The following is a 115,988-nucleotide window of genomic DNA, read 5'->3' as shown; positions in this document are numbered from 1 at the left end:
CATCATAAAATATATTTTTTTAAAGTCAGCCCCATACTAACTACCAAAGGAAAAAAGCTGATGGATGATAATGGATAAAGTGTAAAAAACATACTCGCTCAAGAAGAAAAGATAAAAATATACATAAAAGTCTGTGCACTGTTAAACTTTATAAATTGGAAAAGTAATTTATGAAAGGACCACAAAAATCATAAAAAGATTGTTTCGAATTTAAGACTGAGCAGCGGATATTTTCTAAATTTAAATAAGACATAATATCATGTAGCCATTGAATATGTCTAGGAGGGGTAGACTCCTTCCATTTAAGCAAGATTGCTCTCCTTGCTAAAAGAAAGGTAAAAACAAAAACCTGTAGGTTAGAAGTATTTAAAGTTATATCTTCATCTACAATAATACCAAACAAGGCAGTAAGGGGGTTAGGATCAAATTGGACCCTAAAAATTTTGAGAAATTATGGAGAGTTGGACACAAAGCGCAGTTCACGGGAAATTGGATGATAGTCAGGAGGATGAATAGAATTAACAAGCCAGGCCCAATGCAGAGCGCCTCCTGTGGCAAAACCCCTCAACAGCAGGCATAGCTCTTCGTATACTTCTGGGTGGGGGATGTATTGCACATGACCGTGTAGATGCAAGTCTGACAAATGACGTCCCTGAGGTTGATTCTGTTGTTCAGAAGGGAAGGTAACTGTTAGATGAGGTCAGCTCTGGTGATAGGGGATTAATCTTACGGGAGAGATAAAAGGTTCTGTGGGCTCAAATATAAAAATGGGCGACTAACGCAGCTTGCGCCTCTGGGTCCACTGAATGCCATTGAAATCTGCAAACCAGATAATAGCTTGTCTTCCGTTGAGTGAACACTAGGCGGCAGCACAGACATCAGCCTGGAGGCCGCGCAGCACCATCCCACGCTGCTCAGCTCCTTTAAAAAAATACTTTGCTTCACGTGAAAAGGATCTTCACCAGGATGAGGTCGAAGTAGAGCGGGTCTGTGTGCTGGACAATGTGGAGATTAAGGAAGAAGAAATGCTGGATCTTCTTACAAAAATTAAGATGGATAAATCCCCAGGGCCGGTTATGATACACCCCAGGTTGCTGTGGGAATTGAGAGGAGATCACAGGAGCATTATTTATAATCGGTGATTCCTCTTTGGCTGCAGGGGAAGTGCCGGTGGACTTGAGTATGGCAAATGTAGTTCCCTTGTTTATAAAAGGTAAGAGGGAGAAAACTGGGAACTATAGACCGGTGAGTCTTACGTCGGTGATATCCAAACTACTGGAAAGGATTCTTAAGGATAGGATGTGCGAGCATTTGTCGAAGTACAGTTCACTCATTGATAGTCAACATGGCTTTGTGAAGGGAAGGTCGTGCCTCATGAGCCTGACTGAGTTTTTGGAAGAGGGAACAAAAGAATGTGATGAGGGTAGGGCAGCGGATCTGGTCGACATGTACTTCAGCCAAGCATTTGACAAGGTTCCCCATGACAGTCTCATCCAGAAAGTCATGAGACATAGGATAAGTGGAACCTTGGCCGTTTGGATTTTTTGAAAAATGGCTTAAAGGAAGAAAGCAGAGTGTAGTTGTGGAAAGAATTGACTCTGCCTGGAGGTCGGTGACTAGTGGAGTGTCGCAGGGATCTGTCCCGGGACCCATACTATTTGTCATTGTTATAAATGACCTGGATGTACAGGCAGAAGGATGGGTGAGTAAGTTTGCGGATGACACTAAGACTGGAGGAGTTGTAGATGGAGCTGCAGGTTGTCGAAGGTTTCAACAGGATATAGACAGGCTGCAGAGCTAGGCAGAAAAAAATGGCAGATGGATTTCAATCCGGACAAGTGTGAGGTGATTAATTTCGGAAGGACAAACCAGTAGACTAAGTACAGTGATAATGCTCAGTTACATAGAGTGTGGATGAACAAAGGCTCTTCGCTGTTCAAATCCATACATCCCTTCTGGTCGCTGCACAGGTTGATAGGGTAGTTAAAGGATGCCAGGCCTCATGAACAGGGGGATTGAGTTCAAGAATAGAGAGGTCATGTTACAGCTCTACAAATCTCTGGTGAGCCTGCACTTAAGAGTTTTGTGTTCAATTCTCGTCACTTCCTTATAGGAAGGATGTGGAAGCTATGGAGAGGATGCAGAGGAGATTTTTCAGGATGTTGCCCATTTAGAACAGAGATGCGATTTTTTTTTTTTTTTTTTAGCCAGAGGTGGTGAATCTGTGGAATTTGACGCCACGGGCGGCAGTGGAGGCCAAGTCATTTGGTGTATTTAAGGCAGAGATTGATAGGTATCGAAGTCGTCGGGGCATCACAGGTATGGTGAGAAGGCGGGGGAATGGGAATAAAGGGGATATTTGTATCAGCTCATGATGACATGACGGAGCAGGCTCGATGGTTTTGCATGGCCGACTTCTGCACCTTTGTCTTTTGGTCTTCTTATAGTTGGATCATGTTATTTCCCAAGAAAGGTGCGAGTAGCGTATAAGACCTGTTTCTATACAACCCATGTTAAATTTTCATTCAAGACTGCATGAATAGCCATAAATGCAGCCAGACGAAACAGCGTTACTCCAGGACCAAGGCGCAAAAACACCTATAATATGTAAGTCTTAAAATAGGCCACAACGCATCTTGAGGCCCGGGGTCCAAAGAGTGCAACCGGAATCTGGATTCCACACCAACAGAGGTTGTCTTCTGCCGAGCGAACACTAGGAGGCGGCACAAACATTCGCTTGAAGGCTGCGCCACAGCGCCACCACGTGACGCAGCCCCTTCATTTTCTCCGCCACTGAGCAAACATCAGCAAATTTCCACCTGGACTGGACTGGAACTAATAACCCAGCGGGAAGTTCAGCCATTAAAGAAGAGGCGGGGTGAGGATTGAACTAGAGATGCGGGGGGGGGGGGAACAGAATGCCAAAACAAATAGTGTAATGGTTGTTTGGACAGATGTAGTTAAGACCACAGACAAAGTGAAGAAGCAAAAGGTTGAGCCTGCTGGGACTCATGTTCCGAGCTGCCTCCATTTCAGCGCAGGAAGTATTGTACGAAAGACCGATGAGCTCAGGGCAGGGACCAAGGACAGGAATTATGATATTGCACACATTAGTCAGACGCCGTTGCAGGGCGGGCAGGAGCGTCAGCTCAACATTCTCGCTTTCGGTTGTATTAGCCGCGATGGAGTGGAGAATATTCAAAGTTGAGTGGCGGCGTCACTATTCACATGAGATTCTTTGACAAACTCATGGAGAGAGGGGTTCATGTGCCTCTTTGACAGGGACGTTAATGTGCGCGTAATACTGTGCGGTGGTTGTTTGCAGTCAGAAGTGATTTACTCAATTGGTATATCACAATATTGTGGGCCAAAGGGTCTGTTCTGTTAGGTGATTTACGTTCACTGCTCTTCAAGAGGGACAAAAAGACAGATTTAAACCCATCGGGTGGGCAGAGAAGGGGGTGGGGTGAATCAAGGACTTTGACGATAGATTGCGAAACACAGAGTACAATCATTTCACAGACAGCACAGGCAGTGAAAGAACCACACAGCTGTCATTGTTACACTTACACACCCCTCACCATGACATGGACACGACCCCGACCGGATGCTAATCGACACCAATCCTTGATCCCGACACGCATCTCGCCGTGACCCTCTGCGTAACAGCGTTGGAAATGGAACTGGATGAACTCGGGATCATTCGGCAAGCTAAGTAGGTGATAAGGAAGACATATAGATATGCATTTACACCCACCGTGTAGGATACAAAAAACTGGGTGACAGATAGGAAGGTGAAAAGGGGTAAACTGCCAGAAGCAGTGGAGAGAACCCTTGTGGTCAAACTGCTCAATAACAGGCACACCACTTCAGATACTTCTGGATGGGAGGAGAGAGGTGCAAATGACCAAGCAGGGGAAAGTCTCACCGGTCAGGTCCCTAGCACTGACTATGGTTCTGTGGTTCAGTAGGGAAAAAGGGTTGAAACTTGGCGAGTTGTATCGATAGGGATCTCTTTGATAGGAGAACGGAAAAGAAGGAATATGGACGAGAACGAGAGTCCTCGATGGTTTGCGGTTGTTATCTTCACCAGTGTATAGGTGGGAAAAGAGAGTCTGTTCTCCAAACTTATGTATGTGCTGGTGTGGACAAAATTAGAAAGAACATTCAATTTAAAACGTGGCTAAACAGGTAAGGTTGAATCGCACATAATATGTATAAAATATAAAGACAGCTAGCATATGTCGGATAACAGTCAGTACATTGACGCATTAACCATATAACCATATAACAATCACAGCACGGAAACAGGCCATCTCGGCCCTCCTAGTCCGTGCCGAACTCTTAATTTCACCTAGTCCCACCTACCCGCACACAGCCCTTAACCCTCCACTCCTTCCCTGTCAATATACCTATCCAAGTTTACCTTAAATGACACAACTGAACTGGCCTCTACTACTTCTACAGGAAGCTCATTCCACACAGCTATCACTCTTTGAGTAAAGAAATACCCCCTCGTGTTTCCCTTAAACTTCTGCCCCCTAACTCACAAATCATGTCCTCTCGTTTGAATCTCCCCTACTCTCAATGGAAACAGCATATTCACGTCAACTCTGTATATCCCTCACAAAATTTTAAATACCTCGATCAAATCCACCCTCAACCTTCTGCGCTCCAATGAATAGAGACCTAACTTGTTCAACCATTCTCTGTAACTTCTTAAGTGCTGAGACCCAGGTAACATCCTAGTAAATCGTCTCTGCACTCTCTCTAATTTATTGATATCTTTCCTATAAGTCGGTGACCAGAACTGCACACAATATTCTAAATTTGGCCTTACCAATGCCTTGTACAATTTTAACATTACATTACAACTTCTGAACTCAATGCTTTGATATATAAAGGCCAGCGTTCCAAAAGCCTTCTTCACCACCCTATCTACATGAGACTCCACCTTCAGGGAACTATGAATCCTAGATTTTTCTGTTCCTCTGCATTACTCAATGCCCTACCATTTACCCTGTCTGTTCTATTTGAATTATTCCTGCCAAAATGTAGAACCTCACACTTTGCAGCATTAAACTCCATCTGCCAACGTCAGCCCATTCTTCTAACCGGCATAAATCTCCCTGCAAGCTTTGAAAACCCACCTCATTATCCACAACACCTCCTACCTTAGTATCATCGGCATACTTACTAATCCAATTTACCACCCCATCATCCAGATCATTTATGTATATTACAAACAACATTGGGCCCAAAACAGATCCCGGAGGCACCCCGCTCTTCACCGGCCTCCATCCCGATAAACAATTATCCACCACTACTCTCTGGCATCTCCCATCTGGCCACTGTTGAATCCTTTTTATTACTCCAGCGTTAATACCTAACGACTGAACCTTCTTAACTAACCTTCCATGTGGAACTTTGGCAAAGGCTTTGCTGAAGTCCATATAGACGACATCCACTGCCTTACCCTCGTCAATATTCCTCGTAACCTCTTCAAAAATTCAATAATGTTTGTCAAACATGACCTTCCAGGCACAAATCCATGCTGGCTACTTCTAATCAGAGCCTGTCTATCCAGATAATTATTAACACTATCTCTAAGAATACTTTCCATTAATTTACCCACCACTGATGTCAACCTGGCAGGTCTACAATTGCTAGGCTTACTTTTAGAACCCTTTTTAAACAATGGAACCACATGAGCAATACGCCAATCCTCCGGCACAATCCCCGTTTCTAATGACATCTCAAAGATCTCCTACAGAGCTCCTGCTTTTTCTACACAAATTTCCCTCAAGGTCCTGGCGAATATCCTGTCAGGACCCGGAGATTTAACCACTTTTAAATTTCGTAAAACGCCAGTACTTCCACCTCTTTAATTGTCATATGTTCCATAACTTCCTTACTTGTTTCCCACACCTTACACAATTTACACCTTACACATTTACACATAATTACACCTTACACCTTACACAATTACGCGCGCGCGCGCACATACACACACACACACACACACACACACACACACACACACACACACACACACACACACACACACACACACACACACACACACACGCACACACACATTGATGCAACTTGCAACTTGCCAAGTGAATGCCAATGTAATCTACAACTGTTCTCAAAACAGATTGTATTCTGCCGACCGAACACTGGGGGGCAGCACATACTCCTGCCTGGAGGCCGCGCTACACCGCCTTCATTACCTCTCCCATGAGCAACTCCCTCAGCTTACACCTGAAATGGAATCGATCTAATATCCCTGCGGTAAGGATTGCCGTTAGAAGGGGAGAGTAGTGGGATAAACTAGAGTGTCAGGGACATGTAAACCTGAACGCCATTACAGATTGTTGAGTGGTTCTTGGGGCAGATTTTGTGAACACATCTGAAAAAGTCAAAAAGGAAAGGTTGAGCCTGCTGGGACTCATGTTCTGAGCTGCGTACGTTGCAATGCAGGAAGTATTGTTTGAAGGGCCGATGCACTCAGGTCAGGGGTCAACGCCTCTAAGCCTGACACGGCAGATATTAGTGAAACTAGATTGCAAGTGGGACAGTACTGTTTGCATAAGGTATGAACGAGACACTCAACCGTCACTGTGACACGGAGGTGTTCTTCAATAGGACACTGAAAGTGTTTTGGTGTCACAGCCACAACCCACATCTGACATGAACACGCCCCTCATCGTGACACTGACACACTGACTGGCTCTGCACCACAGCAGGATCTCACCACTCAACGATACCAACACAGAGTCAGACCCTGCACTGTAACTCGAATACAGTCCTCCCCTCATGCATAACATCCTCCCTCTCCAAAACCACTCCCCGACTCCGTCACCCTACTCCTACACTATTGCCAGTCACCGTCACTCAGACTGCAGTACAACACTCTGGTCTCCGTCACCCAACCCTCATCTACAAGCAACACCGTCTCCGTGACCCACATCCTCTCCTGCACACTTCGCCGTCTCCATCATCGCTTTCGTACCCATACGCCCCGCCTCGTCTCCGCGATACATTCCACCCGCTAAACGCGCCCCATCTACGTCGTCCCTCCACTCTCCTCGCACCCCGTGACACAGGCAATTGTGCGGAGTATGAGGGAGAGATGATGGCTGGTGTTTCACCTCCCCCCGTACCATGGCGATCGATCGCCAGGATCTGAATCTCCCCACAACTCTGCATGCACAGGCCGGTCATGTGCTTCCACACCACTTGCATCAGTGTTTGCATTCTCACCACCCTTTCCCTGGCCTGCTCTCTCCTCCCCTTCCTTCCTCTAACGGCAGCACACAATCCGCTCACACACACACACCATCTCCGAGAGACACACACGATTCAAGACTACTAGAAAGCCGAAAGGTTGGGTATTGGTGAGTGGGGAGAACGGAGGAGGGAGAGGGTTTCGTACTTTTGCGGACTCCGGTAGGGTGTACTGCGATGGTGCGGGAGGTACTTCACATGTCTGGCCCCGATAGTGTGATGGGATAATATTTAGGGAGTTTCGCTGGTTATCTGACCCAGGAACTGTGCGTTTGGACGGTGTGGACGGAGCTTCGCCCTTTGTGTGACCCCGGAGTGTGTGTTGAAAAAATATGGAGGGAGTTGCATTCTGTTTATGATCCAGGCGGTGAGTGATGGATCGTTGCGGAGGGAGCGTTACTCAGTGTATGTTTCCAGGAGTGTGTGATGGGATTGTATGGAGGGATTCTCGCTCTGTCTGTGACTCCTGGCCATGGGTCAGTGGATTTCGGCGTTTAAACAGACTCCAAACAAAGACAGGGAACAAGAAAATGGCGTCTCACATGTTCTGCACCAACGGCAGAATCTGAACACCCTTTCTGTGGCCCCACTCTCCGCCCCTTCCTTCCTCTTCACAGCACACCATTCCTTCTCTATGATTCTTTCTTTATAATATTTTTTTACTGAAGGAACGGCATAATATAGAATACACAATGGATTACATTTTCCTCCATTTTGCTTTTGTATCTTACCCCGGAATAAACCTCCCCTCAACCGCCCTCCCGAAGCATACAATGACAGTTAATGTCACAAAATACAAGTACTGGCATTTCACAGCCGTACCCCCACACTAATTCAAGACGAAGTCCCACACACATCTACAACATCTCAGATGATCCAGAATATATTACAATTCATCAACCAGCCTGTGCGGTAAACCATATGCCTGTTAAAAGGGAAGCAACTTCCCAAGTACAATCAAATGTCCTCAGCTAGTAGGTAATTCCTTAAGACTCCCAAAATATGACAAGTAAGGCCCCCATTTCGAATATTACTTTTTCACAGACGCCTTCAGAGTGAATTTAATCTTTTCTAATTTCAGAAAAAAACATTACGTCCTCTAACCAAGTAGCAGCAGATGGCGGAGTGGCAGATTTCCAGACCAGCAAGATTCTCCTACGGGCCAAAAGCGATGTAAGTAAAATGGTATCCTACTGCTTTGCATTAAATCAAAAACATCATCTGCTCCACCAAATACAGTTACAAATGGGCACGGTCTCAGTGTCACTCCAAAAACCTCACTGATAATTTTTAAATCCAGTACCCAGTAGCCATCAAGCCGAGGGCAAGACCAAAATGCATTCACTAAACCAGCCGGAGAGAAGGAACACCTTTCACAGCCAGCCTCTGTCCCAGGATATATGTCAGCACGCCTGGCTTTACTTAACTATACCGTGTAAAACTTTAAATTGTATGAGCCATAGTCGAGCACATCATGACGAGGAATGAATCCAATATTGCCAAATATTCCTGAGCCAGATCCACACCAAGGTCAACCTCCCAGTTGGTCGTAGTTTTGTTGAGAACGAACTCCCAAAGACATCAGCTGAGAGTATAGTACAGAGATCAGCCCTTTATTATTAAAGCTGAGAATGAGTTTGTCCCACAACATAGCAGGTGCTAGATCAGGAAAAGAGGGGAATGTTTCCTTGACAATGAGGAGGATCTGCAGGTATTGAAAATAAAATGATTATACGAAAGACCACATTTACTGCACAGGTTATCAAAACTATTAAATATATTATCAGTGCACAAATCTTTAATGCGCATAAGAGCATTCAAAACTCATAGTCTAAAAACTGAATCGAGTGTGGAGGGAAGAAATAGATGATTTCTGTGAATGGGACCCAAAACTGAGCTGATGCGAAATTGAATAATCATTTTGACGGTGAAGAGTACGACAGGGTTAGATGTAATTTGAGAGGATTTTAATGGCAATGTTCTACGACCCCCCTCTCCTAACACCTTGAAATAATTTAGATGACTTAAGTGCATGGAAAGAGGCTCAAATGTAATTGCAAAAAGATTCTATGATTCTTAAGTTGGTGAGTGAGCAGTTCGAAGTCCTGGTCCATATATGTACCAATGAAATCGGTATGTATGGGAAGGTGGCTCTGCAAAGTTAGGTCAGGGATTTAGCTATTAAACTAAAGGGCAGGACCAACACCCATCCCAGTGTGCCCATACCTAGGAAGACCATACAGTTTAGCACTTGGCCCAAGTTACGGTGCAGTTGGGAGGGCTTCAATATTCATTGTGTTTACTCCAAGGAACGTGAGATGTCTACAGAAGAGATGGAAGACGGTTTACACATAAACTGGAGAGGAACTGATATCCCAGAGGGAAGGTTTGTCAGGAATGTGCATGAGAGTCTTTGGGGGAGTAGTTGAACTGGAGGTGCAGAGGGATGGGATTCAGAGTTCAGGAGCACATAGCGGAGTCGATATGGAGACAGATATTGTTCAGACCTCAGAAAAAGGCAGGAATCAAAAGGTTGTGCATCAAGCGGCTGGTGCCCTGCGCTCCGTATATTTCAATGCAGGAAGATTTAAAGACTGGCAGGTGAGCTCAGGGCAGGAATCAACACAGTGAATTATGATATTGTAGCCGTTATTGATAATAGGGTGCAGGCGGGACAAGCAGCTCAGCACGATTTATCGGGTTTCACTATTTTCAGACGTGAGAAACTGGAAGAATTACAGGAAGAGGGGCGACATTACAGGGCTGAGCAAATGGTACCGCAAAACACAGTCAGAACAGACAAGACAACTTGTCTAATTGAGGCTTTATGGGTGGAAATACAGAAACACAGAAAACCTACAGCGCAGCACAAGTCCTTCGGCCCACAGAGTTCCGCCCAGCTTCACCCTACCTTAGAAATTACTAGGCTTACAAACAGCCCTCTATTTAAGCTCCAAGTACCGGTACAAATGTCTGTTTAAAGAGTCTATTGTATCCGCCTCCATCACCTTTGCCAGCAGCCCATTCCACACACAGACATCACTCTCTGCGTATAACACTCACTCTTGACATTTCCTCTGTACCTACACCCCAGCACCTTAAACCTGTGACTTCTTGTTGCAATCATTTCAGCCCTGGGGAAAAAGCCTCTGACTATCCTCACGGTCAATGCCTCTCGTCATCTTGTAGTCCTCTATCAGCTCACCTCTCATCCTCCGTCGCTCCAAGAAGAAAAGACCGAGTTCACTCAGTCTGTCTTCATAAGACATGTTCCCCATGCCAGGCAACTTCCGATTTACTTCCGAGAGTGAGGCGACCAGAACTGAGCACTGTTCTGCAAGTGGGGTCTGACCAGGGTCCCATGAGGTTGCAAGATTACCTCAGAGCTATTAAATTCAATTCGACGGTTTATGATGGCCAATGCCCTCTTAACCACAGAGTCAAGCTGCGCAGCTGCTTTGAGCTTCCTGTGTTTTCTGAACTCAAAAGCCATCTGATCCTCGACACTGCCAAGAGTCATGCCATTAATTTTATATACTGCCATAATATTTGACCTACAAAAATTAACCACTTCACTCCACAGAACTCCATCTGCTGTTTCTCAGCCCGGGTTTGTATTTTATGAATGTCCCGCTGTAACTTCTGACAGCCCGCCACTCTATCCACAACACCTCCAAACGTTGCGTCATCAGCAATCTTAATAACCCATCCGCTCACTTCCTCACCCAGGTCACTTATAAAAAACAGGAAGTCTGAAGATCTGAGAACAGATCCCTGAGGCACACCACTGATCTCCGAGATGCATGCAGATTATGACCCGCCTACAGCCACGATGGACAACCATTTCTATGGGCAAGCCAGTTCTGGATCCACAAAGTAAGTCCCCTTGGATCCCTTGCCTCCTGACTTTCTCAATAAGCCTTGCATGTGGTTCTTTAACAAATGCTTTGCTGAAATCCATGTACACTACATCTGATGCGCTTCCTTCATCAATGGGAATGAGGAAATGAGGAATATTTAAATGTATCGCCGTGACATTGGAACTACATTGTAGACCAGCGACCAGACTGCTGCATGAGTAGGAGCAGATCTGCAGAGAGATTGCAATGTTTGAACCATAGAACCATAGACCATTACAGCAGAAAAATGGGCCTCTAGGTCCTTCCTGGCTGTGCCGAAACATTTTTCTTCCTGGTCCCATGAACTTGCACCAGGACCATATCCCCCCATACACCTCTCATCCATGTACCTGTCCATGTTTTTCGTGAAGTTCAATGTTCAATGTTCAAAGTGAGTCCGCATTTGCCAAATCATCTAGCAGCTCATTTCACACTCCTACCGCTCTCTGTGTGAAGAAGCCCCCCAATGTTCCCTTTAAACTTTCCCCACTTCACCCTTAACCCATGTCCTCTGGTTTTTTTCTAACCATGCCTCGGTGCAATAAGCCTGCTTGAATTCAATCTATCTATACCCATCATAATTTTAAATACCTCTATCAAATCTCCTCTCATACTTCTGCGCTCCAGAGAATAATGTCATAACCTATTTAACCTTTCTCTGTAACTCAGTTTCTCAAGTCCCGGCAACATCCTTGTAAATCTTCTCTGCACTTTTTCAACCATATTAATATCCTTCCTGTAATTAGGTGACCAAAACTGCACACAATGCTCCAAATTCGGCCTCCCCAGTGCCTTATACAACCTCCTCATAACATTCCAACTCTTATACTCAATACTTTGCTTTATAAAGGCCAAAGTACCAAAAGCTCTCTTTACGACTCTGTCTACCTCTGAAGCCACTGTACGGAACGTTGTATCAGTATTCCCAGATCTCTCTGTTCTGCTGTACTCTTCAGGGCCCTGCCATTTACGCTGCATGTTCTACCTTGGATTGTCCTTCCAAATTGCAATACCTCACACTTGTCTGTATTAAGCTCCACATACCATTTTCAGCCCATTTATCCATCGGGTCGAGATCCCTCTGCAAGCTTTGGAAACTTTCCCCACTGTTCACCATTTCTCCAATCTTTGCATCATTAACAAACTTGTTAATCCAATTTACGGCATTATCATCCAGATCATTGATATAGATGACAAACAACAGTGGACCCAATGCTGACTTATCTCCCATGTGGGACCTTGTCAAAGGCTTTACTGAAGTCTATGTAGACAACGTCCACTGCCTTCGCTTCATCCACTTTCCTGTTAACCTCCTCGACAAACTCTAATAGATTTGTTAAACATGACTTATCACAACGAAAGCCACTGCGACTCTGCCTAATAATTCCCTGTCTATCCAAAGACTTGTAGATGCTATCTCTTAGTACTCCATCGAATAATTTACCTACACAGACGTCAGACTTACCAGCCTACAATTTCCCGGATTACTTTTCGAGCCCTTTTAAACAACGGAACAACATTAGCTCTTCTCCAATCCTCCGGCAATTCATCCGTGGATACCGTCATTTTAAATATATCTGCCAGGGCCCCTGCAATTTCAACACCAGTCTCCTTCAAGGTCCGAGGGAATACCCTGTCAGGTCCTGCGGATATATCTACTCTGATTTGCCTCAAGATAGCTAGCACCCTCTCCTCTTCAATCTGTGTCGGTTCCGTGACCTCACTACTTGTCTCCCTTATTTCCATTGATTCCATGTCAGTTTCCTTATTAAAGAGACGGAAAAATACCATTTAAAATCTCCCCCATTTATGTTGATCCCATACGTAGCGGACCACTATGATCGTTCAGAGGACCAAATTTGTCCTTTACTATCCTTTTGCTCTTAACATTCCCTCAGAAGATCTTTGGATTTTCCTTCACCTTGATTACCAAAACAACCTCCTGTCTTCTTTTAGCCCTCCTGAATTCTTTCTTAAAGATTATTTTGCACGTTTTGTACTCGTCAAACACCTTATTTGCTCGTTGTTTCCTATACCTGACTTATATCTCTCACTTCTTCTTTATCAGAGTTCCAATATCCCTTGAGAACCAGAGTGCCTTATTCTTATTCACTTTGCCTTTATTCCTAACAGGAAAATACAAGCTGAAAATTTCTCCTTTGAAGGCCTCCCACTTACTAATAACATTCTTGCCAGAGATCAACTTGCCCCAATTCACGGTTTTGCATACTTAGATCTTCAAATAAAACCTTTTTCCAGTTTAGAACTTCAGCTCGCGCAGCAGATCTGCCTTGTACATGATCAAGTTCAAACTAAAGCCGTTATGATAACTTTAACCAAAGTGTTCTCCCCGATACACAGTTACGTCACCTGTCCTAACTTGTTTCCTAATAAGAGGTCTAATATTGCATTCTCTCTAGTTAGTACCTCTATATATTGATTTAGAAAACTTCCCTGAACACATTTTACAAACTCTAACCCGTTTGGACATTTAACAGCATAGAAGTCAATTTGTGGAAAATTAAAATCCCCGACTATCACAACTTTATTTTTCCTGCAGTAGTCTGCTATCTCTCTGCGGATTTGCTCCTCTAGTTCTCGCTGACTATTGGGTGGTCTATAATGCAACCCCAATAATGCGGTCATACCATTCCTGTTTCTCAACTCCACCCATATGGCCTCGGTCGACAAACCCTCTAATCTTTCCTGCCCGAGTACTGCAGTAGCATTTTCTCTGACTAGCAATGCCAACGCCTCCTCCCTCCACCGTTCCTTTCTCTTCCTCATCAGAAACATCAGAACTCCAGTCCGCCATCTCCTGTAGCCAAGCTTCAGTAATGGCTATAATGTCGTAAATCCATGTGTCAATCCACGCCATCAGTTCGTCAGCCTTCCCCAGAATACTCCGAGCTTTGAAATAAACACACCTCAGAAGATTATTCTCAGCACACGCAACCCTTCTATTCATGACTTTGCAAGAACAGTTAACAATATTTATTTTCCCCCCAGCTCCACTGTTTGCTCTGGCACACTGTCTCCTATTCCCCCGCATAACTGGTTTTAACTCTCCAAAAATCACTAACAAAACTCCCTACAAGGATATTGGTACCCTTGTAGTTTAGGTATAACACACCTCTCCTGTACACATCCCACCTGTCACAGAAGATTAATAGCAAAAGGATAGTGAGGGATAAAATGGCTCCTTAGAGAATCAGAGTGGACAGCTACATACGGAGCCGAAGGAGTTGGGGGAGATTTTGAACAATTTCTTTTCCTTGGTGCTCACAAAGGAGAAGGATATTGAATTCTGTAAGGTAAGGGAAACAAGTAGGGTAGTTATGTAAACCATGACGATTAAAGAAGAGGACGTACAAAAGCTTTTAAAGAATATAAAAGTGGATAAGTCTCCGGGTCCTGACAGCATTTTCCCTGGGACCTTGACGGAGGTTTGTCTAGAAATAGCGGGTTCTCTGACAGAAATATTTCAAATGGCATTAGAAACGGGGATGGCGCCGGGGGATTGTTGAATTGCTCATGTGGTTCCACTGTTTAAAAAGGGTACTAAGAGTAAACCTAGCAATTATCGGCCTGTATGTTTGACGTCAGTAGTGAGTGAATTAATAGACAGTATTCTCAGAGATAGTATATATAGTTACCTGGATAGACAGGGTCTGATTAGGAGCAGTCAACATGGATTTGTGCGTGGAAGTTCATGTTTGACAAATATTTTTGAAATTCCTGAAGAGGTTAAGAGTAAAGTTGACGAGGGTAAAGCAGTGGATGTTGTCTATCTGGACTTCAGTAAGGTCTTTGACAAGTTTCTACAATGAAGGTTAGTTAGGAATGTTCAATCGCTAGGTATTAATATTAATGTAGTAAAATGGATTCAACAGTGGCTGATTGGAGATGCCAGAGAATAGTGGTGGATAACGGTTTGTCAGGTTGGAGGCCGGTATTTACTGGTGTGCCTCAGGGATCTGAATTGGGTCCAAAGATGTTTGTCATATACATTAATGATCTGGATGATGGGGTGGTAAATTAGATTAGTAAGTATGCAGATGATACTAAGATAGGTGGCGCTGTGCATAATAAAGCAGGTTTTCAAAGCTTGCAGAGAGATATAGGCCAGTTAGAAGAGTGGGCTGAATGATAGCAGATGGAGTTTAATGCCGATAAGTGTGAGGTGCTACATTTTGGTAGGAATAATCAAAATAGGACATATATGGTAAATTGTAAGGCATTGTGGAATGCAGTAGAACAGTGTGATCTAGGAATAATGGTGCATCGTTCCCTGAATGTGGAACCTCGTGTGGATAGCTTGGTGAAGATAGTTTTTGGTATGCTGGCCTTTAAAAAAATCAGAGCATTGATTATAGGAGTTGGGATGTAATGTTAAAATTGTACAAGCCATTGGTGATTTCAGATTTGGAGTATTGTGTACAATTCTGGTCACCGAATTATAGGAAAGATGTCAAGAATTTAGAGAGAGTACAGAGGAGATTTACTAGAATGTTACCTGGGTTTCAGCACCTAAGTCACTGGAAAAGGTTGAACAAGTTAGGTCTTTATTCTTTAGCGCGTAGAAGGTTGAGGGGGGACTTGATAGAGGTTTTTAAAATTATGAGGGGAATAGATAGAGTTGACGTGGATAGGCTTTTTCCATTGAGCGTAAGGGAGATTCAAACAAGAGAACATGAGTTGAGAGTTACGTTGCAAATATTTAGTGCGTAAAATGTGGGGAGACTTCTTTATTAAGAGAGAGGTAGATGTGTGGAAAGAACGTCCAGTAGAAGTGGAAGAGGCAGGTTCGATTTTGTCATTAAAATAATCCATAGGTATATGGACAGGAAAGGAATAGAGGGTTATGGACTGAGTGTTGGTAGGTGGGATTATGTGAGAGTATGCGTTCGGTACCGACTAGAAGGGCGGAGATGGCCTGTATCCGTGTTGTAGTTCTGATATGGTCATATGGTTATATCAAGAGCTCTCGATGATCCTGAAATCTGAAACCCTGACCCTACTCCAGTTCCTCAGCCACATGTCATCCTCGCTGGCACGTGACTTAGGTATCAATCCTGTGATTACCACCCTCGAGAACCAGCTTTTAACTTCCTATAAAGCTGTCGATACTCACGCTTCAGGGCCTCTTCACTCGTTCTTCCTTTGTCATTGGTACCGATGTGTACCATGACATCTGTCTGATCACCGTCCCACTACAAAATCTGTGCACGCGATCGGAGACATCCCTGTCCATGGAGCCCGGAAGGCAACAAACCATCCGGGAGTCACTGTCATCGCCACAGAACCTCCTGCCTGTACCTCAAACTACCGAGTCCCCTATCACTACCGCTCTCCTTGTCTTCCACCCTCCATTCAGCACTGCAGAACCAGACCCAGTGGCAAACATCTGGCTGCCGCAGCATGTTCCAGGTTAGTCATCGACCCCAACAGTATCCAAACCGGTATACGTGTTGAGTACAATGGCCACAGGGGAAACCTCCTCGGAATGCCCTTTTCTCTCCCCTCGCCTGACCGTAACCCAGTTAACTGTGTGCTGCTCCTTTGGCGTAACAACCTACGTGAAACTATTATCTATAAACTCCTCATTCTCCCGAATGGTCCGCAGGTCATCCAGCTCCAGCTCCAGTTCCGTTAAGCGTTTTGTTAGGAGCTGCAGCTGAATGCACTTCCCGCAGGGACACCGGATGCCTCCCTGATATCCCACATCCTACAAGAGGAATACTCCAACATCCTTCCCGGCACTCTCTCTACTCAAAGCGGAAAAAAAAAACAAAGTTAGCCTGTATTCACCTCTGGCTGTTCATGCCGAAGCCTGTTGAGCCAATGACTTATCACTCTGCTGCTTCTCATTCCACTGCCCGCTCTCAGCGCTGCCTGCTGTATATGGCAGTCTTTTTAAAAACGTTGGTGCTCTACGTCACGCGCCTGCGCAGTGTAGTCTCACTTCCACTTTAGTGAAAGACAACCTTTCTCTCCGAGATGCCTTTACTCTTTCACTCTCAGCCTCTTGCTTCCGTTTAAAAAGGTTGTTGGGCTTCAATGCTTGAGGGGTTGAATTTAAGTTGAGTGAGTTTATGCTGCAACTGAACAGGTTAGTGATGCGGCCGCACCTGGAGTACTGCATGCAGCTCCTGTCTCCTAAATTGAGAAAGCATGTACTGATTTCGATGGCGGTGTAGAGCAGTTTCACCAGGTTAATTGCAGGGATGAGGGGTTAGGCTATGAGGAGAGATTGAATCTCCTGCGACTCTATTCATTGGAATTCAGAATATAAGAGGAGATTGTATAGAAGCAGATAAAATACGAAAGGTGATAGATAAGATAGAGGCAGGGAAAGCTTTCTCTAATAGTAAACATGACTTGGATGAGGAAGGGGAGGGATGGGTTAGCAAGTTTGCTGTTGACACAAAAGGCTGGGGGTGTTAAGGATCGTGTGGAGGGCTCTCAGAGGTTACAGCGGGACACTGATAAGTTGCAAAACGGGGATGAGAACTGACAGACGTTCAACCCAAATAAATCTGAAACGCTTCATTTTGGTAGGTCAAATATGATGGCAGAATATAGGATTAATGGTAAGACTCTTGGCAATGTTGAGGATCAGAGTGATCTTGGGATGTAAGCCCATAGGACGTTCAAAATCCTGCGCAGGATGACGCTGCAGTTAAGATGGCATACGTTATAGTGGCCATCATCAATGGTGGAATTGAATTTCGGAGCAGAGAGGTAATGTTGCAGCTATAGAGGACACCGGTCAGATCCCACTTGGAGTACTGTGCTCAACTTCGGTCGTCTCACTACAAGACAGATTGGGAAGCCACAGAAAGAGTGTAGAGGATATTTAGAAGGATGTTGCCTGAATTGAGGAGCATGTATTATGAGGATAGTTTGAGTGAACTCTTTATTAACTCCTCGGAGGGACGGAGGATGAGAGGTGACCTGATAGAGGCGTATAAGATGTTGCGAGGGGTATTTCGTGTCGATAATCAGAGGCTTTGGGTGTGTCTGAATCCGGGAGTGTGTGATGGGACGGTGCGGAGGGAGATGCACTTTTTGTCTGACCCCGGGAATGTGTGATGGACGGTGTGGAGGGAGATTCACTCTGTATCTGACCCCGGCAGTGTGTAATGGGACAAAACTTGGGGAACTTGTGGAGTTTGCTGCAGCTGTGGAGTCCAGGTTGCTGGTGTATCTAAGGCAGAAATTGATCGGTTGTTGATTGGACACGGCATCGAAGGTTATGGGGAGAAAGCCGTGAATTGGGTTTCAGGAGGTTCAAATGAACGCATTGTGCTCCAATGTCTTGTGGTCCTATGGGCTAACAGTGGAACTTAAAATAAGACCAACAGATAGACAATAGACAATAGGTGCAGAAGTAGACCATTCGGCCATTCGAGCCTGCACCTCAATTCTGAGATCCAGGCTGATCATCTACTATCAATGCCCGGTTCCTGCCTTTTCCCAATATCCCTTGATTCCCTTATCCATAAGTTACCTATCTAGCTCCTTCTTGAAAGCATCCGGAGAATTGGCCTTCGCTGCCATCCGAGGCAGTGCATTCCAGACCCCCACAGCTCTCTGGGAGAAGAAGTTTTCACTTAACTCTGTCCTAAATGATCTACCCCTTATTCTCAAACCATACCATACCATACTGGACTCTCCCAGCATCTGGAACCAGCCTCTATCTTGTCTAATCCCTTAATAATATTTTATGTTGCAATCAGATACCCTCTCAATCTCCTTAATTCCAGCGTGTACAACCCCAGTGTACCAAAACTCGCTACGTAAAACAGTCCAGACATCCCAGTAATAAACATTGTGAATCTACGCTGCACTTCCTCTGCAGCCAGCAAGTCCTTCCTTAACCCTGGAGACCAAAACTGTACACAATACTCCAGGTGTGGTCTCACCAGGGCTCTGTACAAATGCAAAATGATTTCCTTGCTCTTGTACTCAATTCTCTTAGTAATAAAGGCCAACATTCCATTAGCCTTCTTCACTGCCTGCTGCACCTGCTCATTCACCTTCAGTGACTGATGAACAAGGACTCCTAGATCTCTTTGTATTTCACCCTTACTCTACACCTGTTCTTACCCCCAGAGTGGATAACCTCACACTTATTCACATTAAACGTCATCTGCCTAGTATCTACCCATTCACTCAACCTATCCAAGTCAACCTGAATTCTCCTAACATCCTCATCACATGTCACACTGCCACCCAGCTTAGTATCATCAGCAAACTTCCTGATGTTATTCTCAATGCCTTCATCTAAAACATTGATGTAAATCGTAAACAGCTGTGGTCCCAATACCGTGCCCTGTATCACCCCAATAGTCACCACCTGCCATTCCTAGAAACTCCCATTCACCGCTACCCTTTACTTTCTATCTGCCAACCAGTTTTCTATCCATGTCAATGTCTTCCCCACCAATGCCCTGAGCTTTGATCATACCCACCAATTACCTATTTGGGACCTTACCAAATGTCTTTCTAAAATCGAGGTACACTACATCCACTGGATCTCCCTTGTCTAACTTCCTGGTTATATCCTCGAAAAACTCCAATAGATTAGTCAAGCATGACTTGCCCTTTTTAAATCCATGCTGGCTCGGCCCAATCCTATCACTGATATCTAGATATGCCACTATTTCATCTTTAATAATGGACTCTCGGGTCTTCTCCACTACTGATGTCAGGCTGACAGGTCGATAGTTCTCTGTTTTCTCCCTCCCTCCTTTCTTAAAAAGCGGGATAACATAAGCCATTCTCCAATCCTCAGGAACTGATCCTGAATCTAAGGAACATTGGAAAATGATTCCCAATGCATCCGCAATTTCCAGAGCATCCTCCTTTATTACCCTAGGATGCTGACCATCTGGTCCTCGGGATTTATCAGCCTTCAGTCCCATCAGTCTACTCATCACCGTTTCCTTCCTAATGTCAATCTGTTTCATTTCTGCTGTTACCCTATTTCCTTGGCCCATCCATATATCTGGGAGATTGTTTGTGTCTTCCTTAGTACTTATTATATTCTTCGGCCATTTCTCTGTTGCCCATAACAATTTCACTCAATTCATTCTTCAAGGGCCCAACTTTGTTCTTAACTATCTTCTTTCTCTTCGCATACCTAAAAAAAGCTTTTGCTATTATATTCCTGGCTACCTTGCGTTCGGATCTCATTTTTGCTCCCCGTGTTGCCTTTTTAGATAAGTTCTGTTTTTCCTTAAAAACTTCCCAATCATCTGTCCTCCCACTCACCTTAGCTCTGTCATACTTCTTTTCTTTTTAATGCTTTGAAATCTCTGACTTCCATTGTCAACCACTGTGGCCCCTTTCCCCCCTTTGAATCCTTCCTTCTCCGGGGGATGAACTGATTTTGCACCTTGTGCATTATTCCCAAGAATACCTGCCATATGCTGTTCCACTGTCTTTTCTTCAAGGATATCCGTCCAGTTACCTTTGGCCAGCTCCTCCCTCATGGCTCCATAGTTTCCCCTGTTCAACTGCAACACTGACACCTCCGAGCTGCCCTTCTCCTTCTCAAATTTAGAAAGAGGAACAGTGCCAAGCCGTTTGGTCCATCGAGTCCGCTGCGCCATTTCACCATGGCGGATACAATTCCCCCACTGCCCCAATCTCCTGCCTTCTCCGCGTGTTTCTTCATGCCCTTAATAATCAGGAATCTATCAATCTCTGACTTCAATATACCCGATGGCGGCCTCCACAGACGCCTGTGGCAACGACGTCCGGAGATTCAGCACGTACTGTTGAAATAAATTCCCCCACCCCCAATCTCCGTTCTGATAGGAGGGCCCTCTGTTCAGATGTGGACCCAATGGTCTCAGACTCTCCCACCACCTGGAACATTCTCTCCGCATCTGCTGTATCGAGGCTTTGAAACATACCATCAGTTTGGCAAAAGCCCCCACCCCTACGGCACTCCCCATTCTTCAGAGTTTCAGCCACCAAATGCTTCTGATTGGATATGCATTTCAATACCGGAATCATCTTCGTGAACTTCATTTCAAAAATTTCCAAAGCAATCACACCTGGCCGGTTTAGATAACGGACCCAGAACTGTCCCAAATCTTCAGTGAGGCCTCGGATGTGCATTGTGAAGTCTCAACTTTTTATCCTTGATTTATATTCAAATCCTCTTCACATAAATGCTACATTGCACTTGGCCTCCTCGTCACCGACTCCAGCTCTAAACTGACATTGAGGGAATCAGCCCAAGTTCTCACAATTACCGTTGCGCCGCAAATATCTTGTCTTTTTTCAACATTTAGGAAGTAGTCTATGTTTCTTCTACCAAAGTGTATGGTCACACAGAAACCCATCCGCCACTTCTTTGCTCATTCTCTCAATCTCTCTGAACCATTCTGTAGCCTCTCTACTTCCTCAACACTACCTGTAGATCAGTGATTTCACTGCCAATCTGCACTGACTGAGGTTTCCGGACGAGGATGTCCAACTTCCAGTTAGACGGAGGTACACGTGACCAGGATGTGGAGGGAGCTTCTCTCTGTGTCTAGATTTTCACTTCCCGGGCCAGTTTGCCTGGTGTAAATTTCCAAGATCAGATTTCTAAACTCAGCAGCTGCCATGTATAAATCTTTCAACCATTTGGATTTATTTTTTAAATTAAATTTGTTTAGTTGTTGGTCGTAAACGGGAGCCAGTCTTCTGTTCTTAAAACTGAAACGTTATGCATTAATCAGGTTCAAGTTAAAAACAAAGGTCTGAAAACAAGCTCTCTCGCTGAATCAGTCTGCCAGCCCACATCACCTGACTTCCTGCTGCTCAAGAGTTGCAGTATCAGACAAAGGGTTATTTAATTAGCTTTTTTCCACGATTTGAAAAAAAAAACACGCATCTCCGTGTTGTATGTGGTGACATATATCTATTCGGATTTTAGATCTTATTTCGCACGGTTAACTTTGACATTTGCTTCAAAACTAAGTTGCAGAGTTGATGGATACAAATAATGAGCATATCTAGTAACTGATCAATTCAAGTTGAAAATTTTATGTACTCGAGGAAATTAGCTTGACGGCGTTAACTGTGGATAGCTTGGGTACGTGTGTCTGAAAAATGGTGTTACAATTTGTGTAAAAAACGCAACCATCTTGTGTAAGAAAGCTATGGGTGCTGGTTAATAACTGTATCTGTACCAGGCGGTGTGCGCCCTGACGCTTCTGTAAGTCTATCCTGATGATGGAGGTGTAATAACGTTTCCCGAATCTGGTGGTGTGAGTACCCACGCTCCTGGACCACCTTTCCGACGGTTGTGGGGTAATCGCAGTTCATGAACCTAGTCGTGCGTGTCCTGAGGCTTCTGTACATGCTTCTAAGTGGCTAAGGGATAGTGACTGCTCCTGAAGGTGCGGGTGGCATCCGGAATCCCTTGCACATACTTCCTTATGATCTGACGGGTAATAACCGTTCCCAAACAAGTTGGAGTGAGTCCAGACACTCCTGAACTTTATTCCTGATGTTTGAGGGGCAAAGGATATCCCTGAACCAGGTTGTGTGGGTCCAGATGCTCGTGTAACTCATTCCTGAAGGCTGAGGGGAAATATCAGTTCCGAAACTTGGGGTGTGAGACTTGAGGTCAGATAACTACAGTGAACGATTCTGCCAAACAAAAAAAGGATGGTTGCAGGAGAAAACCCTTTAGTGAGTGTACTCGTGACTATTTAAATCAGCAACGACATGATGTCTCTCCGTGGGTTGAAAACACAACACCGTCACTCACTGTTCTCTGTTCTCTGTTCTCTGTTCCCCATTTACAGAACAAACTTGTTGACAGGAATGGATCAACAGGAAAGGCGCTTTTTATTTGATATCAACGTTGCAAAACCTCACGATGGGCCGAAGAAAGAATGGTCAGACAATGGGTTGGATATGCTGGAAATGAGCTCAATCGAGGAAGAGGTTTGTGCCAGACCTTGTGAGGATGACTACAAACTGTCCGGGGCCTGATCGCGGAGTCCCACTGGCCGCACTCAACCCATAACCCTCCATTCCTTTCCTGTCCATATGCTATCCAAGTTTACTTTCCATGACAATACAGAACCTGCCTGGACCACTTCTACCAAAAGGTCATTCCACACAACCACAACTCTCTGAGTAGACATTCCCCCTCGTTTTACCCATAAACCTTTGCCCCTAACTCTCAAATATTGCCCTTTTGTTCGAATCCCCCCTACTCTCTCAATGGAAAAAAGCCTATCCACATCAACTAGATCTATTCTCCTCATTTTTTTAAATACTTCTATCAAGTCCCCCCTCAACCTTCTACTCTCCAACAAATATAGACCTAACTTGTTCAAACATTCCCTGTAACTTCGGTTCTGAAACAGAGTAACTTTCTCGTACACCTTTTCTGTACTCTCTCTATTTTGGTGACATCTTTCCTATTATTCGGTGACCAGATCTATACACAATACTCTAATTTCGTCCTTAACAATGCCTTGTACAATTTTCACATTACCTCCCAACTTCTACACTGAATGCTCTGATTTATAAAGGCCAGCTTAGGAAAATCTTTCTTCACCACCCTAACGACATTAGATACCACCTTCAGGGAAATATGCACATTATTCCTCGATCACCCTGTTCTACTGCATTATTCAATGCCCTACCATTTACTATGTATGTCCTATTTAGATTATTCCTTCAAAAATGTAGCAACTCACAATTATCAGCATTAAACTCCATCTGCCATCGCTCCGCCCACTCTTCTAACTGGCCTAAATCTCTCTGCAATTTTTGAAAACCTACTTTATTCGCCACAACGCCACCTAACTTAGTATCATCTGTATACTTACTAATCCAATTTACCACCCTATCATCCAGATCAACAATGTATATGACAAGCAACATTGGACCGAGTACAGATCTCTGAGGCACACCACTAGTCACCGGCCTCCAAACTGACAAACCGTTATCCACTACTACTCTCTGGCATCTCGCATCCAAATACTGTTGCATCCATTTTACAATTTCAAACTTAATACCTAACAATTGAACATACCTAACTAGCCTTTCGTGTGGAAGCTTGTCAAAGGCCTTACTGAAGTCCATATTGACAACATCTACTGCTTTCCTCGTCACCTCTTCAAAAAATTAAATAAGATTTGTCAAACATGACCTTCCATGCACAAATCCACGCTGACTATTCCTAATCAGACACTGTCTATCCAAATAATTATATAGACCATCTCTAAGTATAACTTCCATTAATTTACCCACCACTGACGTCAAACTCACAGGCCTATAATTGAGCGGTTTATTCTTAGAACCCTTTATAAACAATGGAACAACATGAGCAATACGCCAGTACTCCGGCACAATCGCCGTTTGCAATGACATTTGAAATATTTCTCTCAGAGCCCCTGCTATTTCTACCCCACACTCCTTCCAGGTCCTATGAATATCCTGTTAGCACCCGGAAATTTATCAACTATTATGTACTTTAAAAATCACAGTACTTCCGAGTTTCCATAATTTCCCTACTTTTTCCCTTACCTTACTCAATTCAAAGTCCTTCTCGTTCGTGAATCCAGTGGTCAGACACAGAGTGAATTTCCTCAACACCGTCCCATCACACACTCCCGGGTTCAGACACAGAGTGAATCTCCCTCCACACCGTCCCATCACAAACTCCCGGGGTCAGACACAGAGTGAATCTCCCTCCTCACCGTCCCATCACACTCTCCCGGGTCAGTCACAGAGTGAATCTCCCTACACACCGTCCCATCACACACTCCCGGGGTCAGACACAGAGTGAATCCCCCTCCACACCGTCCCATCACAAACTCCCGGGGTCAGACACAGAGTGAATCTCCCTCCTCACCGTCCCATCACAAACTCCCGGGGTCAGACACAGAGTGAATCTCCCTCCTCACCGTCCCATCACACTCTCCCGGGTCAGTCACAGAGTGAATCTCCCTACACACCGTCCCATCACACACTCCCGGGGTCAGACACAGAGTGAATCCCCCTCCACACCGTCCCATCACAAACTCCCGGGGTCAGACACAGAGTGAATCTCCCTCCTCACCGTCCCATCACACTCTCCCGGGTCAGACACAGAGTGAATCTCCGTCCACACCGTCCCATCACACACTCCCGGAGTCAGACACAGAGTGAATCTCCCTCCACACCGTCCCATCACACACTCCCGGGGTCAGGCACAGAGTGAATCTCCCTCCACACCGTCCCGTCACACAGTCCCGGGGTCAGACACAGAGTGAATATCCCTCCAAACCGTCCCATCACACACTCCCGGGAGCAGGCACAAAGACCCAACTCTCACTCTTGGCGTCAGACAGAGAATGAAGCTCCCTCCACCCCGTCCCATTTCACACTCCCAGTGTCAGACACATACTGAAGCTCCATACACACCCCTCATTACACATTTCCGAGCTCCCACAGAGAGATTCACCCTCCACACTGCCCGATCGCACTCTCCCGGAGTCAGACACAGAGTGAAGCTCCGGTCTCCTCACACACACATTTGGTCAGACAGTGAGTGAAGCTCCATCTACACCGGCCCATCACACAGCTCCGGGTTCAGGCACAAGTGAACATCGTCACATCACACACTCACGTTTCAGACTCAGAGTGAAACTCCCGACACACCGTCTAATTAAAAATTCCGAGGACAGACCCAGAGTAAAGCGCCCTCAAGAGTTCCGGGCTTCAGCCACAGAGTGAAGCTCCCTCCATACATTCCCATAAGATTATAAGATTATAAGGCTTCTAGAAAGGAACTTAGAAGGAAATTAGAAGATCAGAAGGGACTATGAGAAGGCAGTAGCGGGCAGAACTAAGGAAAACACCAAACGCATTTTACAAGTATGTGAAGAGCATGAAGATAAGACGTGAAAGAATAGGACCTTTCAAGAGTGACTGTGGGAAACTGTGGATGGAAACGGTGTAAATAGTAGAGGTACTTCATGAATACTTCACTTCAGTATTTACTATGGAAAAGGATCGTAGTGATTGAAGTGATGACTAGCAGCAGACCTAAAAGCTTGAGTATGTCGATATTAAGAAAGAGGATGTGCTGGAGCTGGATAAGTCGCTGGGACCGGTCGTAACGTAACCCAGGCTCCTCTGGGAGGAGAGGGAGGAGATTGCTGAGCCTCTGGCGAATATCTTTGCATCATAATTAGGGACGTGAGAGTTTCCGGATTAAAGTGCTGCGGATATTGGTCCGTTATTTAGGAAAGGGAGTTCAGATAGCCCAGGAAATTATCGACCATTGAGTCTTACCTGACTGGTTGGTAAATTGATGAAGATCCTGAGAGGCAGGATTTATGCGCTTTTGGAGGGGTATAACATAATTAGTAGTTGTCATAGCCTTGTCAAGGTTAGGCCGTGCCTCACGAACCTCATTGAATTTTTTGAGGATGTGACAAAACACATTTATGATGGAATAGATGCAGTCTATATGGATATCAGCAAGGAATTTGATAAGGTACCCCATGCAAGGCTTGCTGAGAAAGTGAGGAATCATAGGATCTACGGGGGACATTGATTTGTGGATCAATGGCTTGCTCACAGAAGAGAAACTGTGGTTGTAGACGGGTCATATTCTGCATGGAGTTTGCTCTCCAGTGGAGTGCTCAGGGATCTGTTCTGGGACCCTTACTCTAAGTATTTTGTTTTTATAAATGCCCTGGATTAGTATGTGGAGGGATGGATTAGTAAATTTGCTCATGTCACTGAGGTTGGAGGTGTTGTGGATATTGCGGTGGGTTGGCAGCGTTTACAGCGGTTCACTAATAGGATGAAAAAAAATGGACTTAGGAGTGGCAGATGGAGTTTAACCCAGATCAGTGTGAAGTCTCTCACTTTGGTAGGTCTAATATGATGTCAGAATATGGTATTATTGTTAAGACTCTTGGCAGTGTGGAGGATCAGAGGGATCTTCGAGCCCGAGACCATAGGACACTTCAAGCTGACCCGCATGTCGACCTTGTGGTTAAGAAGTGTTATGGTATGCTGGCCTTCACCAATCGTGGAATTGAATTTAGGAGACGAGAGGTAATGTTGCAGCAAGATAGGACCCTGGTCAGAACCCGCTTGTGGTACTGTGCTCAGTTCTGTTCGCCTCACTACAGGAAGAATGTGGAAGCCGTAGAAAGGGTGCAGAGGAGATTTGGATTTTGCCTGGATTGGGGAGCATGCCTTGTGAGGATCGGTTGAGTGAACTTGGTCTTTTCTCCTTGAAGCGAAGTAGAATGAGAGGTGACCTGATAGAGGTGTACAAGATGATTAGAGGCATTGATCGTGTGGATCGTCAGAGGCTGTTCCCCAGGGCTGAAATGGTTGCCACAAGAGGACACAGGCTTAAGATGCTGGGGAGTAAGTGCAGAGCTGATGTCAGGGGTAATTTCCTTTACTCAGAGAGTGGGGAGTGCGTGGAATGGGCTTCCGGCAACGGTGGTGGAGGCAGATAGAATAAGGGTTTTTAAGAGGCTTTTAGAGAGGTCCACGGAGCTTAGTAAAATAGAGGTCTATGGGTAAGCCTAATAACTTCTGAGGTAGGTACATGTTTGTGGGCTGAATGGCCTGTATTCTGCTGTAGAGTTTCTATGTTTCCTGTTAGCTTAACCTCAGTGGTTTGGAGAGTGTTGGAGTCTATTAATAAATTTGTGGTTGCGAGGCACTTGGTGCCTAATGCTAAAAGTGGTCAAAGTCAGCTGGCATCTGTCAGGGGAAATTATGCCGGCAAATCTGTTAGAGTTCTTTGAGGAAGTAACCAGCAGGGTGGACAAAAGACAGGCAGTGGATGTCATTTACTGGATTTCCAGAACGCATTTAGCAAAGTGCCATGGATGAGTTTGCTTAACAAGACATAGTGCCATGGATGAGTTTGCTTAACAAGACATAATCCCATGGTGATACAGGAAAAACACAGGCATGGATAGGGGAATGGCTGACAGGCAGGAGGCCACGAGTGGGAATAAAAAGGCCTTCTCCGGTTGGCTGCCAGTGACGAGATGTTTTACTCAGGGGGACTGTGTTAGGACCGCTACTTCTCACATTGATTTTCAATGCTAAGTGGAACAGATGGCTTTCTGGCAGAGTTTGCAGTTGAAACGGAAGTAGGCGTAGGGGTCAATTGCATTAACAAAATCATAGAACGAAGTTCCTATCTAAGAGACTATTAAAAGACGCCATTGAATCCGGCTCGAACACCATCGCTGGAAGTGCATTCTCGCTCTGTGGCAACCCACACTCTCTGTGTGAAAACCCCTTGTACCACCATCCAAGCTGCTTAAAACTACAGAACATAGAACATACAGCAGTACAGCACAGTACAGGCCCTTCGGCCCACAATGTTGTGCCGAACTTTAAACCCCGCCTCCCGTACAACCAACCAACATAAATTCATCCTTATACCAGTCTAGTGGTCTTTGAATTTCAATAATGTATCTGCCTCCACTACTGCCTCAGGCAGTGCATTCCACGCACCAACTACTCTCTTATTAAACGATCCCTTGAACCTCCTACCACTTACCTTAAAGCCATGTCATCTTCTATTGAGCAGTGGTGCCCTGGGGAAGAGGCGCTGGCTGTCCACTCTAGCTCTTCCTCTTAATATCTTGAATATCTGATCATGTCTCCTCTCACACTCCTTCTCTCCAAACAGTAAAGCCCTAGCTCCCTTAATCTCTGATCATAATCCATACTCTCTGAACAAGGCAGTATCGTGGTAAATATCCTCTGTACCCTTTCCAATGCTTCCATATCCTTCCTGTAGTATGGCGACCAGAACTGGAGACAGTAGTCCACGTGTAGCCTAATCAGAGTATTATAGAGCTGCATCGACACCTCGCGACTCTTAAACTCCACCACTCGAATAATGAAAACTAACACCCCATGAGCTAGGAAGACCTGTGGGGTAGGGTAGTTAAGAAAATTATGACCCCACCCCTCGACAAATCTGTACTTTTCATTGACAAACAAACTGAAACAACGGGAAGGTGGGAAGGGAGATTCACTCTGTGTCTGACCCCGCGACTACGTGATGTGATGGTGGGGAGGAAGCTTTTTTTTCTGTTCCTGACACCCGGAGTGTGTGATTCGGCGGTTCGTAAGGAGCTTCACTCTGTTTATGTTGAAAGATTGCAGTAACTGAGCCTGTATACACTGGAATTTAGAAGGATGAGAGGGGATCTGATAGAAACATATGATTATCAAGGGATTGGACACGCTAGAGGCAGGAGACGTGTTCCCGATGTTGTCGGAGTCTGGAACCAGAGGTCACCTTTTCTGAAACAGGGATGGTCCATTTAGAACGGATTTCAGGGGGGCAGCAAAAAATCTTTTTCATCCAGAGAGTTGTGGATCTAAACTCTGACTCAGAAGGCAGTGGATGCCAATTCACCAGATGCTTTAAAGAAAGAGATAGATAAACCTCTTAAAGATAGTGCAGTCAAGGGATATGGGGAGAAGGCAGAATCGGCGTACTGATCGTGGATGATCAACCATGATCACATTGAATGGCTGTGCTGGCTCGAAGGGGTGAGTGGCGTAAACCTGCACCTGTTCTCTATTGTGTCTGACCCCGGGAGTGTGCGATGGGACGGTGGTGAGGGAGCTTCACTCTGAGTCTCACCCCGGGAATGTGTGATGGGACGGTGTGGAGGGAGATTCACTCTGTGTCAGACCCCGGGAGTGTGAGATGGGACGGTGGTGAGGGAGCTTCACTCATTGTCTGACCCCGGGAGTGTGTGATGGGTCGGTGTGGACGGAGATTCACTCTGAGTGTTACCCCAGCAGTGTGTGATGGGACGGTCTGGAGGCAGATTCACTGTGTCTGTTCCCGGCAGTGTGTGAATGGACGGTGTGGAGGGAGATTCACTCTGTGTCTGAACCCGGGAATGTGTGATGGGACGGTGGTGAAGGAGCTTCACTTTGTCTCACCCCAGGAGTGTGTGATGGGACGGTGGTGAGGAAGCTTCACTCTGAGTCTCACCCCAGGACTGTGTGATGGGACCGTGGTGAGGGAGCTTCACTCTGTGTCTGACCCCGGGAGTGTGTGATGGGACGGTGTGGAGAGAGATTCACTGTGACTGACCCTGGGAGTGTGTGATGGGGACGGTTGTCACTCTGTCTCACTCCGGGAGGGTGTGTTCCCGTGGGCTGGAGCGCGGGAATTGAGGGAGGGTGCTGTGAGAGGAGAGACGAGATCATCGAAGGAGCGGGGATGGCGGTTAGTGGGAGACTTGGAGAGAGGAGGGCGGAGTAGAGACATGTCCGTCTGTCCAGGGTCAAATATTTTCTGATCCCCCATTCACCATCTCCGGAAACGTGGAAGTGCCGAGACCGAAAATGTAAGGAACTTCCTGATTGGGGTGCAATGGGTTGGCGTGTCGGGACATCTCTAGGTCACTGCGACGGTGGGGTGGGGTTGATTGTGTTGGGCAGATGGGTGAGAGAGTCCGTTAAGGTAATGGACGCGTCACTGGACTCTGTTCACATCTCTCCGAGGGAGGGGGTTCTTACACCTCGGTGGATGTGCTGGGGCTTTGGCCTGGGACAGTGGTTTCCCGCGAACTGAGGGTTTGAAGCCTTGGGTATGGTCAGGTGTGGTGAGAAATGTCGAACCGACCGCGTGGTGCAAATCTCCAGGACAATAGAGGCTCTGTATGAGTTACAAAAAATCCTCCGACATTCCCTCCTTCTTCATTGCTGCCATCCTGCTCTACTTCTCTCCTTCCTTTCCATTCCCCTCTCTCCCCCTCCGATCCATCACTCCCTCCATCGTCTAAATTCCTTCTCCCTCATCCCTCCCTGTGCTGCACTCATTTCCTATCTATATTGCTCTCCCGATCCCCCCGCTACCTCTTATTCCATCCCTCCACGCCGTTCGCTCGCCGTCTCCCTTCTCCGTCTTCCTCCCAATCACCCCCTTTCAATTTCTCCCTTCTTCCTCCCTCCTTTCCCCGTCTCTATCGCTCTCTGTTCCCTCTTTCCTCACACTCCCCACTCTCTCCCTGTCACGCGCTTCTTTCTCTCCTCTAAACGCCCAATTTCCACTCTCTCTCCTTATCCCACGCTATGTTTCTCCCCACTTTCACTACTCTACCCGGCACTCTAATCACTTTCCCCAAAGCCTCCATCCTCCCTCCTCCCCGCAATCCTCCGCCTGTTCTCGGTTCCTCTCTTCACCAGCTGCTCATCTGGTGTTTGTTGGTGTCGGTCGGACAAGCTTGTCAACACGGGCTTCTTCTGACAACGGCTGCTTCCCCTTTTGAGCTCAGAGTCTCAGAGAACCCTCGACAGGATGGACGACAGCGAGACTTACATGAATGTGAATTTCACAAAAACGGATTCACCGTCTCCTTCCGGAGGTGAGTGAAGCAGAAAGACTCAGGGAGGATATTCACTCTGGGTCTGACCCCCGGAATTGTGCGATGGGACGGTGTGGAGGGAGCCTCACTCTGTCTGACCCCGGAATTGTGCGATGGGACGTTGTGGATCGAGTCTCTGACTCTGTTTCTGACCTTCGCTGCTCTATTTCCAGCTGAACCTGATGTATCGTACGCGGAAATTAATGTGAAGATGCTCACGGAGCCCAGGGTCCGGATAGTTGGAGGTCAGTTTCATCTTTGTTGCGCTGACTGTGTTTAGCTGCTCTGCCCAACTCTGTTGAGAGATCTCAGTAGAACCTGACAATTGACCCTAGTGATTCCCTGTTTGAGCATCAGCCGAAGCGATCGCGTGTGAGCGGCGATTGGAGGCGAGGGGTTGTTGAACTTTGTGAGCGGGGTATAAAGACTGAACCTCTCTCTCCCTTTTCAAATCCAACTCTCTTTTCCCTCTTTCCCCTTCGGTCCCCTCTCTTACCTCCTCCACCCTCTCTTTCCCTCCTCTCTCCCCTCCTCTCTCTCCTAGTTTTCCCTAATGTCTCCCACTGTCCCCTTCTCTTAGCCATCTCTCATTGCCCTCTCTCTCTCTCCGGTCTCTAACACTCGTTCTCCCCATGGCACTCGTCCCCTCTCTCTCCGCTCTCTCTCTTTCTTCCCTTTTCCGCTGCTCCCGGAATTCGCACCTCTTTCGGCCCCGATTTTTTTCCGCTCATCTACCCTCTCGCCTTCTCCTCCTGTCCATCCATGCCTCTCTTCCTCCCGGTCTCTCCCCTCGCTCTTCTCTCTCCCTCTCAAATTATCTTCTTCTGTCTTCCACATCCCTCTCACACTTTTCTCCTCCCCTTACTCTCCCTTCTCTGCACCTTTTTCCCTTTCTCTCAATCCTGTCCCCATCGTCTTACTGTTCCAGACATTCTCCCCCCTCTCTCTCCGCCTCTTTCACCCCTTTCTCCCTCTCCATATTTCTCTCGCATCTTCCCGCCCATCGCCCCTATCGTTGTCTCCCCTTCTCTGCCCATCGGTCTACTTTTCTTCCTTCCTGTGTGTCACCTCTCCCCCCCCCTCACACCTTCTCGTTGTCTCATCCCCTTTCACCCCTTCACTTATCCCACTCTCTCTTCTCTCTCGCCCGAATCCCTCCCCCATTACTCCTCTCACTGTTCCTTATCAGCCTGTCAGACTCGCTCTCTCTCTCCTAGTCGGTCTGAACTCCACCTACTCAGAGCTGAATTTTCGGAAAGAAGAAACCCGCGTCAATAAGGACGAAGATCCTCCCATTTCCTCCGGACACAGCAGGCTGTCAAGCTCTGCACAAACAGGTCAGAGTTCACAGTGATTACGTCATTATGAATGGGTCATGTGCCAAGTGTCCAAGTTTCTAATGCATCTGCATCAACCACTTCCTCTGTCAGCTCGTTCCATTGACCGACAACCATCTGGGTAATAAAAGGTTGTCACTCGGCTCCCCAGTGAAATCCCTGTCTGTGATGTATACAAATGATCTCTATGAAATTGTAGATGGGTGGGTTAGAAACATAGAAAAGATACATCCAAACACAGGCCCTTCGGTCCAGAAAGCTGTTGCCGAACATGCCCCTACCTAAGAGCTCGCTAGGCTGTACCCATAGCCCTCTATTTTTCTAAGTTCCATGTAGCAATCCAGGAGTCTCGTAAAATGCCCTATCCCTTCCGTCTCCACCACCGCTGTCGGCAGCCCATTCATAGAAACATAGAACATAGTCGCAGGAGTAGGCCATTCAGCCCTTAGAGCCTGCTCCGCCATTCTGTCCGATCATGACTGATCATCCAACTCAGGACCCTGTACCTGCTTTCTCTCCATACCCCCGATCCCTTTAGCCACAAGGGCCATATCTAACTTCCTCTTAAATATAGTCAATGAACCGGCCTCAACTCTTTCCTGTGGCAGAGAATTCCAGATTTTGCACTCTCTGTGTGAAGAGGTTTTTCCTCATCTCGGTTCTAAAGGGCTTCCTCTTTATTCTTAAACTGTGGCCACTCGTTCTGGATTCCCCCAACATCAGAAACAAGCTTCCTGCATCTAGCCTGTCCAATCCCTTTAGAATTTTATACGTTTCAATAAGGTTCCCCCTCAATCTTCTAAATTCCAGTTAGTATAAATATAGTCAATCCAGTCTTTCTTCATATGAAAGTCCTGCCATCCCAGAAATCAATCTGGTGAACCTTCTTTGTACTCCCTCTATGGCAAGAATGTCTTTCCTCGGATTAGGGGACCAAAACTGCACACAATACTCTAGGTGCGGTCTCACCAAGAAGCACCCTGCTCCTGTACTCAAATCCATTTGCTATGAATGCCAACATACCAGTTGCCTTTTTCACCGCCTGCTGTACCTGCGTGCCCACCTTCAATGACTGGTGTACAATGACACCCAGGTCTCGTTGCTCCTCCGCTTTTCCTAATCGGAAAACATTCAGATAATAATCTGTTTTCCTGTTGTTGCATCCAAAGTGAATAACCTCACATTTATCCACATTAAATTGCATAATTTGCCCACTCACCTAACCTATCTAAGTCACCCTGCATCCTCCGCACAGTTAACACCGCCGCCCAGCTTCGTGTGATTCTCAAAGGTGGAAATGCTGCATTTAATTGCATTGAGCCTTGTTGTACCCCACTAGTCACTGGCTGCTATTCTGAAAACGTCCCATTTACTCCCACCTTTTGCTTCCTGTTTGCCAACTAATTCTCTGTCCACATCAATACCATACACCGAATACTGTGTGCTTAAGGTTTGCACACTAATCTCCCATGTGGGACCTTGTCAAAAGCCTTTTGAATATCTAGATATACCTCATCCAACAGCTCTCCCGTATCCACACTACGAATTACATCTTCAAAAAAATTCTGTAAGATTCGTCAGACATCATTTTGCTTTCACAAATCCATGCTGTCTTTGTCCGATGGTTTCACCGCTTTCTGAATGTGGTGTTATCACATCTTTGATAACGGTGTGTAGCATTTTCCCCACCACCGATATTAGACTAACCGGTCTATAATTCCCCAGTTTTTCTCTCCCTCCTTTTTTGAAAAGTGAGGTTACAATAGCCACCCTCCAATCCTCAGGAACTAATCCAGAATCGAAGGAGTTTTGAAAAATTATCACAAATGCATCCACTATTTCTTGGGCTACTTCCATAAGCACTCTGGGCTGCAGACCATCTGGCCCTGGGGATTTAGCTTCCTTTAAACCCATCAATTTACCTAACACCACTTCCCTACTAACATGTATTTCCCTCAGTTCCTCCATCTCACTAGACCCTCGGTCCCCTATTATTTCCGGAAAATTATTTGTGTCCTCCTTAGTGAAGACAAGACCAAAGTAGTTATTCAGTTGGTCTTTCATGTCCTTGTTCCCCATGATCAATTCACCTGTTTCTGACTGTAACGGTCCTACATTTGTCTTGACCAATCTTTTTATAATCACATTTATATGAAAGCTTTTACAGTCAGTTTTTTTTTTTTTATTTTCCCTGCCAGCTTGCTCTCATAACCATTTTTCCCCCCATTCCTAATTAAGCCCTTTGTCCTCCTCTGCTGGTCGCTGAATTTCTCCCAGTCCTCAGGGGTGCCGCTTTTTCTGGCAAATTAGTTTCTTCCTCGGACTTGATACTATCCCTAATTTCCCTTGTCAGCCACGGGTTCACTACCTTCCCTGGTTTATTCTTTTGCCAAACTGGGAGGAACAATTATTGTAGTTCATCCACGCAATCTTTAAATGCTTGCCATTGCATATCCACCGTCAACACTTTAGGTATCATTTTTCAGTCTATCTTAGCTAATTCAGGTCTCATACCTTCAAAGTTACCCTTCTTTAAATTCAGTACCTTTATCTCTGAATTAACTATGTCAATCTCCATCTTAATGAAGAATAAAACCATATTATGGTTACTCTTGCACAAGTGGCCTCGCACGGCAATACTGCTAACTAACTCTTCCTCATTGCTCAATACCCAATCTAGAATGGCCTGCTCTCTAGTTGGTTCCACGACACGTTGGTTCAGAAAACCATCCCGCATACATTCCAGGAAATCCTTTTCCTCAGCACCCTTACCAATTTGGTTCACCCAATCTATATGTAGATTCAAGTCACCCATTAAAACTACAGTTCGTTTATAGCACGCATTTCTAAATCCTGTTTAATGCCTCCCCCAGCCTCACTACTACTGTTAGGTGGCCTAGACACAACTCCCACCAGCGCTTAATGTCTCGTAGTATTATGCAGCTCTAGCCATATCGATTCCACATCCTCCAGGCTAATGTCCTTTCCTATTGCGATAATCTCGTCTCTCACCAGCAACGTTACCCCACCTCCTTTTCTTTCCTCTCTTTCCTCGGGAATATTGAATATCCCTGGATGTTGAGCTCCCATCCTTGGTCTCCCTGGAGCCATGTCTCTGTGATCCCAACGATATCATATTCATTAATAAGTATCTGCACATTCAATTCATCCACCTTGTTATGAATGCTCCTCGCATTGATACACAAAGCCTTCAGGCTTGTTTTTACAACACTCTTAGCCCTTATACAATTATCTTGAAAAGTTGTCCTTTTGATTTTTGCTCTGGATTTGCCTGCCTGCCACTTTTACTTTTCACCTTACTACTTTTTGCTTCTACCCTCATTTTACACCCCTCTGTCTATCTGCACATGTTCCCATCCCCCTGCCACATTAGTTTAAATCCTCCAGGACAGCAGTAGCAAACACTCCCCCTAGGACATTGGTTCCAGTCCAGCCCAGGTGCAGACCGTCCTCTTTATGCCGGTCCGACCTCCCACGAAACTGGTTCCAATGCCCCCAGAAATTTGAATCCATCTCCCCTGCACCATTTTTCATGCTAAGTATTCTTCTGAAATATCTTCCATTTCTACTGTGACTAGCACGTGGCACTGGTAGTAATCCAGAGATGATTACCTTTGTGGTCCTACTTTTTAGTTTATCTCCTAACTCCCTAAATTCACTTTGTAGGAACTCATCCCGTTTTTTAACTATATCGTTGGTACCTACGTGTACCACGACCACTGGCTGTTCACCCTCCCATTCCAGAATGTCCTGCAGCCGCTCAGAGACATCGTTGACCGTTGCACGAGGGAGGTAACATACCACCCTGGAACATCGTTTGCGGCCGCAGAAAAGCCTATCTTTTCGGCTTGCAATCGAATCCCCTATCACCATAGCTCTCCCACTCCTTTTCTTTCCCTCCTGTGCCGCAGAGCCACCCATGGTGCCATGAACTCGGCTCAGCCTTCCGCTAAAGAGACATCTCCCCTAACAGTGTCCAAAACAGTATATGTGTTTTGGAAGGAGATGACCTCAGGAGCCTCCTGCACTACCTGCCTACTGCTACGCTATCTAGTGGCAACCCATTCCCTTTCTGCCTATGTAGCCTTTACCTGCGGTGTGGCCAACTCAGTGAAAGTGCTATTCACGACTTTCTCAGCATCGCGGATGCTCCAGTATGAATCCAATCGCAGCTCCAGACGCTCGATGCGGTCTGCCAGAAGCTGCAGTCGGACACACGTCCTGCACGCATAGTCGTCAGGGACACTGGAAGTATGCTGCAGGATGAACAAACCACGGGGCCAATCTCAGCTGTCATGTCCGACCCAATACGTTGCCTCAACTTTTAAAATTCTCTCCTTTTAAAGGAACTTAGCCGGCCTTACCTGTCTTGATGTGAAGCTCGTCCTCAGCCTCTGCGCGCCGAAGCCTCTCGAGATAAAGCCTTCCTACACTGTCCCCGTCTACTCAGTCACAGTCCGACTTACACGCGCTTGCGCAGTCGTGCCCCCGGTAAACAGCCGAAGAAAATTTCACGCAGACTCCACTCTCTACGTAAAAATATTCTGCCCTCTATACTTAATTCCAAGTACCTTAAAACCATGCCCTCTCGTGCTAGCCCTTACAACCCTGGGGAAAAGCCACTGACTATTCGCACGATCAAGTCATCTCATCATCTTTTACAATTCTATCAGGTCACCTCTCATCCTCCGTCGCTCCAAGGAGAAATGGCCGAGTTCATTCAACCTATTCTCATCAGGCATGCTCCTCACTCGGGGAAACATCCTTGTAAATCTGCTCTGCACCCATCCTGTGGTTACCCCGTCTTTCCTATTGTGAAGCGACTAGAACTGAGCACTGTTTTCCAAGTAGCGACTGTCCAGGGCACTATGTAGTTGTAACATGACCTCTCTGCTCTTAAATATGTATAAATGATTCGAATGAAAGTGTAGACGGCTGGGTTAGTAGGTTTGATATGGCGAGAGCTGGTACTGTGGAGAACAAAGAAGACTGGCAAAGAATTCAGTGGGACATAAATCAGTTACAGATATAGTTTGGAGACCGGGCCGAGCGAGTTTAACCCGGACAAACATAAAATGTTGTACCTTGATAGGTCAAATGAAGGAAATGACACGCTATCAAATCCAGGACCTAAACAGTGTTGAAACATAGAAACATAGAGAACGTACAGCATAATACGAGCCCTTCAGCCCACAATGCTGTGCCGAACATGTCCTTACTTTAGATGGGCAGAGGATCTTGGGGTCCATGTTCACAGCTCCCTGAACGTGGATGCACAGTTTGATAGGATGGTTAAGAAGTCCTGTGGCATTCTTAGATAGATAGATAGATAGATAGATAGATAGATAGCTAGATAGATAGATAGATAGATAGATAGATAGATAGATAGGTAGATAGATAGATAGATAGATAGAGAGAGAGAGAGAGAGAGAGAGAGAGATAGATAGATAGATAGATAGATAGATAGATAGATAGATAGATAGACAGATAGATACTTTATTCATCCCCAAGGGGAAATTCAACATACACTTATTGTAGCAAAACTAATTACATACAGTATTTAACTCAGTATAAATATGATATGCATCTAAAATCACCCTCCAAAAAACCATTAATAAATAGCTTTTGAAAAGTTCATAAGTAGTTTACTGAAGTGCATTGAGTGCTCATTTAAACTCAGTCCTAACCCCGGCACTTTAACATGTCTTGCCCCTGGTGGTTGAATTGTAGAGCCGAATGGCGTTGGGGAGTAATGATCTCTTCATTCTGTCTGAGGAGCATTGCATTGACAGCTACCTGCCGCTGAAGCTGCTTCTCTGTCTCTGGATGGTGCTGTGCAGAGGATGTTCAGGGTTTTCCATGATTGACCGTAGCCTACTCAGCGCCCTCCGCTCTGCCACCGATGTCATACTCTCCAGTTCTGTGCCCACGTCAGAGCCCGCCTTCCTGACCAGCTTATTAAGACGTGAGGCGTCCCTCTTCTTAATGCTGCCTCCCCAGCACGCCACCTTCATTTGTCGGGGCATTGAGTACAAATGTCAAGGAGTAACGTTGTAACTTTATAACAATCACTAGTTAGGCTGAATCAGGCGTATTGTATACTGTACTGCTCACCCCAGTATCAGTGCGTTGGGGAGCCTCCGGAGAGGTTTAACCGGACTCTGCTGGGATTCGGTGGTTTGTGTTACAACGAGAGGTCGGACACCTGGGTTGCTTCCTCTGGAGCGGAGGAGGCTCAGGGGGGATCTGACTGATCTCTGAAATCCGACAGACACCTGTCGGTCTTTGTAAACTCAAGGAATTTGGACTCTCGGCGATGGCGGTTGAAACTAGATAAGATTGAGGGAGGGAAGGTGTGATCGTGGTTGAAGGAGAGAGCGGATGGTGACCCAGTGGGGTCACGGCTGAATTTACACACACTCTGAATGGTCTCTCCGCAGGTCCGCATAAACAGGAGACGAACGAGAACATCGGAAATAGACGGTACCGGAAGATCTGCCTTCTCTGCCTAGTTACGTCCGTCCTTGTCGCGATAGTGGCCGGGCTGTCGATCTATGGTGAGTCGATCGGGCTTCTGGTGGAGTCAGACGTAAACAGACAGAGTGGAAAGAAACGTGAGCGTAAAACACCATAGTGACACGGACACGCCCCTCAATGTGACACTGACATATTGTTCACTGTGACGTCGACAAGTGCCTCATCGTGCCCCGATGTGACACCGACATCCCCCTCACTGTAACACCGAAACGATCCTCATCGTGACCCCGACGATCCCCTACCCGTGACACCGACACTCGGTTCAATGTGACACTGACATCCCCCTCACTGTAACACCGACACGATCATCATCGTGACGCCGACGATCCCCTACCCGTGTCACCGACACACGGTTCAATGTGACACTGACATCCCGCTCACTGTAACACCGACACACGGTTCAATGTGACACTGACATCCCCCTCACTGTGACAGTGACACGATCCTCATCGTGACCCCGACGATCCCCTACACGTGTCACCGACACACGGAGCAATGTGACACTGACATTCCGCTCACTGTAACACCGACACACGGTTCAATGTGACACTGACATCCCCCTCACTGTAACACCGACACACCGTTCAATGTGACACTGACATCCCCCTCACTGTAACACCGACACACGGTTCAATGTGACACTGACATCCCGCTCACTGTAACACCGACACACGGTTCAATGTGACACTGACATCCCCCTCACTGTAACACCGACACACGGTTCAATGTGACACTGACATCCCCCTCACTATGACAGTGACACGATCCTCATCGTGACCCCGACGATCCCCTACCCGTGTCACCGACACACGGTTCAATGTGACACTGACATCCCGCTCACTGTAACACCGATACACGGTTCAATTTGACATTGACATCCCCCTCACTGTGACAGTGACACGATTCTCATCGTGACACGGACGCGCACTTCACCGGGTCGCCAGGACACGCCTCACCGTGACCCCGAAGTTCCCCGACACGTGACACCGGCACAGCCCGCACTGTGACACCACAATAGAATGAGTGAGGATTTGGGTAGTGTAGACTAGGAACACAGGCAATATGGTGGGACGGTTGAGGAACAATGGTGGACGCAAAGAATTTTTTACCCTGTTGAACAAAACTATAAACTGCAGAGACAATGGGAGAGGGGTGGGGAGAGCCTGCCTTGCATAACGAAGGAAATAAAATAAGGTATCAGATTAAAAGCTGGTGCAATAATTCGCCAAGTGTTGTGGGAAACTGGAAGACAGGGCAATCTTTATAAAGCAGCGAAAAAAAAAACACTAACGAGTAACAAAAACATGGAAGCTAGATCATGGTGAGTTGTGTGCCGCAGGAGCCGGTGCTGGGCCCGCAACATTCCGCAAGAGGGCTTCGAGTGTAGTGTATCTAATTTTGCTGATGATACTAAACTGAGAGGGAAAGGGAATTGTGCAGCAGACTATCAAGAAGGCAAATGTGATGTCGACAATACCCTGACCGTGACACCGACAGGACAATCAGCGAAACACTGACACGCCACTCGATGTGACAGCGATATTTGACACAATATCGCTCTCAGTATCACAGATTCGTCACTCTCTGATCACCTGCGACCGAGACCACCAGGAAATTTGGGAACAATATCAGGAGATAAACCGGAACCAGCTGCAATGTCGACTTCAGCAAGATGAGTTGAACAAAACACTTGAATCCAGCATAACCCAGAATTCCCGCCTGGCTCTCTCCCGGAGCACCTGTCTCAAGGATATCTCCGTCCTCAACAACAACCTCTCCATCCTCGAAAACAAATTGTTCGTCCTCGAAAATGAAAACTCCGTCCTGAAAACCCATCTCTCCGATCTGAATCAAATCGAAACCAACCTCCGTCAAAAGAACAGTGACCTCGAAAATCAGTACCGATCTCTGATCAAAGAGAAGGGTCAAATCTGTCAACTGCTGACCAGCAGAAAAGGTGAGTTAACACACCAACCTCCAAACCACCTTCACCTACTACTCATCATATTAAAGAGAGGTAGGAAGATATAATTTGAATCTGGCCACCGGTGTCTGACCCGGGGAGTGTGTGATGGGACGGCGTGGAGGGAGATTCACTCTGTGTCTGACCCCGGGAGTGTGTGATGGGACGGTGTGGAGGGAGATTCACTCTGTGTCTGACCCCGGAAGTGTGTGATGGGAGGGTGAGGAGGAAGGTTCTCTGTGTGTCTGACACCCGCAGTGTGTGATGGAACGGTGTGAAGGGAGATTCACTCTGTGTCTGACCCCGGGAGTGTGTGATGGCACGGTGTGGAGGGAGATTCACTCTGTGTCAGACCCCGGAAGTGTGTATGGGAGGGGGAGGAGGAAGGTTCTCTGTTTGTCTGATCCCGGGATGTGTGATGGGACGGTGTGGAGGGTGTTTCATTTTGCTCGGATTATTTGACGTACCGGGTGAGCAGATTGACTTTTCTTTGTTCCTGATTTCCAGAACAAACGTGTTCCCAGAACTGGATCAGAAATAAAGGCCGCTGTTATTTCATATCCACCGTCTACGTTTCTTACGATGAAGCAAAACAACATTGTTCAAGCTTTGATTCAAGACTGCTTGAAATAAATTCAAATGACGAAGCGGTATGACTGACACCACTGTATGATTCCACACAAACACACGAACGTCTTCCACACTGGGGGTGAGAGACAGTGATTGAAGCTCTGTACTCTGTTCAGACACAAAGTGAAAATTCATCTGCACCTCCCCATCACACACACCCGGGGTCAGACACAGAGTGAATCTCCCTCCACACCGTCCAATCACACACTCCCGGGGTCAGACACAGAGTGAATCTCCCTCCACACCGTCCAATCACACACTCCCGGGGTCAGACACAGAGTGAATCTCCTTCCACACCGTCCCATCACACACTCCCGGGATCAGACTCATAGTGAATCTCTTCGCATTCTGTCCCATCTCACGCACCCGGAGTGAATCTCCCTCCACACCGTCCCATTACACACTCCCGGGGACAGACACAATCTCAATCTCTTCGCACTCTGTCACATCTCACGCAGCCGGGTACATGCACTGAAAGAGTCTCCTTCCAAGCATTTATAGACGATAATTCATTTCACAGAGTTTTATTTCCAACTCTATTCTCTACCGTTACCGGACATATTGGATCGGAAAATGTGAAGACCGGTGAGTTTTGGACTGGCGCAGGCGTGTGGTGTTGGAGTGGGCGAGTGGGATCCATCTGGGGAATAACACGAGACTGTGCTGTTGGAATGGGGCAATGGGATTAGTTTGGGGATTAATTCATGGCTCTGGGGGGGTGCAAGACAGGGTTGTAGGTATGTGTGTGCGCTATTTTTTTTCTCTCTTATGTAATTGTTTAACTCTCTTTGACAGGAACGTGGAATCTAATCTCCTGTATACTGTGAAAGATAGAAAACCCACCTGCACTCGGTGTAAAGCGTACGGATGGACTTACAACTGCAGTGATGGACACTATTTCATCTGTGAGAAGTCTGCTCCTTTGTCCCCGGATGTTCTTGAAAAGATGCTTGATCTCTGTCAAGATCCCATGGGTGCATTTTGAGTCAAGTGACGACCCCTCTTTCCACACCCCCCGCATCTCTCCCTAACTCTCACTCCCCTATCCTCTCCCAATCTCCCAACCTCTCTGCCCCATTCTCCTGGCTCACTCTCGTCACCATTCTCTCCCCCGCTCTCCTTCGCAACTCCTCTCTATACCCAACCTGCCCGCTGCTGATCTCCATCTCCCACTCTGTTTCCCCTTTCCCTACGCCGTCCTTATCATAGTCCCGTCCTTTCCGCTCTCCCTTCTCTTTCCAGCCTATCTTTCCCTACTCTCTGCACACCCACTCTCATCTTCATTCTGTGCCCTCTGGCTATTGATTACCCCAACCTTGCGGAAAATGTCTCTGCACATTCACCCTATCTGTGCCACTAGTGGATATATACGCCCCTGCCAGGCCACCTCTACCCTCCAAAGGAATAAAGTCACATCTTTCCTTACTTCTCTCCATAACTCAGTCTATCTAGTTCTCTAAACAACCTCGTAGATCTTCCTCTGCACTCTTTCCAGCTCAGTGGCATCGTTTCCACAGCAGTGGGACCAAAACGCAAGCACGAACGTCTTCTACAATTGCAACGTTTCCTGGTGAATCCTGGGCTCAGCGCCCTGACTGATGAAGGTCCGGGTGTCGAATCTCCTCTCTACCGGTGTCGCTTCTTTTCCTCAATAATCACCCCTGACTTATTATCTGAGACTGGTAAATAACCTGTAATTTGTTTATTTGCAGCATCATTAAAGTGCTAAAATGTAAGATTAAAGTCAATATGAAAATTAATAAATACTGCAAGATGGTGAATACTAAGCCAGTGTTTACGTGTCGTGGGAGCGCTCGCAATTTGATGGCGGAGGGGAAGCAAATGATTTAACTCGTTTAATATCGGTCATCAGGCTCCTGTATCCCCTCCCGGACGAGCACAGGGCAATTCCCGGGTGGCGGGGGTCCTCAGTGATGGATGTGATCCTCTCGGTGTATCGCCACATGCAGATGTCCACTTTGGCTGGAAGGGTTGTGCTCGTAGTGGGTCCGTAAACCTCTGCAGCCACCGGCCACCCTGTGTGTTGCCGCCTCCACACGAGGCGGGCATGCGACACGCCAGAAAGCTCTCCACCGCTGCAATCCATTCCGTGACGGGAGAGCTGCCGATGGCGGTGAAGGCAAGTGCCGAGTACGGTCCAGAATGCACTCCGAATCAGGCACGAAATAAACAGGACGTCAATGGTGAAATCCAAAGGTAAAGTCACAAAGAGCGGCGCAATAAATGGATCTCCTACGGTAGAGCACTGAGTGCTCAGCACGGGACTTTACCGACAGAAATCCTGTGGCGGAACATTGGCACAGAATAGCTGGCAGTCTGAGTCTAAGAGGGAAAGTGACAGCGAGGAATGGGAGTGTTGAAATCTGAATGGCTGAGGCCGTTCAGTCGGGATACGACACCTTCTTCCCGTCTGCCTGAATGTGTTGACCCAGTGTAGATCCTCAGAGATGCTGACTCCCAGATTCCCAGGAACTTCAAATCCGAGGATAGTGGCGCAATTCAGCCAATTGGCTCATCGGGTCTGCTCCAGCATTTGATCTTGGCTGATCCACTTTAGTGTGAGTACCAGTCAAACTCTGACATAAAGATGCCCAGTAAACTCTCCTCCACGGCCGCCGGTGGCAATGAATTCCACAGACTCACCTCTCTCTGACAAAATAAATCTCTCCCAATCTCCGTGTAAATGGGCATCCCTCCATTCTGAGGCCGAGCTCGCTTGTTTTAGTATCGCCCCAGCCCAACCTTAACAAGCCTTCTCTCCACAGCTACTTTATCGAGATCTCCATCATTTCACAGGTTTCCGTGAGGTCACCCCTCATTCTTCTGAATTCCATTGAGTACAGAAACAGATCAAACGCTCCTCCTGTGATAAGCGTTCAAATCCCGGAATCATTTTCGTTCCCCCGCGTGGAAACCACTCCACAACCGTTCAGTGTCGGACATCAGGCTCCGATATCTCCTCCCCCATGGTACAACTAGGCACAGGGCAATTCCCGGGTAGCGGGGGTCCTGAGTGATGGATGTGATCTTCTCAAGCTGTGCCGGGTTACATCGCGGTGTATCTCTATATCACCGTTTATAACGAGTTCAAATAACTCTCTGCTCCGTCTGCAGAACAGAGAACGTAGATCAGAGAGGGGAACACACCCATTGGCTCATAAAATCGTGATATATCAATCAAACAAATCCCTACTTCCGACACCAACTCCGTCTCCCTCAGTTCCCTGTAGACCCACGTGCCTGTTAGACCCTCTTAACAGCCTCTTTGAATCTCCCTCCACCGCCAGCGCTGGCAGAACGTTACAATCACAATCCACTCTCTGTGACAACAGAAAGTTACCAAACTCATATCCCTTGAAATTCCCCACTTTCATCTTGATTCGAGCCCTCTGCGATTAGGCATTCCATCCTAGGGCTAAAAATATCTGCTGTCTGCTTTATCTGTTTCTCTCGTAATGATACAAACAACTGTCAGATGTTCCCTCAGACCGTCCCGCTCCAGACAAAAGAAACTCTCTATTCGTGGCAGCGCCCCAGTGAAACCCTTTGGTATCTCTCCAAAAAAATCCATACTCTTCCTGTAACGGGGCGACCGGAAATAAATGCGTGTACTGGGAAAAGTCAAACAATCCCAATTTCGATCTACTTTGTCCGTCAGTCCCCCGGCACCCCAATCTTGTACACTGAAGTTGCCCTCTTCACGGAATGGGCACTCCCTGTTTACAACTGCGGATAATTCCTGACCCCAATAAAACAGGCTTTCTCTCCAATTTAAAAACTATACCCGAGGCCAGACCTATCCAGTTCCATAATCACATTTGTATCTAACGGCATAACCGTCACTAGATGCACAGTGGTCTCCTGCACAAACATCTGTCACATGCCTTGTCCTGCTCCGTACGGGGAGATCAAGTATTTAGCTCTCTCGTTGGGATTCTATATCTACTAATTAAGGAAAATTCATTGAAAACATTCGACAAACTATACTGCTGGTCCTTTCACAGTATGGGGCTCACATTTAATACCGAAAATGTTAAAATCACCCAATATCACAACCTCATATTTCTTGTCACAGCCTGTGACCACTATACAGATTTGTTCCTTTAAACCCCAGGACAGGTTGTTGGCCGATAATGCAGCCCTGTTGAATGTGCTCAGACCTCTCTTATTGCTCAGCTCCACCTTTATAGCCTCAGCTAGACGAGCTCTTCAGTCTATCTCGACTGAGCACTGCTGTGATATTTTCAATTACCAATAACGCCACACCTGTTCCTTGGTTTATTTCCGCATTCGCACGACTAAAACAGCGGAAACCCGGAATATTAAGCGACCGTTCCTGCCGATCCTGCAACCAATTCTCACAAATGGCTCCAGTATTATTCGTCCATTCGTTGAACCAGCCCTGAGCTCATCTACCTTTCGTACAATACTTCCTGCTTTGAAACGCACGCCGTTCAGAACATGAGTGCCAGCAGGCTCAACATCTTGCTTCCTGACGTTGCCTGAGTTCGAAACAACATCTGTCCCAACAACCACTCTACTCTCTCCTATGGCATTCTGGTTTTCATCCCCTGCACCTCTCCTTTTTGATGGCAAACCTTCCCGCTGGTATATTGATTCCACTCCAGCAGAAAAGGTAAACAGAGAGTTGCTCAGGGCAGAGGAAATCAAGGAGTTGTACAATGCTTCCTTGACTAGTAAACATAGAAACATAGAAAACCTACAGCACAATGCAGGACATTCGGCCCACAGATCTGTGCCGAACAGGTCCCTACCTTAGAGCTACCCAGGCTTTACCCATAGTCTTCTATTGTCTAAGCTTCATGTCGCCATCCAGTAGGTCCTTAAAAGACCCTATCGTTTCCGTCTCCACCACCGCCGCCGGCAGCCCATTGCACGCACTCACCACTATCTGATAAAAACATTCCCCTGACATCTCCCTCTGCACCCCCTTCCAAGCACCTTAAAATTATGCCCTCTCGCTCAAGCCGATGCAGCCATGGGGTAAAGCCTCTAAATTGCACGCGATGAATACCTCTCTTTATCTTGTACACCACTATCAAGTCACTTCTCATCATCCGTCGCTCCAAGGAGAAAAGGCCGAGTTCACTAAACCTATTCATATAGGGCATGCTCCCCAATCCAGGCAACATCCTTGTAAATCTCCTCTGCACTCTTTCTGTGGTTTCCAGGTCGTTCCTATTGTGAAGCGACCAGAATTGAGCACCGTACTCGAAGTAGGGTCTGATCATGGTCCTATACAGCTCAAGATTATCTTTCGGCTCTTAAAATCAGTCCCACGATAGATGAAGGCCAATTCTCCTTATGCCTTCTTAACCACAGAGTCCACCTGCGTAGCATCTTCGAGTGTCCTATGGATTCAGACCCAAAGATCCCTCTGATCCTCCACACTGCCAAGAGTCTGACCATTAATACTATATGCTGCCATCATATCTGACCTACCAAAATGGGCCACCTCTCACTTAACTGGGTAGAACTCCATCTGCCACTTCTCGGACTAGTTTTGCATCCAATCAATGTTCCGTAATAAATTCTGACAGCCCTCCACACTATCCACAACACACTCAACCTTTGTTTAATCAGCAAATTTACTGACTAAACCCTTCACTTCCTCAGCCAGGTCATCTATGAAAATCACAAAGAGTAAGGGTCCTAGAACTGATCCCTGAGTCACACCACTTTTCACCGGCCTCCATGCAGAATCTGACCCTTCCACAATCACTCTTTGCCTTCTGAGGGCAAGCCAGCTCTCGATCCGTAAAGCAATTTCCCTTGGATCCCATGCTTCTTTACTTTCTCAAGCAGCCTTGCATGAGGTACAGCCGCCCATTCTCCTTGAATTACTTTCACGGTAGCTCAATTACAATACTAATACTCAAATACTAATACAATACAATACTCAATTACAATATTAAGGTAACGCTCCTGCAGCCAAGTTTCACCAATGGCTTAAAATATCATTCTTCCAGGAGTTGACCCCTGCCTGAGCTCATCTACCTTTCGGAAAATGTTTCCTGCACTGAAACGTACGCAGCTCAAAACCTATGTCCCAGCAGGCTCGACCTTTTGCTTCCCGGCTTTGTCTGAAGTTTTAACTACCTCTCCATTTTGTGTTATGTTGTTTTGCTTTTCAACCCCTGCAACTCCTGATTAAACCCAACGACTCCCCCTTCCTAATGGCAAAGCTACCCGCTGGGGTATTATTTCCACTTAATTTCAGTTGAAAACAGAGACAGCAGCTCGCTGGCGGAGAAAATGAAGGATCTGCGCCACCCGGGGGCTTTAGGACCGGGCGTCCGGGCAGGTGAATGTGCTGCCCACTAGTGTTTGCTCGGTAGAAGTCAATCTCTGTTGTGCTCGAATGCAGATTTCAGTTGCATATATGCTTATTTATGTATACGTACTGTATATCGTATATACAACAGATATCCACCGTGTGCTTGTTGTTTGTCCATCCTAGAAGGAATATGTGTGCTTTGCGCCGCGTGTGATTGTTGGTATTGTGTTTTTGCTGATGTAATGCTAACTCAATTAGCTGCATTGGCCTTCATCTATCGTGGAATTGAACTTAGGAGCCGAAAGGTACTGTTACCGCTACATGGGATCCTGGGAAGACCCCTCCTGGGGTACTGCGGTCATTGCACGTCGCCTCACTACAAGACGGATGCGGAAGCCACAGAAAGGGTGTAGAGGAACTTTACAAGGATGTTGCCTGGATTGGGGAGCATAACTTATGAGAATAGGTTGAGTGAACTCATCCTTTTTTTATGTGGAGCGACGGAGCATGAGAGGTGATCTGATAGAGGTGTATAAAATGATCAGAGGCTTTGATCTTGTGGATAGCCAGGGCTGGAACGGTTGACAGAAGAGGAGACCGGTTTAAGGTGATGGGGAGAAGGAACAGAGTAGAACTCGGGGTAACTATTTGGCTCAGAGAGTAGTCAGTGCGTGGGATGGGCTGCAGGCAACGGTAGTGGAGACGGATACGATAGGGTTTTTTAAGAGACTTTTGGGTAAGAACATGGAGCTTATTAAAAGAAGCTATGGGTAAGCCTAGTAATTTCTAAAGTAGGGACATTGTCAGCACACATTGTGGGCCGAAGAGTCAGTATTGCTCTGTAAGTTTTCTATGCTTCTATGTATTCATGGATATTCATGTGTAGTTGAATGCCGATTTATCTTGCATTGTGTAGAAACCGTCTCTTATGCACAGGTCTCAAATTCCTTGGAAGAGAACCCAAAGATCCAGCTGTGTGCGTTCCTCATTCCGACCAAAGCACCTCAGACACGTTTTAATCTGTATTATCTTCCTATTTCTGTTCACACCAGCGGAACTTTGCCTGCTCACCCCCTCTCTTGCGATTGCTGAGGACCCGATCCAAGGGGTAACACCCTGGCAGCAGGGAGGCAACATACCTTCCAGGAATCTCTCACTTGCCAACAGATCCCCTTTTCTGTTCCCCAAACATAGACTCCCCTACCACCACATCTCGCTTCGTTTCGCTCTCCTCCCTTCCCTTCTGAGCCACAGAACCGATCTCACTGCCAGTGTCCTGACCTGTGAGACATATCTCTGTTTGGACATTTGCACCCCTCTCCCCCACACAGATGTATAGAAAATGGTATACATGTTATTGAGGGGATTATCCACAGGAGACACTTTGCACTGTCCCTGGCTTTTAAACCCTTTTCATTCTCCTGACAGTCACACAGTTTCCTGTGAACTGCACATTTGGTCTAATTACCTCCCACATGTCCGCCCGTATCATCCCATCAACTTCACGAATGAACCCGAGATCATCCTGTTCCAGTTCCAGATCCTGAACGCGGAGTTTTAGAAGCTGCATTCGGATGCACTTCTCACAGGGGAATTCGTCGGAGACACTGGAGGTCTCCCTGCCTTTCCAAGTCCTGCAAGAGGACTCTCCAGCCAGGAATATCGACTGCTCTAACAGTGCAATTATAAAGAAGGAAACAAACAGCATACTGAACTCAAACCTACTAACTGTTTACCATAGAAACATAGAACATTACAGCACAGAAACAGGCCTTTTGGCACTTCCTGGATGTACCGAGCCATTTTTCTGCCTCGTCCCACTGACCTGCACCTGGACCATATACCTCCATACATATAACCGTCCAAGTTTTTCTTAAATGTTAAAATTGAGCCTGCATTTACCACTTCATCTGGTAGTTCATTCCACAATCCCACCACTCTCTGTGTGAAGCCCCACCTAATGTTCCCTTTAAACTTTCCCCCCCCTCACCCTTAACCCATGTCTTCAGTTTTTCTTTTACCTCCCCTCGCCTAAGTGGGAAATGTCTGCTTGCCCTCACTTATCTTTATTTTCCCTTTGTTGCTCAAACAAATGCGAGGTGCTGCTTTCGAAAGCACACATTCTTCCCTCCCCTAATATCTGACCGGAAGCGGTCCCAACGGCAAAAGTAGATTAATCTGTGACTCCGGCTGACGGACACAGATGGAGTCTCCTTTTGATACCTCAGCTTTATACATTCCCGGGGTCGGACACAAAGTCAAGCTCCCTCCATATCGTCCAATCACACACACCCGGAGTTATGCACATAGTGAAGCTCTCTCCGCCCCATCTCATCACACATTCCAGGGGTCAGACACAGCGAAAAGCTCCCTCTCACACATTCCCGTGATCACACACGGGATTGCAGCTCCCTCCACACCGTCCTCTGGGCAGACGCTGAGTGACTCTCAATTAGAAACGATATATCACACCATCCGTGGTCAGACATAGGGGGAAGCCCGCTCCACACTCCAACATCACATTCAGACTCAGTGTGAAACCTCTTCTTCCTCGTCTGGTCACACGCTCGCGGTTCAGACATTACGTGCCGTTCTCCTCTGCCCATTCATTTCGAGAGAACTGGAATGCCCAAAAGTGGATGTAATTTTAAGACCTAATAAGGAACTGTGAGGCTTCGTTGGCAGCATTGTGAGCAGGTTTTGATCTCTTATCGAACAAAGTATGTGCTCCTATTGGAAAGGGTTCAAATCAGATTCACTGACATGATTCCAGGATTGGACGGATTGTCATATGATACAGTTTGATGGTTCTGGGGCCTGTCCCGGCTGGAATTCAGAAGAATGTGGGGTCACATTGAAAGCTCTCCGATGCTGAAGTGCCATGAGAGAGTGGATGTGGAGAGAATGTTTCCTGTGTAATTTGGGAACAGAAGACTCAGCCTCAAACTAGCGGGATTTTTTTTTAATCTGAGATGAGGCGGAATTTCCATCGCCATAAAGTGGTGAGTCTGCGCAATTCAGTGGCGTAGGTAGGCGTGATGGCCCAGCCATTCGAAATTTAAAGTCAGGGTTTGAAAAACTCTTCATTATTCAAGGCCGGAAGTGGTAGCAGGAGAAGGCGGGAGGCTGGAACTGAGAATGGGTCAGCCATTATGATATCATTGCAAGTGATCTAACAGGTTGGGTTTACTAGAGAGGCTCCAGTCGATTTGAACTAGATAAGGTGGCGAGAGGAAACAAAGTGTAGGAACAGATGTCGTCAAGAAGGAAGATAAAGAACATAATACAGTTGTTTGCACCGTTAGTGATAAACAGAGAGGAAAAGGTTTCGAATGTATTAAATGGATTAGTTTTAAAGCGAGGAGCATTGTAAGAAAGCTGGATGAGCTTAGAACATGGAGCGATCCCTAGAAATATGATGTTGTAGCTATTCGTGAAACTTGGTTGCAGTAGGTGTGTGATCGGCAACTAAATATTCTTGGATTTCCTTGCTTCAGATCTGATAGAATTGGAGGGGCAGGAGGGGGTGGTGTTGCATTGCTTGTCAGAGAAGCTATTACAGCGGTGCATTGGCAGGGTAGATTAGAGGGCTTGTCTGGGGAGACTATTTGGATGGAATTGAGGCAAGGGGATGGTGTAGTAACACTCATAGGGGTGTATTATAGACCACCTAATAGGGAACGAGAATTGGAGAAGCAAATTTGAAAGGAGATAGCATATATTTGTAGTAAGCACAAGGTTGTGATTGTGGGAGATTTTATTTTTCCCCACATAGTCAAAGGGCTGGATAGTTTGGAGCTTGTAAAATGTGAGCAGGATCGTTTTTGCAGCAATACATAGAGGTAGAAGCAGCAGTGTTGGATCTCCTGTTGGTGAATGAGATAGGTCAGTTGACAAAGATATGTGTTGGGGAGCACTTCGGGTCCAGTGGTCGCAATAACATTAGTTTCCATGTAATTATGGAGAAGGATAGGACAGGACATAGTGTTGAGAGATTTGATTGGAGAAAGGCTAGCTTGGAAAAGATGCGAAATGATTTAGAAGGGATGGTTGGGACATTGTTTATTGGAAGGATGTAATGGAGAAATGGAGGTCACTTAAATGTGAAATGTTGAGGGTACCGAATCTATAAGTTCCTGGCAGGTTGAAAGGAAAGTTTAAAAGAAAGCAATGGATGAATTGGCGAACAGGTGATGGCATAGCTTTAATGTGCATGGAAGTATGTACAAAGCAGTTGGCAGAGTTAAGTTTTTTAGTCTGAGATTGGTGTTTAGTCACATCCTCAAAAAATTCAATCAGGCTCGTAAGGCACGACCCGCCACGACGCCATGATGACTACTCCTCATCATTTTATACCTCTACAAATGCTCAAAAATCCTGCCTCTCAGGATCTTCCACATCAACTTACCAACCAATGAGGTAAGACTCACTGGTCTGTAATTTACAGGGCTAACTCTTCTCCCTTTCTTGAATAAAGGAACAGCACCCGCAAACCACCAATCCACCGGAACCTCTCCCGTCCATATTGATGACGGAAAGATCATCGCCGGAGGCTCAGTAACCGCCTTCGTCGCAACCCCCCCCCCCCCCCCCGACATTAGCCCGGGTACATCTCATCCCTTCCAGCACCTTATCCAACTTGATGCCTTCATAAAGCTCCAGCACATGTTCATTCTTAATATCTCTTAACATCTACATGTTGAAGTTTTTCAGTCTGCTGTAGTTGGCCCCTACTATCACTAAGATCCTTTCACAAAGTGAATACTTAACCAAAGTATTCAATAAGTGCCTCTGCAATTCCCTCCAGTTCCATACGCACTCTCCCACTGTCATACTTGATATGTCCTACTCTTTCACATCTTATCCTCTTACTCTTCACATTCCTATAGAATGCCTTGGGGTTTTCTTAACCCTGCCCGCCAAGGCCTTCTCAAGGCCCCTTGAGGTTCTCCTAATTTCTTTCATAAGCTCCTTCCTGTTAGTTTTATAAACGTCCAGTACTACCTAGCTCTCTGAAACGGCTGTAAGTTTTCCTTTTATTCTTGACTTCATATTTACGGACTTTGTACACAACTTTTCCTTTAGCTTACCAAACCTCCCTGTCTCATTGAAACGTGCCAGTGCAGTACTCCACACTAATATCCCCTGAATATTAGAAACATATCTTCTGCACCTTTCCCTGAGAACATGTTTCCAACTTAAGCTTCCAATTCCCTGTTTTATAGCCTCATAATTCCCCTTACTCCCATAAAACAATTTTCGAAGATGTCTGCTCCCATCTCTCCCAATGCAGTTCTAAAGGAGATAGAATTATGATCACTATCTCCAAAATGCTCTCCTACTAAGAAGTCCTGACGCCTGACCAGGTTCAATTCCCAATACTAAATCAACTACAGCCTTTCCTCTTGTAGGTTTGCCTACATATTGTGTCAAGGAAACTTCCTGAACAACCTAACGAACTGCAGCCCATCTTTACCCCTTGCTCCAGGGAGATGCCAATCGATATCGACGAATTTACAATCTCCCGTCACGACATCTCCTCTATTATTATAACCTTCCTGACTCTGTTTCCCTTTCTGCTGCTCGTTATCCCTGTTACTATTGGGTAGTCTATAAAAACACCCAGTAAAGTTATAGATCCCTTCTTGTTCCTACTTTCCACCTACAGGGACTCCTTAGAAAATCGCTCTGTGGCGTCCACCTTTTCTGCAGCCCTGACACTCTGATCAACCGTGCCAGCCCCCAACTCTTTTGACTGCCTCCCTGTCCTTTCTGAAACCTCCAAAACCCGACACTCGAAGTAACCATTCCTGTCCCTGAGCCACCCAAATCTCTGTAATGGCCACCACATCTTACCTCCAACGGAGATAGTGTTCAGAATTCTGCATCATTTAGCATAGCATTGGAGAGGCATGGGAACAGATAAGTTAGCAAAGAATTTAATTGGAGTAAGGAAATGTATGAAGCTACTTGATGACAGAGATCTATAAGATTATAAAGCTAGCAGGAAGCAAGTTAAGAAAGGAAAATAGTAGAGCCAGAAGTGTGCCAAAGATGGCCTTGGAGGACAGAATTAAGCTAAACCGCAAGGCGTTCTGTAAGTATGTGAAGAGCAAGGGGACAAGGCGGGAGGGAATAGGAAGATTTAAGAGTTACAGTGGAAAAGGGTGTATGGACCCGGAGGAGACAGCAGAGGTTCATAATGAGTACTTTGCTTCAGTGTTCACTAGGGCAAAGGGTTTTGGCGCTTGCCACGGTGTCCTAGAGCAGCTGAAAAGCTTGCACATGTAGATAATAGTAAGGACAATATTTTGGAGCTTTCAGAAAGCATCAAGTTCCATCATTCACCGCGAAAGGACGACCACGATATTGTACGTCCTGATGGATTGGATTGCTGAGCCTCTGGCGATGATGTGTGTACTATAAATGGGGACAGGAGAGATAGCCCAGGAAATGAAAGACCAGTGAGTCTTACCTCTGTGGTTGTTAAGTTGATAGAGAAGATCCTGAGAGGCAGGATTTATGAACATTTGTAGAGGTATAAAATGATTAGTAATAGTCAGCATGGAATTATCAAGAGAAGTTCGGGCCTTACGAGTCTGAATGAGTTTTCTGAGGATGTAACTAAACAGATTGATGAACGAAGAGCAGGAGATGTAGTGCATATGGATGTCAGCAAAATACTTGATGAGGGACAGCATGCAAGGCTTATTGAGAAAGGAAGTTGGCGTGGGATCCAAGGGTGCCTTGCCTTGATGGGTGGATCCAGAACTGGCTTCCCCACAGAAATAGTTGTAAACGTGTCATATTCTGCATGGAAGTCTGTCAACAATGAAGGGCCTCAGTGATCAGTTCTGAGACCCTTACTCTTAGTGATGGGGAGGTGGAGCGATGGGTTAGTAAGTTTGCTGATGACACTATGATTGGAAGAGATGTGGATAGTGTGGAGTGCTGTCAGAGTTTATGGCAGAATATTGCTTGGATGCAAAACTCTGCTGAGAAGTGGTAGGTTGTGTTCAACCCAGGTAAGTCCGAATTGGTTCATTTTGGTAGGTCAAATGTAAAGGCAGAATATAGTATTAATGGTAAACCTTGCAGTGTGGAGGATCAGAGCGAACTTGGAGTCCGAGTCCATCAGACACTCAGAGCTGCTGCGCAGTTTGACTCTGTGTTTAAGAATACGATGCATTGGCCTTCATCAACCGTAGAATTGAGTTTACCGGCCGAGTGGTGGATGATGTTACAGCCCTATAACACACCGGTCAGACCCCACTTGGAGAACTGTGCTCAGCTCTGCCCACCACACTACAGGAATGATGTGGAAACTATAGAAAGGGTTCAGAGGAGATTTACAAGGAAGTTGCCTGGATTGGGGAGCATGCTGTCTGAGAATAGGTTGAGTAAACTTGCCCTTATCCGAATTGAACTGCATGTGCATCCGCTGGACCCACTTCCTCAGATGATTAAGATCCCCCTGTACATGATAACTGTCCTCAGTGTTGTCAACGCCAACGACATTACAGTCTTCGGCAAGGTTATTAACTGTTCCTTGTCCAATCACTAACAAACCGCCATTTTGTTGACCACAATTAAACCGGTCAGAGAGGTCTTAGTGAGTTCCACATCGTCCTACAATGTAGTCCGCGACATGAACCTTGTTAAAGGGCTTGTTAAAGGCAATGAAAGTTACCTCAACGACCCGTGCCGATCAGCATCCCCGGTCAAATCAGACCGAAAAATCTCCCTGCTTCTCACGTCATCAGACATCACTTTCTCTCTTGAATGTTCCACGCTCCCGATCTCCTCCTCTCTTTCCCTCTCTCACTAATACAGCACATTTCTGCCTCTCCCAACCTTCCATCTTCCAGAGCGTCTACCATCTAGGATACTCTGAATGGACTTAAGGCTATGCATGTTACATATACCAATAGACGAAAATATTTCTTACACAATCAAATCAGCCAGTCATCTCTGCCTGCGTCCCACATCATTACACCCGAAGGATTTTCCCGGTTTTACCGGATTGGATTCTAAAAGAATTTATCCCGAGATCAAACAAGAAATAAAGACACGGACCTCTGTATACGGTTAACCTTTCAGTAGGTGATCACGTTGTCTTACGACTCCGTCAATATCTTGAATTTATACAGTGAATATTGGGCGATAGCCAACAGCCGAATATAGTGAGCGATTTCAAGAAGCACTTGTAAAATATCAGACAGTCTGCGAATGCTTCCGGACGGTGAACAAAATCAGAACTGCACGTCTACAGTCAGTTCCTCTTTTACCAAGATATTGTCGGACAAAGGTTAACACTACCCCATTCTCTTCATGAAAAACTGTTAGCTCGCACAAGCAAGGCAGCGTCTTCATCTTATCCTGTGTCCCTCGTGGCCTCAATTATCAGCTCGTCAAGCTTGGCAACAACATTTAGTTTTTCCAAAATAAAACAAAGTAACATCATTTGAAACATAAGACTTAGGAGCAGACTCAGACCGTTTGGCCCATTGAATCTGCTCCAACATTTCATCGTGGCCGATCCAATTTACTTTTCAACCTCAATCCCCTGTCTTCTCCCTGTATTCCTTCAAACCCTCAACAATCAAGAACCACAGAGAGAGAGAGAGAGAGAGAGAGAGAGAGAGAGAGAGAGAGAGAGAGAGAGAGAGAGAGAGAGAGAGAGAGAGAGAGAGAGAGAGAGAGAGAGAGAGAGAGAGAGAGAGTGCGCCTCTGGACGAGGAAAGCGAGGAATGCCTGTGGAGAGAAGGAGTTTCGAGGTGAGCTGTTCATCTCACTCGGAGGGACGGGGTTTCAATCACATCGGTGGGTTTGGGGTGGGTTTCCTGCTGCCCTGCTTTCTCGCACACAGGGTCTGAAGCCCTGCTTTCTCGCAGACAGGGAGTCAGAAGCCCTGGCCATGAGCAGGAGAAGCGGGAGCGTCCATTGCTGTAAACAGGAATGAGCTGGGGGTACATCTATCTCGGATAATTGAGGTTCCGTATGAGTGAGAAAATCCCTCGGACGTTCCCTCCCACAACATTCGTCCACTCCGTCTCAACTCACCTCCTCCAAATTCTTTCCTTTCTCTGCTGAAGATTCCACATTCCCTCAATCCTCCCAGAATCCCTGTTCCACCTCCACCCCGATCTTCATCCTTTCTCTCCTCCTCTCCGCTGCCTTGTTCCACCCTGATATCTCTCCCTTACCTCCGTTCACCGATCCTCGCTCCCCAATCACTCGCCAACACTCCCACCTTCATTTATCCAACTCTCACCCTCTCCGCTCACTTTTCCCCAATCTCCATCACTCCTTCCTCCCTCCTGTCGCCTTCTCTCCCTCCCTTCTTGCCAGTCTCTTCATTGTCATCCACCTCTCTATCTCTACCCGACCCCAAATCCTCCCCTCTTTCTCCCCACTCTCATTACTCTTCCCTCAAGCACCGTCACATCTCACGAACACCCTCTGCAACGCCCTCAATCTCTCTGCTCCCCGCACTTCCTCACCCTGCTCTCGGTTCCTCTATTCATCAGGTCTTCATCCGGATTTGGTTGATACCGGTCTAACCTACTTGTTAGCACAGGCTTCCTCTTACAACGGTTGTTTCCCAAGTCTGAGCTCAGAGACACAGAGAACCCTCGGCAGGATGGACCGGAGCGAGAGATACATGAATGTGAAGTTGGGAAAAACAGACTCACGATGTCCTTCCCGAGGTGATTGGGGAAGAGAGACAGGCGACAGCTCTAGTCTGCAGCTTATCCGCGGTGTGTGTGATGGGCCGAGTGGAGGGAGTTTCACACTATGTCTGACCACAGGAGTGCGTGATAAGACGGTGCGCAAGGAGTTTCACTTTGTGTCTGACCCCGGGAGTGTGTGATGGGACGTTGTGGTGGGAGTTACACTCTGTGTCTGACCCCGGGAGTGTGTGATGGGACGGTGTGGATGGAGATTCACTCTGTGTCTGACCCCGGGAGTGTGTGATGGGACGGTGAGGAGGGAGATTCACTCTGTGTCTGACCCTGGGAGTGTGTGATGGGACGGTGTGGAGGGAGATTCACTCTGTGACTGACCCCGGGAGTGTGTGATGGGACGGTGTGGAGGGAGTTTCACTTTGTGTCTGACCCCGGGAGTGTGTGATGGGACGTTGTGGTGGGAGTTACACTCTGTGTCTGACCCCGGGAGTGTGTGATGGGACGGTGTGGATGGAGATTCACTCTGTGTCTGACCCCGGGAGTGTGTGATGGGACGGTGAGGAGGGAGATTCACTCTGTGTCTGACCCTGGGAGTGTGTGATGGGACGGTGTGGATGGAGATTCACTCTGTGTCTGACCCCGGGAGTGTGTGATGGGACAGTGTGGAGGGAGATTCACTCTGTGTCTGACCACGGGAGTGTGTGATGGGACGGTGTGGATGGAGATTCACTCTGTGTCTGACCCCGGGAGTGTGTGATGGGACGTTGTGGAGGGAACGTTATGCTGTCTCTAACTTTCGCTGTTCTGTCCCCAGCTGAACCTGATGTACCGTACGTGGAACTTAATTTCAAGACCCCCTTGGCGTCCTGGGTGCGGACAGATCAAGGTCAGTTTCATGTTTTTTTTGGTTTGACACTGTTTAGCTGATATGTCCCATCCTGTTGACAGATCTCATAATACAGCGGGAACGCGTGGGAGAGACGATGGGGTGGGGTGAACTTTTGGGGAGGGTGCACTGAGGATAGAGCGCCCTCTGAGCGGCGAAAAAGAGCCCCATGGGCTGGTTTGAGGAGTGTGGGCTGTGGGAAGGGTCTGTGAGGAGAGGCAGCATTTGATTTGCTGTGTGTTGGAAGGGGCGATGAGGAGCGAGCGCTGTGGGACGGCGTTGCGGAGATGAGTGAGCGCCGTGTCGGTGTGGTGAGGAGGGACACAGCTGGAGAGATGGTGAGGAGGGAACGCGGTATAAAGCGCTCTCCCCTTTTTCATAACCCCACTCTTTTCCCTCTTTCCCCTTCTGTCCCTTCCCTCACCTCCTCCACACTTTCCGGTCTCTCTCTTCCCCTCCACTATCTCCCCGTGTTCTCTACTGTCTCCCACTGCCCCCTACTCTTCGCCCTCTCTCCCCTTCCTCCTCTCCCTCTCGTCTCTCAACTATCAGTCACCGTCTCTACCACTCTCGGTCACCCCCTCCTGCGCGTTCCCTCTTTCTCAGTCCCCTCTCCTACTTCCCAGTCCGCTCCTCCGGTTTTCCGACCTCACTCTGTCCCTAAATTTGCCCCTCAAATCCCGTCAAACCATCTCCTCTTATCTATCCAAGGCTATCTTCCTTTCCCCGACGCGCTGTCCCCTCGCTCTACTCTCTCTCTCTCTCTCTCTCTCTCTCTCTCTCTCTCTCTCTCTCTCTCTCTCTCTCTCTCTCTCTCTCTCTCAAATTCTCCTCTTCACGCTTCCCCATCTCTCCGATTTTTCTCCTCCCCACACTCTTTTTTCTACCCCGCTGTCGTTCGCTCTCTCACAAAGTTATTTATCCTCTCACCGTTCCCGACTCTCTTCCCCCTCTCTCCGCCTCTTTCACCCCGTACTCCCCCATTCTTTTTCTCGCATCTTCCCGCCCATCGCCCCTATCGCTGTCTTCCCCTTTCAGTTCATCGATCTCCTCTTCTGCCTCACCGTGTCTCTCATGTCTAAAACCTCTCCCCATTCTCTCTCGCTGTCTCATCTCCGCTCTCTCACCTGCCATACTCTCTCTTCCCTCACACCCTCTCTCCTTCCTCTCTCCCGACACCCTCGCCCAGTCTCTACCGCTCTCACTCTCTTACTTATTTGCCTGTCCGACTCGCTCTCTCTCTCGGTCTCTCTCTCTTTCTCTCCCAGACGTTTTGACCTCCACCTACTCAGAGCTGAACTTTCCGAAAGAGAGACCCCGCATCGCTGAGGACGAAGATCCTCCCATTTCCTCGGGAGCCGACGGGTTATCAACCACTGCACAAACAGGTCAGAGTTCACGGTGATTACGTCAGTCTGGAGGGTCCACGTGTAATACTCCCAGGTGTCCAAGTTTCTAATGTATCTGCCTCGACCACTTCCTCTGTCTCCCATTGATTGACCACCATCTGGGTGATAAGATGTTGTCACTCGGCTCCCCTATTATATCCCTGTCTGCGATATATATAGATGATTTACATGAAATTGTAGATGGGTGGGTTAGAAACAAAGAAATATAGAAAAATACATCACAATATAGGCCTTTCGGCCCAGAAAACGGACCGACCACGTCCCTACCTTAGAACAACCTCGGCTTTACCCATTGCCCTTTATTCCTCTAAGTTCCATGCAGCCATCCAGAAGTCTCTTCAAAGACCCGGTAGTTTCAGCCTCCACCACCGCCGCCGGCAGTCCATTCCGCGCACTCGCCACTCTCTGCATAAAAACGTACCCCTGACGTTCTCCTCTGTACCCACTTTCAAGCACCTTAAAACCATGTTCTCTCCTGCTAGCCATTTCAGGCCTTGGGAAAACCCATTACCTATCCACACAACCAATGCCGTTCATAACATTATTCATCTCTATCAGGCCACCTCTCATCCTCCGTCGCTCCACAGAGTGAAGACCGAGGTCATTCAGCCTATTCTCGGAAGGCATGTTCCCCAATCCAGGCAACGACCTTGTAAATCTCCTCCGCTCCCTTTCTATGGTTTCCGCGTGTTTCCTGTAGCGAGGCGACCAGAGGTGAAGTGTGACCAGGGTCCTATATACTGCAGCCGTCAAATTACCACTCGGCTCCGAAATGTGTAGAAATGGAATTGGAGATGCGTGGGTCAGTAGGTTTGTCGATGACACGGCAAGTGGTGCTGCTGTGGAGAGCGGAGAAGACTGGCAAAGAACTCAGTGGGACTTAAATCAGTTACAGATCAGGTTTGGAGACCGGGCAGGTGGAGATTAACCCGGCCAAACCTAAAAAGTTGCACCTTGATAGGTCAAATGAAAGAAATGACACACTATCATCTATGACTCCCAAGTTATGTTACAGCTTTATATAAATCAATAGTTAGGCTGAGTCAGGGGTATTGTACACAGTTCTGGTCACCCCATTATCGGAAGGATGTCAGGGCGTTGGGGAGCCTCCGGAGAGGTTTAACAGGACTCTGCCGGGATTCGGTGCCATGTGTTACAACGAGCGGTCGGACACCTGGGTCGCTTCCTCTCGAGCGGAGGAGGCTCAGGGAAGATCTGACTGATCTCTGGAATCCGTCAGACATCTGTCCGCCTTTGCCAAGTCAAAGGAATTTGGACTCTGGGCGATGACGGCAGAAAGTGGATGAGATTGAGAGAGGGAGGTATGATCGTGCTGGAAGCGGACAGCGCGAATGGTGGGTGGGAGGGAGACCCATAGGGGAGATGTCTGAATTCACACACACGTTGAATGGTCTGTCTACAGGTGCGCAGAAACAGGGGCCGAAGGAGAACATCGGAAATAGATCGTACCGTAAGATCTACCTACTCTGCCTAGTTACCTTCGTCCTCGTCGCGATAGTGGCCGGGCTGTCGATCTACGGTGAGTAGAAAGGAACCTGATGACGGTGGGGACAATATGAGTGAGGTTCAAGTTCTGGAGCATGTTGGAGTTGTTAAAATGCAATAGGACGGATATGTCCCGGGGGTACGACGGAATATTCCTCAGGCAACTCCACGAGGCGAGGGAAGAGATTGCTGAGACTCCGGCTCTATGATCTGGTTCTCTTCGGAAATGGTACAGAGTTAGTGGAGAGGTGGGAAAGTTGTCCCCTTGTTCAAAAAAGTTATTACGGATCATCCGTGTAATTATAGACCAGTGAGACTTACGCCTGTGGTGGGAATACTGTTGGAAAACATTCTTACATATAGGATCTATGGGCATTAGAGAATCATGGTCTGATAGGGACTGTCAGCATGGCTTTGTGAAGGGAAGATCATGTCTAACCAGCCTGTTAGATTTCTTTGAGGAGGTGACCAGGCATAACGATGAGGATGGTGCAGTGGACGTGATTTACGCGGATTTTAGTAAGGATCTGACAAGGTTTCACACAGTAGGCTTATTCAGAAAGTCAGAAGGCATGGGATCACAGGAAATTTGGCCCGGTGGATTCAGAACTTGCTAGCAGAAAGCAAAGTGTCCAGGAGAGTGGGATGGCAAAATCACAGAGGACACAAATGTTGGCGGTGTTGTGGATAGTGTGGATGATTGTCGAAGATTGCAGAGAGACATTGATAAGATGCAGGAGTGGGCGGAGAAGTGGCAGATGGAGTTTAACCCGGAGAAGTGTGAGGTGGTACACTAAGGAAGGACACACTCCAAGGCAGAGTACAAAGTAAATGGTAGGATACTTGGTGGTGTGGAGGAGCAGAGGAATCTGCGGTTACATGTCCAAAGATCCCTGATTGTTGTCTCACAGGTAGTTAGGGTAGTTGAGAAAGCTTATGATGAATTAGCTTTCATTAGTCCAGTGATTGAGTGGAAGAGTCGCCAGGTAATGATGCAACTCTATAAAACTCTGTGTAACGTTCTCCTTCGCGTGTAACGAAACGCCGAATTAAACGTCGAGATAAACCACAGTCAAAAAGAACCAGATCGCAGTAAGATTAACCATTTACTGTTCACTCTTCACATTAACATATGGTGAAAACTGTTGATAAAACAATACAAGATTGATACAGTATTTGTGCCTTCCTTAATATCACATTTCAATTGTAAATACTTGTAAAGGTGACTATAACTACATATAACTCTTTAACTAAAGCATAAACATTATCGACCGTCGTTACTTTTAACAGGATCGGCATTAACATCTTAGTTCAATATATCGATTACCTATTAACTTACAACGTTGCTCTCACTGTGATTGCTCATGCCTGCAAAACAACTTCTGCTCAGGTGTGCCTCGTGGTGAGCCCCCACCCTCGCGCTAATTTCAAACCGGTGCTTTCCCACAAGACGCGGCGAAATGAATTACTAAGCGAAAATATTATAAACTAAATAACTGTCGTAAAGACAGCACACTCCCCGCTTGACCTTCGTAAGGTCACAATGAGCAGAGTACAAAACTTAGTCTCTTAATCAGTCATTGGGTAGAAGTAGAATAACTTCTGTAACTGGCCTTTGGTAAATTTTCACATCGCCTTGGTCGGTAGTCTTCAATTCGATCTTCCTGACATGTCCATCCCCGCTAGGGAATGTAGAGTGATTCTGGCCGTTGGCCAGCTGTTGCGGGCGATTTGCTTGTCCCTGAGCAGGACTAAGTCTCCAACTTGAAGATTCCTGTGGGGTTCTGTCCACTTTTGTCTCTGTTGCAACAAAGGTAGACATTTTTGTCTCCAGCGAGGCCAGAACTGATTTGCCAGAGCCTGGACTTGTCTCCATTGCTTTGTGTACAAATTCTTGTCTGAGAAGTCTCCTGGTGGAGGAGGTGCTCCTGCCTTCTGCATAAGGAGCGTTGATGGCGAAAGTATAAAGGGGTTTTCTGGGTCAGAAGACACAGGTAGGAATGATTGTGCGTTTATAATGGCTGTGACCTCTGCCATTAGGGTGCACAGTACCTCGTGGGCCAATCGGGTGCGTTGCTGCATCTCAGGTTTCCTTTTCCGGGTTTTCCGTAAGGACGTGAACCGTTTGACTGCCTGCTCTTTGTTATCTGGTGAGCGCTGGCGTGGTTCTCTGAATGGCAATGGGGCAACCCTATTATTTGCTTCATCTCTGAAGACCTTGGTGTCTTTGGTTTTTAAAGAAATGGTATCTTGAGCTGATTGTGCAAGTTTGTTTCCGTGCTCGGTTTGAACGAAAACTGACTGACCTAGCGTCTCGTCGGTTACTTTACGCTTGGTAATGTCTTGTTGTGCTTCTTTAGGGTACACCTTAGTGAGGCAGATCTTGGAACAAGAACGGTTTGACTGAGTTTGACTGCAAACTTCTGTACAGTTCGAGCTGACAATTGTTGTCCTGGAGTGAGCCTCTCCCTCCCCGCCGTCCTGTGGTGGGGGTGAAGGAGCGTTGTCGGTTCTTTCATTCTTGACTTCATCACGGAGCCGCGAGGGTAAATTTTCTTCCTCGTATGCATGTGATGCAATCGTGACTCTCTGAGGTTCCTCGTAGCTGGGGAAGTTATAGAATACGTATGGAGAGGGGAGACGAGCCTGCCTGTCTATTTGATATTGTACATAGTCGCTTGTGCGTTCCAGTCTGGTCCTTTCTAAAGTAGATCTTGCTTCGGTCAGATCACGCGACCGTTCAGCTTCTTCTATGTACTTTGCTTCCGCCATGGCAGCTTCTTCTTCTCTTTCTAGCTGCAGCACTTGCAACTCTGTCGATATTTTTGCCATTTCCAACTGGGTTTTGGCTTCTCGGGTGTCCCATTCCTTCTGGGTTTCGGCTTCTCTGGCGGCCCATTCTTTCTGGATTTCGGCTTTTCTGGCAGCCTTTTCCTTCTGGATTTCGGCTTCTCTGGTGGCCTGTTTCATTTTCAAAACTGCTTCTTGTCTGGCGTAACGCAGTCGCACCTTGGCGGCTTCTGCCTTGGCACTTGCCTGGGTGGACTTACTTGATGTCGGTTTACCACCCTTGTCGCCGGGCGGCGTCGACTTGATGCTGGATCGAGCTGACATTGCAGCACTTGAAACACCTGATAATGCCGCTTTTTCACTGTAACGTTCTCCTTCGCGTGTAACGAAACGCCGAATTAAACGTCGAGATAAACTACAGTCAATAAGAACCAGATCGCAGTAAGATTAACCATTTACTGTTCACTCTTCACATTAACATATGGTGAAAACTGTTGATAAAACAATACAAGATTGATACAGTATTTGTTCCTTCCTTAATATCACATTTCAATTGTAAATACTTGTAAAGGTGACTATAACTACATTACACTAAGGTGCAGTATACAGGGAGAGTTTACCTGCTCCATTGACTACTTTAAATACACTTCCATGCAAACTATCCGCAACTCTTTAACGAACGAATGCATAAACATTATCGACCGTCGTTACTTCTAACAGGATCGGCATTAACATCTTAGTTCAATATATCGATTATCTATTAAATTACTGCGTTGCTCTCACTGTGATTTCTCATGCCTGCAAAACAACTTCTGCTCAGGTGTGCCTCATGGTGAGCCCCCACCCTCGCGCTAATTTCAAACCGGTACTTTCCCACAAGACCCGGCGAAACCGGATGTGACGTCATCGCATGCCGATATATTTTTACATGCAATGAATATACTTTAAACACTTCTAATTCTAACCAGAAAATACTATCCAGAAAATTACTAAGCAAAAATATTATAAACTAAATAACTGTCGTAAAGACAGCACACTCTGGTTTATCCACACTTCAGTTCTGGTCGCTTCAATATTGGAAGGATGCGGAAGCATTGAAAAGGGTGCAGCGGAGATTTACCAGGATGTTACCTGGTGTAGAGAGTAGGCATTATGAGCAAAGAATAAGCGAGTCCGGGCTTTAATCTTTGGAGAGAAGAAGGATGAGAGGAGGCATGATGGAGGTATACAAGACATTCAGAGGAAAAGATAGAGTGGACAGCCAGTGCCTCTTCTCAATACGAGAGGACATAGTTTTATGGTAAGGGATGGGAAGTTCAAGTGTGACTTTAGAGGAAGGATTTTTACTCAGAGCGTGGTTGGTGCTTGGAATGCACTGCCTGAGTCAGTGGTGGAGGCAGATGCACTAGTGAAATTTAAGAGACTACTAGACAGGTATAGGGAAGAATTTAATTTGGTACTGTTATATGGGAGGCAGGGTTTAAGTGTCGACAAAACATTGTGGGCCGATTGGACTGTACAGTACTGTACTGTACTATCCTATGTTGTATGTTCTATAACACGGACACACGGCCTTTACCGTAGCACAATCAAGACTCGACCTGACACGGACATGCCATTCACCATAACATCAACCATGCTGTTACCATAGCACGGTCACGACATTCAACGACACACAGATACACTCCTGACAGCGGCACTGACACGACGATCGTGGTGACACACCCGTGGCAGTCACACTGACCGCAATTTACCCCTCACTAATATCCCAATGCCTCTGACTGTGTTATTGATGAACCGCCACAAGGCGACACCAAAAAACAACTCATAATTACACTGACAAGTTCATCACCGTGAGACTGAGGTTCCGTACACCGTGACACCTTCACGCTCTGCATGGTGATCGCGCCGCACCGTACCGTGACAGAGACTCACACATCACTGTAACACCCCTTACCGAGACAGAATCACCCCTCAACATAACACAGAATCACCGCTCACTGAGACACTTGCACACACTTACCCCTGACACAGGCAAACCCCTTAACGTGATACTGACACCTAAATAAACAATGACACAGGCACAGTCCTCTCCGTGACACCGACGTACACCTCAGCGTGACAATCTCACACACACCATGGCCATGACATGTCTCTCACCGTGACACGGACTTACCCCTTTCTGTGAGACCAGCACACCCCACATCATGACACAGATTCTCCACCCACAGTGACACCACAAGGCCCCACACTCTGACATTCCCCTCGTCTGGACATCGAGATACACTTCATTGTGATCCGTCACAACTCCCGCCGGGGCTCAAAAACGCCTAACATTGTGATACTGACAGACAGACAGACATACTTTCCACGCGTCCCTCACTTGAACTCGAACATGCCCCGCACAGTACTGACGCAGACCTCCATGGTAACAGCAAAGAAACCTTCACCGGAACATTCATATAATCCCTCAGCCTAACACAGTAAAGCCCCTCAAGGTGGCGCCGACGCCTCTCACTGTGCTACCAGCAAATCCTTCAATGTGTAACCCTTCACCGTGACATTGACACAACAATCACTGTGACCTGTTCGGTAGCGGGACGCTGACTCACTGTAAACGCTACCATCCTTCACCATCTCTCTCAGTGTCACTGACTCGTCATTCCACGGTAAACTGCCACAGAAACTACCAGGCTGAACTCCGTCACCAGTTCACTGAGATGGAACGATCTGTCAACGAAACCAAAGCTCAAATCTGTGAATTGCTGACCAGCAGAAAAGGTGAGACATCATCCCCTATTTCACCCGCTCCTCATCACAGGGCAGGAATGGAGAGAGGAAGCGTCACTCTGTGCTTGACATCGGGAGTGTGTGACGAGATGTTATGGAGGGTGATTCATTCTGTGTTTGACCCGGTGAGTGTGCGACGGGGCTGCGTGCGGGAAGTTTCCCACTGTAACTGAATCCAGGAAACTGTCATGGGACTTTGTGGAAGTGGATTCACTCTGTATCTAACCACGGGATAGCGAGACGTAACATTTCAGCTTCACTCTATATAGTGTTTGATAGATCCAGCTTCACTCTGTGTCTGAATCTGGGACACTGTGATAGGGCAGTACAGAAGGACTTTAATTCTATGTGACTTCAGACTCTGTGATTGGATGTTGTGGAGGAGGTCTGACCCAGTGAGTGTCTGAACGACAGCCTCACTCTGTGACTGAATCTGGGACACTGTGATAGGGCAGTGCAGAAGGACTTTAATTCTATGTGACTTCAGACTCTCTGATTGGATGTTGTGGAGGAGGTCTGACCCAGTGAGTGTCTGAACGACAGCCTCACTCTGTGACTCGCAGGGAAGTGTGTGATGGGACGTAAGAAATGAGATTCACAATGTGTTAGAGTCGGGAGTGTGTGAAGGGACCGTGTGGAGTCAGCTTCCCTCTATGTTTGACACTTTACTGTGTGGTGCGTTGAAAAGCTGTAGGGCTAGAATCACTCACTCTGACATTTATCGTGGGTCCACAGGGAGCTTATTTCTGTGCCTGACCGTTGGAGTGTGTGATGGGGCCGTGGAGAGAGAGATTCATACTGGGTCAGACCAAGGCTGTATGCGATTGGACTGTGGGGGGGATCTAAATTATGTTGTCTGACACAGCGACTGTGTGAGCCATGGTGCGGAGGGAGCTTCATTCTGTTTCTGACCCTGGGAGTGTGTGATGGGACAGTGTGGAGGGAGCTTCGCTCTGTGTCTGACCCCGGGAGTGTGTGATGGGACGGTGTGGAGGGAGATTCACTCTGTGTCTGACCCCGGGAGTGTGTGATGGGACGGTGTGGAGGGAGATTCACTCTGTGTCTGACCCCGGGAGTGAGTGATGGGACGGTGTGGAGGGAGATTCACTCTGTGTCTGACCCCGGGAGTGTGTGATGGGACGGTGTGGAGGGAGCTTCGCTCTGTGTCTGACCCCGGGAGTGAGTGATGGTTGAGTGTGCAGGGAGCTTCACTCCATGTCTGACCCAAGTAGAGTGTGATAGTGCGGTGGTGAGACTAACTTGGTAGTGTGTTTGATGAGGCAGTTTGTCACGAGCATCACTCTGTGTCTGACACATGGAAAGTATGATGGATCCGTGAGACAAGAGCTTCATTCTTCGTCTGTTCGTGAGAGTCTGCGACGGGATATTGCGGATGGAGTTCAAATTTGTGTCTGACCAGTCAGGAAGTATGTGATCGAATGGCATGCAGGGACCTTCACTCTACAACTGACTACGGGTTGGAGGGAGATTCAATCTGTGTCTGACCCCGGGAGTGCGTGATGGGACGGTGTGGAGGGAGATTCACTCTGCGTCTGACCCCGGCAGTGTGTGATGGGACAGTGTAGAGGGAGATTCACTCTGTGTCTGACCCCGGGAGTGTGTGATGGGACTGTGTGGAGGGAGTTTCACACAGTCACAGACACCAGGAATATGTGATGGGACAGTGTGGAGGGAGAATCAATCTGTGTCTGACACGGGGAGTGCGTGATGGGACGGTGTGGAGGGAGATTCACTCTGTGTCTGACCCCGAGAGGGTGTGATGGGACGGTGTCGAGGGAGCTTCGCTCTATGTCTGACCCCGGGAGTGAGGGATGGGTGAGTGTGCAGGGAGCTTCACTCTGTGTCTGACCCCGGGAGGGTCTGATGGGACGATGCGGAGGGAGAGTCATTCTGTGTCTGACCCCGGGAGTGTGTGATGGTACGGTGTGGAGGGAGATTCACACTGTGACTGACACCAGGAGTATATGATGGAACAGTGTGGAGGGAGATTCAATCTGTGTCTGACCCCGGGAGTGCGTGATGGGACGGTGTGGAGGGAGATTCACTCTGTGCCTGACCCCGGCAGTGTGTGATGGGACGATGCGGAGGGAGAGTCATTCTGTGTCTGACCCCGGGAGTGTGTGATGGTACGGTGTGGAGGGAGATTCAAATTGTGACTGACCCCAGGAGTATGTGATGGGACAGTGTGGAGGGAGATTCAATCTGTGTCTGACCCCGGGAGTGCGTGATGGGACCGTGTGGAGGGAGATTCACTCTGTGTCTGACCCCGGCAGTGTGTGATGGGACCCTGTGGAGGGAGATTCACTCTGTGTCTGACCCTGGGAGTGTGTGATGGGACGGTGTGGAGGGATATTCACACTGTGACTGACACCAGGAGTATGTGATGGAACAGTGTGGAGGGAGATTCAATCTGTGTCTGACCCCGGGAGTGCGTGATGGGACCGTGTGGAGGGAGATTCACTCTGTGTCTGACCCCGGCAGTGTGTGATGGGACCCTGTGGAGGGAGATTCACTCTGTGTCTGACCCTGGGAGTGCGTGATGGGACGGTGTGGAGGGAGATTCACTCTGTGTCTGACCCCGGCAGTGTGTGATGGGACAGTGTGGAGGGAGATTCACTCTGAGACTGACCCCGGGCGGGTGTGATGGGACGATGCGGAGGGAGAGAAATTCTGTGTCTGACCCCGGGAGTGTGTGATGGTACGGTGTGGAGGGAGATTCACACTGTGACTGACACCAGGAGTATGTGATGGAACAGTGTGGAGGGAGATTCAATCTGTGTCTGACCCCGGGAGTGCGTGATGGGACGGTGTGGAGGGAGATTCACTCTGTGTCTGACCCCGGCAGTGTGTGATGGGACAGTGTGGAGGGAGATTCACTCTGAGACTGACCCCGGGAGGGTGTAATGGGACGATGCGGAGGGAGAGTCATTCTGTGTCTGACCCCGGGAGTGTGTGATGGTACGGTGTGGAGGGAGATTCAATCTCTGTCTGACCCCGGGAGTGCGTGATGGGACCGTGTGGAGGGAGATTCACTCTGTGTCTGACCCCGGCAGTGTGTGATGGGACCCTGTGGAGGGAGATTCACTCTGTGTCTGACCCTGGGAGTGTGTGATGGGACGGTGTGGAGGGAGATTCACTCTGTGTCTGACCCTGGGAGTGTGTGATGGGACGGTGTGGAGGGATATTCACACTGTGACTGACACCAGGAGTATGTGATGGAACAGTGTGGAGGGAGTTTCACACTGTCACTGACCCCAGGAATATTTGATGGGACTGTGTGGAGGGAGATTCAATCTGTGTCTGACCCCGGGAGTGCGTGATGGGACGGTGTGGAGGGAGATTCACTCTGAGTCTGACCCCGGGAGTGTGTGATGGGACGATGCGGAGGGAGAGTCATTCTGTGTCTGACCCCGGGAGTGTGTGATGGTACGGTGTGGAGGGAGATTCACACTGTGACTGACCCCAGGAGTATGTGATGGGACAGTGTGGAGGGAGATTCAATCTGTGTCTGACCCCGGGAGTGTGTGATGGTACGGTGTGGAGGGAGATTCACACTGTGACTGACCCCAGGAGTATGTGATGGGACAGTGTGGAGGGAGATTCAATCTGTGTCTGACCCCGGGAGTGCGTGATGGGACGGTGTGGAGGGAGATTCACTCTGTGTCTGACCCCGGCAGTGTGTGATGGGACAGTGTGGAGGGAGATTCACTCTGTGTTTGACACTGGGAGTGTGTGATGGGACGGTGTGGATGGAGTTTCACACTGTCACAGACTTCAGGAATATGTGATGGTAACGGGTAGATGGAGATTCACACTGTGTCCGACCCCGGGAGTGTGTGGTAGTGCGGTGTGGAGGGAGCGTCGCTCTGAGTCTGACCCCGGGAGTGTGTGATGGGACGGAGTGGAGGGAGATTCACTCTGTGTCTGACGCGGGAGTGCGTGATGGGACAGTGTAGAGGGAGATTCACTCTGTGTCTGACCCCGGGAGTGTGTGATGGGACCGTGTGGAGGGAGATTCACTCTGTGCTTGACCCCAGGAGTGTGTGATGGGACGGTGTGGAGGGAGTTTCACACAGTCCCAGACACCAGGAATATGTGATGGGACAGTCTGGAGGGAGATTCAATCTGTGTCTGACCCGGGGAGTGCTTGATGGGACGGTGTGGAGGGAGATTCACTCTGTGTCTGACCCCGAGAGGGTGTGATGGGACGGTTTCGAGGGAGCTTCACTCTGTGTCTAACCCCGGGTGGGTGTGATGGGACGGTGTGGAGGGAGATTCACTCTGTGTCTGACCCCGGGAGGGTGTGATGGGACGGTGTGGAGGGAGCTTCGCTCTGTGTCTGACCCCGGGAGTGAGTGGTGGGTGAGTGTGCAGGGAGCTTCACTCCATGTATAACCCAAGTAGATTGTGATAGTGTGGTGGTGAGACTGACTTGGTAGTGTGTATGATGAGGCAGTTTGTCACGAGCATCACTCTGTGTTTGACACATGGAAAGTATGATGGATCCGTGAGACAAGAGCTTCATTCTTCGTCTGTTCGCGAGAGTCTGCGACGGAATATTGCGGATGGAATACAAATTTGTGTCTGACCCGTCAGGAAGTATGTGATCGAATGGCCTGCAGGGACCTTCACTCTACAACCGACTACGGTTTGGAGGGAGTTTCACTCTGAGTCTGACCCCGGGAGTGTGTGATGGGACGATGCGGAGGGAGAGTCATTCTGTGACTGACCCCAGGAGTATGTGATGGGACAGTGTCGAGGGTGATTCAATCTGTGTCTGACCCCGGGATTGCGTGATGGGACGGAGTGGAGGGAGATTCACTCTGTGTCTGACCCCGGCAGTGTGTGATGGGACAGTGTGGAGGGAGATTCACTCTGTGTCTGACCCCGGTAGTGTGTGATGGGACCGTGTGGAGGGAGATTCACACTGTCACTGACCCCAGGAATATTTGATTGGACTGTGTGGAGGGAGACTCAATCTGTGTCTGTCCCCGGGAGTGCGTGATGGGACGGTGTGGAGGGAGCGTCGCTCTGTGTCTGACCCCGGGAGTGTGTGATGGGACGGAGTGGAGGGAGATTCACTCTGTGTCTGACCCCGGGAGTGCGTGATGGGGCGGTGTGGAGGGAGCTTCGCTCTGTGTCTGACCCCGGGAGTGTGTGATGGGACGGTGTGGATGGAGATTCACACTGTGTCTGTCCCCGGGAGTGCGTGATGGGACGGTGTGGAGGGAGCGTCGCTCTGTGTCTGACCCCGGGAGTGTGTGATGGGACGGAGTGGAGGGAGATTCACTCTGTGTCTGACCCCGGGAGTGCGTGATGGGGCGGTGTGGAGGGAGCTTCGCTCTGTGTCTGACCCCGGGAGTGTGTGATGGGACGGTGTGGATGGAGATTCACTCTGTGTCTGACCCCAGGAGTTTCATTCCGTATCCGATGGCGGCAAGGATCATTGTAACTGACTCCTTTAGTTTGTGATGGGACATTGTTGACGGAGCTACACCTTGCGACGGATCCCGAGTGTGTGTAATGGGGTGTCGTGTCTGGACATTCAACTTGAGTCTGTCACCAGCAAATTGGAATCGGACGGTGAGAAGGGATATTGAGTCTGACTACGGGAATGCCTGTTCGATGGGTCTGGAGGGAGTTTCTATCTGAGCACAGAAACGCGTAATGTGGTCTCAGTTCAGAGGGGGTCTCAGTTTGTGTCTGACCCCGGGAATGTGTGATGGGACGGTGTGGAGTGAGATTTATTCTGAGTCTGATGAACTTTGTTTGTGAATTGGATGTTATGCTGCGATCATCACTGTGTCTTATCCCCGAAATTTGTCTTGGGGGAGTCTGTAGTGAACTTCACTCTGTGTCTGACCGGACATTGCAATGTGATGCTCACACTGTCAAGCCCCTGTGAGTGTGATGGGACTGTATTGAGGTAGCGGCACGCTGCGTCAGGCCTTTGATACTGTGAAAGGATGCTGTGGAAGGAGTTTCACTCTGTTTCTGACGGGACATTGCAATGTGAGGCTCACACTGTCAAACCCCTGTGAGTGTGATGGGACTGTATGGAGGTAGCGGCACGCACCGTCAGGCCTCTGAATACTGTGAAAGGATGCTGTGGAAGGAGTTCCACTCTGTGACTGACACTCTGTGCGTGTGAAGGAATGCTGCGGAGGGAGAATCTGATCCTTGGAGTGTGTGATGGGAGGGTGTGGAAGTGTCCACCCTGTGTCTGTGAACGGGTTGTGTGTTCGGAACTTGTGAAGGAAGCATCACTCCCAGCCTGACAGAGCAAGTGTGAGATGGGGCACAGTGGAGGGAGCATCACTATCTGCCTGAACGGGTGATATTGTGATGGGTTGGTGTGGAAAAATCTTTACTCTGAGTCTAATGCAACGAGTATGTGCTGGGACAGGGTTTTGAGGTATTGATTCTGTGTCTGATCCCTGGAATGTGTTTTGAGAGGGTGTTTTGGGAACTTCTCTGCGTGCCTGATATCTGGAATGTGTGACGGAGAGGTCGATTCACTCTGACTCTGACACGGCGAGTCTGCGTGATTGGACGGTTCGCAGTGATCTTCACATTACAACTGAACCCGGGAGTGTCTGATGGGACGGTGTGGTGGGAACATCACTCTGTGCCTGATCCCGGGACGGTGTGATGGGACGGTATGCAGGGAGCATCACTCTGTGTTTGATCCCGGTAGTAAATGTGTGATGGGACGCACTGGAGGTAACTCCCGGATGTATGGACAGGATAGAATAGAGGGCTCTTCTAGAGTTGCAATTTGGGTGGAATTGAGCAATGGGAAAGGTGTAGTAACACTTATCGGGGTGTATTATAGACCACGTAATGAGGAGCGAGAATTGGAGGAGCAAATTTGTAAGAAGATCGCAGATATTTGTAGTAATCACAAGTTTGTGATTGTGGGAGATTTTAATTTTCAACACATAGACCGGGAAGCCCATTCTGTAAAAGGGCTGGATGGTTTGGAGTTTGTAGAATGTATGCAGTATAGTTTTTTTTTTGCAGCAATACTAGAGGTACCAACTAGAGAAGGGAGAGTGATGGATCTCCTGTTCGGGAACGAAATAGGTCAGGTGACCGCTGTATGTGTTGGGGAGAACTTTGAGTCCAGTGATCACAATGTCGTTAGTTTCAATATGATTATGGAGAAGGACATGTCTGAACACATGGTTGAGATCTTTGATTGGAGAAAGATTAACTTTGAGGAGATGCGAAAGGACTTGCAACGAGTGGATTGGGACAGTTTGTTTTATGGAAAGGATGTCATAGACAAATGGAGATCATTTAAAGTTGAAATGTTGAGAATCTTTATGTTCCTGTTAGGTTGAAGGGACAGTGTAAACGTTCGAGAGAGCTTGGGATTTCAAGGAATATAGGAAAATTTGTTTGGAAAAAGAGAGATATCTACAATAAAGATAGTCCGAATTGAGTAAATGCGGTTCTCGACGAATATAAAGGATATAGGAAGAATCTTAAGAAAGAAATTAGAAAAGGTAAAACAAAATATTAGGTTGCTTTGGCAAGTAAGATGTAAATAATTCCAAAGGGGTTCTACAGTTATATTAATAGCAAAAGGATAGTGAGAGATAAAATTGGCCGCTTCGTGAATAAGTGTGGACAGCTCTGTGTGGAGACAAAAGCGATGGGGGAGATTTTCAAAAATTTTTATCATGTATTCACTAAGGAGAAGGATATTGAATTGAGCACGGTAACGGAAACAAATAGGGAAGTTATGGAAACTATGATGATTAACGAAGAAAAAGTCCTTGCATTTTTAAAGAATATAGCAGTGCATATGTCTCCGGGTCAAGACAGGATATTCCCTAGGACCTTGCGGGAAGTTATTGTAGAAATAGCAGGAACTCTGACAGACATGTTTCAAATGTCATTCGAAACGGGGTTGGTGACGGAGGATTGGCGTATTGATCATGTGGTTCTATTGTTTAAAATGGGTTCTGATAGTAAACCTACAACCTATCGGCCTGCAAGTTTGACGTCAGTTGTGGGTAACTCTTTGACTCTTAGAGATGGTATATATAATTTTCTGGATAGACAGGGTCTGATTAGGAACAGTTAACATGGATTTGTGCATGGAAGGTCATGTTTCACAAATCTTATTGAATTTTCTGAAGAGGTTATGAAGAAAGCTGACGAGACATGTTTCAAAAGTCATCAGAAACAGAGATGGTGCCAAAGGATTAGTGTATTGATCATGTGGTTCCATTGTTTAAAAGGGGTTCTAGGAGTAAACCTAGAAATATCAGCTTGTACGTTTGACGTCAGTGGTGGGTATATTAAGGGAACGTGTTCAGAGGGATGGTATATATAATTATCTGAATAGACAGTGTCTGATTAGGAAAAGTCAATATGGATTTGTGCGTGGAGGGTCATGGTTGACAAATATTATTGATATTTTAACAGGTTACTAGGAAAGTTGACGAGGGTAAAGCAGTGGATGCTGTCTATAAGGACTTCCGTAAGGCCTTTGACAAGGTTCCACTCGGAAGGTTAGTTAGGAAGGTTCAAACGTTAGGTATTAATATTGAAGTAGTAAAATGGATTCAGCAGTGGCTGGATGGGAGATGACAGAGAGTAGTGGTGAATAGCTGTTTGTCAGTTTGGAGGCCGGTGACTAGTGGTGTGCCTCAGGGATCTGTACTGGCTCCAAAGTTGTTTGTCACTTACATTGATGATCTAGATGACGTGGTTGTAAATTGGATTAGTAAGCATGCAGATGATACTAAGATAGGTGGCGTTGTGCATAATGAAGGATAGATTTTTGCAACAATACATAGAAGGACCGACTAGAGATGGGGCAGTGTTGGATCTCCTGTTAGGGAATGCCATAGGTCAGCTGACAGATGTATGTGTTGGAGAGCACTTCGGGTCCAGTGATCACGATAGCATTAGCTTCAATATAATTATTGAGAAGGACAGGACTGGAACTGGAGTTGAGATTTTTGATTGGAGAAAGGCTAACTTTGAGGAGATGCGAAGGGATTTCGAGAGAGTGGATTGGTTCAAGTTGTTTTATGGGAAGGATGTAATAGAGAAATGGAGGTCATTTAAGGCTGAATTTATGAGGGTACAGAATCTTTCTGTTCCTGTTAGGTTGAAAGGTAAGGTTAAAGGTTTGAAAGCACCATGGTTTTCAAGGGATATTAGAAATTTGGTTCGGAAAAAGAGAGATGACTACAATAGATATAGGCAGCATGGAGTAAAGGAATTGCTTCAGGAATATAAAGAATGTAAAAGGAATCTTAAGAAAGAGATTAGAAAAGCTAAAAGAAGATCCGAGGTTGGTTTGGCAAATAAGATGAAAGTAAATCCGAAAGGTTTCTAGAGTTATATTAAAAGCAAGAGGATAGTGAGGGATACAATTAGTCCCTTAGAGAATCAGGGTGGTCAGCTATGCCTGGAGCCGAGGGAGATGAGAGAGATTTTGAACGATTTCTTCTCTTCGGTATTCACTAAGGAGAAGGATATTGAATTGTGTAAGGTGTGGGAAACAAGTAAGGAAGTTATGGAACCTATGACAATTAAAGAGGTGGAAGTACAGGCGCTTTTAAGAAATTTAAAAGTGGATAAATCTCCGGATCCTGACAGGATATTCCCCAGGACCTTGAGGGAAGATTGTGTAGAGATAGCAGGAGCTCTGACGGAGATCTTTCAGATGTCATTAGAAACGGGGATCGTGCCGGAGGATTGGCCTTTTGCTCATGTGGTTCCATTGTTTAAAAAAAGGGTTCTAGAAGTAAGCCTAGCAATTATAGACCTGTCAGATTGACATCAGTGGTGGGTAAATTAATGGAAGGTATTCTTAGAGATAGTATTTATAATTATCTGGATAGACAGGAACTGATTAGGTGTAGCCAGCATGGATTTGTGCGTGGAAGGTCATTTTGGACAAAACCTATTGATTTTTTTGAAGAAGTTACGAGGAATGTTGACGAGGGTCAGGCAGTGGATGTAGTCTATATGGACCTCAGCAAGGAATTTGACAAAATTCCACATGGAAGGTTAGTTAAGAAGGTTCAGTCGTTAGGTATTAATGCTGGAGTAATAAAATGGATTCAATAGTGGCTAGATGGGAGATGCCAGAGAGTAGTGGTCGATAATTGTTGATCGGGATGGAGGCCGGTGACTAGGGGTGCTTCAGGGATCTGTTTTTGGCCCAACGTTGTTTGGAATATGCATAAATGATCTGGATGATGGAGTGGTAAATTGGATTAGTAAGTATGCCGATGATACTAAGGTAGGAGGTGTTGTGGATAATGAGGTGGGTTTTCAAAGCTTGCAGGGAGATTTATGCCGGTTCGAAGAATAGGCTGAACGTTGGCAGATGGAGTTTAATGCTGAGAAGTGTGAGGTTCTATATTTTGGCAGGAATAATCCAAATAGAACATACAGGTTAAATGGTAGGTCATTGAGGAATGCTGTGGAACAGAGAGATTTAGGAATAACAGTGCATAATTCCCTGAAGGTGGAGTCTCATGTAGATAGGGTGGGGAAGAAGGCTTTTGGAACGCTGGCCTTTATAAATCAGAGCATTGAGTACAGAAGTTGGGATGTAATGTTAAAATTGTACAAGGCATTGGTAAGGCCAAAATTGGAATATTGTGTACAGTTCTGGTCACCGAATTATAGGAAAGATATCAATAAATTAGAGAGTGTGCAGAGACGATTTACTAGGATATCACCTGGGTTTCAGCACTTAAGTTACAGAGAAAGGTTGAACAAGTTAGGTCTCTATTCATTGGAGCGTAGAAGGTTGAGGGGGGATTTGATCGAGGTATTTAAAATTTTGAGAGGGATAGATAGAGTTGACGTGAATAGGCTGTTTCCATTGAGAGTAGGGGAGATTTAAACGAGAGGACATGATTTGAGAGTTAGGGGGCAAAGGTTTAAGGGAAACACAAGGGGGTATTTCTTTACTCAGAGAGTGATAGCTGTGGGGAATGAGCTTCCTGTAGAATTTGTAGAGGCAAGTTCAGTTGTGTCATTTAAGGTAAAATTGTATAGGTATATAGACAGGAAAGGTGTGGAGGATTGTGGGCTGAGTGCGGGTAGGTGGGACTAGGTGCGATTAAGAGTTCGGCACGGACTCGGAGGGCCGAGATGGCCTGTTTCCGTGCTGCGATTGTTATATGTTTATATGGTATTCAAAGCTTGCCGAGAGATTTTGGCCAGTCAGAAGAGTGGGCTGAAAGATGGCAGATGGAGTTTAATTCTGATAAGTGCGAAGTTCTACATTTCGGTAGGAATAATCAAAATAGTACATACATGGTAAATGGTAGGGCACTGAGGAATGCAGTAGAATGCTGGCCTATATAAATCAGAGCATTGAGTATAGTAGTTGGGATATAACGTTTAAATTGTACAAGGCATTAGTGAGTACAAATTAGGAGTATTGTGTACAGTTCCTGTCACCGAATTATCGGAAAGATGTCAACAGAATAGAGTGAGTACCGAAGAGATTTACTAGAACTTTACCTAGGTTTCAGCAGCTAAGATGCAGAGAAATATTGGGAAAAAACTAGATCTTTATTCTCTGGAGCGTGGAAGTCTGAGGGCGGAATTGACAGAGGTATTTAAAGTTATGAGGGGGATAGATAGATTTGACGTGGATAGAATTTTTCCATTGAGTGTCAACGAAAATCAAACAGGAGGACATAGCTTGAGTGTTGGGGGCAAAAGTTTAGGGGTAACTTGAGCGGGAACTTCTTTACTCAGCGAGTTGTAACTGTGTGGAACATGATTCGAGTAGATGTGTTCGAGGCAGGTTCGATATTGACATTAAAAATGTGTGAGTTACTGGACAGGAAAGGAATGGAGGGTTATGGGCTGAGTGCTGGTCGGCGGGACTAGGTGAGAGTACGCGGTCTGCACGGACTAGAAGGGCCGAGGTGGCCTTTTTCCTTGCTGTAGTTGTCATATGGTATTATAGTTATGAGAAGAGAGATTTGACTAAGTATCGACAACCAGGAGCAAATAAGGTGCTTGAGGAGTAGAAAAAGTGCTGCAAGAATGTACATAGAATAGATATCAGCAGGGCTAAATGACTCACTCTGAGTCTGATCCTGGAAGTGTGAGATGTGACGGTCTGGAGTGTGCTTCACTCTGTGTGTGATACCGGGAATGTGTTTTGGGAGAGTGTTTTTGGATAGGACCGTGGGGAGAGTTTTTTCATTGGGAGCATTTTTTAGGACAGAGAGTGGTCTGCGGAGATTACGTGAGGCATTTGGATTTGATTGGGGACTGATGCAGGTCTGTGGGAAGAAAATGTGTCAGTTGGAGGACTTTGGGAACGGACACTGGGGAGGGAGTGGGGCACTGGGAATAATTTGGGACACATAGATCAGTAGGGGGAGTATAAAACCGCGAAAGCTGAATGGGGAGTGTTTAAACTAGAATGGCAGGGTGACGGGAACCAGAGTGCCAGAGCAGATTAGGGCGGGAGTGAAAATAAATAAAGTTGAAGTTTCATGCAAAGTCAGAAATAGAAAGGTTGTGTGTGGTGGTAATAATCTTCTGAAGTGTGTCTATTTCAATCCGAGGAGTATTGTGGGAAAGGCAGACGAGCTGAGGGCCTGGATTGATGCATGCAATTATGGACATTATGGAGGGGCAGGACTGGCAGCTTAATATTCCAGGATTCCGATGTTTCAAACGTGATAGAGGCAGAGGGGTGAAGGGTGGAAGGGGTGGTGTCTTTGCTAGTCAGGGAAAATGTTACAGCCGTGCTTCGGCAGGACAGATTCGTGGGCTTGTCTACCGAGCCCATATGGGAGGAGCTGATAAACAGGACAGGTGTGACCACATTAATGCGGCTGTATTATAGAGCACCCAATAGTCAGCGAGAATTGGAGGAGGAAATCTTCAGAGATATAGTAGATAACTGCAGGAAATATAAAGTTGTGATGATAGGGGATTTTAATTTTCAACATATTGATTGGGGCTCCCTTACTGTGAAAGGTCTAGAAGTGTTAGACTTTGTAAAATGTGTTTAGGAAAGGTTTCTAAAGCAATATATAGACGTACCAACTAGAGAGGACGCAATATTAGATTTCCTATTAGGAAATGAGTTAGGACAAGTGACGGAAGTGTGTGTAGGGGAACACTTTGGGTGTAGTGATCATAAAGCCATTAGTTTCAACATGATAATGGATAAACGTCGGTCTGGACCTCGGGTTGAAGTACTAAACTGGAAAAAAAAAACAAATTTGAAGAAATGAAAAATGATCTAAAAGGCGTAGATTGGGACAGGTTGTTCTCTGGCAAGGATGTAATTAGTAAGTGGGAGGCTTTCAAGGTTGAAATTTTGAGAGTGCAGTGTGTGTATGTTCCTGACAGGATTGAAGGCAAAGTGAATAAGAATAAAGAACCTTGGTTTTCGAGCGATATTGGAAATCTGATCAAGAGGAAGAGAGAGAGATATGACAGGTATATGCAACAAGGAGCAAACGAAGTGCTTGAGGAGTGTAAAAAGTGCAAGAAAATACTTAAGAAAGGAATGAGGAGGGCTAAAAGAAGACATGAGGTTGCTTCGGCAGTCAAGTTGAAGGATATTTCCTTTCAACTACTTGAGATAAATGAGGCAGGACTGCGAAGGCGCGTGAACTCAGAGCCCGGAAGTCTTAAAAAGCACGCTGGCATCTGCAGCGGGTAGCGTCGTACGGACAACGGAGTGAGAGGGTACAGAGTGAAAGGGTTTTGGCTCTACAGGATTAGGCGAAAACGGCAAGAGGCTTCCTGCGACGATTTAGTCGTCTGGTAAAGGGGTAAGTTGCAGGTTTATTTATTTATTAATAACAGTAGCATTAGAGGTACTCATCTAGGATTAGTGATGTGCTTGGAGTACAAGACGTTGAGACCCTGGGAAACTCCCAGCCTCTGCGAGGATTACGTCTGCACGAGCTGCATTGAGATGAGGATCTTTAAGGACCGTGTTCGGGATATAGAGCTGCAACCTAATGATCTCAGCTAATTTGACAAAATGAGGAGGTTCTTGATAAAACCTACAGAGCGATAGCGGACAGTACCGCTGTGATAGCCGCCCTCAGGAATCGATACATCGTTTTAGATACTGTTGGAGAGGTTGACCTGTCAGAGGGCACCACCGCGAACGGGACTCTGTCAATCTACACAGTGCCATGATCAAGACATCGTGGAGAAATGCTGTAGGTATCAGGGATTCCACAGTGTGGGGAACAGACAAGAGAATCTGCGAGCCGGATAAGGATACCCGAATGGTGTGTTGCCACCCTGGTGCCAGGGTACGGGATGACACAGATCGGGTCCAGAGAACTCGGAGGAGAGAAGACGAGCAATCAGAAGTCCTGGGACATGTGGCTACCAAGGACATAGACGGAAAAAGAGAGGAGGTCTTGAAGGAACATTACTGGGAGCTATGAAGAAAATTGAAAAGCCGGACCTCCAGAGTAATAATATCATTATGACTGCCGAAGGAAAGTAACAATAGCAGAATTATGCAAATGAATGTATGGCTAAGTAACCGGTGCAGGGGGCCGGGCTTGGATCTGTTTTGCGGGAGATATGACATACAAAAACGATGGATTACACCTGAACTCAAAGGGTACTAATATCCTGCTGTGATTGTTTAATGTAGCTGTTAGGTAGGGTTTTAAATGATTTGGCAGAGGGAAGGGAACCAGAGTATTGGGATCGAGGAAGAGGAAAATAGAAATAAGTCAAAGGTACTGTGCAGCAACGATGACAAGAAGGACAGGCAGGTGAATAGACAGGATAATTTGCTGTGCGATAAAAATATAGCAAAGTCGGTAACAGATACTGATCTAACTGTACTGTACTTAAATGCAGGCAGCATTGGAAATAAAGTGAACGTCCTTGTTGTACAGCTACCGGTTAAAAGATAAGACATTGTGGCCGTCACAGTGTCATGACTAAGTGATGAATGTGATTGGGAGATGAATATCCAGGGATACGCAGGGTATAGGAAAGATAGGAAGGTAGGTAAAGGGAGTGGCGTGGCCCTGATGGTAAGCAACAATATCAAATCACTAGAAATAAGGGATATAGGATGAGAAGGGGTAAAATCCTTCTGCGTCGATTTAGAAATGGCAAGGATAAAAAGAGGCCAATAGCCGTTATATACAGGCCTCCAAACAGCAGCCGGAATGTGGACTACAATTTACAGCTGGAAATTGAAAAAAAAAAGTTTCAGAAGGTAAATGTCACTATAATCATGGGGGATTTTAATATGAAAGTGGATTGGGAAAGTCAGGAAGGGACTGGGTCTCAGGAGAGGGATTTTGTAGAATGCTTTCGGTTTGGCTTTTTGGAGCAGTTTGTCCACCCGGGGATCGGCCGTTTTGGATTCTGTGCTGTGTAATGAACCTGGCGCGATTAGGAAGCTAGAGATAATGGAACCCCTTGGAAATGGAAATCATAATATGATTGAGTTAAGTTTCAAATTTGTACAGAAGAATCTGGTATCAGGTGTATTGATATTTCACTGGAACAAAGGAAATTACAGTGGTATGAGAGAGGAAATGGCCATAGTTGTTTGGAAAAGTAAGCAAGATGGAGGGACGGTAGAGCAGAATTGGATGAAATTCTTACAAGAAATAGGGAATGTTGAAAGGGTTGGGCAGAGTAGATGTGGAAAGGCTATTTCCCTTCTGGTTGAGTCCAGGACAAGAGGCCACAGTCTTAGAATTAGAGGGTATCCATTTAAAACAGGTTTGGAGAATTTCTTCCATCCAGGGGGTCGTGTATTTATGGAATTCGTTGTCACACACAGCTGTGGACGCCCGATCATTGACGGTTTTAAGGAGAAGATTGATAGGTATCTGATTAGTCAGGGTATCAAGGGTAATGGGGGGAAAAAGCCTATATAGGAAGTAAATGGGAGAATAATTTCGCTCATGGTGTAGTGGCAGAGAAGACTAGACGGGCCGAATGAACTATTCTGCTCCTTTGTCTTGTGATCTTGTGATTGCATCATCTGAATCATTGCTATACAGCATAAACAGAAGCGGTGACAACACCGACTCCTGCGGAACACAACCAGTCACTGGCAGCCGACCAGAAAAGGATCCTGTTATTCACAGTTACTCCCTCAACGTGACACCCACACACCGCTCACTGCAGCGTCAAAACACGATTCACTGTGACGCCGACACCCCTTCACCATCTCCCTCAGTGTTACAGATCGGTCAGAGTCTGATCTCCTCCGATCACAAAAACCGGAATCTTTTGGAAAAATATCAGGAGATGAGCAGCACCCAGCATCAATGCCGACTGCCTGTCCTCGAGCGAACACAACACTTGAATCCAGGACATCCGAGATTCCCGCCTGGATACTTAGAGCTGTCACAAGAATGTTCCGGCCCTCAACAACAACGACTCCGTCCTGGAAAGCAAACTGTTTGTCTTCGAAAGCAAGCTCTCCATCCTTGAAAACAAATTGCTCGTCCTGAAAGACAACCTCTCCGTACTGAGCAGCGATCACCCTGATCAGCACAAACGCAAACCGATCTCCGAGGCAAATTCAATGACCTCGAAATGAACTGCAGAAACCTCAAAAAAAGGATCAAATCTGCCAACTGCTGACCAACTGAGAGGGAGAAAAACATCACCACTTCCCCGGCATCTAATCACAAGTCAGAGAGCGAGAGGAGGCTGTGGTCTGCGAATGTGCGTTGAGACGTGCGGCGACAGCGGCAGCAAGTGGCCGAACGACGACATTCCGTCAAGCGCCGATGTGGCGGGTCAGACGCCTAGTGTCTGGACTCGGGAGCGTATTATTGCGGCGCTGCAGGAGGAGCTTCACTCTGCGTTCACAGGGCGAGCGAAGAATCGCTAATCTCCAAAAGGAGTGACGTAACGTAGTGTCTAACCCCGGGAGTGTGTGATGGGACAGTGTGGAGGAAGATTCACTCCATGTCTGAACCAAGGAGTGTGTGATGGATCGGTGTAGAGGGAGATTCAGTCTGTGTCTAACACGGGGAGTGTGTGATGGGACGTTGTGGAGCGAGTTTTAATCTGTGTCTCAAAACGGGAGTGTGTGATGCGTCTGTGTGGACGGACCTTCATATTGTGTCTGACCCCGGGAGTTTGTGAAGGGACGGTGTGGAGGAAGATTCACTCTGTGTCTGACCCCGGGAGTGTGTGATGGGATGGTGTGGAGAAAGATTCACTCTGATTCTGACCCCGTGAGTGATGGGACGGTGTGGAGGGAGATTCACGCTGTGTCTAACACCGGGAGTTTGTGATTGGGCTGGGTGCAATGAGATTCCCGTGTCTCACCACGGGAGTGTCTACTGGGTCAGTGTGGAGGGAGCTTCAGCTTTGACTGTCCCCCGGTGTGTGCGACGGGACTGTGTGGTGGGAGATTCTCTTTGTGTCTGACTCCGGGAGTATGTGAGGGGACGGTGTGGAGGGAGATTCACTCTGTGCCTGACCCCGGGAGAGTGTGATGGGACAGTGTGGAGGGAGATTCACTCTGTGTCTGACCCCGGGAGTGTGTGATGAGACGGTGGGGAGGGAGATTCACTCTGTGTCTGACAACGGGAGTGTGTGATGAGACGGTGGGGAGGGAGATTCACTCTGTGTCTGACCACGGGAGTGTGTGATGAGACGGTATGGAGGGAGATTCACTCTGTGTCTGACCCCGTGGGTGTGTGATGAGACGGTGTGGAGGGAGATTCACTCTGTGTCTGACCCCGGGAGTGTTTGATGAGACGATATGGAGGGAGATTCACTCTGTGTCTGAAACCGAGAGTGTGCGATGAACTGGTCTGGAAGGAGCCTCACTCTGAATTTGACAGCTGGTGTGTGTGTGATGGCGCCCTACACAGGGATCGCTATTTTATGTCTGAACACTGGCGGATGTCAAGAACGGATGGAGGAAGATTCATTGTTCTTTATTCCTGATTTTCAGAGCAAGCGTGTTCCCAGGACTGGATCAGAAATGAAGACAGTTGTTACTTCATTTCCACATTTGAAAGATCTTACGATGGGGCGATGCAATATTGTTCTAACTCATATTCAATGCTTCTTCAAATAAATTCAAGAGAGAAAGAGGTATGTGTCAGATAGACAGAAGGCATATCAATTCCAGAGTGAATCCCCCTCCACACCATCCCATCACATACACCCTGGGGTTAGACACAGAGTGAAGCTCCCTACAGTCCATCCCATCACACACTCCCGGGGTCAGACACAGAGTGAATCTCCCTCCACACCGTCCCATCACACACTCCCGGGGTCAGACACAGAGTGAATCTCCCTCCATACTGTCCAATCACACACTCCCGGGGTCAGACAGAGAGAGAAGCTCCCTCCACACCGTCCCAGAACACACTCCGGGTTCAGACACAGAATGAATATCCCACCATACCGTCCTGTCACACACTCCCGGGGTCAGACACAGAGTGAATCTCCCTCCACACTGTCACATCACCTACTCCCGGGGTTAGACAGAGTTCATCTCCCTCCAGAACGTCCCATCACACACTCCCCGTGTCAGACTCAGAGTGACGCTCCTTAACTTGTGCTCGATTTCAATCATTAATGATCGCAATTTATTTTCACAGAATTTTGTTAAAGAACGTCTCCGCGGCCGAGACAGTTCATTCTGGATTGGAACATGCAAATCGGGGTGAGATATTGGGCAGTGGGACTAATTTTGTGGACAGACTAATGTCTGAGGGGGATATAGGGTACGTGGAGCTTTTGGGGGCTGTCACAATTCAGTGGTGAGAGGTGTGTCACTGGCGATATTTTGGGGACAGAAACAGGTCTATGGGGAGAGAGTAAGGCAGTAGAAGTATTCTGTGGCCTGGTATCCCCGTAGTAAGATACTGGGCAGTGAGATTAATTTGTCGATCGTCGCAGTCTGTGGGAGGAAAGTGGAAAGGAGGGAGCATTTTGGTGACTGACCTAGGTCAGTAAGGACAAAATCCGTCGGTGGCAGTATTTAGGGACGAACGCTGTGGACAAAGAGTGGAGAACTGCGTTTAATTCGGGACTCATAACATTCCTGCATCAGAGGTTTGCAGGCGAGCTGCGCCTTCGTCACTGCTGGATTGTAATCTGCCAATCTGGAAAATTAATCACACCTAGAGGACGAGCGGAGCGATTAGTATGCTCATTAACATGAACATAGAGAAATCGAACAATTAAAGACTTTGGTTTGGATGAGGAAATCGTTCATCGGCACATAGATCGGTGGGATCGTTTCAATAATGGCGGATTCTCTGTGAATTCTGAAGGGAACACATCCTTAAAAATTGAGCGAAAATCCTTGAGGGGTCCCCTTTCTCGATGCCTTCCGGGAGACCAGTTTTACGTAAGTTCAGTCTTCCCGATCGATTTTCAAAATCCATGTTCTTAGATTTAAGTGTCCCCAGCTGTTTAATCGTCGAGGATAATTTCGGTTCCAAATTCCCAAATTTCAAATCTCTCTTCCGAGCAAACTCTTGCAGATTTACGATTAAAGTTGGATGCCGTTTAGCATCGTGACCAATCATTTCCCGAGAGCCCTGGAAGGAGGTTGTTCGTCAAATTTTGCATTTAATGGCTCCAACAACGTATCGTAAGTCAATTCAGTACGCTTGGGTTCAGGCTTCTTTTTTTTCTTTCCATGGCAATTGGAATCTTTCCTAGTCTCTCGCCCTTTAGATCGTAAAGCCATTTCTGTACTCATTTCTTCCAAATTCGCAGTGCAACCTCAGGAATTATTCCAATGAAGTAATAAAAATCTTCGAGTGCAGGTAAAAACAGGTTAAATAAGGGTGATCTTTGGTTAACAAAAAGTTAAGGTATTGGAGCGAATCCAAAACTGAACTCATTCCATGAGCGCCTCCGGGGGTGAGATTAGGCAATGCGATGAGTTTGGGGACCGACACGGGCTCTTGGTGGAGAGCGGAAGGTTGGTTTATTCTGTGGGCTGACATGGACTGTGGGAAGGGAATCGGAAGTGAGAATGTTTTGGTGATTGGCACAGGTCTGTCGGGTAAGGCTGGACAGTGGGATCATGTTGGGGGCTGGCTCGAGGCTGATGGGTGAGAGTGGGAAATGCAACATCTCTGAGACAGACACACGGCCTTGAGAGAGAATGAGTGTGTCAGTGGGAGTATTTTGGGGAATGCGACCGGGCTGCGGGGAGAGTGGACCAGCAGGATTAGTTTGTGGAGTGACACGGTTCCGTGGGGAGAGAGTGAGGCTGTGGGACTATCTTCGGGACTGACACGGTTCCGTGGGGAGAGGCTGCGTCTCTGGTATTAATTTGAGGAGTGGCTGGGTACTGAGGGGAGAAAACGTTATCGTGGGGTTATTTTGGGTTATTCCGGGGTTATTTTGACACAGCTTTGTGGGTAGAGCGTTGGGCAAGGGATTATTGAGATCAGGGCCAGTGAGAGTATTTTGGAAACTGGAACAACTATATGGGGAGGGAGAGGGTCAGTGGGGATATTTTGGGGACCGACACTGGTCGGTCAGGAGAGATTGAGTCAGTGGGAGTATTTTGGAGACTGTCACAGAACTGCCTGCTGGAAATGTGTTGTCCCTTTTGAAACTCTTTACCCTTCCTTGACAGGAAAGTGAACTCTAACGTTGTTTACAAGGTGAACGCTGGGAAGTTCGAATGCGGTGAATGTAAATCTCGTTGGCCTTGGGATTGCAAAAATGATCAGCACCGTTTCATTTGTGAGATGCCCGCAGCTTTGCGTCCGGATGTTCCTGAAAAGATCCGGGTTCTCTGTCAAAAACCCGTGGAATCGAGTTAAATCAAGTGGCATCATTCTCTTACCCCAAATCCAGCTCTCTCCCGGACTCTGACAAACCCACCCGCTCTGCCTCTCGCCCCTACCCCATTCTCCTCTCTCTACCTATGGCACTCTTACTCGGTATCTCGCTCTCTCTTTACCCTCGTACCTCCAAATTCGTTCTCTCTCATAACTCCTCCCCTGCCATCTCCCCCTATTTCATCCCCATTTTCCTTCCCCTCACTCTCAGGCCTCCCGCTCCCAGTATCAAAGGACTATATCGGATGTTTTCCACCTGACTTATTATCTGTGACTTCTCCGCCCTGCGATTTGTATCTTTGCATGATCAGTACGTCGCAAGAATGCAAAATTAATGTAAGATGCAAAAAGAGAATAAAAACTGCAAAACTGTGGACGTGGTGCTCATACATTCAAAAATATGATGCCGGAGGGAATGGATGTGTACCAGAATCCTTGGGATTTTAGGTTCCTGTGTCTCTTCCCGATGTAGTAATGAGCATGAAGTTTGTCCCCGGGGTGAGGGGCCTCAGTGATGGATGCCGCCTTGTCGAGGGATCGCATCTTGCAGATGTCCCCGATGCTGGGGAGAGTTGTGCCCGTGATGGAGCTGGTTGAGTCCACATCACTCTGCCGCCTCTGGTGACCTCGTGCGTTGCAGCCTTCACACCAGGCGGCGGTGCAACAAGTCAGAATGATCCCAGCGAACATTTGTTGGTCTTCAACGAAAGGCCAACTCCTCTCAAACTGCGAACATTGTAATTCCTTCTGTAACGAGAGATCTATTGTGGTGATGGGAAGTATAGAGTATGGCCTAGAATACACTGAAACGCAGACTCGAAACAAACAGGACGACAGTAAATACATCTAAAGTTTATATCGCAAAGAATGGTTATGGAAACGGATCTCCTACGGTTGAGCACTGAGTGCTCAGCACCGGGAAGTCAAGGACAGACTTTCCATGAAGCGATGTTGACGAGCAATAATTGTCAGTCTGAGTCCTAAAGGGAAAGTAACAGCTCGCCTCAGTCCAGGGAATGGACGTGCAGACACGTGGATGACTTCCACTGTTCAGTCGGGAACATCACACCTCCGTGTTTGCATGAATGTGTTGGCCCCGCCAGGACAGATCCACTGAGATTCTGACACCCGGCAACACAGGAGCCTAAAATCAGACCATGAGATATCGGAGCAGAATTAGGCCAACGAGTCTGCTGCGCCATTTCCTCATCTCTGATCCAGGTACCCCTCAGCCCCAAGCTCCTACCTTTTCACCATATTCCTTCATACCCTGAGTAATCAACAATCTGTCCACCTCTGACTTCAATATACACAATATCATACTGCACAGCCGCCTGATAAACCCATTCCACAGATTTACCATACTCTGGCTAAATACATTCCTCCCAATCTCCGTTCTGAAAGGACGGAACTCCATTCCGATGTGGATCCACTGGTCTTCGACTGTCCCACCACGGGGAGCCTTCTCTCCACATCGACTTTATCGGGACTTTAAACGTGCTAACCGTTTCAGCAAGAACATCCCTTCCACCGCCCCCTTCATTCTTCTGATTTCAAGCCATCAAACGCTCCTGACCTGATAAGCGTTTCAATTCCGGATTGATTCCCGTGAATTTCCTTTCAACACTTCCCAATGCAAGATCGACTGTCCGGAATAGACAAGGGATCCGGAACCGCTTACAATACTCAATAAGGTCTCACCGGTGCTTTATGAAGCCTCGACATCTAGTAGACGCCACTGTTTCTTCGACCACAGTGCATGGCCATACATCTCCCGACACGGCGATCCACCCGCCGCTTCATTGACCATTCGTCCCGTCTCTCTGAACCCTTCTGTAGGCTCCCTGCTTCCTCAGCACCACCTGTAGATCGGTGACGTCACGGCCGGTCCGCGCTGACTGAGGTTTCCCGATGAGGATGTCCATCATCCAGTTACAGAGGGAGGTTCACTGGCCCAATATCTGAGGGGAGGATTATGCTGAACGCCGAGCTGTTGTCAGTCAACAGCAGCCTGCCGTTGGTGTTGTATTGTCCAGGTGGTCCAACGACCAGAGAAGAGCAAATGAGATAGTATTCGCTGTGGACCTTTTGTCGAGTTCGTCAAAATACAGCGTGTCCCCGTCCTTGCTGGAGAAGGAGTTGACTTTGGCTATGACTAGGCTCTCAAGCACTTAATCCCAGTAGGTGTGAGTGTCACTGGGCGATTGTTGTTGAGGCAGCTCTCCCTACACTACTCAGGGACTGGTGTGATTGTCGCCCTTTTGAAGCAGAGGGGAAATTCCGACTGCAGCAGAGAGAGTCTGAAGATGTCCTCGGACACTCCAAACTCCGCTGCAGTTCTCCTCACTTCCGTCACCTTAACCCTTACCTACACGCCTCTCCGTCGATTACGACCCCCTTCTACATCTAAAACAATCACACTTTCCGTCATCACCTCCCTCCCCGTTACCCATTCCCCGTGACCAACCACAGCCATGCAGCCGCCCTCGTCCCTGTCACAGCCCTCACTCCCCAAACGCCTCCCTCCCTGCGTTCACAGGTATTTGTGGAGAGAATGGGGGAGAGTTGAGTTCTGGACTTTGACTCCCCCCTTCATCCGCAAATCAATTTCTCAGTTCTGAGCCTACACAGAATGGTCAGAAAGGACAGTGGGCAGAGATGGAGATTCGCTGTTTCGTAATACCTCACTGTGTAATCGGACAGTTCAGAAAGATCTTCATTCTGTGTCTGATCCCGGGGAAGAGTAACGGAGCGGTGTGCAGGGAGATTCACTCTGTGTCTGACCCCGGGAGTGTGTGATGGGACGGTGTGGAGGGAGGTTCACTCTGTGTCTGACCCCGGGATTGTGTGATGGGACGGTGTGGAGGGAGGTTCACTCTGTGTCTGACCCCGGGAGTGTGTGATGTGACGGTGTGGAGGGAGATTCACTCTGTGTCTGACCCCGGGAGTGTGTGATGGGACGGTGTGGAGGGAGATTCACTCTGTGTCCGACCCCGGGAGTGTGTGATGTAACGGTGTGGAGGGAGGTTCACTCTGTGTCTGACCCCGGGAGTGTGTGATGTGACGGTGTGGAGGGAGGTTCACTCTGTGTCTGACCCTCACTCTTTGGTTCTCAGCTGAAACTGACGTTTCGCACGTGGAAATTAATTTAAAGACCGTCTCTGAGCCCCGGGTCCGGACAGATCGAAGATAGTTTAATCTTTGTAGGTTTGTCCCTGTTTAGCTGACGTTTCCAATCCTGTCGAGAGATCTCAGGACAAAAGTACAGTTGACACTAATGATTCCCTGTTTTTGAGAATAACACGGAGAGAACGAGTGGGAGATGCGAAGGCGGGGGGGGGGGGGATCTCTCTTTGATGATCGGTGCGGAGTGTTGCGCCCTGGGAGTGGCGGATTAGAAGGAGTGCCGTGGGATGTGGTGGGGAGGTAGTGTTGTGGGAAGGATCGGCGTGTAGAGATGGGTTGGGCCGTGTGGAAGAGGGGGTGATCAGGAGCGTGCTCCGTGCGGCGGGGGTAGTGGAGATGTTAGCGCTCTATTGTCGTGGTTAGGAAGGAGGACAGGTGGAGAGACGGTGAATAGGGATCGCGTTATAAAACCTTTACCCGCTCCCGTTTCTAACCCCATTTGCTTCTCCCTTTTCCCCTTCTCTCACGCCGTCTCCTCTCTCCCTCGCTCCCCTGTCCCTACCTCACACTATTTTCCCTACTGTCTCCCACTGTCTCGTTCTCTTCACCCTCTCTTATTGCTCCTGTCTCCCCGCTATCACAGTCACCGTCTCTACCACTCTCGGCCTCTCCCCTCTCAATTTCCCTCTCTCTCTCTGCTCACACTTATACTCCCCCGTCGACCACCCCTCCGGCTCTTCCCACCTCTCTCTGTCCCTCAGTTTGCCGCTCATCTCCCCTCCACGCCTTCTCCTCCTCTCAATCCACCCTATCTCCCGCTCCCCGATGCTCTCCCCTCTCGCTCTTTCCCCTCACTCTCTTAAATTCTCTTGCTCCCTCTTTCCCATCCCTCTTCCACTTCTCCCCTCCTTCCCTCACCCTCCTCAATCCCCTCCTTCCTCTCTCACTCCTCTCACTCGTTTCTCCCCCGACACAGTCTGCCCCCTGTCCCCATTCCCAGATCTCTCTCCCCAATCTTTCTGTCAAATTTTCCTGCCCAATGCCCACATCACTCTCACCTCTGTCCATCGTTATCGCCTTCTCTCTGTCTGCGCTTCTCTGCCATCTCCCCCTTCTTCTCCATCTCTGTCTATCTGGCTTTGTCACCCCTTTTCTCCCCCTCACTTATGCCATTCTTTCTCTTCCCTCTACCCCTCGCTCACTTCTCTCTCTCCCTGACTTCCTCCCCCATTTCCCACCGGACACTGGGCAACCGGGTCAGAATTGACAGTGATGAAATCATTCGGGAGCGGTCACATGTGATGCTTCCAAGTGTCCAGTTTTAAAATGCATCTGTCTCGACCACTTCCCCTGTCAGCTCGTCCCATAGACTGATCAGAATCTGGGTAATGAAAGCGTGTCACTCGCTCTGCTATTCAATCCCTTGCCCCTCTCAAATTGGACCTCTGCTCTCTGCTCCTCGATTCTCCAAGTCGAGGGACAATAACTGTACGAATTCACCGCTCGTGATTTTATACGTTTTGTCAGGTCACCCCTGCGCTCCAAGGAACAATGTCCCAACCTGCCTGACTTCTCTCTGTAAATTAATCACGAAACAGTGTCGATGAGCTGAAGATCTTGCAGACTACGTTCATACCTCCCTGAACGTGGCTGCAGAGTTTGGTGGGATGGTTGAGCAGGTCTATGACGTTCTTGTCTTTATTATTCGGGGCATTGAGTACAAATGTCAGGGAGTTATGTTACAACTTCATAAAAATCACTAGCTAGGCTGAATCAGGCGTATTGTATACAGTTCTGGTCACCCCATTATCGGAAGGATGGCAGGGCGTTGGGAAGCCTCCGGAGATGTTTAACAGGACTCTGCCGGGATTCGATGGCATGTGTTACAACGAGCGGTCGGACACCTGGGTCGCTTCCTCTGGAGCGGAGGAGGCTCAGGGTAGATCTGACTGATCTCTGGAATCCGTCAGACGCCTGTCAGCCTTTGCCAAGTCAAGGAGATTGGACTCTCGGTGATGACGGCTGAAAGTCGATGAGATTTTGAGAGGGAGGGGGTGATCGTGCTGGAAGGAGAGAGCGCGGGTGGTGTGTGGGAGTAGGGAGATTCAGTGGGTCACGGCTGAATTCACACACACGCTGAATGGTCTCCCTATAGGTCAGGATAAACAGGAACCAAAGCAGAACTTCGGAAATAGATTGTGCCGTACGATCTGCCTACTCTGCCTAGTGACGTTCGCCCTCGTCGCGATATTGGCCGGGCTCTCGGTCTATGGTGAGTCGAACGGGCTCCGGGTGGAGTCAGGTCATAAACAAGCAGAGTGGAATGAAATATTAGCGCAAGACATCAGCGTGACACGGACTCGCCCTTGAATGTGACACCTATACACTCTCGCCGTGACGTCGGAACGCCCCTCATGGTGACACAGACGTGACCTTCAACAGAGCATGGATAATACCCTTACAATTACAGTCCCCTCACACCGTGCACGACAATGCAGTCAGATTGCACTGATACACCTTTCATTGTGACACCGACACTCCTCTCAACTTGACACTGAAACTGCCTTTATCGAGACAGTTACACACCCCTCACTGTGACACCGACACTGCCCTCTCCGTGATATTAACACTCCACTCCCTGTGACACCAACATTCCCCACACTGTATGACCGACACTCCCAACACCGTGACACTGTCCAGCCCACACCACTACAGCAACATTCCACTCACCCTGACATTTACACAACTCACATCGTAAGACTGAAAGTGCCCTCACAGTGACGCTGTCACGCCCCTCACCGTGACACCGACAGTCTCCAGACCGCGATATCGTCACGGTCCTCACTGTGACACTGACACTCCCCGTCACGGTGAAATGGACGCTCCCCCTCACACTGATACCGACGCTCCTCTCTCCTTGACACTTACAATCCTCACACCGTAACATCACGCCCTTCAGCGTGACCGACACCTCAGTCACTATGACAACGACAGAACCCTCACTGCCATACTGATACAAGGCTCTCAGTGGCACCGACACACCCTTCACTGTAACAACGCTCCACACAGTGACAGTGCCACGCCCATCACCGTGACCACGAGACGCTCCACACAGTGACATCGTCACACCCATCACCGTGACCACGAGACGCTCCACACTGTGACATCGTCACACCCGTCACCGTAACACCGACACTCCCATCACTGTGACACCGAGGCTCTCCTGACCGTGACACTTATCCACCCGACACCATAATATCAACACTCCCTTCACCGTGACTCCAAAACTTCCCTTACTTTCACACCGACACAACCCTCTCCGTTAAACTGATACAGCCCTCTGCGTGACACCAACAATCCCCACATTGTGAAACCGACAGTCGCCACGCCGTATCACTGACACACCCCTTATTATCCCTCTCAGTATCACAGACACGTCGGTCTCTGATCACCTCCGAACAAAACTATCAGAGACTTTGGGAAGAACATCAGGAGAAGGACAGGACTCAGCGCCAATGTGAACAGCAAGTCCATGAGTTGAACTCAACCCTTGAATCCAGGACATCCGAGAACTCCCGGCTGGCTCTCTCCCAGCTAACCTGTCGGAAGAATCCTTCCGCCCTCAACAACAAGGTACCGAATATTGAAAACAACAAATCCGTCCTCAACTACAATCTCTCTGAGCTAAATAAAACGCACACCGATCTCCGCCATCAATTCAAACAGCTCGAAACGAAGGAGAGAATTATCACCAAAAGACAAGCTCAGTTGTGCCAATACCTCACCAGGAGAAGAGATGAAACAACATCTCCTGCTTCTCCTGCTTCTCATCACAGGGGTGGGGTTGGGGGTGAGAGAGGGGGAGGGATGAGGTGGAGACATCACTCCGTCTCTCACGCCGCGAGCGTGTGATTGGACAGGCTGGGGGGAGTCACTGTGTGTTTCCCCCATGAGTGTGTTTTGGGAAGGTGAGGAGGAAGGTTCACTCTGTGTCTGGCTGGACGAGTGCGTGATGGGATGGTGTGATAGCAGCGACACCTGCTGTCTGAATCCCGGTTGTGGAGGGAGATTGACTTTTTTTTCTGATACCAGTTGGTGCAATGGGCGTTACGGAGGGAGATTCTCTGTTTTTTGTTCTTGATTTGCAGCGAAAACGTGTCCTCAGAACTGGATCGAAAACGAAGATCGGTGTTATTTCATATCCAACTTGGAGAAATCTTATGATGAAGCGAGTGAAAATTGTTCAAACTTTAATTCAAGGCTCCTCGAAATAAATTCAAGCGAGGAAGATGTAAGTGACTCCCGGAGTCTAACATAGATTGAACCATTCCACACCTTCCCATCACACAATCCCGGTTGTAGACACAGAGTGAATCTCCCACTGGAATCAGAATCTCAAACAGGTTTATCACTGGAATGTGTCGTGATTTTTTAAACTTAGAAGCAGCATTTCAATGCCATACACAATCTAGCGGAGAGAGAGAAAAAAATAATAAGACATAAAATAAAACATAATAAAAAATAAACAAGTAAGGTAATCACGTTTACTGAATAGATTATTTAAAATGTGTAAAAAAAAAACATGTAAATGCTCCCCACCCCATTCCAAGTCCACTCAAGCCTGCAGTCTCCGATTTCCCCATTCTGGCATCGTCTGTCTCCATCTTCTGCCGAATCCCTCGCTCTCCGGATGACAGGAAGTAGAACCCTCCCGTCATGGAACGCCACGCATTCCCAAAGCGCCCGTTACTTCAAACACACTTCTGCAACAGATAAACCATTACATTAGCAGCGAAACATTTCCCAGGGCGTTGCATGCACATTAATCGAAGGGATTTAATTTCACAGGAATTTCTTTCCATCTCTATCGGCGATGTATATAGAACTTACTGGATTGGAAAATGCAGAGACGGGTGAGGTTTGGACTGTTACAGGTCGGGTGTGTGGGAGGTACACGAGGCTGTGGGGAGAGTGTGGGGCAGTGGGATTAGTTTGCATACTGACATTGTTCTGTGGGGAGAAAATGGGTCATGTTGGGATAAGTTTGGAGACTGAGACAGGGCCATGGGGAGAGATTGGGGCAGGGGTATTAGTCTGGGTACTGACAGAGGGCCGTGTGGAGAGAGTGGGACTGTGGGATTAGTTTGCGTACTGACATTGTTCTGTGGGGAGAAAATGGGTCATGTTGAGACCTGTCATCCGCGGTTCCTAAGTCCAGTCGAGAGCCTGCCGTCCGCGGTTCCTGGTTCCAGTCGAGATCCCGCCGTCCGCGGTTCCTGAGTCCAGTCGAGAGCCTGCCGTCCGCTGTTCCTGGGTCCAGTCGACAGCCCGCCGTCCGCTGTTCCTGGGTCCACCCGAGGGCCTGTTGTCCGCGGTTCCTGGGTCCAGTCGAGAGCCTGACGTCCGCGGTTCCTGGGTCCAGTCGAGAGCCTGACGTCCGCGGTTCCTGGGTCCAGTCGAGAGCCTGACGTCCGCGGTTCCTGGGTCCAGTCGAGAGCCTGACGTCCGCGGTTCCTGGGTCCAGTCGAGAAACTGACGTCCGCGGTTCCTGGGTCCAGTCGAGAGCCTGACGTCCACGGTTCCTGGATCCAGTCGAGAGCCTGCCGTCCGCGGTTCCTGGGTCCAGACGAGATCCCGCCCTCCGCGGTTCCTGAGTCCAGTCGAGAGTCCGCCATCCGCGGTTCCTTGGATCAATCGAGAGCCTGCCGTCCGCGGTTCCTGGATCCAGTCGAGAGCCTGCCGTCCGCGGTTCCTAGTATGAATCGAGAGCCTGCCGTCCGCGGTTCCTGGATCCAGTCGAGAGCCTGCCGTCCGCGGTTCCTAGTATGAATCGAGAGCCTGCCGTCCGCGGTTCCTAGTATGAATCGAAAGCCTGCCGTCTGTGGTTCCTGGGTCCAGTCGAGAGCCTGCCGTCCGCGATTCCTAGGATGAATCGAGAGCCTGCCGTCTGCGGATCCTGATTCCAGTCGAGAGACCGCCGTCCGCTGATCCTAGGTCCAGTCGAGAGCCCGCCGTCCGCGGTTCCTGGGTCCAGTCTAGAGACCAGCGTCCGCGGATCCAGAATCCAGTCGAGAGCCCGCCGTCCGCGGTTCCTGGGTCCAGTCGAGAGTCTGCCGTCCGCGGTTCCTTGGTACAGTCGAGAACCTGCTGTCCGCGGTTCCTGGGTCAGTCGAGAGTCTGCCGTCTGCGGTTCCTGTGTCAAGTCGAGAGCCTGCCGTCCGAGGTTCCTGGGTCCAGTCTAGAGCCTGCCGTCCACTGTTCCTGGGTCCAGTCTAGAGCCTGCCGTCCGCGGTTCCTGGGTCCAGTAGAGAGTCTGCCGTCCACTGTTCCTGGGTCCAGACGAGAGCCTGCCGTCCGCGGTTCCTGGGTCCAGTAGAGAGTCTGCCGTCCGCGGTTCCTGGTTCCAGTCGAGATCCCGCCGTCCGCGGTTCCTGGGTCCAGTCGAGAGCCTGCTGTCCGCGGTTCCTGGGACCAGTCTAGAGCCTGCCGTCCGCGGTTCCTTGGTCCAGTCGAGAACCTGCTGTCCGCGGTACCTGGGTCCAGCCGAGAGCCTGCCGTCCGAGGTTCCTGGGTCCAGTCGAGAGCCTGCCGTCCGAGGTTCCTGGGTCCAGTCGAGAGCCTGCCGTCCGCGGTTCCTGGGTCCAGTCGAGAGCCTGCCGTCCGCGGTTCCTGGGTCCAGTCTAGAGACTGCCGTCCGCGGTTCCTGGGTCCAGTCGAGATCCCGCCGTCCGCGGTTCCTGGGTCCAGTCGAGATCCCGCCGTCCGCGATTTCTGGGTCCAGTCGAGATCCCGCCGTCCGCGGTTCCTGGGTCCAGTCGAGAGCCTGCCGTCCGCGATTCCTAGGATGAATCGAGAGCCTGCCGTCCGCGGTTCCTGGGTCCAGTCTAGAGACTGCCGTCCGCGGTTCCTGGGTCCAGTCGAGAGCCTGCCGTCCGCGATTCCTAGGATGAATCGAGAGCCTGCCGTCTGCGGATCCTGAGTCCAGTCGAGAGACCGCCGTCCGCGATTCCTGGGTCCAGTCGACAGCCTGCCGTCCGCGGTTCCTGGGTCCAGTCGGGAGCCTGCTGTACGGCTGAGTTTTGACGGCCGTTTGCCGCTATTCCAATACGCGAAACGAATTTCTGCCGTTGTTTCTTTTGTCCTCTTGTGTCCGGCAGAGTATTACAGGCCGTATGCCGCTGCTCCGAGACGCGGTACGACTGAAACATAGAAACACAGCAAACCTAGAGCACAGTACAGGACCTTCGGCCTACGAAGTTGTGCCGAACGTATCCCTACCTCAGAAATGACTAGGCTGACGTATAGTTCACTATTTTACTAAGCTCCGTGTACCTATGTAAAAGCCCCTCAAAAGAACCTGTCGTATCTGCCTCCACCACCATTGTCGGCAGCCCATTCCATACGCTCACCACTCTGAGTAAAATAAAAACTTACCCATGACATCTCCTCTGCACCTAATCCCCAACACCTTAAATCTCTGTCATCATCTGGCAACCATGTCAGTCCTGGGAATTCGACTCTGACTGTCCACACGATCAGTGCCTCTCATCATCTTATACATCTCTATCAGCTCACCTCTCACCCTCCGTCGCTCCCAGGAGAAAAGTCCGAGTTCAGTCAACCTAGTACCACAAGACATGCTTCCCAATCCAGGCAACATGATTGTAAATGTCCTCTGCTCCATGTCTATGGCTTCCAGATCCTTCCTTTTGTGAGCTGACCAGACCTGACCACAGTCCTCCAAGTGGGATCTGACCAGCGTCCCATGAGGCTGCAACATTACCTCTGGGCTCCTAAAATCAATTCCACTATTGATGACGGCCAATACACCATCCACCTTCTTAACCACAAAGTCAACCTGCGCAGCTTCTTTGATCGCCTATGGACTCGGACCCCAGGATCCCTCTGGTCCTCCACACTGGCAAGACCTTTACCACTAATACTATATTCTGCCATCATATTTCACCTACCAAAATGAACCACTTCACACTTACCTGGGCTGAACTCCATCACCACTTCTCAGCCCAGTTTCGCATCCTATCAATGACCCGCTGTAACCTCTGACAGCCCTCCACACTATCCTAAAAACCTCCAACCACTGTGTCATCAGCAAACCTACCCACACATCCCTCTACTTACTCAACCAGGTCATTTATAAAAATCACAAAAAGCAGGAGGTCCCAGAACAGATCCAGGAGGCACTATACTGGTGAAGGACAAGCATGCAAAGTTCACCCGTCTACAACCACCGTTTGCCTTCTGTGGGCAAACGGGTTCTGGGTCCCCTTGGATCCCAGCCCTCTTCCCTTTCTCTCTAATCCTTGAATGGGGTAACTTTATCAAATTCCGTGCTGAAATCCATACAAACTACATCTACAGCTCTTCCTTTAACAATGTGCTTAGACACATCCTCAAAGAATTCAATCAGGCTCGTAAGGCACGAACCCCCCCCCCCCTTGACAAAGCCATGCTGACTACTCCTAATCAAGTCTTCATAAATCCTGCCTTCAGGATCTTCTCCATCAACTTACCCACCACTGAGGTAAGACTCACTGGTCTATAATTTCCTGGGCTATCTCTGCTCCTTTTCATGAATAAAGGAATAATATTCGCAGCTCCCCAAACCTCCGGAACCTCTACCGTCTCCATTGATGAAGCAAGAATCATCACTGGAGGCTCATCAATCTCCTCCCTCACCTCAAAGGTAGTCTAGGGTACATCTCATCGGGTCCCTGCGACCTATCTAACTTGATGCTTTCCTAAAGCTCCACCACATTCTCTTTCTTAATATCTAAATACACAAGTTTTTCAGTCTGCTGCAAGTCATCACTAAAATCACTAAGATCCTTATTCCATAGTGAATACTGAAGTAAAGTATTCATTGAGTACCTCTGCTCTTTCATGCTGTTCCATATACACTTTCCCAATGTCATACTTGATGGGTCCAATTAATTCACGTCTTATCGTCTTGCTGTTCACAGACTTGTAGAATGCCTTGGGTGTTTCCTTAATTCTGGCCGTTAAGGCCTTTTCATGGCCCGTTCTCGCTCTCCTAATTTACTTCTTAAGCTCCTTCTTTGTAGCGTTATAATCCTTTAGATCAATAACATTCCCTAGCTCTCTGAACCTTTTGTAAGCTCATCCTTTCTTCTTGACTATTTTTTTAAGCCTTTGTACACCACGGCTCCTGTACTCTACCATAACTTCCCTGTCTCATTGGAACGTACCTAAACAATCTCTACAAGAATATTATCTGAATTCTTGTCACATTTCTTCCGTACTTTTCCCTGAGTACATCGGTTTCTAACTTAAGCTTTCTATTTCCTCCCTGATAGGCTCATCATTCACCTTACTTCAATTAAACGCTTTTCCAAATCGTCTGTTCCTATGTCTTTCCAATGCGATTGTAAAGGAGATAGAATTATGATCACTATCTCCAAAATGCTCTCCCACTGAGAGATCTGACACCTGAACAAGTTCATTTCCAAATACCAAATAAAGTACAACCTCTCCTCTTGTAGGCCTATCTACATATTGTTTCAAGAAACCTTCCTGCACACACCTAACAAACTCCACCCTATCTAAACCCCTTGCTCTAGGGAGATGCCAGTCGATATTTGGGAAATTAAAATCTCCCATCACGAAAACTTTTATTATTACACCTTTCACGGATCTGTTTCCCTATTTGCTTCTTGATATCCCTGTTAGTATTAGGCGGCCTATAAAAAAACACACACACAATAAAATTATTGACACTTTCCTGATCCTAACCTGCACCCACAGAGTCTCCGTAGGCAATCCCTCCATGGCGTTCACCTGTTTTGCAGCAGTAACACTATCTCTGATCAACAATGCCACCCCCCCCACCTATTTGCCTCCCTGCCTGTCCTTTCTGAAACATCTAAAACCCAGCCCTTGAAGTAACCATTCCTGTCACTGAGCCATCCAAGTCTCTGTAATGAACACCACGTCATATACCCAAATACTGATCCACGTTCTAAGCTCATCTACTTTATTCACAGCACTCCTTGCGATAAACTAGACGCATCTCAAACCTTCAGTCAGAGCGTATCCGTCCTTTCGCATTGCCTCCAAGCTTTCTCTGTTTGTGAGCCAACCGCCTCTTCCTCGGTGTCTTCAGCTCGGTTCCCACCCCCCAATAATTCTATCATGTAGAGAGCTGCTTAAAGCCAAGGTAAACTGGATGACAATCACGAAGGTGAAACGGATTAAACTGCCAGAGCCAGCGCAGAGACCTCTTGTGGCCAAGCCGCTCAATCACTTCGGGCACTTCTGGAGGGGAGGAGACAGGTACAAATGACCAATCAGAGGGAAGTGTCACCGATCAGGGTTCAGGCACTGACTATGGTTCTGTGGAACAGAAAGGAATAGAGAGGGTGGGAAGGTGGAATTTTTGTGAGTCGTTGCTATAGGATTTCGTTTTGCCAGAGCAACGGAATAAAAGAGTTTCTGTGAACGAGAACGAGATTCTTCGGTGGTATGTGGTCTTTATGGGTACAACTAATCTTGGTAGGAAGAGGAAGGCGGTTGTGAAAAATTACATATGTGCAGGTATGGCCGGAAAGGAAAATAAAGGCATCATTCAGTTTAACACGTGACAGGGAGTTGGGTCAGAACAGGGGCTGCAGATATGTGGATCATGGGGCTCTCTTCCAAAGAATGCACGGCCTTTACAGACGAGACAGTTTCATTTCATTTCAATTCAATTCAAGTTAATCTTAATTGTAATTCCATCATTTATGAATACCCTTGAATACAGCCAGGACCAAGCTGAAAAAGACAAAACCAGTAGTCACACACTACAGAAAGCACACACAGTGTGCAGAGGAGAGAAAGGTAGCAAGCACATGCTGAACATCAATAAAACATTCACACAATAGGTCTGCACACAGTCATACAAACACACACACGCGCGTACACACAACCACAAACACACACACACACACACACACACACACACACACACACACACACACACACACACACACACACACACACACACACACACTCACACACACATATTCACACACGCGCGTACACACACAAACACACACACACACACACATGCGCGTACACACACAAACACACACACACACACACACGCGCGTACACACACACACACACACACACACACACACACACAGAGGTATGTAACGGTCAGTGAGGTTTCACTGCTGATGTGCGGGTTTCCAAATAAATGGGGTCTTTGTTATGTGCACCATCCAGTGCGAGACTTGTTGTTTCTCTCTTGTGTGGATGTGAGGAAATATTCACTGGCTTTTGGGCGAGAGATGAAGAGAGAAGACATGAGAGGAGTGAGATGGGAGACCGCAGGACGGAGTGGACGGAATGCGGGTGCGGGAGATGAAGAGAGAAGACATGAGAGGAGTGAGATGGGAGACCGCAGGACGGAGTGGATGGAGTGCGGGTGCGGGAGTTGAAGAGAGAAGACATGAGAGGAGTGAGATGGTGGACCGCAGGACGGAGTGGACTTGAAGTGCGGGTGCGGGAGTTGAAGAGAGAAGACATGAGAGGAGTGAGCTGAGAGACCGCAGGACGGAGTGGATGGAGTGCGGGTGCGGGAGTTGAAGAGAGAAGACTTGAGAGGAGTGAGCTGGTGGACCGCAGGACGGAGTGGATGGAGTTCGGGAGCGGGAGTTGAAGAGAGAAGACATGAGAGGAGTGACCTGGTGGACCGCTGCACGGAGTGGATGGAGTTCGGGAGCGGGAATTGAAGAGAGAAGACATGAGAGGAGTGAGCTGGTGGACCGCAGCACGGAGCGGACTTGGAGTGCGGGTGCGGGAGTTGAAGAGAGAAGACATGAGAGGAGTGAGATGGGAGACCGCAGGACGGAGTGGATGGAGTTCGGGTGCGGGAATTGAAGAGAGAAGACATGAGAGGAGTGAGATGGTGGACCGCAGCACGGAGCGGACTTGGAGTGCGGGTGCGGGAGTTGAAGAGAGAAGACATGAGAGGAGTGAGATGGGAGACCGCAGGACGGAGTGGATGGAGTTCGGGTGCGGGAATTGAAGAGAGAAGACATGAGAGGATTGAGATGGTGGACCGCAGCACGGAGTGGATGGAGTGCGGGTGCGGGAGTTGAAGAGAGAAGACATAAGAGGAGTGAGATGGTGGACCGCAGGACGGAGTGGATGGAGTGCGGGTGCGGGAGTTGAAGAGAGAAGACATGAGAGGAGTGAGCTGGTGGACGCAGGACGGAGTGGACTTGAAGTGCGGGTGCGGGAGTTGAAGAGAGAAGACATGAGAGGAGTGAGCTGGTGGACCGCAGGACGGAGTGGATGGAGTTCGGGAGCGGGAGTTGAAGAGAGAAGACATGAGAGGAGTGAGCTGGTGGACCGCAGGACGGAGTGGACTTGGAGTGCGGGTGCGGGAGTTGAAGAGAGAAGACATGAGAGGAGTGAGCTGGTGGACCGCAGCACGGAGCGGACTTGGAGTGCGGGTGCGGGAGTTGAAGAGAGAAGACATAAGAGGAGTGAGCTGGTGGACCGCAGGACGGAGTGGATGGAGTTCGGGAGCGGGAGTTGAAGAGAGAAGACATGAGAGGAGTGAGATGGGAGACCGCAGGACGGAGTGGATGGAGTTCGGGTGCGGGAATTGAAGAGAGAAGACATGAGAGGAGTGAGATGGTGGACCGCAGCACGGAGTGGATGGAGTGCGGGTGCGGGAGTTGAAGAGAGAAGACATAAGAGGAGTGAGCTGGTGGACCGCAGGACGGAGTGGATGGAGTTCGGGAGCGGGAGTTGAAGAGAGAAGACATGAGAGGAGTGAGCTGGTGGACCGCAGGACGGAGTGGATGGAGTGCGGGTGCGGGAGTTGAAGAGAGAAGACATGAGAGGAGTGAGCTGGTGGACCGCTGCACGGAGTGGATGGAGTTCGGGTGCGGGAATTGAAGTGAGAAGACATGAGAGGAGTGAGCTGGTGGACCGCAGGACGGAGTGGACTTGGAGTGCGGGTGCGGGAGTTGAAGAGAGAAGACATGAGAGGAGTGAGATGGGAGACCGCAGGACGGAGTGGATGGAGTTCGGGTGCGGGAATTGAAGAGAGAAGACATGAGAGGAGTGAGATGGTGGACCGCAGCACGGAGTGGTCTTGGAGTGCGGGTGCGGGAGTTGAAGAGAGAAGACATGAGAGGAGTGAGCTGCGAGACCGCAGGACGGAGTGGATGGAGTTCGGGTGCGGGAGTTGAAGAGAGAAGACATGAGAGGAGTGAGATGGTGGACCGCAGCACGGAGTGGATGGAGTGCGGGTGCGGGAGTTGAAGAGAGAAGACATGAGAGGAGTGAGATGGGAGACCGCAGGACGGAGTGGATGGAGTTCGGGTGCGGGAGTTGAAGAGAGAAGACATGAGAGGAGTGAGATGGGAGACCGCAGGACGGAGTGGATGGAGTTCGGGTGCGGGAATTGAAGAGAGAAGACATGAGAGGAGTGAGATGGTGGACCGCAGCACGGAGTGGTCTTGGAGTGCGGGTGCGGGAGTTGAAGAGAGAAGACATGAGAGGAGTGAGCTGCGAGACCGCAGGACGGAGTGGATGGAGTTCGGGTGCGGGAGTTGAAGAGAGAAGACATGAGAGGAGTGAGATGGTGGACCGCAGCACGGAGTGGATGGAGTGCGGGTGCGGGAGTTGAAGAGAGAAGACATGAGAGGAGTGAGATGGGAGACCGCAGGACGGAGAGGATGGAGTTCGGGTGCGGGAATTGAAGAGAGAAGACATGAGAGGAGTGAGATGGTGGACCGCAGCATGGAGTGGATGGAGTGCGGGTGCGGGAGTTGAAGAGAGAAGACATAAGAGGAGTGAGATGGTGGACCGCAGGACGGAGTGGATTTGGAGTGCGGATGCAGGAGCTGAAGAGAGAAGACATGAGAGGAGTGAGCTGGGAGACCGCAGGACGGAGTGGACTTGAAGTGCGGGTGCGGGAGTTGAAGAGAGAAGACATGAGAGGAGTGAGCTGGTGGACCGCAGGACGGAGTGGATGGAGTGCGGATGCGGGAGTTGAAGAGAGAAGACAAGAGAGGAGTGAGCTGGTGGACCGCAGGACGGAGTGGATGGAGTGCGGGTGCGGGAGCTGAAGAGAGAAGACATGAGAGGAGTGAGCTGGTGGACCGCAGGACGGAGTGGATGGAGTGCGGATGCGGGAGTTGAAGAGAGAAGACAAGAGAGGAGTGAGCTGGTGGACCGCAGGACGGAGTGGATGGAGTGCGGGTGCGGGAGCTGAAGGGAGAAGACATGAGAGGAGTGAGCTGGGAGACCGCAGGACGGAGTGGATGGAGTGCGGGTGCGGGAATTGAAGAGAGAAGACATGAGAGGAGTGATATGGGAGACCGCAGGACGGAGTGGATGGAGTGCGGGTGCGGGAGTTGAAGAGAGAAGACATGAGAGGAGTGAGATGGTGGACCGCAGGACGGAGTGGATTTGGAGTGCGGGAGCGGGAGTTGAAGAGAGAAGACATGAGAGGAGTGAGCTGGGAGACCGCAGGACGGAGTGGATGGAGTGCGGGTGCGGGAGTTGAAGAGAGAAGACATGAGAGGAGTGAGCTGGTGGACCGCAGGACGGAGTGGATTTGGAGTGCGGGAGCGGGAGTTGAAGAGAGAAGACATGAGAGGAGTGAGCTGGTGGACCGCAGGACGGAGTGGATTTGGAGTGCGGGAGCGGGAGTTGAGGAGAGAAGACATGAGAGGAGTGAGCTGGTGGTCCGCAGGACGGAGTGGATTTGGAGTGCGGGAGCGGGAGTTGAAGAGAGAAGACATGAGAGGAGTGAGCTGGTGGACCGCAGGACGGAGTGGATGGAGTTCGGGTGCGGGATTTGAAGAGAGAAGACATGAGAGGAGTGAGCTGGTGGACCGCAGGACGGAGTGGATGGAGTTCGGGTGCGGAAGTTGAAGAGAGAAGACATGAGAGGAGTGAGCTGGGAGACCGCAGGTCGGAGTGGATGGTGTGCGGGAGTGGGAGTTGAAGAGAGAAGACATGAGAGGAGTGATATGGGAGACCGCAGGACGGAGTGGATGGAGTGCGGGAGCGGGAGTTGAAGAGAGAAGACATCAGAGGAGTGAGCTGGTGGACCGCAGGACGGAGTGGATGGAGTGCGGGTGCGGGAGTTGAAGAGAGAAGACATGAGAGGAGTGAGCTGGTGGACCGCAGGACGGAGTGGATGGAGTTCGGGTGCGGAAGTTGAAGAGAGAAGACATGAGAGGAGTGAGCTGGTGGACCGCAGGACGGAGTGGACTTGGAGTGCGGGTACGGGAGTTGAAGAGAGAAGACATGAGAGGAGTGAGCTGGTGGACCGCAGGACGGAGTGGACTTGAAGTGCGGGTACGGGAGTTGAAGAGAGAAGACATGAGAGGAGTGAGCTGGTGGACCGCAGGACGGAGTGGACTTGAAGTGCGGGAGCGGGAGTTGAAGAGAGAAGACTTGAGAGGAGTGATATGGGAGACCGCAGGACGGAGTGGACTTGGAGTGCGGGTGCGGGTGTTGATGAGAGAAGACATGAGAGGAGTGAGCTGGTGGACCGCAGGACGGAGTGGATGGAGTGCGGATGCGGGAGTTGAAGAGAGAAGACAAGAGAGGAGTGAGCTGGTGGACCGCAGGACGGAGTGGATGGAGTGCGGGTGCGGGAGCTGAAGGGAGAAGACATGAGAGGAGTGAGCTGGGAGACCGCAGGACGGAGTGGATGGAGTGCGGGTGCGGGAATTGAAGAGAGAAGACATGAGAGGAGTGATATGGGAGACCGCAGGACGGAGTGGATGGAGTGCGGGTGCGGGAGTTGAAGAGAGAAGACATGAGAGGAGTGAGATGGTGGACCGCAGGACGGAGTGGATTTGGAGTGCGGGAGCGGGAGTTGAAGAGAGAAGACATGAGAGGAGTGAGCTGGGAGACCGCAGGACGGAGTGGATGGAGTGCGGGTGCGGGAGTTGAAGAGAGAAGACATGAGAGGAGTGAGCTGGTGGACCGCAGGACGGAGTGGATTTGGAGTGCGGGAGCGGGAGTTGAAGAGAGAAGACATGAGAGGAGTGAGCTGGTGGACCGCAGGACGGAGTGGATTTGGAGTGCGGGAGCGGGAGTTGAGGAGAGAAGACATGAGAGGAGTGAGCTGGTGGTCCGCAGGACGGAGTGGATTTGGAGTGCGGGAGCGGGAGTTGAAGAGAGAAGACATGAGAGGAGTGAGCTGGTGGACCGCAGGACGGAGTGGATGGAGTTCGGGTGCGGGATTTGAAGAGAGAAGACATGAGAGGAGTGAGCTGGTGGACCGCAGGACGGAGTGGATGGAGTTCGGGTGCGGAAGTTGAAGAGAGAAGACATGAGAGGAGTGAGCTGGGAGACCGCAGGTCGGAGTGGATGGTGTGCGGGAGTGGGAGTTGAAGAGAGAAGACATGAGAGGAGTGATATGGGAGACCGCAGGACGGAGTGGATGGAGTGCGGGAGCGGGAGTTGAAGAGAGAAGACATCAGAGGAGTGAGCTGGTGGACCGCAGGACGGAGTGGATGGAGTGCGGGTGCGGGAGTTGAAGAGAGAAGACATGAGAGGAGTGAGCTGGTGGACCGCAGGACGGAGTGGATGGAGTTCGGGTGCGGAAGTTGAAGAGAGAAGACATGAGAGGAGTGAGCTGGTGGACCGCAGGACGGAGTGGACTTGGAGTGCGGGTACGGGAGTTGAAGAGAGAAGACATGAGAGGAGTGAGCTGGTGGACCGCAGGACGGAGTGGACTTGAAGTGCGGGTACGGGAGTTGAAGAGAGAAGACATGAGAGGAGTGAGCTGGTGGACCGCAGGACGGAGTGGACTTGAAGTGCGGGAGCGGGAGTTGAAGAGAGAAGACTTGAGAGGAGTGATATGGGAGACCGCAGGACGGAGTGGACTTGGAGTGCGGGTGCGGGTGTTGATGAGAGAAGACATGAGAGAAGTGAGCTGGTGGACCGCAGGGCGGAGTGGATGGTGTGCGGGTGTGGGAGTTGAAGAGAGAAGACATGAGAGGAGTGAGCTGGGAGACCGCAGGTCGGAGTGGATGGTGTGCGGGTGTGGGAGTTGAAGAGAGAAGACATGAGAGGAGTGAGCTGGGAGACCGCAGGTCGGAGTGGATGGTGTGCGGGAGTGGGAGTTGAAGAGAGAAGACATGAGAGGAGTGAGCTGGTAGACCGCAGGACGGATTGGATGGAGTGCCGGAGCGGGAGTTGAAGAGAGAAGACATCAGAGGAGTGAGCTGGTGGACCGCAGGACGGAGTGGATGGAGTGCGGGTGCGGGAGTTGAAGAGAGAAGACATGAGAGGAGTGAGCTGGGAGACCGCAGGACGGAGTGGACTTGGAGTGCGGGTGCGGGAGTTGAAGAGAGAAGTCATGAGAGGAGTGAGCTGGTGGACCGCAGGACGGAGTGGATGGAGTTCGGGTGCGGGAGTTGAAGAGAGAAGACATGAGAGGAGTGAGCTGGGAGACCGCAGGACGGAGTGGACTTGTAGTGCGGGTGCGGTAGTTGAAGAGAGAAGACATGAGAGGAGTGAGCTGGTGGACCGCAGGTCGGAGTGGATGGTGTGCGGGAGTGGGAGTTGAAGAGAGAAGACATGAGAGGAGTGATATGGGAGACCGCAGGACGGAGTGGATGGAGTGCGGGAGCGGGAGTTGAAGAGAGAAGACATCAGAGGAGTGAGCTGGTGGACCGCAGGACGGAGTGGATGGAGTGCGGGTGCGGGAGTTGAAGAGAGAAGACATGAGAGGAGTGAGCTGGGAGACCGCAGGACGGAGTGGACTTGGAGTGCGGGTGCGGGATTTGAAGAGAGAAGTCATGAGAGGAGTGAGCTGGTGGACCGCAGCACGGAGTGGATGGAGTTCGGGTGCGGGAATTGAAGTGAGAAGACATGAGAGGAGTGAGCTGGTGGACCGCAGGACGGAGTGGACTTGGAGTGCGGGTGCGGTAGTTGAAGAGAGAAGACATGAGAGGAGTGAGCAGGGAGACCGCAGGACGGAGTGGATGGAGTGCGGATACGGGAGTTGAAGAGAGAAGACATGAGAGGAGTGAGCTGGTGGACCGCAGGACGTAGTGGACTTGGAGTGCGGGTACGGGAGTTGAAGAGAGAAGACATGAGAGGAGTGAGCTGGTGGACCGCAGGACGGAGTGGACTTGAAGTGCGGGTACGGGAGTTGAAGAGAGAAGACATGAGAGGAGTGAGCTGGTGGACCGCAGGACGGAGTGGACTTGAAGTGCGGGAGCGGGAGTTGAAGAGAGAAGACATGAGAGGAGTGATATGGGAGACCGCAGGACGGAGTGGACTTGGAGTGCGGGTGCGGGAGTTGATGAGAGAAGACATGAGAGAAGTGAGCTGGTGGACCGCAGGGCGGAGTGGACTTGGAGTGCGGGTGCGGGAGTTGAAGAGAGAAGACATGAGAGGAGTGAGCTGGTGGACCGCAGGACGGAGTGGACTTGGAGTGCGGGAGCGGGAGTTGATGAGAGAAGACATGAGAGAAGTGAGCTGGTGGACCGCAGGACGGAGTGGACTTGGAGTGCGGGAGCGGGAGTTGAAGAGAGAAGACATGAGAGGAGTGAGCTGGGAGACCGCAGGACGGAGTGGATGGAGTGCGGGTACGGGAGTTGAAGAGAGAAGACATGAGAGGAGTGAGCTGGTGGACCGCAGGACGGAGTGGACTTGGAGTGCGGGTACGTGAGTTGAAGAGAGAAGACATGAGAGGAGTGAGCTGGTGGACCGCAGGACGGAGTGGACTTGGAGTGCGGGTACGGGAGTTGAAGAGAGAAGACATGAGAGGAGTGAGATGGGAGACCGCAGGACGGAGTGGATGGAGTGCGGGTGCGGGAGTTGAAGAGAGAAGACATGAGAGGAGTGAGCTGGTGGACCGCAGGACGGAGTGGATGGAGTTCGGGTACGGGAGTTGAAGAGAGAAGACATGAGAGGAGTGAGCTGCGAGACCGCAGGACGGAGTGGATGGAGTGCGGGTGCGGGAGTTGAGACGATCGGAGGAAATCGATGCGGAATTCAAGGATGGAGAACCGTGATCTCCAACTCGCACAATAATCTGTTTCATTAAAATGGACCCTTTTTATTTCTGATTACAATAAAGAAATGAAGCACATTTGTTTAATTTCATATGGTGTATCGTCTGATCTTTCGTGATACTGAGTTGTACAAGGGGAAGATGTCACGCAGTATCCACGCAAACGAGACTTCAACAGCTTGGGTTGTGGTGGGTGGAGGGTGCGGCGACTGTCTTCCGCTAGTGACCAGAACAAAGTTGTAATCTGCTGAGCGAACACTAGGGGTAACCTGCCGAGAGGGTGAGCCACACCGCCCTCACGATGCTCAGCTCCTTCATTTCCTCTCCCATGAGCAACTCTCAGTTTACACCTGATTTTGAGTGGAACTAATGTCCCAGCGTGAAGTTTTGCCATCAGAAAGGGGGAGCGGCGGAGCATAAACAAGAGTTGCAGGGGTATGAAGACCAGAACGCCTGAACAGATAGTGGAGTGGTTGTTGGAACATATGTTGTTCCGACCTCAGATAATGTTGAGTAGCAGAATGTTGAGTCTGCTGGGACTCATGTCTGAGCAGCGTCCGTCTCAATGCAGGATGTATTGTACAGAATGTTGACCAGCTCAGGGCAGGGGCCAACGCCTGGAAGCATGATATTTCAGCCAGGCGTGAGAGTTAGTTCCAGGATGGGCGGGACCGTTCACTCAGTATTCCCGGGTATCGGTTGTTTTAGTCGTACTAATGCGGGAATAATTGAAGGGAGACGGACAGCTTTAATGGACAAGGAAACTATCACGGGGATGCTCAGTCAGGTGAGACTGGAGAACTCGTCCGGGTAAGGCTTTACGGGTGGATCGGAGGAATGAGATAAGAACGCGCTCATTAGACACATTATCGAACCGCCTAAAAGTCCTGGGGATTCAGAGGAAAGAATCTATAGAGAGATCGCAGACTGTTACAAGAAAAATAAGGTTGTGATAATGGGTGTTTTTAACGTACCTGGTATTGACTGTGAGTCCCATGCAGTGAAAGACCAGTGGGATAGTTTGTCAACTGTCTTAAAGTAAGTTTCTTTAATCAGTACCTATAAAGTTCTACGGAGACAGTGCAATACCTGATCTGCTCCTACGGAATGGACAAGGCAGGGGACAAAAGGTTGAATCGGGCAACAATTTTCACCTAGTGATGATAATGCCATTAGATACAAGGTGTTTATGGAAAAGGATAGGTCTGACCTCCGTTTCAGATTCTAAATTGGATAAAGGCCAACGTTATTGGAGTCGGGAATGATCTGGCAAGTACGAATTCGAACGGGTTGTGTTCTGGCAAAGTTGCACTTGGCAAGTCGGAGCCCAAGCATTGTTAACCTCAGTGTAGTAGGGAAGGGACCATACCGTGAATAGTTGGGAGAACTGAAAGAGAGCGCGACTTCAGTGTACAAGATCGGGGTGCGAGCAGCCGACGGGCAAAGTAGATAGGGATGGGGACTGGGTATGAAGTTTCCGAGTCCACTCATTTACTTCGGGTCGCCCCGTTACAGGATGAGTGTGGGGGTCTCTGGAGAGGATATAGTGGAGGGTTCACTATGACGATGACAGGAATAGAGTGCAAAATCTAAAAGCAGAGGTCGGAAATTTTCGTTTCTCTTCTCTGGAGCGGGGGAGTCTGAGGGTACACCTGACAGCTGTTAAAGACATTACGAGAGACAGAGACTGACCAGGCAGCGGGTATTTTACCCTCAAGGTGGGAATGCCTAATACAGGAAGACCAGCTTTAGGGTGAGAGGGGGTAAGTTGAAGGGAAATGTGTTTGGTACGTTTCTGCTCCAAGAGGGTTTGCTGAGTGATTGGAACGAGCTGCCAGCGCTGGTGGTGGAGGGAGATCCACAGAGGCGTTTAAGGCTGTTTAACAGGCTCGTTGTTCTGCAGGGAATGGAGGGAGGTTGACATGGTGTCTGCAGCAGGGATTTGCTTCATTTGGTACATTACAAACTTTTGGGCCGAAGTGTCTGTCCTGCTCTGTTACTGACGTTCTCTGCTCTGTAGAAAAAACGCAGAATGCTGTTTGAACACATCGGGTGGGAAGAGATCAAAGGAACTGGGGAATCTCCGTCAAATAGTCGCTCTCCTACACCACTCCCGTCTCCGTCACCCATCCATCCCTTGCAAACTCCCGCATCACCGTGAACCAGACCCTCACTTCGCCATGTCCCTCATCCTCTACCTTCCCTATGGCTCACCCACTCTCTGTGACACGCTTCATCCTCTAAACCCTCACAATGTCCATCGCCCCCTTCCCCTCTCTGTGTTCACAGGCAATTGTGGTGACTATGAGTGAGAGAAGGCGTCTGTTGCTACACCTCCCCCCTCCCACCGGATATCTGTCACCAGCTTCTGAGCCTCTCCACAGCTCTGCATGCACAGACCGGCCACGTGGTTCCACCATCAGTGGCTGCAGTCCCACCACCCTTTCACTGGCCTCCTCTCTCCTCCCCTTCCTTCCTCTTCTGGCAGCACGCCATCCTGTCACACAGACACACAGCATCTGTGAGAGACACACACAGTTCGAGTCTGCTGGAACGCCGAAGTGCTCGGTATTGGTGAGTGGGGAGCCCGGCGGAGAGAGGGAGCTGCGCACATTTTCTGATTCCGGTAGACTGAGCTGCGATGGTGCGGCGGGTTGTTCACATGTCTGACACCAGGCGTGTGATGGGTCGGTGCAGGGTCAGTTTCTGCCTGTGTCAGACGCCGGGACTGTGTGATACGAAGGTACGTAAGGGGTTTCTGTCTGTGTCTGAACCCGGGGGTGCATAATGGGAGCAGTGTGGAGGGAGGTTCACTCTGTGCCTGTCCCCGGTAGTGTGTGATGGATCCTTGCAGAGGGACCGTTACTCAGTGTATGTTTCTAGGAGTGTGCGATGGGATTGTATGGAGGGATTCTTGCTCTGCCTCTGACTCTTAGTCATGGGTCAGTGGATTTCGGCGTTTAAGCTGACTCCAATCAGTGATAGGGAGCAAGTAAATGGTAGCTCACACGTTCTGATCAAACGGCTGCATTCTGAACACCCTTTCTGTGGCCCCACTCTCCTCCCCTTCCTTCCTCTTTTCTCAGCACACCATTCCTTCTCTCTGATTCTTAAGAGGCTGAGTGAGCAGCATATATGTACAAATAAAATCGGTAAGTATGTGAAGGTGGTTTTCCAAAATGAGGTCAGGGAGTTAGCCATTAAATTAAAGGTCAGGACCACTATCCGTCCTTGTGTGCCCAGACAGAGGAAGACCATACAGTTTAGAACGTAGCTCAAGTGCTGGTGTTGGTGGGAGGGCTCCAAAAAATTGGTATCACTGTAGTTTTTTTCCAAGGAAGGTGGGACGTGCACAAAATAGATGGAAGACGGTTTACACATAAACTGGAGGGGACCTGATATCCTAGCGGGAAGTTTTGTCAGAGGTGCACATGAAAGTTTCTGGGAGAGTTGTTGAACTCGATTTGCAGTGGGATGGGCTTCAGAGTTGGAGAGCAGACAGCGGAGTCGTTATGGAGACAGATGTTGTTAAGTCCTAAGAAAAAGTCAGGATCCAAACGGCTGTGCATCAAGCGACTGGTGCCCTGAGCTCCGTATATTTTAATGCAGGAAGATTTAAAGACTGGAAGGTGAGCTCAGGCCATGAATCAACACGGTGAATTATGATATTGAAGCCGTTATTCAGAATTGGGTCTAGGAGGAGAAAGCAGGTCAACACGATATTTCGGGGTTCCCTATTTTTAGACGTGAAAAAGCGAAATGAGTTACGGGGGTGGGGTGACATTACAGAGCTGAGAAAATGTCACCGCAGACCAGAGCCAGAACAGACAAGAGAACTCGTCAAACTGAGGCTTTATGGGTGGAAACATAGAAACATAGAAAATACAACACAACACAGGAGCTTCCATCTACAAAGTTGCGCCGAACATGCGATTACTTAGCGATTACTATGTTTACCCATATCCCTGTATTTTCTCTAAGCTCCGTGTACCTATCAAAACGTCAATAGACAATAGTCAACAGGTGCTGGAGTGGGCCATTTGGCCCTTCCAGACAGCACGGCCATTCAATTTGATCCACAATCAGTACCCCGTTCCTACCTTCTCCCCATACCCCTTGACTCCGCTACCTTCAAGAGTTCTATCTAGAGAATCTTGAAAGAATCCCGAGAAATGGCCGCCACTGCCTCCTGAGGCAGAGAATTCCATAGATCCACAACTCTCTGGGTGAAAAAGTTTTTCCTTAACTCTGTTCTAAATAGCCTGCCCCTTATTCTTAAACTGTGGCCTCTGGTTCTGGACTCCCCGAACATCGGGAATATTTTTCCTGCCTCTGCCCTGTCTAATCTCTTAATAATCTTAGGTTTCATTCAGGTCCCCTCTCATCCTTCTATATTCCAGTGTATACAAGCTCAGCTATTCCTATCTTTCAACATATGACTGGCACGCCATTCCGGGAAATAACCTCGTGAACCTACGTTGCTTTGCCTCAATAGCAAGAATATCTTCCCTCAAATTTGGAGACCAAAACTGAACACAATACCCTCGGTGTGGTCTCACCAGGGCCCTGTACAATTGGAGAAGGACCTCTTTGCTCCTATACTCAACTCCGCTTGTTATGAAGGCCAACATGCAATTAGCTTTCTTCACTGTCTGTTGTACCTGCATGCATACTTTCAGCGACTGATTATCAAGGACACATAGATCTCGTTGCACTTCCCCTTTTCCTAACTTGACATCATTCAGATAGTAATCTGCCTTCCTGTTCTTGCCACCAAAGTAGATAACCTCACAGTTATCCACATTAAACTGCATCTGCCATGAATCTGTGCACTCACTCAGCCTGTCCAAGTCACCCTGCATTTTCCTGACACCCTCCTCATATTTCACACTACTACCCAGCTTTGTGTCATCTGCAAATTTGCTGCTGTGACTTTTAATCCCTTCATCTAAATCACTAATGTATATTGTACATAGCTGCGGTCCCAGCACCGAGCCTTCCGGTACCCAAATAGTCACTGCGTGCCAGTCAGAAAAGGGACACGTTAATCGCTACACTTTGTTTCCTGTCTGCCAACCAATTTTCTATACAAGTGAGTACCGTACCTTCCATACCAAGTGCTTTAATTTTGCCCACTAATATCCTGTGTGGGACCTTATCAAAGATTTTCTGAAAGTCTCTTATACGACCCTATTGTATCCGCCTCCACCAACGTTGCCGGCAGATCATACCATACACACCCTCACCACTCTCTAAGTAAAAAACTTACTCCTGACATCTCCTCTGTACCTACTCGCCAGCACCTTTAACCCGAGTCCTCTTGTGGCAACCATTTGAGCCCTGGGTAAAAACCTCTGACTATCTACACGATCCAAGCCTCTATTAATCTTATACAGCTCTATCATGTCACCTCTCATCCTCCACTCGCAGGAGGAACGGCCGTGTTCACTAAAAATGTTTTCATGAGACATGCTCCCCAATCCAGGCAATTTCCTTGTAAATTTCCCCTATACCCTTCCCATGGTCTCCA

At 48.4% G+C, this 115,988-nt stretch overlaps 2 protein-coding genes across 2 annotated transcripts; both read left to right on the top strand.

Annotated features, from left to right (window-relative positions):
- The first annotated feature begins 11,057 nt into the window (after positions 1-11,057).
- Positions 11,058-43,725, top strand: LOC132389002 (low affinity immunoglobulin epsilon Fc receptor-like). The gene is made up of 9 exons (XM_059961419.1): positions 11,058-11,169; positions 23,009-23,150; positions 31,765-31,836; positions 32,809-32,928; positions 39,390-39,506; positions 41,051-41,443; positions 41,957-42,099; positions 42,600-42,664; positions 42,875-43,725. Exons 2-9 carry the CDS (start codon positions 23,099-23,101, stop codon positions 43,062-43,064), a joined length of 1,152 nt encoding a protein of 383 aa, XP_059817402.1. The 5' UTR covers positions 11,058-11,169; positions 23,009-23,098; the 3' UTR covers positions 43,065-43,725.
- A 482-nt stretch (positions 43,726-44,207) lies between these two features.
- LOC132389001 (uncharacterized) lies at positions 44,208-88,281 on the top strand. The gene is made up of 10 exons (XM_059961417.1): positions 44,208-44,296; positions 48,307-48,425; positions 57,929-58,108; positions 58,902-58,973; positions 60,242-60,361; positions 61,806-61,922; positions 67,325-67,459; positions 85,434-85,576; positions 86,089-86,153; positions 88,092-88,281. Exons 1-10 carry the CDS (start codon positions 44,208-44,210, stop codon positions 88,279-88,281), a joined length of 1,230 nt encoding a protein of 409 aa, XP_059817400.1.
- Positions 88,282-115,988: the final 27,707 nt, after the last annotated feature.

The sequence above is a fragment of the Hypanus sabinus genome, unplaced genomic scaffold (assembly GCF_030144855.1).
Source record: "Hypanus sabinus isolate sHypSab1 unplaced genomic scaffold, sHypSab1.hap1 scaffold_457, whole genome shotgun sequence".
NCBI lineage: Eukaryota > Metazoa > Chordata > Chondrichthyes > Myliobatiformes > Dasyatidae > Hypanus > Hypanus sabinus.
Note: the sequence above shows the minus strand (reverse complement) of the source record. Positions and strands in the feature narration are given on the sequence as shown.

Excerpts from the sequence above, each read along its gene's own strand:
- LOC132389001 (XM_059961417.1), top strand. The coding sequence starts at position 44,208 with ATGGCGGTGAAGGCAAGTGCCGAGTACGGTCCAGAATGCACTCCGAAT. Across the intron at positions 58,109-58,901 it reads CTCACGATGTCCTTCCCGAG|CTGAACCTGATGTACCGTAC; the intron begins GTGATTGGGGAA and ends TTCTGTCCCCAG. Across the intron at positions 61,923-67,324 it reads GGCCGGGCTGTCGATCTACG|TGTCACTGACTCGTCATTCC; the intron begins GTGAGTAGAAAG and ends CATCTCTCTCAG.
- LOC132389002 (XM_059961419.1), top strand. The coding sequence starts at position 23,099 with ATGGTCAGACAATGGGTTGGATATGCTGGAAATGAGCTCAATCGAGGA. Across the intron at positions 31,837-32,808 it reads CAGGGTCCGGATAGTTGGAG|TCGGTCTGAACTCCACCTAC; the intron begins GTCAGTTTCATC and ends TCTCTCTCCTAG. Across the intron at positions 39,507-41,050 it reads GGCCGGGCTGTCGATCTATG|TATCACAGATTCGTCACTCT; the intron begins GTGAGTCGATCG and ends TATCGCTCTCAG.